Source organism: Tetrahymena thermophila, assembly GCF_000189635.1.
Source record: "Tetrahymena thermophila SB210 genomic scaffold scf_8254412, whole genome shotgun sequence".
Taxonomy (NCBI): Eukaryota; Ciliophora; class Oligohymenophorea; order Hymenostomatida; family Tetrahymenidae; genus Tetrahymena; species Tetrahymena thermophila.
The window spans coordinates 1-117,973 of NW_002476194.1; the positions used below are offsets into that span (position 1 = coordinate 1).

Sequence of the window (117,973 nt, forward strand, 5' to 3'; positions counted from 1 at the left end):
CCCAACCCCAACCCCAACCCCAACCCCAACCCCAACCCCAACCCCAACCCCAACCCCAACCCCAACCCCAACCCCAACCCCAACCCCAACCCCAACCCCAACCCCAACCCCAACCCCAACCCCAACCCCAACCCCAATTCTTTAAATTGTTTATATAGACTATATATAATTATTCATTTTAAGAAAAGCTAGTTTACACTTTCTCATTACAATCAATAATTATCAATTTATCAAAAATTCAAAAAAATAATTAATAGCTAATAAGCACTTCAAGTATATTTCTAATTCGTAACATTTGATTTAACTAAATCTAACGATAATAATATATTTTTTTACATAATGCAAACAATTTTACTAAATATTTTAAAGAATAAAAAATTTTGTTATGATCTTTGAGTTAAATAAATATTTAAAACAGATGAAATTAAAATTTATTATTTAAAATATTTAAAGCTAATAAAATTAAAAACAACTAGGGACCTAAAATTATTACAAGATTTTAATCTCAAAAGCAATATCCTCTAATTTTAAATTCATTCATAATATTATAAAATAATTTCATGACTCTTAATATTAAAAATGATCTATTAGTAAAAATACTTAAAGAAACACTTTCAATTTAATAAAAAAAATTTATAGAAAAATAAGCTTACAACATTATTAAAACTTTAAAATATTTAGGATACATCAAAATTAATTTTGGAATTAAATAAATCAAATAATTTTAGCTAATAGAATGCAGAATAAATGAAAACTTGGCTAAATTATATTTTTTATATAATAAAAGTCATAAAAGAACATTTTATCTTACTAACTAATTAACAAAATGAAAAAATATTAACAAATGACCGTATTAAATGTAATAGACATATGTAATTATGATTAATTTCTATTCAAAGTACTAAAAAAATTAAAAGGTCTTTGGAGTTTTCTTTACAAATTGATATTTTTTAATTTTATAAAATTTTGTTACTCTTAGTTTGTAATTAATAATTTGACCGATTTATTCTGAGATTCTTAATTAAAAAATTCATCTTATCTTGATTACTCAAATATAAATATAATTAGAAAAATTTAATTTTTTACAACCCTAAATAATAAAAACAAAACCATTTAAGACTTTTCGTCATATTGTTTTTCTAAAATATTTAAATAATTTCATGTTTTATTTGAAGATTTAGGTTCTATTTAATAGAATCATTATTACTAGAATTATTATATAGATTAATTTTCAGTAATTTATAAGTATTATATATTGAATGATCTGATTTATCTATTTTTAATGTATTAGTTAATTGTAAATTAAATGCTATAATTATAAAAGAACTTGATATTACCAAAATTTAGCTATTATCCATACTATTTTAATAATGAATTTGAATATTAGATCTAATTAATTAGATAGATGCAATAATAAACTTGAAATAGATACATATTATCACTGAATAAAATAGTTATTAACTATTAATGGGAAATTTTTATATAAATTTACTCGAAAAATTATTAAAAAAATCCATAAAACATTTATAAAAATAAATTAAAAAAATATTGAGTATTATAAAATGAAAAAAATAAACCCTTTATTGTCTTAAATTATTTAAAATAATCAAAGGATATCAGTTGCTCCTCTATTTAAGTTAGCAAAATTGCAAGAATAAGCTTTGTAAATAGTATGCAAGATATTTAGCTCATTAGAACCTATAACTATCGAGGTTAATGCAACATAAGATGATGTTTATAAAGCAACTAAAGATATTTTTAAATCCTCTTTGTAACACTCATCTATTGCTTATACTCCTCATGATGATAAAATTTTAGGTGTTGTTGTTTCATCTGATGTTTTTTAGATTTAAAAGCTATCAGATGAAGATGTTAATGAACTTCCAAATAGCATGTAAAGCGTATTTAGCTTACTCAATATTTGCTCTGAAAAATTCTATCACAAAAAGTAAATAGAAAAGCAAAAGTTGCTTGAAAATTAAATTCTTAGCTAGATGATGATAGCTGTGCTGCCTGAAGCAGCAGGGATGAATTTAGGTGTCAATATATTACAACACAATCTTTAAATGGCTTAAATCAATAAATTTTAAATGGTAAATAAATAAAAAATTAATTTTAAAATTTTAATTAAATAAATAATAAATTAATTAATAGGCTAAAGTAGAATGTACTTCTAAAAAAAGTGCTTAACTAGGCTTAAAATTAGACTATGAAATTATTGATGAAGTCTACTATTAAAATGTTTCAATTGGAGATGAAAATAATTTTTGTTGGAAAGATGTGCCTACCAAATACAATGAAGAGAAGCTTACAATTCTTTCTAAATAAATTAAAGATTTTAATTCTGACAAATATAATTTTAACAAATAAAATATTTTACAATTTTTGTTTTGATTGATTTATTTATTTAATTGTGCTTCATGTTTTATTTTTTTATTTCTTATGCTGAGATTAATTTGTTTCATTTCTTTTTTCTAAGACATCTTAAAATTTAAATTTTTACTTAGCCTAGCTAGATAAATTATTTATTTTATCTTTTTTATACAGAAATTTATATCAAAATAATTATGAGATTTTAGAATTTATTGAGTTAATTTTAATAAGGATTCAGGTTTATTATAAAAAATATATTAAGGACTAACAATTTGATATAAAAGAAAATATGAACTCTAAAACAGAAAAATAGAGAATTTGCCCTACTCACAAACTTCAATCTACTTAAATATGTTTGAATTTAAAATGTTAGTTAAATAGAATACTTTGCTAAAAATGTATTTAAAATCATTAATCACATGCTTCTGATTTGATAGAATTGAAATAATCATAAGAGTTTGAAAATTTAGATTTAGATTTAAATGGTTAAGTTAAGTAATAAGTTTTGTAAGCTATCTTTAATTAAGCTAGTAGTTTAGGTAAAATATTTTAGTAAGTAGAATAATTAGAAAATATAAGGAAAAAATTCAACAAATCGTTGGATAATCTTAAAAAGTAGTACTTTCTATCTTTGAAAATTGATGAGCAAATTTTTGAACCTACTTCTATTTTAAATATCATCAACTAGAACTCATATTCATAAGAAGGATTAACAAACTATTTTAGTGATATTTAGAAAACTAATTAAATATAATAATATAATATTTAGGCCTTTTAGGATCAAATTGATTCAGTTGGCAAGTCTATTAATAGTATTGATCAATCAATTCTAGGATTGGTTAATTCAATTTCAATCTTCTAAACTTAAAGTGCATTAAAAGATGAATAGACTAGATTTAATCAAGAAACTAAAAGCCATGCTCAAAATGTTTAATAATAGCAAAAAATTAGCTAAAACAATATTAAAAATTAACATGAAAACAATCAATAAATAAAAAATCATCAATCTATAGACTAAAAAGAAGATCTTTTTGAGAAATAAATACAGTAGAACTAAGTGTTTTCTTAATTATTAAATCCTTTACTTTCTTAAAAGATAGACTTTTAAAGTCTATCTAAAAAAGTTGTAAAATCCCTAGTTTATCGAATAGAATTCGATGGATGTTCTAAAGGCAATCCTGGGTTGGCAGGTGTTGGATTTTTGATTAAGCAACATGAAAATAATAGCTAAGTGTTAGAATCATTTGCTGTCAATGTTGGTACTAAAACGAACAATTAATCTGAGTACTTAGCATTAATTTATGGTTTATATGTATCCTTAAAAATAGGTATATAAAAGTTATTTATTTAAGGTGACTCTCAGCTTATAATATATTAAATGACTGGGAAGTATAACTGTAGTAATGATAATATTAAAAAATATTACGAACTTTGCAAGATGCTATAATCTAAATTTTAACAAACATCATTTAACCATGTTTATAGAGAGTAAAATAAAGAAGCAGATCACCTCTCGAATGTTGCAATAAGCAAATAAAATAAAAACTGATTAATAGAAATTACAGTTCTAATTTGTTTTGCTTAAATTAATTAAACTGTTTCTATCATTTATATGTAAATATTTTCGTAAAAAAAAATTTGGTTTTATATATAAAAAGACTATATATTGTAAAAAGTTCAAATAAAACCATAGAATAAACTAATTTCATTCGAATAACATCAACTTTTTATTTACAAGTATTTGTTTACATTATTATAAAAATGTAAAAAAAAATATTTTAAAAATTACAAATAAAAAAGCCAAAATATATTTTGGACTGAAATTCAAGCATTTTAAATAAATGTTTAAAAAATTAAAATTAAAACTACAAATTAATTTAGATTTATTGGCTTTTAAAATATGGAAATATTTTAAAATATATGCTCAATCATATGTTTTGATTTAAAAATTAATTTTATAAGGTTTTATATTTAGTATCTAATTATTATATAGGTGAATTTTTTGGAGAATTCACATTCGAATTGACATGTTCAAAATCTGCATCACCTACAAATCTATGACTATTTGTTTCACTCACATCATCTCTGTTATCTTTAAATGTTTTCTTACTATCTAACCTTTCTAACTTATTTACTTTATAAATAGATCTATTACCTATTTAATTGTAAATCGATTATGCAGAAGAGTGGTATTAAGATAAAGCTTTTTTAAATGGCCTTAGAGGTTGGGGACTATCTAAGTTAGAGTAGTGTTATTCCTAGTTAGACATATGCAGGTTTTATAAAATAACATCTTGATACTAACTTATGTTATCAAATTATTTATTCTAAGATTAATATTCAGATTGGTTATCATCTTATTACTTTTACTGTGAAAACTGCTATGTGATAGTTGCATCTCTGTCTTCTTCATTCTATTATTTATCTTCCGGAGTTTTAGGACTTCCTATGTTAACATAAATTACCTTTATGATTATTTTTTATGTACTAAAAATTTTTATTTGGTATCGTCCTTAGTCTTTAGTTTAAGCTTATATTGAAAAGAAAAGAGAACCGTTGATAATATCTACACTATTAATCCATGAAGGAAGAAGGGAGTTGAGTGAAAGTTCTTTTTCTTTCTCTACTTCAATTACTTTTTATTTGTTGAAGAATGATTTTTTCTCGAATGGCCTATATACTTTAATGCAGTGAATTTAATGAGTGTAGCAATCTAAACTTAGTTTTCTTGCTATTGGGAAGTAACTTTGTTTTTCGCTGGTGAAACCTAACGCAATAGCCTTTAAATTTTCCTTAATAAGAGGCATGATGAATTCAGAGACAGATATTTCTTATTAGAGCTGTTAAATCAGATTAATCTACTCATCTATCTTTTGTTAATTATAAATAGGTTGAGGAACAGGTTGGTATAACACAATGTCTCCATCAGTAATGAATTCTACATACATCTTAGTCCAGTCTTTTTCAGATAGTCCTTCTTTTAATGCTTGTTATTTTAGCATCTAAATAACGTTTTCAGCTGTTTTATCTATCTATGCGAAGTAGATAGATACTAATCCTATCATAAAGTGAGAAAACAAGCTAGCAGGATTCTACAAATCATTTAGTACTTTTGGCTTATTGTAGTGTTTAAGACACCACTTATGTATTGAATCCAAAATATTTTTATAGTTTAGTTATCCATTTTTTTACATATAGATAAAGCAATTGTAATTGTAATTTACTTTTTATTCTTTTAAGTGTTTCTGAATCTGCTTGACTTCCTGATTGCTCATGTTTTTGACAATTTTCTAGCTTAGGTTTAATAGTTATTTAGAATTGTTCTTGCTTTATACCTATTTAGCAGAGCTTTTATTGAGGGTGCTCTGAGCCATACGAGCGTTTTAAGATTTGGTCATATCATTATGAACTCTTGAATCATTGCAAGAATTGTCATTTTTATCTATTTCGGTTGTCTTTTTATCTAATTTTAAATAAGTTAACTCTCGTAACACTATTTATTTGATTATAGTATACTTATAAGATTTCCATATTTCTAATCCATCTTCTAAGCAGTTTTCTAAGATAGGAATTTATAAATAATATTATTTATTCAGATCAATTTGGAGTGGCATTTGCAACAGTTTAAATCTTCTTAAGAAGTTTATTAAGATAGATTTATGATTATAAATGGTTATAATCACAAAAAGAGGTAGAAATATTTCAAATAGGATAGTAAATACATAGTATGCTGGTATTATGTCTAAGTGTATTTCGAAAGTATCGGTTGAGTAAGTATAGCCATCAGTTGCATTGACCATTAAACGAATAACTTGATTATACTAGCTTAGATCGATTTGCCCATAGAATGTCCTGCTTGACTTTTCAAAGTTAATCCAATAATTTTGAGGTATCAATATATAATTATTATCTTTCTAGATGTAAGCTGAATAGGAAACAGATTAGCTATCTTTGTCAAGGAAAATATTGCTATCGAATGTGTATTAGAAATTAGTTAGGACACTCAATGATTTTCCATTTTAATTTTTACTTTCAAAATCCTATTATAAGCTCTTTTTAGGATTTTTAAAAATAGGGCTATTTAATTTGATAAATTTGCAATTTGAGTAGGTAAGAAGTTAGGTTATTTAATAGTTTAATCCATCATTTATAATTATGTTAAATGAAATATTATTTGTATTAGTAAAATTTGCAAAATAAAGCCTCTATTAAAGAATCATGTTAACGCTTTTCAGATCTCCAGATAATGTTATTCCGCTAAGATCTTGCTTAAAAATTACATTTAATTACTTGTATTATTTATTGATAAAAACTCCTTATGCAGGGCTTGTGATGATCTATATTGAAACTTAATCAGATGGAGTAGAGATTAAATTTAGATCAGCCTAGAATTGCAAAGATCCCTATATATTAAATATAACTGGAAAACTGATAACTTTCTGATTCAAAACATAAAGGATATGGTTAGTCTAAGCAGATGAGAAAGAACTGAAAGCTTAGCTTATTATATTTTGTTTATACTAAATTACATAGCTTTAGCTATCTACTATTTAATTCTACTAACATAAATTAAAAATATTTTATGATATTTGACTAGTTATTCCTATTGAAGAATAAATAAAATCAGTATTAAATAGCTTCTCTTTTATTTCAAATACAAACTCTATTGTTTCTGAGTCATTTTTAACTTATTGCTGAAGAAGCTCTTTTTCGATATTTATCATCAACATTTATTGCTGTAATTAAAACGAGCTCCAGGTAGGAAGCATTTGCAACTAGAAAAAATTATTATAATAATAAGCTGAAGTGATCATAACTTATCTCATAACATTAGGTAAAATTTCAGTAATCTATTCAATAAATGAAAAAATAATATTTAATTAAATTAAAAATAAAATTTCAATAATAAAATTTTCAAAAATTTGTATTTCTACTAAAATAAAAATTTAATTAGTTTTTGATATTAGATTAAAATATTTTATAGTTTCATTTTATTTTGTAAAATTATGTGAAAAAAAGAAAAAAGAAATAAGAATTAGTCAAATATGAAATTTAATTTATTGCTTAAAATAACAAATTCGGTTCTGGGAATTACATTATTTTTTTTTTATTAAAATTAAAAGAAAAAATTTATTTACTTAAACACCAATTTGCTGCCCCACAGAAAACCAATTATTTTGATTCAAGCTAACTATTTTATTTGGATCAGTACAGTCGAAAAAATTAATATTAAGATTTTTATTAGTAAATAAATTAAATTAGACTATTCCGCTTCCCATAGCTAAATATGCAGTATTATAATTACTAGAGAGGCACAAGTCATATGCAGATATTTGATTGTTGTAAGAATATTACTATATTATTTTTGGGTTTTTTAGGTTAGTTATATCAACCAGCTATAGCTATCCACTAAATACTGATAGAGTGAGGATATATTAGTCATTAGATATTAAATAGGCTCTTTGGGTCGAGCCTTATATATAAATATTGCTTATTAGTGATAAATTTTTGAGATCAGTAATATTAATAATAGCTATTCCATAGTCACTGTTAGATATAACCATGAAAAATTTAGTAATGGATATACTAAAATCTTGACCAGCGCTTATAGGAAAGAATGAATAAGTTTAGGGTTTATTCAAATAGCTTACATCATAAACATAAATACCTAGATTTTAGTAGTTAGCTATAACATATTTTTCATTTAGATATGTTTAAATGAACGAGCAACTGTATTAAGCTGGAGTATTAGTTGATATTGATGATATTAAATTTGGATTTGTGAAATTAGTAATATTTACTATCATTAATCCAGCATATCCTGCAGCTACAAAAATAGTATTTAAATTTTAAGAAACAATAGCATAATTTGCATTTATTTATTATAAGTTAAAGCTGTTGTTACTTATAATTTTTGGTTGTTACAAGTTTGTTATGTTTAAAAAATATAAATTGGAATCTCCAACAACTAGCTAACTTGTATTGTAAATTTAAACTGCAAACGAATGAGAATTACTATCAATATTTAAAACATTATTAGCTTAAAGAGTATAGTTAATTGGATCTATATTTAAAATTATTACACCATCAGTTCCTTTAGAATAATAAAGCAGATTCTGCTAAATAAAGCATCTATTTCCTGAGTTGCTAACGAATTTAAATGAATTATATAAAATGTTATTATTTATGCTAAGGATATTTGGTTATTAATTTTGATAGTTAGATGTAATATTTTTGTAAATATTAACACATTTATCTGTAAAAGAAATTAGGTATTGACTGTTAAATAATAATTTCAGGTCATATGTTTTTGTATATATAGGTAAAAGCTGATAAAAAAACTAATTAAATGAAGGAGTGTACTGGAATTAGATAATTTTTATTGCATTAAAAGCTTCCTCTGCTATCAAATAACTCTAATTTAAATTAGTTTGTATGTATTGCATCTAAAGATAGCTTTTATCTTAAATTTATTGCTAAAAAGTTATATTCTAAACGTTCCTTGTCGTTATGAAAGAGGTGAAGTTTCCAAAATAAATACCTTATGTTGATGTTTAAATAGCAAAGGCGTTATTAGGTAGCATGACCATTCTAGTAACATAGGTATTGTATTAAGTAAAAACTAATCCATTTGATTTTGCTATTACAGTATTTGTTTGAGTACTTAAATTAAGAAATTCAATAACATTTATTTAGTAACCTTATCCTAGTAGAAGGTATTTATCGCTAATAATCAAAGCGCTCATGATGGAAGGATCAGAGGTTTTAATATCATATGTAGAAGAAAGGACAACTAAATTATAAGTGTCTATGAATTGAATCTACCTTTCAGTAAATATTAATATTACTTATTCACTAGGAATTTCTTAAACATCAATTAAATTGCTTGATGGCCCACCATATATTAAAGTATTTGTAATTTTTTATTCTTTTTTATTGTAGATTTAAATCTAAGAATTTTTAATAATCCAAATACTTTAAGTGTAAGACTAAAATATTTTTAAAACTTTAGAGGCATCCTAAAGCAAGAAGGTATAAGAGACATCATCATTGTTATCTATATTGAAAATAACAACACCGCAAGTATTGCTCCATCCAATAAATGAGCTATTTGTACTATTCAAGGCAATGATATTTTTAAGAGGAGTATTCTAACTGCATATTTAAGAATACAATATATTTGAAAGTGGTGTTTTAGTAAAAACAAAATTATCTAAAACCTAGCAATAGCAAACCTAAACTAAGATAAAGAGTTTTACTAATAAAATTTTAGTTCTCATTTGATTTTTTTTGTTTTGCTTCTACTTTATTTATTATTGTTATTATTTATTTATTACTTTGTTTGATTAAATAAATAAATAACAAGTGTTATTTTTCATATTTTAATTTGACTTTACTTGACTTAATTTATTTCTGCAATATGTGATTATAAATGTTAAAAAATAACATAAATTCAAGTGTTTTGATTACGCAATTTTACTGAATTCCCCCTGCTTTTACATGCATAAATAAATTTAGAAGGATCACTTCTCATTTTTTAGTAAATGTAAACTAACAAAAAAATATGACAAAATAACATTATTAAATTTTTCTTGCGAATTGTAAAAAAAAATTTGAATAATTTATCATGCATTCATAGAAACTAAAAAATAAAAAATTTGGATTCAAGAGTCATCACACCACTTAAATAAATATAAATAATATTGTAAACATAAAGATCAGAAATCTAATTTATCAAAAGAAAATAATTGCTTTAAAGACTTCATTCCTTTATAAGACTAAGTTTTTAATTTATTTCGCTTATAAATTTCTTTAAATTGCATTCATTAATTTAAATACTATTACTTATCTTAATTTCAATTCTATATTAATCATTATTTAGTTTTAGATACAAATCGTTGGAACTATATTATGCATTTTGTAAATCTTTTAACCTTGCTATATTGGTTTCATTATCGTTGTTTGAGTTTGCTTTTGGTTCTTCGTTAGATAAATTTATTTAACTGAATTTATTTAAAAATTTAAAAAATTATATAATAATTATTTTTATATTAAAAATAGTTTTAAATTACGAAGCTTTATTTAATTTCGTTGCAGATTACAAAAATTCAGATGAAAAAACAAACTTTGGAATATCATCTTATAGTTTTTATATCTAATATTGATTTTAAGTTAGTTCTTTTTTCTATTTTTAGCTTTTTTTCATTTCTCTACTTTTATCAGAATCTTCTTGGTTTTAACAGTTAATTTTTCTATTTATAGATAAAATTTTTAGGTTTTTATCTAGAAATTAAATAATTTAATAGTAAATAATTTTTGTGATATGTAAGCTATAGAAATAAATAATTAAATATACTAAATTGGCAGATAACTACAAAACTCTGAAATACTTTCAAATATGTTTTGAAATTTCATCTCATTATTCTTTTGTTCAAACTATTTTCTTAGATTATTTAATTTTTTAATTGAAACTAATTTAATAAAATACTTTACGGTGAAAGTGAATGATTTAAATTAAGGTATTTAGAATAAAAAATATTTAAATTTTTTTTTAAGCTCTCTCCTTAGCTCTTTCTTTAACTTTAATATTTTATAGGAGTTATATCAAGACTATCAAATAAAAAAAGTTATTATTATTTTAAAATATTTAATAAAAATCTTTACTTGAATAGAGAGTCCTGTTTTTGTTTTGTAACTGAGTGTACAAAATTATCAAATGAGATTTCAATATTTTTATTTGAGTTTTTAAAGTCAATTAAATCCTATTTTAAGCTTATTTACTATTCTCTTTATTCGTTTTCTTAAATAAAATTTTAAATTTATAAAATATAATTTAAACTATTTTTCATGCTTATCTAAAACCTTTCAACAAATTGACAAACCTCCTTAGAATTTAAATTTTTATTTTTTTACTCTACGTAATTAAAATAAATTGATTATTTAAAAGAATTTCTTTTATTAATGTGCTCTTTTAGCTGTTTCCAATCATTTAAACAGTATTAATGAAATTTCTACTTTATATTTTATGAAATTAAATTTTAATCTATCTCTTCTTTAAATATTTTTAGTTAATCCTCATGAATTTCAAATAACACCTTAAGTTTTTATAAATATTCACAAGTCAGTGAGTTTAAATATTGAAATGAATTTATTTCTGCTACATCTTTTGTTTTTCTCATTTGAATTTATTATGATAATTTTTAATAATACAATTTTTTTCCTAACACAATTTATCTGCAAATTTAATTTAAAAATTGCAAACAAAAAAATATGACTAATTTTAAGTAGAAAATAAACTTACTAAAATTTAAATTAAGAATACAAAAAACTATCCCATTTATCTAAATTGAAACATTTTATCAATCAACCTAAACTGATCAAAATAATTAAAATCATTTCATATTATATTTTTTATGTGAATAAATGAAATAAAATTGTTATTCATAAATATAATTTTTTAATTGTTTTACTTGCTTTATGTATGTTATGCAAGTATATGACTAATTTTAAGTAAAAAGATGTTAGTAAGTTAAACTAAAATTTTATTTTTACTTTAAGTCAAAATAGCAATTAAATATTTAATTTTTATTTGCTCATATAATAGTTTTTTATTTATTATGTTAATAAAAATTATGTTTTTTATAATACTATAGAAAAAAAAAAAGCTTAGTTATTATTTTATAATGTTGCAACAGATTAATTAACACTATAATTCAGTGGATTCATATTATATATATAAATATTTATATATTTATTTTGATAGTTTGTAAAGAAAATAAATTAAATATGTTCATTTATCTTTGTTAAAATACTATGAAGGGATTCTTCTTTTACAACATTTTTATGTGAAGAAATCTACAGTTACTAATGCTGCAACTTTGACATTGTAAAGAATTTGCTTAAAATCAGGAATAAAGGTTTTTGAGATTTTAGTTAAGCCTGATTCTTATGACTATGTTTCTGAAGATTTTTCCTTTTCTTCTTATTCTTTCTTTCTTTTTGCTTCTTCTACTTTGTCAGAGTAATCAAGATTATCTAACATTCTCTTGCTGATTTACTTCTACTTTTCAGCTACTTGCTATTTTCTTATTTACAACTATTCGAATGCTAACTAAAGTTCTTTGCTATTGGGGTCAAGTGCATAAGCTGTTTTAAAATCGTTTCTAGCATCATCAAACTTTTATAGTTTAATGTTTATTTTTAAAGTAATTAATCAAAATAATATTTATTTTATTACTTCATTTAAGTAAAGATGAGCCATACCTCTTCTATATAAGCATTTTATATTATTTGGGTCATTTTCTATAACTTTTGAAGCAAAGTGAATACATTGCTTATATTCTTTTAGCTTTAAATTGCAGATTGATAAATTTGAATTGCATGGAATCTTTATTATTAACAACAATTTATATTAAAATTAGCTCATTATAGAATTATATAATTACTTCAATGTCTTCTATGAACTTCACCATTTATTCTTTTTATTTTATTTGGCCATCCTTGATTAAAAACTAAAGAGCCAGCAGAGCCTATTTTTAATATATTTATTTATTTAGATATGCTAAAAGTTTAAGTTGAGTTACTTTTGAGTAGTGTTTTACAGCTGCTTGGTAATTCTATTTTTAGAATGCTTCTTTGCCTTTATTTTTTTCATACTCTGGCACTTACAATCTATCCATCTTTTAAAAGTCAATAAGTAAAATAAAAATCGAACATCTAAATCAAATTGTATTTTACATTTTCGTAGCTATCAACTACCTCCTAACCCTCAATCAGCTTATTTTATTCTTCTTCTTTTTGTTTGAGTCTGCCATTGCTTAAATCAATTGTAGGGGGCATTTTGTAATCGTCTTATTGCTCTTCTTGATCTTATTCTAAGGAATGAGAGGATGATGACTGTGACATTTATTTAATATAGCCTACTTATAAATTTATTAATTAATTGACTAATTTACTTCTTTTATAAATATAATTTAAATGAAATTTAATTTGTTGATACAGCATATCAAAAAGTATTAACTAATTAAATATAATTTAATAAATTCTTCTATTGTTCGATTGGAAAGTTAGAATTAAAAGACTATCTATTCCTTTATGTAATCCTCTTAAATTTTAATTCAAACATATTATTCTTTTAAGGAATAGACTCATGAATGATTGTTAGTTATTTTTCTTAATTACAGTTAAAATTTACTAAATTTAGTTAATTTAAAAAAATTTGAGTAATAGGTACAATTAATTTTTTTTCTATCTTACGAAATATCGAAACTAAATTATAAAAATATTTGAAATTTTTAAAGTGGATATTTAAAGAAAATAAGCAAACAAGATGAGAGCAAAAATGGGTAAATATAAAAAGGGTTTATTGATGAACTCAAATAAATTTACAAAATAATAAATTATTTATTAATTAGCAAAATAAATCAAGTCAAAATATTTAAAACTTAATATAAAACTCTAAGCTAAATATTTTCTTATTTCTTGGTTTGATTTTTTTTTTTTTTGCAACTTTTAGGCAGTTAGTTTATGTTATTTAAATTTTGCAGCTCAAGCAGTTAATTATCTTAAATTTATAAATTCTTATATGGAAAATATTTTATTTATATACTTTATATTTCTTTATAAGCCAAAAATTTCTTAATTATTATGAACAAATCAGTTTCCCTCATTAGCAAAACCTGATTTGAGAAGCAATTTAAATTCTTCATATTCGATTTCTCCAGATCCATCCTTATCAATTTCACGAATCAATCCAACTATGTCAATAGTCATCTAAAATATTATCAAAACAGTTTTATTAATTAAAGATAGAAATTAATTTTGTAATTTTAAAGATATTTATTTATTTTTGTTCACTGGTCTACCCAATTCTATAGAAAAAAGAATTCGGATTTGGTCTAGGTGATAAGCAAAAAACATTTGAACAATTATCATAAAATTTTTGCAAATTGTTTTGTAAAGTTTTGAATGAAAGTTATCTTTATTATAGAGAAAGAAAAAAATTAATTTAATTTTTTACTTCGAACTCTTCTTTTACTATTTATATGAGACGGTTTGCATCTACGGAGCCTGTGGTATCGGCATTACCGCCCATAGCCACAAAAGCATCAACTAAATCCTAATCATCATCTCCAAGATTTGCATATTTTTATTTGTAATAAATATTCAAAAAATCAGAAAACTTGATGAGACCTGTATTCTTCTCATCAACCTCACTAATCATTTTAAATAAATCGTTTTCGCTAAGAGAACATCCTATATTCTCTAAAGCAAGCTTCAAATCAGAAACCTTAATAGCTCCTAATCCATCTTCATCATAATCAGAGAAAGCTTTCTGGCAGAACTAGATATCTTCTTCAGATAAGTTCATAACTTCACTCGCCATTTTTGAATTAACTTTAAATAAAAGAGAATAGGTAAAATAATAAGAATCTCATTTAAATTTCAACAAATATGTTTCTTAATTGACTCTCAATATAAATTGAAAATAGTTTTATTCAATTGTGATTTTCTATTTATTTATAAACAAAATGAGTGAATTACCTTTTTGTCAAATTTCCTTAATATGGTCTGTCTTCTATTACCTACAAATGTATTCTCTATTTATTTCCCTTTTAAATGAATAATTTTCAGATTTTTTTTATTTTTTGTTTTTCTTTTAAACCAAATATATATACAATATTGATTATTGCTGTTAGACTTTTAAATACATTTTGTGAGTGCTTATAATTAGTTATTTAAATTAATTTAATGCTTATTAGCTTTAGTAGTTTTTCTAAATCATTAATTTTCTTATGACACTAACTTTACTCATTTTAAGGTATTAATAATCTCAAAGTTGAACAAAAGAAGTGTCATTCATTTATTATTTTTTACTTGAACTTGCTCTCTTTATGAAATATACTTTCTTTTTAAACCAATTAAAGTCTCTTTATTTCATTTTAATCTGGTTGAAAATATCATCCGTCCACTAGCCTTAATTTTAAAATTTATTCTTTTAAAAAATTCTTCATTTTTTTATATAAAATATTTGATTATTTTTGAATTTCGTATTCATTGTTTATTTTAAATATTTTTGAATGCTATAATTTTAAAATACAACAGCTAACAAAAGATACACCTTACTTTTTTTAAATTAATTCATTCAAGTTAGTTGTTAAATAAAATTAATTTGAAAATCTGTCTAAAAAAGAGATGAAAAAATTTATTAAAAGGATAATTAATATGTATGTGTGTATAGATATATATATGTTTTACAATAATTCAAATAATTATTAATTTCTTATAATATAAATTTATTAAATGTCTCTATTATTGTTCAAAGAAAATTTATGACAATGAATGAGGATTGATTAAATTTATTATAGAATTTGAATAGTTTTTAGTTGTTAGAAAATAATATAAGTTAATTTTTATATATTTGTTTTTCGATAGTAGAAAGGTATTATTTGTAAAAAGATATCTTGTTAATATGCTTTAAATAATTAGTATTATCTATCTTTTAGAAATTTTAATTCAATCAATTTCCTGTTAAATTGAGCATCATATCTCTGAATTCGGCAAATGATATCTATAAAAATTTTTATTTAAATGTAAATTCAACAAATTAAATTAATCAATCAATTAATTACTTGTCCATCTTAATTTTTATCTACTTCCTTGATTATATCCTTAATAACTTCATCGTCTTAGATATGAGAATTGAAAAGCTTTCTAATTTCGTCAACTGTAAGTGAACCATTATTATCTTTATCGAACATTTTAAATGCCATCTATAATTTTTCTTTGCTGAGCATGTTTTGTCTGTTGCATGTAGCCATTACAAATTCAGAATAATCTATTTTACCACTTTTATTTTTATCTACTTAATCCATAATCTTCTTCACTTCTTCCTCAGCTTTAACGGCACTCATAATCTTTTTATAGCCATTAAGTAATTCCTATTAACTAAGCATACCATCACCGTCAGTATCAAGCTATTTAAATGTTTTGAGGAGTTAATCTTTTTCTTCCTTTGTTGAGACATAGTTTACTAAAAACATATAGGCTGCTTCTTATAATTTTTATGATGACTTTTAATTGATAAAAAACTTTTACCACAAAATATTATTTTAAATTAAAATTTACTCGGAATGTTTTCATATTAAATAAGCACTACTACAACTCACTCAATTTTACTTCAGGTTCATTAGAGTAACGAGTAAACCATTTATCTTACAAACACTATCTAGCACTGTATCTTTACTATGGATTGTATTAAAGCATGTTGTTAATTAAATTTTTTGCATCCTAAGAAACATGTCTCCACTCGGGTTTGTTGAAATTATATTCACCAAGTTTAACTTTTTCTAGAATCTCTGAATCAACTTTGGATGCAAATGGTGGGTAGCCACACAATAATATATAGAGAATGACTCCACATGACCAAATGTCACATTTCTCATTATATTCTTTTTTCAATACCTCTGGTGCGATATAGTAAGGCTTTATTTATTTATATATTTATTTAAATTGAGTAATTAATTATCTAATCAGTAATAGCAAATTTTAATTCAATTTACTGTCCCCAACCTTTGAGTTAATTTATTTTCTGGATCATAGTATCTTGATGTTCCAAAATCAATAACTTTAAGAGTTTGGCTAGGAGTATCGTTATCGTACAAAAGATTTTCAGGTTTTAGATCACGATGAACTATTTTATTGGAGTGACAGTAGTTGACAGCTTGCAACACTTATTTGATAATATTACAAGCCTTAAATTCATCGAATGATTTTTCTTCTATAATTTTATCAAACAACTCTCCTCCTGTACATAATTCTGAAACTATATAGTAGTAGTTTGAGTCCTTGTAGAACTCAAAAATTTTTATGATGTTTGGATGATCCTAATTAAATTTTATTCAAAAAACATTAAAAATTGAGAATTTAATTTGTATTTTCATTTCTGAGTTTGCTTCATTGAAGAATTTTAGCTTTTTGCACAACAAATATCATGTTGATAATTTTGTAAAGAGAATTAAAAATTTATTAAGTAATTACTAAATTCCTCAAAATATCAATCTCATTTTCTAAATTTTGCTTATCTTCTTATGAGACTTCATTTATCTTAATAATTTTTATTGCTCTTAACTGCCCACTAGCCTTATGTATTGCTTTTCTAACTTCACCATATGCACCTATTGAGTAATTTTCAAACCATATTAGAATTTATTTGCTATTAAATGAATGAATTAAAATACCTTTTCCTAAAGGAGGAGAAAGTATCATATAATCATGAGTTACGGTCCCTTAATTTTGCTATACGAAATGAGCCTATGAAACGATTACATCCTAGATATTTGTCTCTAAATAATTTTAAAAATTGAAATTAATACACTCTATCAACACTATTTAATACTTTTTATTTATTATTATTATTCTTGGCCATTTTCTTAAGATTCTTGCTAGTGACCTGATTCATCTGGAAACTAAAAGCCGCCTGGCATCTAAGGTTGACTAATATCTTCCCTAGTAGGGCTATCAGGTTATTTGGATGCGCATTACCCCATTTCTCGAATTTAAAATATGTGATTAGTATAGTAATAATTTTATATTTAGTTTGTTAGTTTGTTAGACTAATTGTTAGTAGTGCTTTATTTTTTAGTGGTATAACAATTTATTAAATTTTTATTTGTTTTATATATATTAAAATTTTAATAAATGATATAAAAAAGATGTGATGTAGATTTTGTTTACTTCTAAAAAAAGTGTTAATAAATGATAATAAAAGTAAAATACTATTCATTATAGGTTTTTCATTTGCGAATATAAATAATAATCCATTACATCATCTTTTTTATAATATCTCTTCTGATCATAGAGCACCAATTACGAGGCAAAAAAATTGATGCCTGAATTGTCTCTTCTTTCTTTACTATCCTAATATTTTATAATCCAGAAAATAAAATAAAAATATCTCAATAAATTTTAACTAGTATAGATTTTTTTCTTATATTAACTCATCTCTTTGTTCTACAAATAAATAAATATGAAATAAAATGAGCAGTTTAGACAAACTTCAAATATAAATAAATGTATATTAAGCTATATCAGTCATTGATATTAATTTAGTAAAAAATAATTAATTAAATACATGTTATATAAGTTTTCATTATTTTTTATTGGTTATTAGTATTTTCTTTTATCTCCACAAATGCCTTTTAACTTTATTAATTAAAATTTTATAAATATTTATATGTTTGGTAAATAAAGCATCAAATATTTATATATTTCTTTTACAAATAATTTTAAGTCAAATTAAACAAATATATAGAATGTTACTCATCTAGAATTTTGTAATCTTTGAAAACAAATGAGTCACACAACTATCAAACACAAATAAATATAAATTTTATTTAACTATTTATATTGTCATTTAATTTATCAAAAATTTGAAAAAATTTAATTCATACTTAAAAATTATCTTTTTTTATGGGCAACCTTTGTTAAAAACCTTATTAAGAAGAATTATCAAAAATAGTAAATCTATTTGAAAAAAGTATTAAAATTAGAAAATAAATATTTAATAGCGAGTGATCGATTGATAGAATCATGAAAATTGAGAATTTAAAATAATTAAATTATTTAAAATTAAGTTGAGCTTAAAGTAAGCTAATACTATACCTATTAAACCCCGAATAAGGTTAAGACATTAAAGCAAGTTAAGCATAAATAAAGTAATATTTCAGAAATTAAATCTTTTAGAAAATAAATCTTTTAACAAGTTAATTTATGTGAATTATAAATTATAAAAGAGTCTCAAATGTTAATGATTTTATACAAAAATATTAAAAATTATAAATAAATATTTTTCATTCATTCAATTAGTAGATAGAGAGGAGATGTTGAAACAACTTTTAGAGCGTTTTTATTAACTATTTCTAAAAATTTTTGAGCTAAATATGACCCTTTTTATGGCTATAAGGCTCCTATCTAAATTATTAAAATTAAAAATTTTCTTAGTAGAAAATAATGTATATAAAATTTAATCAATCATACCATATCTAAGATTGTGCTATTCTAAGGCAAGAAAAGAATATCATTTCTTTCATATAAAATAAATGTAAATGATTTTTTAAAACCGAAATATTCAAATATTGATGAGTTTTTGTCTATATTTGCATATAATTTATTGGCTTCGAAAGTTTCTTCTAAGTTTGATAATTCATTTATTATTTTCTTTGATTTATCCTGACAAGATTCACTTGAAAAACTTCTTTATATTTTAGATCTTTTATATTTATTTTTGTTTTCAACCTAATATGACTATGATATTGAATGTGAGCAGCACGATCTATCATAACTGCAACTTTCTTAAATTGATTTTTTATCTGTTTTGTCTTTATTTTTTTCATTTTCCTTTTTCTTAGATTTGCAACAGCAACAGCAAAGAAACCGAATAATAGGGACTAAATACCCATTTTTTGCCAAAAAAATTACCAGAGCTAGAGCACTCTAAAAAATTAATAAATATTTTTTCATTGATAAAGGATAAAAAGAAATACTTACTGCTACTCCTGCAATTGAAGCAATAGATTTAAATGCCTCTTTAATGCATCCTGCAGAAAAATAGCACCAAAAACTCCAAAAACTGGAACATTTATCACTGCAGGATTAGGATGACTTATATTCTTAGCTTGATTATTACTAGCCTGTGTTATTTCCTTAATTACCTTTTTCATAATTACATAATAATTATTCTCAAATTAATATAATTTAATATTTACTTGTATGATTGGTGCTTGTTGTGTTGAATAGTATGTTTTTAGAGTCAAGCTAATTTCCTATTGCATCATATAAATTTATAGTACAATTGTTATTTATAGCACTTATATCACTATTTACTGAAACTGAGCAATTAAAATTATATAGCTGATTTGCAGTTAGAAAAAGCTTTTATCCTTAAATAGGCTAGACATTCGAACTACAATTAAAGCCTAATACAAATTCAGCACTATAATTACCTTAATTTTAAACCAAAGCTACTAGTTTACCATTACCTGAATGACTTTCGAAGTTATTAATACTACATTGAGAAATGCAGCCTATTCCTAAATTAGTTACAAATTTTATTTAAGCTGCATCTATTTCTATGGTTATTAATGTGCTAGCAGATCCACTTAACCCTTATTATAAGATTGTCTAACCTTGAAATTACACTTAGTTAAAATTCCCTTGTGATTCCAATAAATATTTAGGTTATTTATCTTTTCGAATAAATTTTATTTTTAATATTTAAAAAATGTTTAATTTACTAAGTTAATTTAACTAAAATAAATTCGCTAAAATTTTAATTATAACATTTATTTTGTTGATATTAACATAATTTTAATTCTACTTTATGATAAAAGAATGAGATCACTTTAATATAAGTTCTCTAATTGATTTTAAAGGCAAGAACCTACTGGCTATGAGCAGCTAGAGGATTATTATCTAAAACCAGAGTAGCTGACTCCAATTTTGTTGCACTAAGTACCATCCAGCGTAAACATGGTTTTGTCAACAAACATCCAAGAACTTATCCCTTAAAGAACTCTTGGATCTGTAGCTGGAAAACTTGGTTTAACAAGGTAATAACTACTTAGATCAGCTGGAGGTTATGTTGGAGTGAATGTCTGTTTATTAAATAAATTAGCAAATATTAACAACTTAAAAAAATTTACTCCTATAATTTTGCTTATAGTTGAATTATCAGAGGATTTCATTGTAGGATTTGATGTACTAAGTTTGAGAGTTTGTTTTAAATTTTTTTAGTTTTGACTATCAACTGTGTAAATATTTATATTAACTTCAAAGTAGAGCTAATATTGCTATATTTTAAAAGCAGAATACCAAAGAGGACTGAATTTTAGGCAGTGAGCTGTTGCTGATCCTTTTAGATTATAAAAATGTCAAAAATAAGTGGCTAATTAATCAATAATTAATAAATTAAGTTAATAAATATATATAACCTGCACCAAGATTTAGAGCATAGCACACTTTACCTCTTGATAGATCATTACCCATGCCTAATATATCTGATAGAGAGCAATAGCAGCAATAACCTTAGCTGTCCAAAATCTTTTAGCCTTTAGAGTCATACTAAAATTTACAAGTTGGACTACTATCTAATTTTAAATTTAATTTATTGAAGAAATCGAATAAATATTACCATAAAAGCCATCCTTGCATGAAAATAGCGTGGTAGCGATCACTTACTCTAATGGTTAGCTATTGAAATCTTATAAGTAAATAAGAGGAAATAGAGCAGTCACTGGAGATTTAGTAACCTCAAAAATAAAACTATTTTGTAGTTATTTATTTACTCCACTATCAGATAACTGATTAAGAGTGGCCACTACTTGTTCTGTATTTGCTATCTATAAAAATAATTATTTAACCTAAAGTAGAACTATAATTAATACTTATCCATTCTCTAAAGATAGGACGATAACAGCTTTTTAGGAGCAGTTATTTGGTTCATTTGAAGAATTATAACATTTTTGGATGGTGCTAGAAGTAATATACTCACACCTGTTCAATATACAAAAATGAAAATAAATCAATCCAAAAGCCAAAAATTTCATTTTTTATATTATGAATGTGTTAATATAATTTTTATTCTTTTTTTATTATATTGAATAATTGAATGGTTTTTCTAAAAATTTAATAAGATTATTTCGTTTTAAAATAGATATTTATTTATTTGATATTAATTTTTGATATATCTTATAGGATACATCAAAGTATCTTGTTTATTTATAATCTTTTTATTTCTGCTAAATCTTCAAATAAATGATTTTTATAAATTAATTTAAAATTCTGTGGTATCATAAATTTCAAATTATTTGAATAATAAACAGAAAATATTAATTTTTTAAACTTATTAACTCTAAATAAACAAATGATTTGCTTTATTAACTTATCTCATTGAAAAATTAATTACTTTTTTTAGAAATCAAATAAATATTTCTGTAAACTCTCGCTTGATAAATGGATAGTAGAAATTCAATAACACTTCCTCCGTCTAGTCAATAGAGTTTAAATAAGCTAGCACTATAAGATTCCAAAGATTTAAATAAAAGATAAAATAAAAGATCTATATCTGGATCATAAAACGCAAGTCTTGGATCAATAAGTTTTTTTTAATCTGAATATGATGCAATAAATAAATAAAAAAGTCATAAATCAATCAAAAGAATTTCTCAAATAACGAAAATAACAGAAGTAAATGACAGCGGTGAATTTGCTGGTACATTTGGAAACTCTAGCGTGTTTGAAAACACAAAAAGCTCTAAGGGTAAGAATTTATTTTAAAAAAAATTGTTAAAATATGTTTTAATTTTTGAATTAAGGCAGACAGAAAAGCTTTGACTATAAAAATTTCAATAAAGTATTTTAAGATGATTTATCTTACTTAATTAGATATGCAGTTTCTTCAAATGCTTAAAAATATAGTTTATCTCCTCATAAAATGCAAGAAGTAAATTTATTTTTTCGATTTATCTTTATATTTAATAAATATACTGAACAAGATGAAAGATGAAGCATAAGGGAAAAAAATAGAAAAAAAACCATAGTAAAATGAAAAGAAAAAGAAATAAAGTAATTTTATAGATAGAAATTACAACAAGTACTTTTAAAGTTAACAAAAAATATATGATAAAAATCGTGAAATAAAAAAACAAATGAAAGAAGATGCTGAAAATAACTATGAAAAAGTAGATCCAGCTGTATGGAAAACTTCATTGGCTATTATGAAATACTAAGTGGCTAAGGACACATACTAAATAGAAAATTCTCAAAGGTAAAAAATGAATGAGTATTCTCTCATGGAATTTAAAACTGCTGAGCAAAAATATCACGAATAAAATAAACTTAATGAAGATTAAAAATTAAAAGATAGGAAAAGTAAATAAATAAATCTCATTTGAATTAGATAAAATTAGTTTGTTTATTTAAACTAAATTTGTGTATTTTTAATAGGAAAAGGACCTTAGTCTAGGACAGTGAGCGTCAAGGTTCAAATAAATGACTCTCAACCAGAAGAAGGATACAAAAAATAAGTATTCAAAAGTGATGATTAGGTAGAAAAAGATGTGAGGCGTCTGGCAGCTATTACTTAAAGAAACGATGAAAAAGAAAATAGAAAGATAAATAACTATTTTATGAGGATTTAGAGGAGACTTTAAATGCTTTATAGAATGCAACCAAGCTTAGAAAAAGAAAAATATAGAAATACATTAATGTCTGAAATTAGAGACAATGAGAAGCTATTTTAAAATATAAATGATTAAATTATTGGAAAATATGAAGATTTTTTAGTTGAAAAAATAATTGATGATATTTTAATAGAAAATGTTATGGTCTTGTAATATATTGAGTAAAAATAAAAAATGACTAAAAAGTAATTGAGATAAGCTACTTTAATAGAATTTAAATAGTGTTTTATCGAGTATTTTGATGATGCCTAAAATGCTGCTTTGAATTTAGTCTATGCAGGTAAGCCTGTCCCTAAAAAAGTAGTGCACTATGACCATGTTTTGATAGAAATTGGCTATGGGCTCTTACTGTCAGCTGTAGATAATAAAAATAAGTACAACACATACAGATCTCATTTAGATTATTCTGATAAAAATAACGTTGCTCTTCTAAACCTAATTGCTAGGGATATAGCTCTTGAATTGGTAGATGAAGTTGCAGAAACATTTGATTAATTCTCATAAGAGTTCACTAACTAAATTTTTGTTTAGGAGTTTTAATGATAAAACATTAAAATCAGATGAAATATAATTCAAATAGTATTAAACTATATATTTACTTCATAATATTTTATCAAATAATAAAATAAAGGTCTTAAAAATTATAATTTAATACATTTCAAAATGCTTATTTAGATAAATTAAATAGAAATAAATAGTGAAACTCCTTAGTGTGCTCATATCGTATTTATAAAAATAATTATATTTTAAAAAAGCATGGATGCTATTGTAAAAAATTATTTTGTTTTCATATTTGTTGATATTTTTGGTTTATAATCTTCATATTTGATTATATTCAATTTTATAAGAAAAAGTTTTTTTTAGTAATTCTGCTTCCTTTCTTGTGACTTACTCATTTCATTTTATTATTTTAATTTAGCGTTAATTCTTTTATTAAATAAAAAGCATTTACTCTTCAGTTAATAAAATCTGATGAGCATTTCAGAGTCATATATTTATTAATTTTGCTCGAATTTTACAAACCGCCAGATTAATTATTGATTTTTAGATACTTTAGGCCAAAAAAATAAAAAAAATAGGTTTTTTGTAATCCAGTATAAATCGTTTAGCATATTTTTTTGCTACCTTATGACGTAATTATCTTTACATTGGTTTAATTTATAAAATGGAAATTAAAAAAAATCTAAATATTATTCTCTTTATCAATTAAAAATGTAACTAACTGCAAAATTTAAAATACTTTAAAAACTTTACTAAAAATTTTAAATTGGGAAAATAAAAAATATGTTTTTGCCCTAAAGTGTATGTTTTATAACTTAAGTAAAGTAGTGAATTTTTAATTTAGAAGAGATTATTGTTTGGATACTAACCATTTGTGGATTTAAAATATAAGGTCTAATTTAATAATTTATTTTAGATTAAAATAATGGTTGGTATTTATTTTTACTATTGAGTTAGATCAATTATTTTATAGCCAATCAATCAATAAATTAATAAGAAAATACATAATTTATTTATTTACATAACAATAGAATTCAATCAAATATAATTTGATGAAGAGCTTAATCATTTTGAAAGATAAAATTAAAATAAATAAAAAATAATAGTTTAAAACCTCTTCAACTTAAGCTCAGTAAATAATTGTGTTTGATAATATTCTATGGCCCAAAATAAATTTTTAAAAATAAAATTATCTTTGAGTATTTTTATGAAATTTTTAATTTTCCCAGGTACAAATAAAAGATTTGTACTGTAAATCATTATATTTTGACTCCAACTTAAGCTTTAATTTTATATTTATTCTCAGATTAGTAACAAAAGAAAAGATTGGTTTTTATCTTTCTATTATTTTAAGTATTTTTTTAACCAACAAATTAATTAATTAAAAGAAAAAGCTAACTAATTTATTCTGTAAAGATACAATTTAATTTCTTTGAAATGAAGCTTTTAAGTATATTACGATGTTTGAATTTATCAATTATTAATCAAATAAATTAGTTTGCTTGATTCTTAAAAATCCAACATATTCAATTACAAAAAACCAATTAATAATTTCGAAGTTTTTAAAATTATTTACACAAGCTGTTTACTCTAAAAATTTATAAGTTTTATTAAATTAGAATTGTAAATAATTCTTTATTTCATTTAAAATAATATTTTAATCTTTTAAAAAAGAGGTTTTTTAAACTTTATCAAAAACTTAAAATCATGTTAGAAAAGTTTTGTAAAAACCTTCGTATAATCATTAAAATTCTTAGATAAAGTAAGCTAAGATAATTTGCATTTTTATAATTTAGAGCTGTGAATTAATTTAAATGTATTTTATTTCAACTATATTGCATACTTAAAATAATTTAGATAAGATATGAAAAAATCTAAGTGTCTTATTTTTTACGATTTGAATTATCACTCAAAACATTAAATAAATAAATTAAGTTAAGATAATTTGTGTTTTACAATTTATGGTAGCAAATCAATTAAGATCTATTTTATTAAAACACTTGTTTTTTATCATTGATTGTTAAATAAAATAGGAAATTTAGATTTTTTAGCATATCTTTTTTAAATTCTATAACAAATATGGCTTTGCATTTTTATTTTTTCGACTCTAAATTAATATTAATTTATTTAATGCAACCATTAGAAGTAAATAATTATCTTTTTTCAGATATTTTTTATAAATTAAAAATAATAAAACTGTTATAAATTTCAAATAAATTATGAGCTTGTGCATAAGTTTTACAGCAAAAAAATTTTTTTTTAAATTAATAAAAATAAATCTATAGCTGGAAAAAATTTCGGCTCACCTAATTTAAGATAGATTAATTTTAAATTAGTTTACACTCCAAACGAAATAGCCCTAATTTAATCTGGGGTTGCTCTATCTATCTATCAATTAATTAATTCAGTAATAATTAATTATTTTGCGCAACATTAAAAGTTTACATTAGAGATCTCCGAGCAAGAAATTTTATGGATATAAATTAGAAACGAAAAAGCTTTGACAAAAAAATATAATTAAATAAAAAAATTAAATAATCAAAAGTAAATAAAATGCCAAAAATAAATATTATGCTCTCAAATATACTTTGCCTGGTTCTTATTAGCCAAGCAATAGCTTAGAACTATGATTATAGTACTGCAAATGTTTGTGATACTTAGTCATTAGGTAAATCTCAGGATTAAGTTGCTTATATGTGTACTCACTAAGCTCTTGGTTCCTGCTAGCTACAATAAGCTGTATAAGCTGATGGCTACTCCAGCTTTGCAGAGTATGGATTCGGTGGTTATGGTAGCAACCCTCCTTCAAATTATTGCTGTAGATGCTTTTAAATTCAAGTCTAAGACAGTGATGCTCCTGCAAAGGATATTATTGTTTAAGGTATTAACACTGGTGGTGATGTAAATAGTAACTAGTTCGATTTATCTATGATTGCTGGTGGTTTTGGCGCTAACAACGGATGTGCTAACAAAGTTTTTGCTTGGAATGGTGGTGCTTGGGATGGACATGCTGGACCTGCCTAATATCCTTCAAGTGCTGCTGGTAATTGGTGCAGTGATCCTACTTAAGATAACTCCCAATGCTAAAATGCTTACTCTGGTGGTATCACTTAAAGAAGCGATTGTGCTAAGTTACCTAACAATAACTTAACCTAACTATGTTAATACTCTTTTGACACAAAATGGAGAACTAGCAACGGAAATAGGGATACTATTATGAAAGAAGTAAGATGCCCTGCTGGATTGATTAAATTATCAGGCTGTAACAAAGATGATTCATCTTTACCTTACCCTTCTGGAAAGCTCTCTGCTAGCGATCCTAATGTTGTAAAAGGAAAATTGACTCATATGTGGGATTGTAAATACTTTATTACTTTAATATTTTTATTATTATTGATTTTACTAAATTTAAATATGGAAATAAAATTTGATTAAAAAAATTCCTATTAAATTATTCTATTTGAACATAATTTGATTGCTTATCTAGCATAAAAGAAAAAAAGAAAATCAATAGATTATTTACTTAATTTTGTTGTTTCAAACTAAATAAATTTATAAATTAATTAACTCAATTATGTTTGAGTGATTTCAGGCTTGTTGATTTTACCACAAAAAAAAATTGAATTTTTTGTTAATGTTTCAAAAAAATTGTAAGCAGATTTTAATAAACATAAAAATTAACTAACCTGATTTCATTAAATATCTTTACAATAAAATAATACCCTATCTGAATTTTTCTGAGAAAACAATATATTTTTAAATTTAATTATCACAAATAAATATATTAAAGTTATATTTCGTATTTTATATAGGTTGCAAACCATCTTGCTCATGGACTGGAAACGTATCCAACGCTAAAGGCACTGCTGTCATGTCTTGCGATGCATCAGGAACCAATATACTTGGTGCTAATACTTCATTTTAATGTGTGAATCTTACTTGTGATCCTACATGTAAAACCTGCTCAGCATCCAATGATTCAAGCAAATGCACAGCTTGTAATACTGGCTACTACTTAAGCTCAAACCCTGGATAATGTAATGCTTGTCCTCCTGCTTTAAATTGCTAAGAATGCTCCAATAGCACTACATGCACAACTTGTAAAACTGGATTTACTTTATAGAAAGATGGATCTTGCAAGAAACCTTGCGATTAAAGTTGCAAAACTTGCAGCACTCCTTAAGATGCTACTTAATGTACTTCTTGCAATGATGGATACTATCTGAGTGGATCTTCCGTTGGTACTTGTTCTAAATGCCCATCAAATTGTACTAGTTGCACTTCTAATAGTAGCTGTTAAACTTGTACTGATAATTATGTTTTAATAAGTGGAAGTTGCTAACCTTGCAACAGTCCATGCTTATCTTGTAAAACAGATACCAATACTTGCACAAGCTGCGTTAAAGGTTATACTTTAAATGGAAATACATGCCAAGCCTCTTGTGATTCTACTTGCAAAACTTGCAGTAAAACCTAAGATGCAACTTAATGTACTTCTTGCAATACTGGATTTTATTTAAATGGAACTAATGTAGGATCGTGTGTTTAATGTTCTTCAAATTGCAGCAGTTGCACTTCCTAAAATAGCTGCTAAACTTGCACCAACAACACCATATTAGTGAGCGGTTAATGTTAATCTTGCACAAGTCCATGTTAAACTTGTTAGACTTCAGTCACAAATTGCTAATCTTGTGTTTAAGGGTATACTTTGAATGGAAATACTTGTACTGCTTCAAACACTGGAAATTGCCATCCTAGTTGCTAAACATGCAGCAAACCAAACGATTAAAATTCTTGCACTTCATGCCCTACAGGATATCTTGTTCTTGGAGGTAACTGTTAGCCTTGTTAAAAGCCATGCTAGAATTGCAGCGGAAATCCTAATAGTTGCACTTCATGTATTGCAAATTATTCATTGAGTGGAAACACATGTGTTGGTAGTAATTAAGATTAAACACAGTGTCACCCTAGCTGCAAAACTTGCAGTGTTTAGCATGACTAAAATGCTTGTACCTCCTGTTTTGATGGGTTTTTAATTTTGGGTAATGGAAATTGTTAGCCTTGCCAGCCTCCTTGTTTTAATTGCTCTGGTAATCCTAACAATTGTACTGCATGTGCAAGTGGTTATGCTGTCTAAAACGGTACATGTTCAAAAATACTAAGTGATAATTCATAATGTAATTCAACCTGCTAAACTTGCACATAGGCTAATAACGCAAATGCATGTGCAACATGCATGAATGGATTTGTTCTTACTTAAAATAATGCTTGTTAAGCCTGCTAAAGTCCCTGCTAAACATGCAGTGGTTCTCCAACTAGCTGTCTTTCTTGTATTGCTAATTATACCTTACAAGACAAGCAATGTGTTTCCTAATTTTCGGCAACAGTAAAAACCAATTCAAGCATTTTGAAATTAAGTTTTGTGGTTTTAATTTCTTTACTTATCTTCTCAATTTGATTTATGAAATAAATGAATTTGATTACATTATTTACAAAAAATTATTAAAAAACTCTATAATTATTTATATTAGTACAAGATTGAGTAATATTACATTAAATTTAAAATCAAATCTAAATTTCTAAAATTTATTTATTATAATTCCTCACTATCTTAGTCTTCTGCAGAGGATTAAAAATTTAGCTGAGGACTTCTTTTTAAAAAATTATTTGCAAAAGTACTCTACATATTTGTTTAAACAAATCGGCTGAGGAATTACAATAACTTTTTTATTAATTTCTAAGTAGAATTATATTTAAGAATTACTTACAAAATAAAATAAATTATTAAGTAAGTAAGTAAATTGAATTTGTTAAATTTGGATAATTAGTTTGCATAATTATATGAATCAATTTTAATAAAATAAACACCACAAAAAATTATAATTCAACTAAAATATCTTTTTAATATAAATTTCAGTGTAATCAAAATAGCTTTAATTTTCACTGGAAAAATGTATATTCAAGCTATTTTCTCACAGTAAATGAGAGAGTGCAGGTAAAATCTCATTTTTGATAATTTCGCTCTCATAAGGAGAGAGAACAGAATCATTTTAGAGAACATTTTCGATAATGCTTTTCTCAACTTCACTAATCCCATATGCAATTTTTTATTTTGAAAAAAGATCATTCAATAATTATTCAGCATAATAAAATATGCGATCATCAAATTTGAATTCCATTTTGCTTATAAAACCTTAGAAAAGAATTAGAGAGTTATTTTTTAAAAAATATTACCTTGTTCTTGTTCTATTAATATTTAAACTTCACCATGAGATAATGGAATTATTATATCATTTTCAAATTTAGGAGTTTTACCATACATCCATTCCCATGATTTGAACTCATTTATTTATTCCTTAATAAATGGTTCATTTATCATAGTTTTATATTCAAAATGCTTAGTAATACAGTTTTAAACACCAAAAAAATTAGAAAAAGAGTCAATAATACTTTTATAAATCATATCTTCTTATATATTTGGATAAATATCTTTAATATTACAAACTTATGATACAACACTTTCTTGTGCCTTGCTTTTAATTTATTTTTCTTTTGGCTTTAGATACCTCCAAAGCCTATTTAAATTGGCATCAACTAGAAGGGTTCCATGATGTAAACATTTTTTACCCTCTCCATACTTGTTAGGCATATTGGCCTAATAAGCAGAGCCAGATATCTTTAAAAAGATAAAAAAATAAGTTAATTCTACTAAGTTAAAACTATTCTTTAATTTAGCTCATACTTTCTTAGAATGGATAGTTAAGTCTTTTCTCGCAGTCAATCCTGTTTCTATTCCAATATTCCTCATTGCGTTTTGCAGAATTTATACATTATATTAGCGTGGATCCAGAGGATATATATCTTTACTATATATTGGTGTAATAAAGCTGAAGCAAATGTTACCTTTTAAATTAAATCATAGCTTAATAACAATTATTTTCAATAAATTTTATACCCATATCATGATAAACAGTTCCACCTCCTGTTTTCCTCCTTACAAAAGGCACCTAATCTTCATATAAGTTGAACATGTTGCACTCTTACCATTGATTTTAATATTTTCCTAAAAAGCCAAATTTATCATCTGATTAAGTTAAAATTATGAATAATTGTAATACCAATAATAACTGAATCTTTATTTTTCCAAAGCATCAGACGAGGCACTTTTAAGTCTTTCTCATAGAGGAGCTGCTCTAGAGACAGGTTGTAATGTATGTCATTTGAATCAGAAAAAAATACTTCAACATATTCATGTTTATCAATCTAAATTGATGTGTTGAATTAATATAGAATCTTCTTTGAAGTTAGATATCTACTAAATTTATTCAAAAAACTTTATTTTGCTATCATTTTTATTTAAATTTATTAATTTTAATAATATTTTATAAAAGCTGAGATCCATCAAATTATTTTTATTTGTAAATTTTCTTCTCGTTTGATGTAAGCAGCGTGCAATTTTTAAATCGTTTTTAACATACAATAATATTTTAACTTGATATTAAAAACACTAAATAGTAAGTAAAGTTTTACAAGTAAAATTAAACAAACAAAAGATATCCTTCAAAATGATTTATAACACTTATTAATAAAAATGAAATCTAATAATTTATATCAATCTATCTGATTTCAATTTTCTGAATAATTTTAGTTCATAAAAAACTTGAAAATACATTTTTAAATTCACTTAAAAAACTAAAACATTAAGTAAATATAGCAAATATTGCTCACCATTCTCTAAAACAAAATGAAAAAAAATACTAAAAAAGCATCTTGTTTAAGGTCTACTTCAAGACTAGATTTTTAAAATGTTATTACAAATAATTTTTTTAATTGTCAAAATATTTAAGAATGTTTTTTTCAGAAGTAATCTGATAAAAGTAAAAATGTTTTTATATCTTTTTTAATAATAAATAAATATGAATTTTTACAGAGTAAATTTAAATGCATAAGTCTTAATTTTTAAATGATAGATAAATCATATGGGTACAACTTTGTTTAAATCTCTACCTTTTAATTTTATAGGAGGTAGATTCTTTTCAATATTTCCATCTTAATGTTTATCACTTTATGACTTAAGATCTGGTTATTTTTAGATTAATTGCTCACTTTCTTTTAAGTTATTTTGCAAGATAGTTGATTATAAAATTTGTTGATTATCTTCCTTTATATCATTATTGCATTCATCGTATATGGGCTGCTATTAGTTGCTTTTTAATATTAAATTTTAGCTTTCTTGTTAAGGGGAAATCAAGCTGTCTTTTTATGTAAGTAATTAATTTTATTATTTAATTTATAATTGGCCTTCTTATCTTAATGTTTCTTCTTATTAAATATTGTAAAAGCTATCTTATTATTTTGGTTATTGACTGGTTTCTTGTTAGTTTTAATTCTAGGCAATTTCATTTATCTCATTTATCTCTTCTTAAGCAATTTATTGGTTTTAAAACACGCTTTATCTGCTTTGCTATTCTTTTATCCTTAAACTCTTGAGTTTTTAAATTTTAGTAGTAGACTTTTTGTAATTGTCTTCAAAGAATTTTTCTGTAAACTTACCAACAAAACTGAGTGGTTCTTTACTTTTTGATTATCTTTTTTAAACATCTGGGTAAAATAAATTCTTTAAAAATTCTTTTTTTTATGGGTCTTTTTCATTATCAATAGAAAAATCTACATACTTCTTAATTGCTTCCGTTTTTAGAATAGGATTTTTTCTATCATAGTCAGTTGAAAAATGACCTTGAACTTTAGCATCACTATAAGATAAAGATTCTACAAAATTTAAATCCTAATTGAATACTTTGTTGATATATTTGTTTATAGGGAATATAAAATAAACACTACTAATAGTAAGCTAGGCAATAGCAGCAGAACTAATTTCTGAATTCAATATATATTCAAATATGAAGCATCCTTTTCAAAATAAAAAAAATAATTAAATAGTTTGAATTATTAAGTCAATAAATAATCTTTTTACCTAAAGAGAAAAATAAAATAATTATTTCTAGATACAGATCATTCATTTCTAAAGGAAGTTCTGCTCCATATGGTACTGGCATACTTAGTCTTCTTACCAGCAAATACTTATTTGTGAACATTTACAAAATAAGTGATATAATAGAAAAAACTAAACCTAAAGGTATCAATTAAGCATAAAAACATGTTAAAAGCAATGTGTTAACAGCACTTGCAAAAGGTGGAGCAATGTCAAATTAAGCTCTTTCAAAAATATCATGTACTTGTATCTAAGTCAATCTAGCTTTTTCTTTTTCAGTTTTTTTAAAAAACAGCTTTTGCTGCATCCATTTAATAATTTATGAAATTTACAGACCTTAAATAATTGATGGTAAACCAATATTGTATATAAGTAATATAGTAATATCGTATACTAAACCACCATAAACCCATACATCTCGAATATTTTAAAATAAATTAACAAAAAACTAGACTATTGTAGTATTTATGAACTGAACTAGACCTGACTTTTTAGCAACACTTATAATAGTGCGAGTTTTTGAATTAAAAGATTCATAATTTGCCAACTATGCAATTGTTAATTAGAGCAACTAGTTAATAAGTAGCACCGATAACGATGTAAGCATAGCGTATGCCTCAATTAAACTATTGTTTTTCTCCTTTCTTTTAAAATTATCTTGGGACTCTTATATGTAAAAGATTATCACATAGCAGCAGCCAATCAATCCAGCAGAAACCTATTTAAATAAAAAAAATATTATTTTAATGAAGAAAATAAAGAGATGAAGATAAAAAAATATTATCTAAATTAATGTTAAATTAAATTAAACATATTTGAATTTAGTAAAATATTTGTTTTAATGAATGTCTCTCTCCATTTTATATTAATTATAAAAATAATAATTTATTATTACAATGATGCTAACACTTCTTCTTAATATCTTTGAAAGAGAACTAATTTCAATATTTTCCCAATTAATATCTCCAGGTTCAGGTGCCCTATTTACAGATAGAATATTATTATCAAATTTCTTTTTTTTATCATATAATTTAGTATGTCTAATAAAGGGATGTGATTTAAAATGCTCATAAACTTTAATAGCTTAATCTTCTGTTTCAAAGCTAACAAATGCAGCTCCTGCAAATGTCTATTCTATGTCTATTTCTTAAAAGCATTTATTTTCGTAATCTTAAATTTTTTATCTGATTTAATCTTATTATTCTAAGCTAATATCTCCTCCAAGTTCCTCATTCCATTTATTATATTACTTTAATTTAAAAGCTTAAACAATTTTCATAACTTTTACACCAGGGACTTAAGAATATATAAATTCCTGTATGTCCTTTCTTTTTTTATTTAAAGGAATTTTATCAAAAAATATTGTGTAATCACTCACTGAAACATCATAAGAATCTACTTATCTAGCAAAATTTACTTACTTTAATCTAAAAATTGTTATATAAAATATTAAAACTATGCATGTAGCAAGGTTGAGATAAGATTAAGTAGCGTCAGGATCATTTTATTATCTGTTTGATTAAGCAAGTTTAGTTGCAAAAGATACTCTGCATTATTCAGTTTCTTAGCATTACTAACCTTAATCATTTTATACCATATTATAAATTCCCGAAATAAGTAAAGTAATAAATAAAAATCCTATTGAATATATCATAAACTAAAAATATAGAGGATAAGCCGGGCCGAGATGAGCTAAATCTTCATAATTTCCAATCATACTAATGAGGTATTCTTTAATAATAGAATTTTAATTAAAAAATTAAATATGAAAAATGTTTTTTAATCCTAAGTACCATCAAAATATAATCAATCAATAAATTAATTAATTAATCATTCATTCAATCAATCTATAAGTCAGTCATAAATAAGTATAAATTTAAAAGTTTTTAAAGATGGGTTTTAATAAAAAATAATACAATTATTTATCAAAATTATATTAAGTATTTTATATTATTTACCATCTCCTAAGGCTATTTAGCTACAGCAAGGGCAAATATTTTCTGGATCAATATCTTCTGCTTTGTTTTCAAACTGTTTATTTAACACTTCTTTGTATACTCTACTAGCTTTTTCATGAAGATATGCCATTTCTATGCTAAAAAATGGTTTTTTTGGATTAAAAAACGTTTCCTTTCTTTTAAGACTCTAGTTTTTTTTATAATCTGGAGCTGATTTTGTAGCTTTTCTTTTTTCTAGGTCTTTTTCGTCAATTTATTGTAAATTATTTTCTTAGTCTTCATTATCATTTTAGTTTTTGGCTAGCCTAATATTTAAAGCAATTAAAATAAATTGATGTAAATTTTAAGTCTAAAAATAATCAACTCTACTGCGAACGTCGCATTTTTTTTAATTTCGAAGTGTCCTTCTACCGATTTTTCATTAGCATTAACAATAACCTCCCCATTGCTTTTATCAATTGAGCCTATTGTATGTTAAGGATTCATTTTAAAAACGATAGGTCAAATAATAATTAAACTTATTTTATAACTGAATAAATTATTGATGAAATCTAGAAAGTATACAAACAATTAGCCAATTTAAATTCCTAACTAAACAGCTGAGTATTTATATCTAAAAAGATTATTAAAATAGTTATTTATGTTTGTTAAAAATATTTTAAAAAATAATAAATTTATCATAAATTAATTGATTATCATTTTTTTATTTAGTTTGATGTATTAAAATATATTTATTTCTTTCAATTTAAAATAAAAATAAAATATTTAAATTAAAATTATTTTTAAAATAAATCATTTAATCTAAAAAATGTTATTTTAGTTATTATAAATGTTACTGATTAGTAAGTTAGTTCTTGTTGTGTGATTGATTTCGTTAGTTAAACGAAGTTGATGAAGATATTTAAATATTACTGGATTACTTCAGAAAGGAGATTTAATAAAATTATTAATAGTGAATGAACAATATTAATTCATCAAACAAAAAATGATAATATAAAAAGTAAGAAAAGTATTAATAAAATGGGTTAACTATTTATTATAAATTAAAATAAAAAAAAGTAGTCTTATCTATTTTTTTAGTGACCAAATAAGTTATGTTTTTTATTTTAATATCTATTGATAATAATTTTATAATATTTCAAAAATTTAATTTTTAGACCTTCATTTTTCATGATATATTATAATATATTAAGGATTATTGATAGTTAGTATTAACATATATAAAATTTAATATTTAATGTTTTAACAACGAATAATAAAAAAGTGCTAAAATTACTTTTATTATTTGAAGATATTAAAAATAAAATATTAAATTTATGCTTATTTTTGGTTGAAATAAAAAAATATTTGCCCATCAAATGATTTAAATTTAATATTTTTTTTAATGAAATTTTACAGTTTTGCTAGTTTATAAAAAAATGAGTGAATTATATCTTTTAAAATTTTTGATGAACATGAAATTATATAAATAATATCTTCTAGTTTATAGTAAAAACTTTAAAAAGTTATTTGATGGTAATTATATAACCAATAATCATCACTCTTTTATAATTAAGTAATTCTTTTTATTCATATAATTGATAAAATTCATATAAAATTTTTTTATATTCCATCCAGTATATATACTATTCAACTTAGAAATATCAATTTCACATAGATATTAATATAAAGGGTGATATATACAAATTTTAATACAAATTTACAAAGTTCAATTAACACTGGGTTGAAAATATACTAAAAATGTTATTACTCCCAAAATATCAAGGTTAGGTGTAAGCCTCTTCTTTAAAAAATATTGAAGCATTTCAATTAGATAGTCATTTAAGCAGTAAATAGCTTCCATCATCTAACACAAATCTAGATTTGATTAATCTAAATAATGGTTAAAATAATAATATTTAATAAATAAGTGATAAAAAATATACTTCAGATAAAAGCGTTAACTTTTAAAACCTTTTAATTTAAGATTCTGCCAAAAAGGCTAAGTAAAATGGAGGAAGCTTTTCTCAATTAAAATATTCATAAACCGCCTTGGACAGCAAAGAGAGTTTTTCTGAGTTGCCAAATGATTCACAGGGTTTAATATAAACTATGATGAGCTTTAACAAAAATAATCAGCAGTTACTCAAAAAAGGAAATATAGTTACCTTCAAATCTTAAGAAATTTTACAATATCAAGACTAATTAAGTGGATAAAAATCTAAATCATCATAGAATCTTCAACGTAATCGTAAATATCACAATGGCTTAAACCATGAATAATTGTAGAAATAATAGTCTATTCAATAAAAGTCAAGCACCCAGTTACCTTTTACTTCTGCGGTAAGTAACCACTTCCTTGTTCCTAAAAAGATAAGTTCTTAAGTAACTTTGAAGACAATAATTAACTTAAATCATGGAGGTAACGAAAAGAGAAACTCTATCAACAGCGACAAAAATCTTCCTCTTTTAAGTTAAGATTAGTAAAATAAACATATTTCTAGTGATAAAAACATAGTGTATATAAAAGATAGATTCATCGATACTAGAGAATAGACAAAAGTTAACAAAAGATATTAGGTAGAATAAGAAATGTCCTCTTTAGATTCTATAATGCAATAAAATAAAGCATAGCTTTCTACAGCTTAAAATTCAACTTAAAAATAATTTAGCAACAGAAAATAAAATTTATCTCATAATATTTTAGATGATGGAGTAGCTATTGGATAGTTAAAGTTTGGTTAGACTGGTTCATTATAAATATATAAACAACCTGCATCATTACAAGAACCGTGTATTAATACTTAATAACCAGAATCTCCAGAAGCTGTAACCAAAACAGTTACTATATTAAAGAAACCCTCTTCTCGTCATTAACCCAGCAGAATGAAGTTTATTACAGTTACAAAATATACTAATTAATAGAAAAAGAGTCTTCCTTCAACACCAATAAATAATGCAAATCAAAGATAAGATGTTTTAACCTAATAATATTCTAGCCGAAATGCTTATTAGGGAATGAATAGTCTTGAAATTCGCCCCTTCTCAATTGACTCTTCAATTTAAAAGAGAGATGTTTTAAAAAATGCATTATAGAATTAATTAAAAACATAAATTAGTTAGCTTCAAGAGAAAAATGAGTTAGGTCTAATTAGAAACTTCAATAATACATCAAGATCTCTAATAGGAGAATAGTTACCATCTTTTTAATAGCTGAAACAAAAAACAAATTCATAACAAAAACTAAAAACATAACAATCAACTCAACAAATTTAATATATTTAAGATCCTCTTGCTAATTCAGTAAAAGTTTTGAACTCCGATTAGCAGAATTTTCTTTAAAGGAGTATAAATTTAATTAATAATGTCTTCCCTAAAGGGTAGAGCTGTGTTTAAATTTAGCCATTTGAATCAAACACCCTAAATGACCTCAGCAGATCAAAAAAAGTAATTTAAGAGAAATTAGAACAAGTATAGACTTAAAAGTCATTAAAGAGAATTACATTTAATCTTGAAAAAAGTGATTCAGAAGATGATAAAAGTTACTCAAATGCTCCTAAGAAGTCTTACTCCTACCTAAAAGATCTTCCTGAATCTTAACTAGGAAGCCAAGAAAATTCATAAAATTATTAATATGAAATAAAACATATTGATGAATAATAGGATGAGCAAAGTCAAAACAAAGAAACTGAAATCTAAAATGAGCCTAGAAATACATTATCAAGAGAAAGTTTGAGAGCTTTTAGCTCTAAGAGAGATATAAATAGTCCAAAATAAGCACTAAGTGAGAAAGTGTAGAGTAGTATAAATCAGCTCAAAGATGATTTAAGCAATATAACTGAGGGAGAAAGCTAGGAGGAATAAAAAAAAGATGAATTCTAAATAACTTTAGATTAAACTAAAAACTATTAAAAGGGCATAGACATAGAAAAGGAAATTCAGAAGTAAAAACTTCAAAGACAGCGCACACAGTAAACTAAAGTTCAAGAATTGATTAGCACTATCCAAAATAATGCGATGGAAAATGAGATTAGCGAATCTAGAATGCAACGCAGTAAGATATTCAATTTCAAAAAGTAGAAGTCTAAGATTTTAGAAGAGCAAAAGATTTAGAAGAAGAAAGAGTTTGAAGAAAATCTATAGCAAATAAAAGAAAAGAATGAATACAAAGATAGAGAGATTGATTTGCTAGAACATGAGTATCTAACTGGAGGCAAATTTAATTAGAAAAATTATAACAATCTGAAAATAAACAGACAAGTCAAAAGGACTAAAGAGCAGATAGTAAATATTTTCAAGCAAACTGTTAAACTCTTACAAAGACTCAATATAAATCCATAGGATGTACCATATTATTTAAATATTTAAATCCTAATAATATTTGATTAATCATTTAAAAAGGTCATTAACAACAAGATTTTTAGTTCTAAGCCATTTGAAAAAGAGAGATCCTAAGAATTTTTCGCTTGTGTTAAAGCTAATAACGTGGAATAAGTATCATACCTGCTTAGAGTTGACAAATTTCTTGTATATGACTACGACTTTGTAAATATTTCTTTACTTATGATTTATTTATTTACTTTTTTAAAGTATTTTATGACACCACTTCATTGGGCTTGCAAAAGAGGACTCTTAAAAATGACTTAATTGCTAATTAAATTTAATTCTGATTTAGAGGCAGAAGACTTAGTAATTTATTTAATCATTTATTAACCTATTTTATTAAAAATTTGGAAAAAATATTTTCAAAATAAAACAAATAATTTTTTTATTTTAAAGGTAGGAAGAACACCACTCTTTTTTGCTATAGAAGGAAATTGGGAAGCAGTTATTGAAGTAAATTAATTAATATTTTTTATTTTTTTTGCAATGATGTAATTTCAATTAATTTATTTAATTTTAACCACGTTAACTTTAAAATTCTAAATAAAATTTATGAGGATCTAACTAATTTAATACAATAATCAATTTTTTTAAAACTAGTGTCTTCTAGTCAACAAAGCAAGTCCGTACAAGACTAAATACTTCGATTATTCTCAACTAGCTAAAACATACGTGGTGTCAAAGATGCTAAGTATATGCCGCAGAGTAATTTATATAATTCTTTCATATATTTGATAGTATAATTAATTAAATATATTTTGCTAAAATAAATAGCTGCACTGGGCGATTAAGCTAAACCCTAACCCTAATAAAGAAGAGTAATGGAAAAAAGAAGTTGCTGGATTATATACGATAAGGTAATAGTAATAATATTTAGAGGAAGAATAAATCAAGAAGAAAGAATTAGGGCTAATTTGATATGAATTTATCATAAATCTGTAAAGTGTAACTTAATATTTTACTTTTGTCTATTGTTAATTTTTGTAAAAACCTTAATTTGAAATTCGCTTTAATAAATTAATAAATAAATAAACAGTTTTGTAATTGGGAAATTAAAATTTGTAAATAAATATTTGAATCTTTTTGTATTAAACATTATTAATTTAGTTATTTTTATGACCATAAATCAATCACCTTATTTCTTTTATATAATTAATATTTAAATAATTTAATAAGCTATTAGTACGAATAGTAAAATAAATAATGTTTAACTATCACTTTTTTAGCAAAATGTAGTTATCTTTCAGCAAAGTTAAGTTAAAGATAGAGCATTTTGATAGAAAATTAACATATATATTTGTAGAATAAAATATAATTGTATATGCTTTTATTCAAAGTATTTATAATAAAAAATTATTAGACTCTTTATTTGCATGTCAGGTAGGTTACAATTTATATATCTGATATCATGTAAAATATGTTAACTATTATTTTTCATACAAATTCTCATGTATTTTTTCATAATTTATGAAGATAACTCATAATCAATCTATTTTATTATGTTACATATCAATATTCAAATTTATTTTTTATACTAATTAAGATTTAATCAAATATATATTTTTATCTAAGCTTTTTAAAAGTTTTGAAGATGGAATTAGTAATTGACACTAAATAAATTTATCCATAAGTTAACAAAAGAGTAAGATTTTCAAGAATAAATTGAAAAATTAAATATTTTTATTTGTATTCATAAGAAAAAATAAGAATTTCATTTTTATGGTTTAATTATGAACTAATCACCAAACTTACTGTAAAAATAGATAAATTAATTAGAATAAAGGTAACAAATAGCCTTATTCGATAAAAATTAGTGGAGTATTTTGTGTTAGAAGATGTATATAAATATCAAAAGAAGAATTGGATTAATTATTAAAAAGAATATAAAATCTAAATTTTTGAATATTTATAAATTAAAAAGAAAGTATTAAGGAGTAAAAATACATGATGAGCGCTTTAATTTAAACTAATGAGTGCTTATTGAACTCCTCAAAAAATCAAAATATTTCTTAAAAAATAGAAACCAGCGGTAACTCTCAAACTTAAGCTTCCCCAAGTTAGCATTTTAAGGAAGAAGCTAATGAGCTCACTGAGTAGCAATTGTGCCCTTCTCCTACATTAGTTAAAGCAGATAGATTTTACTTATATTTAAATCAAGTTGGAGGCCATAGCACATTTTTAAAGCCTGTTGATGATAGGATTAACTTTATTGCCAAGCCTGTTTAATCTAAGGAACTTGAATTTTATGAAAGTATAATGAAAACCAAGAACTTGAACAAGCTTAAAAAATTTTTGCCTAAATATTATGGAACAGTAGAAATAAATAATTCAACTTAAATAGTAATTAGCAATAAGAAAAGGATATCAGATATGACTTCATCTCAAAATCAATGTGGGATTTTACTTTTAATTTGTTATTATCCCTTTATACATCAAATAGCATATAATATTTTTAGATTCTTTTTCAATTTAATTGGTAAAAATCCATTATTCTAATATTCAGATTTGGTATAACTTAATCAATCAAGTATTTTATGGTTAGTAAGTATATCAAAAGTCTTAAAAAATATAAATTACATACACTAAATAAACAAATTTGATAAAATCTAAAAGTCTTTCTAATTAATGATTTTAAATTAATTATTTTTGTTTAATTCTTAGTCGATATTGAAATTTTGATTAAAAGTAAAGGTAGTGCAATTTTCCTTTGTTAAAAATATTCTTCTCTATTTAATCTTAAACTACAACAAGCATTTTAATTTAAAATAAATATTCCACAGCCCATAATATTTCTTTTACTATCAATTTTATTAAAGCTCTTTAAAGATGAAAATATTTTTATAAAATATGGCTTAAAATCAATTAATATTAGAAAAATCAGTTTCTATCAATTTTTATCTATAAATTAATATAATTCTGTATCAAAATTTTTTTGAATGAAATATATGTAATAGATTAATAAAATATATTGACTTACTCTATTTTTTATTAAAATAATTTAAGAAATTTTATTAAAAAAATAGATAATCTCAATTTTGATTCCAAATCGTAATGGCTGTAAAGCCTTTTTTCAAAAAGATTCAAATATGGAAGTAATTTAATTAAAAAATCCTTAAACTGCAATAAAACTCCTTGTTTTATTTTATAAAAGAATACATGAAACTCTAAGATTTGACAAAAAACAAGAAATTTCCTTGTATACTCGATATAAAAATGGGATTCAAAGCCACTAATTAAAAAGACGAAAATAAGTTTTAAAACTCCACTTCTTCTAGTGTTGGATTTAGGATATGTGGAATGAATGTAAATTAATCAAATCAAAAAAATTTTTTTACATTATTTTAATTTTACTTAAAGGTTTATTAGCCTCTCAAGAAATGCGCAATTTTTAAAGATAAATATTGGGGGAGATAAATTTAGCAGTAATCTCTAGAGAGCTCAGTTGCATCATTCTTTTTTGATGGTAATTTGTTCTATATTTTGCTAAAAATATAGCTTTTTTTTTTTTAATTCTAGGAGAATAAATAAGATTTGGCTTAATTCATATGTTCATTAAATAGCTCAAAAAATTGAAAAGAGCTTTGTAATACTATAAAGGATATAAATTTCATTCTTCGAGCTTACTGTTAATATATGATGGCATTTATAACGCTGAGTAGTTTAAAAGCTAAGAAAAACCATCTTCTAAAAAAATATAAATTTAGGATTTTCCACAAAACAAATCATTCAATCATTCTCTTAACAGCACTTTTATAGATCAAATGTCCAATTTTTTTACATAAAAAATTGTAAAAAAATAAAAGAAATTGAAAGAAATCAATTAATTTTAGTTAGAAAAAATTAGCTCTGACTCATAGGTCAAATATAAACCTCTTTTATTATAAAATTTAAAGAGAAGACAAAGCGCATACTAATACACCTTTAACTCTTAACAGATATAAAATTATTCTGATGTAGAAAAGAAAATAATTTCTTAACATTAATCATTTAATAATTAAGATAATAATATAAAAATAAAGTGTAAGTAAGACTCGGTTGAAAATGACCTAAACCAATTAGATTTAATTAAAATAACAAATCAAATTAATCTTTTTTCTAAAGCAAGATCACAAAGCTCTGAGAGTAATTAAAGTATTATTAGTGATAAAAATCAGTCAATTGATAACTATAGTTAGGAAGAAGAAGATAATGATGTGAGTTCAAACTAATAGTCTTTTTCATCATTTTCAAGCGCATCATCCTTAAACCATAGTTTTATGAGCCAAGGAAGTAATGCAAATAGTAAAAAAAACAGCAGTTTTGACAAAAAAAATAATAAAAGCTTACTCAACAAAAGTTATATTTCTTCTCATAGTTAAGAGTGTTTCTCTTTTAAATAATCTAAACCAAGACCCATTTTAAAATTAATAGACTTTGCTAATATTGAAATTAACGAAAATGTTGAAGAACACGACTTAGAACTTGTGAAGGGTATTGAAAATTTTATTGAATTGTTAATGAAGATAGCTTCGAAAGAGGTTTCTTAATCTTTTGTTATTTAAAATTAACAACTATTTACATCTGCAGAAGCAGAATAATAATTTAAAGTAATTAACACACTTAACAATGATTTTATTCTTGAAGGCATAGGTTTCAATCAAAATAATATTTAAAACTAAGAAAATTTAACCAATAAAAATTGAAAAATGAAAAAAAATCCTTATTAAATTAAAATTAATTAAAATATTTATTCAAATTACTAAAATGATATTTAAATTATAAAAATATATTACTTAAATTATCATCAATCTTAATCAAATATTTGTCCTTTTATGTATATTAATTAAATTATAATCTAAAATAAACTCTTCAATATTTATAAATAAATAAAGAATAATTAAAATTAATTGCAAATAGCCAATTTTATTTAAAATAACACCTCATATATTAATTAATACCACCCATGTCTTTTTAAGTCTCCTAAATTTTTTTTTTAAAATTTTATTTTAAAATTTTTTTTCTAGCTAAGTCCACATAAAATTAGACTGAGCTGATACTGTTAATTATACATATTTAAGATATAATTTAGCAAATTTTACAATTCTAATTTAAAAAATATTTTGATTGATTAGATATATTTATTAAATTTTATTAATATTTATTACTAATTAAATTTTTTAAGTCATATACTAACAATTTAAAAAAGTAAAATTAAAGTGGATACCAAAAAATTTGTCAATTAAGAACTTGTTGGTTTTCTTTATTTTCTAAATATTTAATATTTATTTTTTATTTTCAGAATACTTAAAATAAAAAAAATGTCATAAAAATAAATAAATATGAGTAATTCATCAAATCAAGAATAAGATACATAATTTCTTGATTGTACTGATGTGTTTTCATCATAAGAATAGTAGTCATATGATGAATACTAAGTTGATAATAATTCGTAAATTTAATTTATTAAAGACTCTATTGATTTGTAATAAAATTTAGTTCATCTTATTTTGAAAGAATAAAATCTAGTTATGCCTTAATTATGTGAAGCTTTATCTTTATGTAAAAATTTAAAAGAATTAACTATTAGCACTACTGAACTTAATAAGGAATAAATTGAATAGCTATTTTAAGTCCTATATACAAATCCAAAGTTAATATCTTTAAAAATAGATAACAATACTGAGATTAGGGAAAGTATTATAACTATTTCAGAATGTCTCAAATATTTAAATTTAAAAAATATTTAAATCTATAACTTGTCTAGTAATTAGATGGATATTTATGATATCTATGGAGAAGCTATTTTGTCAAATAAGAATATACTGACTATTGATCTTGATCTTACTTATGGCTTACCAGTTTATGGAATGTACATGTTAGTTACTAGTGAAGAAATATTTCAAAAAAAATGGTATAAACTTTTTAAAAGAAAATTAAAAAAACTCGTGGCATTTCGTATGTAATTTTATTGAGATTTTTATATATTTGCAATCAATAAAATAAAAAAAACCTAATATAAATTAATTACTTCACAAAAAAAACTTTAAAATTTAAATATAATTATATTATTTTAGAGATTTAATTAATTAATTACTTTTCTTAACTGCGCATTATTTTATAAAGGACTTAAATTTTAAATTTATAAAATTTAAATTTACATATATACTGTAATTCCTCAAAAAATTGGGGTTGAGTCAGGTCTCTGAATATCTAATATATCGTAAATTATTTATAAAATTTGTTAAAATAGTTATCTATTTATATAAAGATATTGTATTTAATTATAAATAAAGGTCTAATTTGATAAGTGAATATAATCAAAAAAAATAAATAAGATTGTAAAAGGTTACTTCTATTTTTGATTTAGTTGGGTGAAGAAGTATTTATTAATTTATATCTTTATAAATTATCTTTAAATTTTATGAAATTTTTAAAAAAATATTTGTTTATTTAAAACAAAAAAATAAAACATAAATTAAACAAACATATCTTCGTCAAATTCAATATACTCTATTTAATTAAGTTCATATTAAAGGTTTATTTGATTTTAAGAATTAAAATTATTTAATTTAGCAATTTTTATGAAAATTATAAATAATTTCTATTTATTTACTAGTGTTTTATAATAAAGAGTCAGTTTAATATTTTATCTATTATATATCTCCTATTTGTTATCTTTAAATCAAAATATTAATTTTTATAGCTAGCTTTTTCCACATTTGTTTAGCATTAATTTAATTTTTAAAGAGCTTAATTATTATATAATTGATTTTTTTATGATTTTATAGTCTATAATAAGATTTTTGTAAAATCTTTAGAAATAGTTGCTTAATTTAATATTTGATAATCATTAAAAATACTCTCAAATTAACAATAAAAAAAACAATAAAGCAAAAGTTGCTTATTTCATCTTACTAAAGAGAAGCAAATACTAAAAGTTAACATAAAATTATGCTATTGATCATCATTATATCTAACTAATTAGATCTTATTGCTTGATAAGGCTAAGCTAATTAATTAGAAAAAATTAGAAAAAATCATAATAAAAAAAAATATTTATTTACTTATATGAAGAATAAATTTATATGACAAAATTGAAGCTAGTGATAAACCAAACTAAATACCAGGATTATCTGTTAGACTAATAGCAGCAATTATAATCATTTTAAAAACAATTTTTACTATCTCCCAATAATAATATTGTTTTTTATACTCATGATATATAAATCCAAGCTTGCATTTCAATTAAAATTAATCTAAATATATTATTTTTGTTTTAAGTATTAGAATTAATATTGATGGAACTAACAAAACCCAAAATATCAAAATGGGAATTATATAAATCAATAAATTATATTAAAATTGCTCATCACATTATATTCTAGTATATCTAGAAAGATAAAAAATCCCATCCACTTCTGTGCAAAACATCTAATTTGTTAAATTAAAATTTTATTTTAATAAAATTATTGAAATAAATAAAAATATTACATATTCTAAAATTAAGCTAAAGATCCCAGAAATATTTAATACAATAATTATTACAAAACAGTTTATAAGGCTTCTTAAATATGTTTTCCACGGTTTATTAAAGCAAATGAAAACAGTAGAAATGATAATTGTTAAACAATATAAAATAACCAGCTAAACTTAGACAAAAATGATTCTAAAGAAAATGTAAAAATCTCTTACTTAGAAGTATTATAAGTAAAAATCAGAAATCCAACAATCAAAAAGATATACAAATCCATAAAGAGGATTTGATAAAAACCTGATAATTTAAAAGTAAGACCCAAAAAAAGAGGTATTGATTTAGTATATTAATCCAATTGTTTAAATGTAATTTATTACAAACTTTAATATGATATAGTTATCAGAAATTTTTACTTCCTTATACTCTGCAGAAGCTTTAAGTTTGAGAGATATTTTTTTCAAAATAAAATCTGTATATGCTTTTTTACAACTATACATTAGGATTAAGTTTAAAGTTATTGCAGCTATAATGTAAAATAACTTAAAATGTAAACTTTGCCTTGCCACCGAACAACTTTTATAATTAAAAAATCAAATTAAATAAATAATTCATATATTTTTGTTTGTTAAAATATTAATAAATTAAATTATTTAAAATAAAAATTATTATTTAAAAAAAAATAAAATCAGTATTTTAAAATTTACATATTTTCTTTTTATATTTTAAAATATTTCATTTAAATTCCTCTATTTAAGAGGGGAATATCATTTTTTAATATTGAGATATTTTTTGATCTCATAAATTAAAGTAGCAAATAAGATATTTGATATTATAAATACATATTAAAATCTATGAAAATTTGAAAAAAATAAATTTGTTTGCTTATTTAAATATTTTACGCTTAACATTTAAACTCATCAATTTTATAATATTTTTACTTCCAATATTATCCTAAAATATCGCAATCTTGGCAAAGAGCTCCTAAATGACCTAATTTGTAATAATATTAGCATAAATGTTAATAAAATAAATAAATTAATAAATAATAGAATACCTTCAGCACAAAAATAAACTTCTTGTGAACTTTTATCAATTTTAAGTTAGTTTAATTAATTTCTTTATATCGATTAGCTTTAGGTATCCCCAATACAATTAGATAGCTAATTATAGCATTATAAAGTATTTTATGATTAGTTATCTCTTCTCCAGTAACCGTTTGGTATAAGGTATGTTTCTTAATAGCAAACAAAACCATCAATTTTTGGACATAAGTTACACTATTAAGAATTTTAAATTAGTGAAAACGAATTATTCTTGCATGGAAGACAACTATCATAAATACTAAGAATTTTTGATTTGAAATAACCTCTTTAACAGTCTTTATCAAACTCAAAGTTTATAACTAAATTGTAATTATCAGCTTGCTAACTTTTTATTCTGTCAAATAGCAGTTATACTGACAGTATTTCATTTACTTATCCATAGATTTTTAAATAATTTGTCAAATTGAAACTTCCATCTTTAAAAGGAATATTTGTTTCTTCCATAAAAGTATTTAACGATTAAGATACTTTCTTTACCTTTAAATATAAATTATCACCTTCTAATTCTTTGTATTGCTACCCTTATTCGTCTAAAACAAACACTAAAAGCTCATTCTAAAGAAAAAAATGAGTAAAAAAAAATCTATAAAAATAATTTTACCTGCAACTAACCGCTTGTTTAAACTAATATTTTAGAGTTATTTTAGTATAGAGTTTGTTTGTAAGTAATTTGCATTTAGCTTGGAGAAGTTATTTGCAAAGAACCAAAATAATTTGCTTAATTTTATAAAACCTTATTTTATTCACTAATGAGACTCATATACTAATTAATGTTAGAATAAAAAATAGCTCCAATGTAGGCACTATTCTTGATAAATGTATTTTTGATAAAATTGATATTAATTTATTGATTTTATTGCAATTATTAGTAATAAATAACTCCTCCTTTATTAAAAGCTTTGTTTTATATGAATTGACATCCATAGACTATTGTGCTAAAGTCTTATTAAAACTAAATAGTTAAAGACCCTCCATTAAAAGCAGAATTTTATTAAAATATGCAATTTTCTATTTTATTTTGATAGTTTTTTTCATATTAAAGTTATCTTTTTGCTTCAATTAAGCTTATTTATTATATTAGTAAAAATCCTCCTATTAAGCTTCCTTGATTCTACTAAAATAAAGAATTCTGTAACTAAAATTGTTGTACAAGTATTTGTATTGGTGAAATTTGACAGAATTTACATTAAAGCTGACTAAACGAGGAATTTTGAATCACTACAAAATTAGAATTATAAAAAATAATATTGTTAACACTTGTAAAATTATTGTGCTAGATATTGTAGTATTAAGATTAAACGATCTACACATTTTTAGCATTAATATTCATAAAATTTGAGGTAACAATAAAATTCTAATAAGTATTGTTATATTCATTGTATTGTATGTTTTATAATATGTTAAATAAAGCTGGGTAGAGGAAAAGATAGATTTTTTCATTTTAATTTTACAAATTTATTTAATTTTGAGATGACTCAAAAATACTTCCAGCTATATACAACTAAGTAACTTGAGTGAAATCAAACAAAGAAAAAGATCTGAATTAATTACTTTAGCTTTTTGCTTGATCTATTATTTATAGTAAATCTTATAATTGAGAAGATGGATCATTATAGAATGAAGATGATATAATAAAAACTCTTCCAATTCCAATTCCATTAAAATTGAGATAAAAAAATGCTCCCTGCAGAGCAAAGTTATTTTACATAATGCTATCACTCATTTTAAAAAAGAGATTTCCTTAAAATGGGGTTATATAAAATGATCCACCTTATATTGTAGCTAAATTATTAGATACTTCTGAATTTTCTAATATTATATCTATATTACTTACACTTGTTGCATCTATATAAACTCCTCCCCCTAAGCTATTTGATTCCAGTAAAGCAGCTCTATTTTGTAAAATTTGTGTTTATGTTATAATTAATTATGAATATTATTATCCTTAAAAATAAATTGCTCCTCCTTTTTAAGCAAATCCTTGTTATAAAAAACAGCTATTCAATGAAAGTCGAGAAGACTTAGAGAATACTAAACCTCCAAGAGTAATTGAGGTATTTATATTTCTTTACATTTGATTTGAAAATTAGCATTCAGTTAAATTAGCATTATTAGAAATAATAGAGATAGCATTCCTCGAAGCTGTACTATAATTGTTTATAAATTTAGAAAAAATAATATTAACATAGCTTTAATAAGCATCTATGCATATACAAGAGCAAGCACTTTATTAATCATTTACTACCTATAATTAAAAAATTAAAATATTTAATAAAAATTATATTTTAAATAATTTATTATTAAAAATAACTCAAGCGTCAAAATATGTTAAAAAATCTAAAAATGAGAAAAATATAGATCAGAATAAGTGAGTATTTCTTAAAGAATAATTTTAAGTAAAATTAATATTATAAAAGATATTTTAATTAAATTTTGAAAAAAAACAATTAATGAATTATTACTTAATTTTAATTAAATAAGGCTGTATTATTCTAAAAGTTCAAGTTGCTAAGCGATATTTTTTAATTAGCACTAGTTTTTATTGCTAATATTGAGAATATATTGGTTGATTATTAGATAAAAATTTGATTATTATTAGCATATAAAAAATTGATGTCAATTATTGAGTTATATCCCTGATTACTAACGAATTCGTTTGTTATAAAAATTAAAGGACTAGTAGTTGTTATATTTTAAATATTTACTTATTATAATTTTATACCTTTATAGATTTATTTAATAGAGAATAATTCAGTTTTTAACTATTAGTCTATCCAGTTATTTACAATGTTAATAACTCTTGAAGTGTAATACTATGCTTGCGAAATTTAAAATATATTTATCTGGTTAGGATGTGAAATATTAACATTCATTATTGCTACTTTATAGCATGAATTGATTGAGAATAGATTCGAGTTTAAATTTTCATCTTCTTAATTTTTATCATTGACAACAATCCCTTAAAATTTCAGAGAATTTAATTCAGTAGAATTTCCAATATAATAAAATATGGATGACTAAATTAACTAAACTGTATTATTACTGATTAAAACTTAAATAAACTAGAATAAATACTATTGATCTTTCATATAAATTTATCTCTCTAATTTTCCGTCATCAAAATTTTAGAATAAATAACTTTTTGTTAAAACATTATTTATAACAGATAGCTGCAAGCAAATCATTTGATTTATTACTATTAAGCTATTAAATTCTTTATCGTTTTTGATAATATTGCTGTCAAAAGTTATAATTTCAAAAAGGCTGTAAAAAAGTTTTGTTATTGTGAGTAGTTGTGAGTTTTAATAAACTTAATTTCTTTAAAAATTTAAATTGGATATTTACAAACTTGCGTTTGGAAGCTTGTCAAAAGGTGTAATCTAAAACATTATAGATTTTTAAATCATTAAGTTATTGCTTATCTTTATATTATTTACTTGAAAAGTTATATTTTAATAAGAAAGACTGATGATTGAAGACTACTAAAAGTACACCTAAAAATAATAAATAATTATATTTTAAATTTAAGTAAGAAAAAATTTACTTATGAAACATTGAAATTTTCTATTTATAGAGAAATATTTTATGCTTAGATACTTGCTTAAGTGTTAATAAAATTAAATAAACTGCTTTGATACACTAATAAATTATTCACAGAAGAATTAGTAATCTAGATAGTTTATCTCAAATTAAAAATTTTAATGTTGAAAAAAAATTTTTGAATACTGAGAACTTCATCAGAAAAAAAACCCTAGTAAAGCTTAGTATTATTTGATTATATCTACTAAACATCATAAAACTAATTAAATAATCCGTTTATTGAGCAGTTAGTAAACTAAAATGAATAAGTATCAACATTACTAATGATAATACTCTAGCTATTCTATATATTTGTATTTTATGAAATGTTTAAATTTTTAAATTATACGTTTAGGAAACCATTTATAGAAATTGAATCTTTAATATTTATTTCACTTACTTAAGGATTATTTTGATCTTTTGTATAATTTCCGATGATATTTATTTGAAATACTTGCAAGTAAGGAATTAATTAAAGCAAAGAAGTTGTAATAGAGATAGGGTTTTATAAAACGCATTTTTAATCTAAAATGTGAATGTCTACTTACAATTCTCTAACTCCTAATTCATTCATATAAACTAGAGCTTTTGTAAATTCAGATTCATTTACTATCAATTTATCCCAATCGGCATCATTAGCTCTTTGGAAATTTAAAGGTATTTGCTCTGTTCCACTCCCTAATTCATCAAATATGCCAAGACATTTAGCAAAGATAGTAGTTTCTTTTCTATACGCGCATTTTAATTAATTATTCTTACATAAAACGCAGGAGTTAGTATCTTAGTCCAATCTCCACTCATAATTATTTATTAAATTTGAGTTATAACTTTGTGTTGCTAATTATTTTATTGATTTGCATGAATAACATTTAGATTTATATAAGCTAAATGGATTGTTAGTAATTGGATTATAATCACAAGACAAGCATCCTAAAGGGCACAAGGAGCAATCTTATTTAAGGGAATTAAAATGAGTCATATACTTAAAATTTAAGTCAGTTAATTAGTAAAATGATAAAATCTAAACTGAGATATTGGATATTTATTTTTACAAATTAACATAAGAGCAAGAAATACAAATAGGACTAAAATTTTTCATGTAGCACAAATCACATTATGGTCCACATAAATTTTTTATGCATCTTTTGTTCTACAAGAAGTAGCCTACTTAGCAAGAAGAACATATTATCTCATAATTATCAGATGACTAGATATTTAATCTATCTTATAAAGATGGTTGTATTTATTCAAAAATAATCTATTATGTTCTGTTTTTTAGTTCTATCTACTGAATTTTATCATTTACCATTTCACCTTTTAAAATAAATAAATAAATAAATATATTTTTTTATATATTTCAAAAATAAAAACAATTTTAACTTTCATAACAAGAAGAACACCCTTCTGGACATTATTGGCATCCAAAAAGAGTAGGAAACAAAAAAATATTGTCATTTTAACTAAGGCATTAAGTACATTAAAATATTTAATTGTTAGCATTATCAGTATAACTGTAACAGCCTATACACAAATTTATCTTTATAAATTAAAAATTTTTTAAAATAATTTTAATTTTTAATCATTTACTTATTTTGAGCAATCAATCTGACAAATATTAAGATTAATGTTAAATGATTAGTTTTATCCACATTATAGACAATATGGTTAATTTTCAGAGCTAAACCTAACCGTATTTTAGCAGTTTGAAATATAATTCGGATCTGCTTTATTATTGCATTGATAAGAACTGCGACTATAATTTATACTTACAAATTAATAACAAGCATAGCATTTTGATTCATAAGATAAACTACTATCCCACCAATTTTAGCTTGTTAAAGATTATCTAGAGCCATCTGACTTCCCAAAATATTCAATCAGACAGTCCTAAGAAATAGGTATGCAATCCACCACTAAAATTATAATTTATTTTAACAAAAATTAAAAAAAATTAATTTTACTGTTAGGACTAATTATGAAACCATCAAAACACTATAAACATTTCTTAATTATTGATGTAGAATATTTTTAGCTTAGTTATATATCAAATGTGCTTGTCAAGTTATATTTTATATTACCTACAAAAAAATTATTTATCAAATGAAAAAATATAAATTATCCTACCGTAATAGCACGAAAAGCATTTAATACCACATGGCTCACATCCAGAGTAATCTTTTGTCACAATAAACTAAGGAGAGCATAAAGAGCATAATATACTGTATTAAGTTGTGCTTAATTTACTAAAATCAATATTCCATTGTTATGTATTTGCTAAAATTTAACTCCAATTCACACTTTGTTCATTATAGTAACCACCGTAAAAGCAGCTCAAGCAGTTATCAGGACAAGGCTAGCATGAATTTAGATAACTTAGTGCGTATCCATATTCACAGGTTAGACAAATTTTTATATTGTTTAAAATTTGACAGCTTGCACAGTTTTTAATATTACCTAAACGTTAGATGATTAAAAAAATTATATTTTAATATTTTTAGCTAATTAACAATTTATAAAATTAGTTTTGTAAAGACTATTTGATTGTTTCAATTAAATTAGCAGACATTTATGTTAAAATAACTAAATGAATAACTAACTTAATTAAATTAGGATAATTCTAGCTTTCATATATTTATTTATTAAGGAACTTTAAAATTTATATTTATAGGTAAATCTTTTAAATTGGATAGACTATATATTATTTATAAAAACTAAATATATGAAAGCCATTCCCTTATTATCAATAAATATTTATTTGTGAATATGTAAAAAATAGTAATTACAAAAAGAGCTTAGCTATTCGAGGACAATCTAATTTAATTGATTTAGTTTAATTTAGTAATAAATAGTTAATTTTGGAATGTATGACTTCTAATAAATAAATTAATATTGAATGTTAAAAGTATCGCAAAAAACAATGTCTCCAACCTTTACAAATTACCTTTAAATTAAAAGAAATAATCATTTGAAAATTAATTTAAATTAATTTGAAAAATAATACCATTTATTTAAGCAATAAGCATATACTTATTCCAAATTATTATTTAACTCATTTATGTAGTAATCATATAAATTGTATATACCAGCTATTTAAGGGTTACTATTTTGTTATATGAACTCTTTGTCTTCAAATAAATAATCTGGATATAAAATTTATGTCGAAGGAAGAAGGATGCAATACTGTGTTTGAAGGACTATATCTGCATATAGGAAATATTCAAAAGAACATTATAAGCAATTATTTACTGATGAGCATAGTTAGCACCTTTTAAAAATAAATATACATTTAATTTTAATTCAAATTTTTTTATTTGAATAGTAGAAAAATTAAAATAAATAATTTATTCTAAAATTAAATAAATTATAATTTCAATAGTTTTATCTTTTAATAATAATTTTGATAATACTCATTAAATTTTTTTTTTTAGAATATATTACCCTTAGCTACATTACTATTTTATAGGGGTGATATCTAATTATTTATATATCAATTATATCGTAAAAATTTAGTTGCCTTAGCTCTAGCTTTAGTTTGATATTTACTCGATCATTAAACTGCTATAACATTTTTAATTTCCAACCCACAAGTATGATGATGGACATCTTAAACATTAAGGAATAGTAGAAAGTTCTTTACACTAATTATCATATGCAGCACAATATTAATTATCATTTAATTACTTGTATACGCATGGCATATAGTTATAAACTTAAATTATGCATTAATCTTACTTTACATTCATTTTAGTAAATGGGGTGCAAGAGACTAGAATATATTTATAATTTACTTTATATTTATATCAAAATAATAATCTTAATGATTACATTAAAGAGGATTATAGCACTCATTTTAATTACAAGCTTTACATACTGAGCCAGTAGATTGTATACATTTCCCTTTATTTTCATAAATAATTTAAAAAATAATAAGTTTAATTTTTTTTTTAATACTAAAAAATGAATTACCATTAAAACCCAAACAAAAACCATCTTATATAGGAATGCATGAATCTCCAGATAGACATTGTGTGATATGACAAAAAGTACATGAACCAGAATTAATAGAAATACATTTATAATTATTGTCTACACATGTATTTAATGGATCTATAGGTATGCATTTAGGAGTTTCCGAATTATCCAAGCAAAATAAGTTCATCTAACAAGATAACTGTAAATTTGTTTAAAATAATTAACAAGTTTTTTATGAACTAATTTTACTAAATCTGAATTATTTTGAGACTAAGATTTCGATAAGCAACGACCATTTTTATCCAAAGCTAAATAAAATAAATATTTTATTTATTTTTAACAAAAAAAAAAATTTAATTAGTTTTTATAAATACCAAAAGTATTTGAATCTTCCATTTCGACGCAATACTCTAATTTAAGCAAATCGTTTGTTATTTTACAAAACCTAGTTTATTTTTTTTTATGTTAAATAATTCAATCAATAATTTTTAAAAAATAAATAAATAAATTTTATTACCCTGAAACACACCATTTAGCACCAAATTACCCTGCTTATTCTGCTAATAAGCATTTTTAAGTTTTATTCTCTTAAGAGATATACAAATTTTAAGTCATTTCAAAGCATTCCTAATTTAGTAAACAATAATTCTTTGAACATAGAACAGTTTAAGGTACTTCTTTTTGTTAGCATGTAGATGTTCCTTATTTTCTACCTGGGAAGCCTTAAAGTTCAGAGTAATCAACATGTACACAATTATTTAAGCTATCTAGGCATAAAGGTCCAAAGGTACATTAATAAGCAGAATTTAAACTATTATAGCAACCACAATACATAGCCGTTACTAAATTAAGTTTAATAATAATTTTTATAAATTGCTTAAAATTAACTTTAATCACAAAAATATTTTATTTTCAAATTTAAATTTACTCTTTGATAAGCAATTTGTTGTATTTTAACAATTTTTTAACTACTGATCTGTAAATTTTTAACATTATCCCCTAGTATCTTTTATTACATAATCTAAGTCTGTATCTGAATTTACACACAAATATGAACTATTTATATATGCAGAGCAAAAGCTTAGGACCATATCAACAATCATTTAGCTTGAAGAACCTCCCTCACGAATACAAACATGGTTTCCATCATCTTTACAAGGGCTTTCGTCATTATCTAATTATTTGCAGTAAAAACTGTCATCAATATTACTTCTTTGTTTCCTACAATATCCAGGAGCACACCAAATAGCATTTTTACTGGTATCTGTGTCACCGACATTTCCAAAACACTGGTATGTACCTTTCTGAGTCATTATTCTATTTAAAGTTGCATCACTAGATAAGATCCTACATGATTAATTTATATCTATACAATATAACTTAGAACATCTATTTTATTAATAAAATTTTATTCAACAAATAGTACTAAAAATATTTTATAATTTAATTATCTTTAAATGGTAATTATTTTTGAATTATTTTATCTTTAGGATTTAAATTAGAGAGTGTTTTACTTAATTGCTTGAGGCTAGTTTTCGATAAGACAGATATTGTTATTGTCAGCTCCTACGATTTAGTTAAATTATAATTCATAATTCACACATGCCTGACTAACAGCAGAACTTGTATCTTGACAGATAAAGTTAACTGAAAAGTTGCAAACTTGTATTTGATTGTTGTAATATACTCCTACAAAGGCGCATGTCCCATCAATATATTTACCCTATTATATAAAAAAATATATTATTTATTTCTACATTTTTTAAGTTTCACATCATACAATTAGATTTGTATTTTATTATATAGTCTAAGGCCAAACATCCCATTCAGAGCACCCCTAATAAGAAGCATCAAAGTTATTTAAACAGATAAACTAAATTTATTAATTGCAATATTTTATTTGGTTCTAAGCAAAGATATTTAGGTAAGCACAGCTTCCGTCAACATATCTACCCTATTAAAATCAATATTTTAATAAAAGTAAAAACAAAATTTAAACTTGATTACAATAGGTTTAGTTTAGTCTAATTAGTTTAAAGTATTAATATCCCACCAGAAAACAGCTTCATCTTTTAATTTTCTATTATCTATGCAAACACTATTTACTTATTCATTCCAAAATAAAATTTATTTAGAAGCATAAGTATTTAAGAAAGCACATTTCATGTCAGAAAATATCCCCTTTTTATAATGAAAAAATTTCAATAAATAAATGATTTAAAAATTAAATTAAATTTTACAATCACTTGAGTTTGTGAGTTAATTACATTTGATGTAGGACGTTGCCAGATAAGGCATGCTTAATTGGTTTAAGTATCATCCAAGCAAACATTTTTTATTTATTAATTGCATTATTTAATAATTTTATTAGAACGTTCATCAAGAAAGGCACAACTATTGTCTGTTCGTATTCCCTATTTTTCATTCATATCTTAGAAATGAATTTATAATGAAAAAAATTTTTTACCACAGCCTATTTGGTTATTGAAGAATCTAGAGAATTCATATTCCAATTTAAACAAGCTTGATTATTTTAAGAAGTATTATCTATACAGACCCCAAAAACACTATAATTGCAATTTTATATTGGTTTATTATCATAAATATTTAAAATAGCGCATGTATTGTCTTAGAATATACCCTTAATAATTAATTAAATTTTTAAGAATTAAAAATATAAAAAATACTTACAACAGGATATATATATTATGGAGAAGGAGTAGTATTCCATTAAATGCATCCTTATTAGTTGTTATTGACAGATGAATTATATATGCAGACATTATTTTAAATATTGCAATCTTTAATTTAATTTTGAACGAAAATATTTAGATATGCACAAGAGCCATCTTTGAAGATCCCCTTTAATAAAAATTATAATATACTCTTTATATTTAATTCAGACTAAATCAGTAATAAATAGTGAATGTTAGTAAAAAAATATCAAAGGAATTTGAATAAAGTTGTAAATACAATAGGATTCGGATCAAATTAGTCTTTCCACCAAAAAGCAGCTTAATTACTCTAATCCCTATTATCTAAGCAAATATTAGTTACTTAACTATTCCAGAATAAGATAGATTTTTAAGCATAAGTATTTAAGAAAGAGCATGAATAGTCATTGAATATTCCCTTAATTAATTAAAATAAATTTTATAAACCAATCAATTATTAAAATTAAGAAAGTTAATTCTTTACAATAACTTATTCTGGAGAGTTAGTTACACTTGAGACTGCAAGTTACCAGTTTAAACATGCTTGATTACTTTAATTTCTATTATCTAAGCATATGGTTTTTATTTGTTAATTACAATTTTTAATTATCGAATTTTAATATTTATTCTAAAATGCACAACTATTGTCAGCAAATATTCCCTATTTAGTTTTATTAAAAATATGTGAATTTAAAATATAATTTATCCATTAATTTTTTTTATATTTCACCATTTATAATTGTATATATTAAAATTTTAATTTTACCACAGCCTAATTAGAATTTGAAGAATCTAGAAAACCCATATTCCAATTTAAACAAGCTTGATTGTTTTGTGAAGTATTATCTAAACAAACCCCATAAACGCTATAATTACAGTATTTTATGGGCTTATTAGAATAAATATTTAAAATAGCACATGTATTGTCTTAATAAATACCCTTAAAATAATAAATTAAAATTAAAATTTTTTAAATTATATAAAAATGGTTACAATAGGATATATATATTATGTTGAAGGTTTAACATTCCATTAAATACATCCTTGCTAGCTGTTATTGTCAGAAGAATTATATATGCAGACATTATTTACTGTACTACAGTCTTTTATTTAATTTTGAACAAAAATATTTAGATATGCACAAGAGCCATCTTAGAAGATCCCCTTTACAAAAATTATAAAAATATTATTTAATTCTAAATGAAATTTATATTTGACCTAGCTTAATCTAGTAAATAGTGAAAGTGGGAAAAAATATCATAATTAAAAGAAATATCAAAAGAATTTGAATAAAATTGTAAATACGATAGGATTTGGATCAGATTAGTCTTTCCACCAAAAAGCAGCTTAATTATGTTAATCCCTGTTATCTAAGCAAACATTAGTTGCCTAACTATTCCAGAACAATATAACTTTTTAAGCATAAGTATTTAAGTAAGAGCATGAATAGTCATTGAAAATTCCCTTATTTAATTAAAATAAGTATTACAAACTAATCAATCACCAAATTAATAAAGTTAATTTTTACAATAACTTAAGTTGCTGAGTTAGTTACACTTGAGGCTGCAATTTACCAGTTTAAGCATGCTTGATTACTTTAATTTCTATTATCTAAGCATATGGTGTTTATTTATTAATTACAATTTTTAATAATCTTATTTTAATAGTTATTCTGAAATGCACAACTATTGTCAGTATATATTCCCTATTTAGTTTATTAAAAATTTGTGAATTTAAAATATAAGTTATTTATTCATTTTTTTTATATTTCGCATTTTATTGTTGTAAATATTAAAATATTACCACAGCCTAATTAGAAATTGAAGAATCTAGTTAATTCAAATTCCAATTTAAACAAGCTTGATTATTTTGAGAAGTATTATCTAAACAGACCCCATAAATACTATAATTACATTAATTTATGGGCTTATTAGAATACATATTTAAAATAGCACAAGTATTGTCTTGATAAATACCCTTAAAATAATTAGTTAAAATTAAATCTTTTAAGAATTAAAAATAAAAAGATGCTTACAACAGGATATGATGAAGAAGTATAATAATTCCATTAAATACATCCTTACTAGTTATTATTGATAGATGAATTATATATGCAGACATTATTTTAAATATTGCAATCTTTTATTTAATTTTGAACGAAAATATTTAGATATGCACAAGAGCCATCCATAAAGATTCCCTTTTCATAAATTAAAATAATATTATTTATGAAATTTATATTTAGCCTAACTAAATCTGTAATATATTGTGTAATTTAGTAAAAAAATATCATAATTAAAAGAAATATAATTGGATTTTATATAAAGTTGCAATTACAATAGGATTTGGATCAGATGAGTCTTTCCACCAAAAAACAGCTTAATTATTTTAATTTTTATTCTCTAAGCAAACGTTACTTACTTAACTATTCCATTATAATATAGCTTTTTAAGCATAAGTATTTAAGAAAGAGCATGAATAGTCATTGAAGATTCCCTTAATTAATGAAAATATTATAAACAAATCAATTATTAAATTAAGAAAGTTAATTGTTTACAATAACTTGGTTTGGCGAGTTAGTTACACTTGAGAGTGCAAGCTACCAGTTTAAACATGCTTGATTACTTAAATTTCTATTATCTAAGCATATGGTATTTATTTATTAATTGCAATTTGAGATTTGTTTATTTGAATATTAATTCAAAAATGCACAACTATTGTCAGTAAATATTCCCTATTTAGTTTAATTAAATATATTTGAATTTAAAATTTAAGTATCTATAGATTTTTATTATATTCAACATTTTATTATTGTAGATATTAAAATTTAAATTTTACCACAGCCTAATTAGAAATTGAAGAATCTAGAGAACTCATATTCCAATTAAGACAGGCTTGATTGTTTTGAGAATTATTATCTAAACAGACCCCATAAACACTATAATTACATTATTATATAGGCTTATTAGAATAAATATTTAAAATAGCACATGTATTGTCTTAATAAATACCCTTAAAATAATTAATTAAAATTAAATTTTTATAAAATTAAAAATATAAAAATGGTTACAATAGGATATATATATTGTTCTGAAAATGTAAAATTCCATTAAATACATCCTTGCTTGTTGTTATTGACAGAAGAATTATATTTACAAACATTATTTATTGTACTACAGTCTTTTATTTAATTTTGAACAAAAGTATTTAGATATGCACAAGAACCATCGTTGAATATACCCTTTAAGAAAAATTAAAAAAAATATTATTTAGTTCTATATGAAATTTATATTTGACCTAACTCAATAGTAAATAATGAAAATAGGGAAAAATATCAGAATTAAAAGAAATATCAAAGTATCTGAAAAAGCAATTACAATTGGATTTGGATCAGATGAGTCTTTCCACCAAAAAACAGCTTAATTAGCCTTATCCCTATTATCTAAGCAAACATTAGTTACTTAACTATTCCAGAATAATATAGCTTTTTAAGCATAAGTATTTAAGTAAGAGCACGAATAGTCATTGAAGATTCCCTTATTTAATTAAAATAAATAATAATAATTAATGTATTATAAAATTATTAAAGATAATTTTTTACAATAATTTGAGTTGGTGAGTTAATTACACTTGAAGCTGCAACCTACCAATTTATACATGCTTGTAAATTTTGATTTTTATTATCTAAGCATATGTTGTTAATTTGTTAATTACAATTTAAAATTTCCTAATTTTAATATTAATTCAAAAATGCACAACTATTGTCAGCAAACCTTCCCTATTTAGTTTTATTAAAAATTTGTTAATTTAAGATCTATATTATGTAAAAATTTTTATTTTATTCAAATTTAGAAAGTTGAAAGTATCAAAATTTTACCACAGCCTAATTAGGAATTGAAGAATCTAGAGAACTCATATTCCAATTTAAGCAAGCTTAATTATCTTGAGTAGTATTATCTAAACAAATTGCATTGATATTAAAATTGCAGTTTATTATTTTTTATTTAGTATATATATTTTAAATGGCGCATGAAAAATCACTAAATATTCCCTAATTGATTTAATTAATATTTTTTTTAAAAATTAAAGTAAATTTTTAGAATAAAAAGTTAAAATTTAATAAATACTATTGGTTAAGTTGTTTATTATATAGATGAAAGATTCCATGAAATACATCCTTATAGATTATTATTGAGAGAAGAATTATAAATACACACACCAGTATTTTAAGTGTTGCAATTATTGATTTTTTTACTATCGTATACATCTTTATATGCACATGTTCCATCAGAAAATATTCCCTAATATTATTAATTATTTGTATAAAAATAAATTAAATACAACAATTTTTATTTTTAAAAATATTAACTTTTTCTTAAAATATATATAAATAATTAATTAATTAAAATATATTATACTATTATTATTTGATTATTGTTTTAAGAGATTTACTGAGTATTCCATTAAAAGCAACCTTATTAATTGTTAGCAGTACTGTCTAAGCAAACCGAATTAATATTTTAATTACAATATTTTATTTGATTGTTTGAATAGACTCCTAAGAATACGCATGTCCCATCAATATCAAATTTACCCTAACAATTATTTAATTAAATAATTTCTTTAAAAAATTAATAAATTACTATTGGCTATGAAGTATCTAAAATATTTAATTTAGAGAGATCCCAACAAGTGTTGTCAGTTGGATTAAAACATACTGAGTTAACATATAAATGAGAGCAATCATTTTAGGAATTCACTTTCTAACTTTATGTTATACAGTTTCTTTATATACCTGAAACACCTAAAATCCCATACTAAGTATAAAGGGTTTGCATTTATGAAGTATTATATATATTGCATTTATTATTATCATTTTAGTTGATGCAGTAATTATCTGCACAAGAAACTGCATTTAGATTATCATTTAATCCTAATATGCAAACTTTAGACACTCCTGATAAACCATTTAAACTAGTTTGAGGCAGATCTCTATAACCTATGCAAGTTATTGAAGCATCTTTACTTTATAATTAACATACAGGATTTGTTGAAAAATCAGAAAGATTACCAGAGTATAAAGTAATCACCCAATTCTATAAATTAAGCTATAGTAAATCTGTATTTTTTAAATATACAAAATTAGTTATGTAAAATATTTTATATTAACACTTTAAGCATAGAATTTAATTTACTAAACTAATTGCATAAAAAGAAAGAATTTTGATTTGTAAGGCACCGCCCTCCTTTGAAGCCTCCAATATTAACAAGTTAAGTATTTGTAACATCATAACATGATTATTAATCTACACAACAAAAACTTGCACTGTTGTTAAGATTATAGTTACTACATCCTTAAGTTATCCATGCACATTAATCATTATAGTTAGCGCCTGTTGCTAAAGCACAGTTGCATGTTAATATAAACTACCAATCGTATTAGCTATTTAAGCATCTTATAAAAAAAATAAGTTATAAACAAATATACTTTATTCTATACATTCTTTTTCTTTTTCTACTTTTTTATCATAATTATACTAAAAGAAAATTAATTATCATATATTTTACAAAAGAATCCAAATAATTACAATTTTTTGAAAAGAAATTGTGGTTATCCTAAATCTCTTCTGACTTTCTACTTTGAAAAAAAAAGTTATTTGATTTTCCTCTAAAAATTTAAATAAATTTCTCGTATTAAAATTTTACCAATAAATTAGAAGTAGGTACTTATGTAAAAATATAAAAATTTAGAAATGTAATAAATTAATTACCATACAAAGTATATCAATAATTAATTTGTTGTAAAAATTAATATTTACATAAAAATTGAATTTAAGGTATCAAAAAATTACTATTTTTTATCTCAACAAATCTTTTTACATTTTAGCTAAAAATATTTCTTTCGAATTTTTCATAAAATACATTAAAAATAAAATAAAGGCTATAAAATATTGTGTAAATCAAATAAGAAGGCTTAAAAAATAAAATGAAACTAGTCATAGTTTTCAACTAAGCCCAATAATAAATGCTAATTTAAAAAGAGACTCAAATAAGTATTAATAAACCCATTTTAAAAATATTATTAATTTATTAAAAATTATGTACATATTAATTAAAGTTTAAATGATTCTTTCTTTTAATTTTATTGAAAAAATATTTAATAGTAAAAAGATAAAATAATTAAATTTGAAAACTAAAAAAGAAAAAAAAATAAATATAAAATCAATTAGAAATTATTTATTTAATAATTAATTTAATTATTTTAAATTTTTCTTTTGATTTTTTTAACTAAATTGTAAAATAAATATCTTCAAAACTTATTTAAAATAATTTAATATTAAATATTCAAAGCATCAAGTTTTTTGGATCAGCAATATTATAAAATTAACTATTTTATTTTTTACCTAAAACATTTAAATTATACATTTAGGATTTAGGAAATCCGAATACCCGATATCCGAGATAACGAGAGTTTACAGTAATACAACCGTTAGCGAAAATATTAAAAGCTTGCAAGAATGTATTAAATATCTAGATTTAAAAATCATTTCTATTTTTAATAGGTATAGTAAATAGATTGATATTGATATTATTAGAGAATCTATTTTCTCAAATAATAATATTCTGACTATTAATCTTGATTTTACAAATGACTTAACAGTTGTTAGGATTTAAACGTTAGTTTTTTTTGAAAAATTAAATTAATGGAGATGGTATCAATTTTTTATGAGAAAATTGAAAAAATTAGTGACACACTATTTGTAATTTTATTGAGATTTTTAAATATTCACTATCAAAAAATAAAATAAAGCTAATTTAAATAAATGAGATTTACTTTTTTCTGTATATATTATGTGTTTTTTTTAGTTTCTTCACAAGACAGATTTTTTTTAAAAGTTTTAAAAAAATGTTATTTTAAAATTAAAATAAGAAAATATTTTTAAGAATTTGCTAAATTGTCAAATTAAAAAATAATTATATTTATTTTAGAGATTTAATTAGCTATTTTGTTTTTTAATTAATTACTTTATAAAGGATTAGGTTTTAACTATCTTCTTAATTTTTTTATTTTTTGCTTTACTTTGATTAAATTTTAAGTTTATAAAAGTTAAAAAAAATGGATAAATTAAAAATAGCTCTTTAAAAATAAGAATTTAAAGTCTTAGAAGAAGTATTTTGAATTTAAATTAGTTTTAAAATTATTCAATTTTATTTTTTTTTAATAAAAGTTTCTTTCTTCTTTGTTATTTCATCACACAGAATTAGAATTATATTTAGGGTAAGAAATATACTTTTTATCAAAAATATTTTATTTTTAATTCTATTTTTTATAAGAAAAAAAAATATTGGCAATTAAGAAGCTTCTCAAATAGCAAAAACCCTAAGAAAATGTTAAAATCTTACTAAGCTAAAGCTTGTGCTATTGTAAAAAATTTAATTTAAAATTAATTAATTCTATCAAATAAAAAAGTGAAAATAAAATATCAGAATATGGTGCTGTTGGTTTGGGAATCGCATTTCTGTAATTGGTAAATCTTAAAATTTTAGAAATAAATCTAAGGTAACTTCCAAACTAGCTTTTATTTTTGCTCAATAACTTTAAATGTTTAATTGGGAAAAAAAATTAATTTAATTTATTAATGTTTTGAATAAAAATGTTAGGGATAATAACATAGGTCCTAAAGGAACTGTGTAGATTGCTAATTCATTATCATATCTCCCACAACTGAAAAATTTAACTTTGAATTTAAAGTAATAAATATTTTTTTATTTTATTCCTTTTATAAATGAAGTACTATTAAAAATAATTATTGGAATGTAATAAAATATGAAAAGTGCTTTGATAAATAAATACTTATAAATATTTCAGTAAATTTATTCAAATTTCCTTAAATTAATTTATAATTAAAAATAAGTTTTTATAACTCTAGTTTAGTTAATTTAAATTTATTTTATTAATTTTTTTTTAAACAATTTCAAATCATAACAAATAACTTTTTTTCAATCAAGTAAAAATTTTATCGGTGATGAAGGAGCATCTAAAATTGGTGAAGCTATTGCTAAAAGCTTAAATATATCTTTTTTAGAACTAAACTTAGCGTAAAAATTAATTTACTTATGAAATTTTGATGAATAAGTTAAAAATTAATAATTTTTAATTTTAATCTTTTTACCTACATATTTTATTTAATTTTAACAAAAATAGAAATAACTAAATTCTGTCAGAGGGTATTTCTAATTTATCTGAAGGAATAAAAAACTCTAAGTGTTTGATAAAATTGATACTTGATTTATAGTAAAATATTTAATATATATCTTAAAACAAAATAAAAAATATTATCAAAAGTAATAATTCAATCAACGAAAGTGATTGCCAAAATTTAATTAATAGAATAGGGAGTAATAAAAATATTTTCTAATTAAATATTATTATTTCGTAAGTTATTTATACATTTGCTAAAATAATTTTTTTTAAATATTGCATTTAATTATAAAAAGGTCTAATTTGATAAATGAAGAAGCATAAAAGAAACTAAGAATATAAGCAAAAAAAATAAATAGGATTGTGAAAGGTTACTTCTATCTTTGATTTACTTGGGTTATGAAGCATTTATTAATAAATATCTTTATAAATTATCTTTAAATTTTATGAAATGCTTTTTAAAAATTTGTTTATTTAAAACAAAAAAAAACAAAACATAAATAAAACAAACAAATTAAACTATTTAAGTTTTATTTAATTTATTTTTAATTATTTTAAAATCAATTCTATTTTCATTAAGTTCATATTAAAGGTTTATTTGATTTTAAGATTTAAAATTATTTAGTTTAGCAGTTTTTTTGAAAATTATAAATAGCATTTAATTATTTACTAGTGTTTTATAATAAAGAGTCAGCTTAATATTTTATTTCTTATATATCTCCTATTTTTTATCTTTAAACTAAAATATTAATTTTGTTAGCTAGTTTTTTCCACATTTATTTAGCATTAATTTAATTTTTAAAGAGCTTAATTATTATATAATTGATTTTTTTATGATTTTATAGTCTAAAATAAGATTTTTGTAAAATCTTTAGATATATCTACTTCAGTTAATATTTGATAATCATTAAAAATACTCTCAAATTAACAATCAAAAAAACAATAAAACAATAGTTGCTTATTTCATCTTACTAAAGAGAAGCAAATGCTAAAATTTAACTTAAAATTATGCTATTGATCATCATTTTATCCAACTAATTAGATTTTTCTGTTTGATAAGGCTAAGCTAATTAATTTAAAAATAATTAGAAAGAATAATAATAAATAAAAACATATTTATTTACTTAAATGAAGAATAAATTTATATGACAAAATTGAAGCAAGAGATAAACCAAACTAAATACCAGAATTATCTGTTAGACTAATAGCAGCAATCATAATCATTTTACAAACAATTTTAACTATCTCCCAATAATAATATTATTCTTTATACTCATGATATATAAATCCAAGCTTGCATTTCAATTAAAATAAATTTAAATATATTATTTTTCTTTTAAGTATGAGAATCAATATTGATGGAACTAGCAAAACCCAAAATATCAAAATGGGAATTATATAAATCAATAAATTATATTAAAATTGCTTATCACATTAAATTCTAGTATATCTCAAAAGATAATAAATCCCATCTACTTCTGTGCAAAACATCTATTTTGTTATGTTAAAATTTTTATTTTAATAAAATTATTGAAATAAATAAAAATATTACAGATTCTAAAATTAAGCTAAAGATCCCAGAAATATTTAATACAATAATTATTACAAAACAGTTTATAAGGCTTCTTAAATATACTATCCATGGTCTATTAAACTAAATGAAAATAGTAGAAAGGAGAATTGTTAAACCATATAAAATGGCCAGCTAAACTTAGACAAAAATGATTCTATAGAAAATGTAAAAATCTTTTATTTGGAAGTAATATAAGTAAAAATCAGAAATCCAGCAATCAAAAACATATACAAACCCATAAACAGGATTTGACAAAAATCTGATGATTTAAAAGTTAGGCCCAAAAAAAGAGGTATTAATTTGGTATATTAATCCAATTGTTTAAATGTAATTTATTACAAACTTAAATATGATATAGTTATCAGAAATTTTTACTTCCTTATACTCTGCAGAAGCTTTAAGTTTGAGAGATATTTTTTTCAAAATAAAATCTGTATATGCTTTTTTGCAACTATACATTAGGATTAAGTTTAAAGATATTGCAGCTATAATGTAAAATAATTTAAAATGTAAGCTTTGCCTTGCCACCGAACAACTTTTATAATTAAAAAATTAAATTAAATAATTCATATATTTATTTTTGTTTGCTAATTTAGCAAATAAATTATTTAAAATAAAAATTATATTTTAAAATGGTATCTATCTCATTAACTAAAGGCTAATTTCTTTATTTAGAGATTCTTTTTATCTTTAATAATATTTTATTTAAAATTCTCTATTTATTTAAGAGGAAAATATTATTTTTTAATATTGAGAGTTTTTTTGATCTCATAAATTAAAGCAACTAATTAGATATTTGTGATTTTAGATTTTTATAAATACATATTAAAATCTAAGAAAATTTGAAAAAAAAATCAATTTGTTTTGCTTATTTAAATATTTTACGCTTAGCATTTATATTCATCAATTTTATAATATTTTTATTTCCAATATTATCCTAAAATATCGCAATCTTCGCAAAGAGCTCCTAAATGACCTAATTTGTAATAATATTAGCATAATTTTAATAAAATAAATTAATTAATAAATAATAGAATACCTTCAGCACAATAATAAACTTCTTGTGAACTTTTATCAATTTTAAGTTAGTTTAATTAATGTCTTTATATCGATTAGCTTTAGGTATCCCCAATACAATTAGATAGCTAATTATAGCATTTTAAAGTATTTTATGATTAGTTATCTCTTCTCCAGTAACCGTTTGGTAGAAGGTATGTTTATTAATAGCAAATAAAACCATCAATTTTAGGGCATAAGTTACATTCTTAGGAATTTTAAATTAGTGAAAACGAATTATTTTTGCATGGAAGACAACCATCATAAATATTAAGAATTTTAGCTCTGAAATAGCCGCTTTAACAGTCTTTATCAAACTCAAAGTTTATAACTAAATTGTAATTATCAGCTTGTTAAATTTTTATTCTGTCAAATAGTAACTATACTGACAGTATTTCATTCGCTTTTCCATAGATTTTTAAATAATTTGTCAAATTGAAACTTCCATCTTTAAAAGGAATATTTGTTTCTTCCATAAAAGTATTTAACGATTAAGATACTTTCTTTACCTTTAAATATAAATTATCACCTTCTAATTCTTTGTATTGCTACCCTTATTCGTCTAAAACAAACACTAAAAGCTCATTCTAAAGAAAAAAATGAGTAAAAAAAAATCTATAAAAATAATTTTACCTGCAACTAACCGCTTGTTTAAACTAATATTTTAGAGTTATTTTAGTATAGAGTTTGTTTGTAAGTAATTTGCATTTAGCTTGGAGAAGTTATTTGCAAAGAACCAAAATAATTTGCTTAATTTTATAAAACCTTATTTTATTCACTAATGAGACTCATATACTAATTAATGTTAGAATAAAAAATAGCTCCAATGTAGGCACTATTCTTGATAAATGTATTTTTGATAAAATTGATATTAATTTATTGATTTTATTGCAATTATTAGTAATAAATAACTCCTCCTTTATTAAAAGCTTTGTTTTATATGAATTGACATCCATAGACTATTGTGCTAAAGTCTTATTAAAACTAAATAGTTAAAGACCCTCCATTAAAAGCAGAATTTTATTAAAATATGCAATTTTCTATTTTATTTTGATAGTTTTTTTCATATTAAAGTTATCTTTTTGCTTCAATTAAGCTTATTTATTATATTAGTAAAAATCCTCCTATTAAGCTTCCTTGATTCTACTAAAATAAAGAATTCTGTAACTAAAATTGTTGTACAAGTATTTGTATTGGTGAAATTTGACAGAATTTACATTAAAGCTGACTAAACGAGGAATTTTGAATCACTACAAAATTAGAATTATAAAAAATAATATTGTTAACACTTGTAAAATTATTGTGCTAGATATTGTAGTATTAAGATTAAACGATCTACACATTTTTAGCATTAATATTCATAAAATTTGAGGTAACAATAAAATTCTAATAAGTATTGTTATATTCATTGTATTGTATGTTTTATAATATGTTAAATAAAGCTGGGTAGAGGAAAAGATAGATTTTTTCATTTTAATTTTACAAATTTATTTAATTTTGAGATGACTCAAAAATACTTCCAGCTATATACAACTAAGTAACTTGAGTGAAATCAAACAAAGAAAAAGATCTGAATTAATTACTTTAGCTTTTTGCTTGATCTATAATTTATAATAAATCTTGTAATTGAGAAGATGGATCATTATAGAATGAAGATGATATAATAAAAACTCTTCCAATTCCAATCCCATTAAAATTGAGATAAAAAAATGCTCCCTGCAGAGCAAAATTATTTTGCATAATGCTATCACTCATTTTAAAAAAGAGATTTCCTTAAAATGGGGTTATATAAAATGATCCACCTTATATTGTAGCTAAATTATTAGATACTTCTGAATTTTCTAATATTATATCTATATTACTTATACTTGTTGCATCTACATATACTCCTCCCCCTAAGCTATTTGATTCCAGTAAAGCAGCTCTATTTTGTAAAATTTGTGTTTATGTTATAATTATTTACGAATATTATTATCCTTAAAAATAAATTGCTCCTCCTTTTTGAGCAAATCCTTGTTATAATAAACAGCTATTCAGTGAAAGTCGAGAAGACTTAGAGAATACTAAACCTCCAAGAGTAATTGAGGTATTTATATTTCTTTACATCTGATTTTAAAAATAGCATTCAGTTAAATTAGCATGATTAGAAATAATAGAGATAGCATTCCTCGAAGCTGTACTATAATTGTTTATAAATTTAGAAAAAATAATATTAACATAGCTTTAATATGCATCTATGCATATACAAGAGCAAGCACTTTATTAATCATTTACTACCTATAATTAAAAAATTTTTTTTTAAATAATTTATTATTAAAAATAACTTACTCATATTTCAATAATAATTAACAATTTTAAGTTAAATTTTTTATTTTTTTTATTCTAAATAAAACAAATTTTTTTAAAAACAAGTATCTTTTATGTTAAAAATCAATAAAATAGAAAAATGAAGGTTAGAATATGTGAGAATTTCTTAAAAAATCATTTAAAAAAATTTTTTGTGTTAGAATAATTTAATTAAGTTAATATTAAAAAAATGTTTTAATTAAATTTAAAAAAGCAATTAAAATAAATTATTACTTAATTTTAATCAAAAAGGGCTGTATTATTCTAAAAGTTCAAGTTGCTAAGTGAAATTTTTTAAAGAGCACTAGTTTTTATTGCTAATATTGAAAAAATATTGGTTGATTATTAGATAAACATTTGATTATTATTAGCATTTATGTAATTGATGTTAATTACTGAGTTATATCCCTGATGACTAGCAAATTCGTTTGTTATAAAAATTAACGGGCTAGTAGTTGTTATATTTTAAATATTCATTTATTAGAATTTTATACTTTTATAGATTTATTTAATAGAGAATAATTCAGTTTTTAACTATTAGCCTTGCCAGTTATTTACAATATTAATAACTCTTGAAGTGTAATACTATGCTTACGAAATTTAAAATATATTTATCTGGTTAGGATGTGAAATATTAACATCTATTATTGCTACTTTATAGCATAAACTGATTGAGAATAGATTCGAGTTTAAATTTTCATCTTCTTAATTTTTATAATTGACAACAATCCCTTACAATTTCAGAGAATTTAATTCAGTAGAGTTTCCAACATAATAAAATATAGAGGACTGAGTTAACTAAATTGTATTATTACTGATTAAAACTTAATTAAACTAGAATAAATACTATTGATCTTTCATATAAATTTATCTCGCCAATTTTCCGTCATCAAAATTTTAGAATAAATAACTTTTTGTTAAAATATTATTTATAACAGAAAGCTGCAAGCAAACCATTTGATTTACTACTATTAAGCTATTAAATTCTTTATCGTTTTTAATAATGTTTCTATCAAAAGTTATCATTTCAAAAAGGCCATAAACAATTTTTGTTATTATGAGTAATTGTGAATTTTAATAAACTTAATTTCTTTAAAAATTAAAATTGGATATTTTCAAACTTGCATTTGGAAGCTTGTCAAAAGGTGTAATCTAAAACATTATAGATTTTTATATCATTAAGTTATCATTTAGCTTAAGATTATTTGCTTGAAAAGTTAAATTTTAATAAGAAAGATTGATGATTGAAGACTACTAAAAGTACACCTAAAAATAGTAAATAAATTATTTACATTTTAAATTTAAAAAAGAAAAAATTTACTTATGAAACATTGAAATTTTCTATTTATAGAGAAATATTTTATGCTTAGATGCTTGCTTAAGTGTTTATGAAACTAAATAGGCTGCTTTGATATATAAACAAATTATTAACAGAAGAATTTGTAATCTAGATAGTCTATCTCAAATTGAAAATTTTAATGTTGAAAAAAAAATTTTGAATGCCGAGAACTTCATTAGAAAAAAAACCCTAGTAAAGCTTAGTATTATTTGATTATATCTACTAAACATCATATGACTAATTAAATAATCCATTTATTGAGCAGTTAGTAAACTAAAATGAATAAGTATCCTAATTATTTATGATAATGCTCTAGCTATTCTATAGATTTGCAATTTATGAAAAGTTTAAATTTTTAAATTACACATTTAGGAACCCATTAATAGAAATTGATTCTTTAATATTTATTTCACTTACTTAAGGATTATTTTGATCTTTTGTATAATTTCCAATAATATTAATTTGAAATACTTGCAAGTTAGGAATTAACTAAAGCAAAGAAGTTGTAATTGAAATATGATTTTATAAAACACATTTTGTATCTAAAATGTGAACGTCTACTTACAATTCTCTAACTCCTAATTCATTCATATAAACTAGAGCTTTTGTAAATTCAGATTCATTTACTATCAATTTATCCCAATTGGCATCACTGGCTCTTTGGAAATTTAAAGGTATTTGCTCTGTTCCACTCCCTATTTCATCAAATATGCCAAGACATTTAGCAAATATAGTTGTTTACTTTCTATATGCACATTTTAATTAGTTATTCTTACATAAAACACAAGAGTTGGTATCTTAATCCCATCTCCACTCATAATCATTTACTAATTTTAAGTTTAAATTCAACATATCACTTTACATTGATAATTCTTGAATTGATTTGCATGAATAACATTTAGATTTATATAAGCTAAATGGATTGTTTGTAATAGGATTATAATCACAAGATAAGCATCCTAAAGGGCACAAAGAGCAATCTTATTTGAGGGAATTAAAATGAGTCATATACTTAAAATTTAAGTCAGTTAATTAGTAGAATGATAAAATCTAAACTGAGATATTGGATATTTATTTTTACAAATTAACATAAGAGCAAGAAATACAAATAGGACTAAAATTTTTCATGTAGCACAAATCACATGATGGTCCACATAAATTTTTTATGCATCTTTTATTCTACAAGAAGTAGCCTGCTAAGCAAGAAGAACATATTATCTCATAATTATCAGATGACTAGATATTTAATCTATCTTATAAAGATGGTTGTATTTATTCAAATATAATCTATTATGTTCTGTTTTTTAGTTCTATCTACTGAATTTTATCATTTACCATTTCACCTATAAAATAAATAAATAAATATTTTTTTACATATTTCTAAAAGAAAAACATTTTTAACTTTCATAACAAGTAGAACACCCTTCTGGACATTATTTGCATCCAAATAGAGTAGGAAACAAAACAATTTGATCATTTTAACTTAGGCATTAAGTACATTAAAATATTTCATTGTTAGCATTATCAGTATAACTGTAACAGCCTACACATGAATTGATCTTTATAAATTTATTAAAATATTAAAATAATTTTTACTATTTAATCATTTACTTATTTTGAGCAATCAATCTAACAAATTTTAAGATTAATGTTAAATGATAAGCTTTATCCACATTATAGACAATATGGTTGATTTTCAGAGCTGAACGTAACCGTATTTAAGCAGTTTGATATATAATTCGGATCTGCTTTATTATTGCATTGATAAGGACTGCCACTTTAATTTATACTTACAAATTAATAACAAGCATAGCATTTTGATTCATAAGATAAACTACTATCCCACCAATTTTAGCTTGTTAAAGATTATCTAGAGCCATCTGACTTCCCAACATATTCAATCAGACAGTCCTAAGAAATAGGTATGCAATCAACCACTAAAATTATAATTTATTTTAACAAAAATAAAAAAAAATTAATTTTACTGTTAGGGCTAATCATGAAACCATCAAAACACTAAAAACATTTCTTAATTATTGATGCAGAATATTTTTAGCTTAGTTATATATCAAAATTGCTTGTCAAGTTATATTTTATATTACCTACAAAAAAAACTATTTATCAAATGAAAAAATATAAATTATCCTACCTTAATAGCACGAAAAGCATTTATCGCCACATGGCTCACATCCAGAATAATCTTTTGTCACAACAAACTAAGAAGAGCATAAAGAGCACAATATACTGTATTAAGCTATGCTTAATTTACTAAAATCAATATCCACTTGTTATCCATTTTCTAAAATTTAACTCCAATTCACACTTTATTAATTATAGTAACCACCATAAAAGCAGCTCAAGCAGTTTTCAGGACAAGGCTCACATTAATTTAGATAACTTAATGCATATTTATATTCACAGGTTCGACACACTTTTATATTGTTTAAAATTTGACAGCTTGCACAGTTTTTAATATTACCTAAACATTTGATAATTAAAAAAATTATATTTTTAAATTTTTAGCTAATTAATAATTTATTTTATAAAGATTAATTCAAAGTTTAAATTAACTAAAAAGAAACTTATGTTAAAATAAATAAATGAATAATTTATTTAAATTAAGATAGTGTTAGCTTTCATATATTTATTTATTAAGGAACTTAAAATATATATTTATAGGTAAATCTTTTAAACTGGATAAACTTTATCTTGAAAAAATCTCTTTATTTATAAAAACTTATCCCTTATTATCCATAAAATATTTATTTGTGAATTTATGTAAAAATAGTAATTACAAAAAGAGCTTAGCTATTCGAGGACGATCTAATTTAATTGATTTAGTTTAACTTGGTAATAAATAGTTAATTGTGGAATTTATGATTTCTGATAAATATATTAATATTGAATGTTAAAAGTATCGCAAAAAAGAATGTCTCCAACCTTTACAAATTACCTTTACATAAAAAAAAATAATTATTTGAAAATTAATTTAAAAAATAAAAAAATAATACCATTAATTTAAGCAATAAGCATTTACTTATTCCAAATTACTATTTAACTCATTTATGTAGTAATCATATAAATTGTATATACCAGCTATTTAAGGGTTACTATTTTGTTATATGAACTCTTTGTCTTCAAATAAATAATCTGGATATAAAATTTATGTCGAAGGAAGAAGGATGCAATACTGCGTTTAGAGGACTGTATCTGCATATAAGAAATATTCAAAAGAACATTATAAGCAATTATTTGCTGATGAACAAAGTTAGCACCTTTTAAAAATAAATATTCATTACATTTTAATTCAAATAATTTTTATTTTATTCTTATAAAAACTAAAAAAAGTTATTTATTCTCAAATTATATAAATTCATAATTTCAATCATTTTATCTTTTAATAATAATTTTGATAATACTCATTAAATTTTTTTTTTTGAAATTAAGTATTTGATTTTAAAATCTTTGCTAATTTTTTAAAGCTGGTATCTATAAATCATAGATGTATTGTATAAAACCAATTATTAATAAAAATTGTTTAATTTTTTTTGCTTTTAATACAAATGATTTTATAAAAATAAGATAAAATTAATTAATATTTCTTTTTTCTAGAAAAATAATTTAAATAATATTAAAATCAATAAATTTTGTTTAAAAAAAATATTACCCTTAGCTACATTACTATTTTATAGGGGTGATATCTAATTATTTATAAATCAATTATATTGTAAAAATTTAGTTGTCTTAGCTCTAGCTTTAGTTTGATATTTGCTCAATCATTAGACTGCTATAACATTTTTAATTTCCAACCCACAAGTATGATGATGGACATCTTATACATTAAGGAATAGTAGAAAGTTCTTTACACTAATTATCATATGCAGCACAATATTAATTATCATTTAATTACTTGTATACGCATGGTATATAGTTATAAACTTAAATTATGCACTAATCTGACTTTACTTTCATTTAAGTAAATGGGGTGCAAGAGACTAGAATATATTTATAATTTAATTTAAATTTATATCAAAATAATAATCTTAATGATTACAATAAAAAGGATTATAGCACTCGTTTTAATTACAAGCTTTACATACTGAGCCAGGATTTTGTACACATCTCCCTTTATTTTCATAAATAATTTAAAAAATAATAAGTTTAAATTTACTATTGAACACTAAAAAATGAATTACCATTAAAACCCAAACAAAAACCATCTTATATAGGAATGCATGAATCTCCAGATAGGCATTGTGTTATATGACAAAAAGTACATTAACCAGAATTAATAGAAACACATTTATTATTATAGTCTACACATGTATTTAATGGATCTATTGGTATACATTTAGGAGTATCATCCAAGCAAAATAAGTTCATCTAACAAGATAACTGTAAATTTATTTAAAATAATTAACAAGTTTTTTATTAACTAATTTACTAAATCTGAATTATTTTGAGATTAAGATTTCGACAAGCAGCGACCATTTTTATCCAAAGCTAAATAAAATGAATATTTATTTTAATTAAAAAAAAATTTATTATTTTTTATAAATACCAAAAGTATTTGAATCTTGCATTCTGATACAATATTCTAATTTAAGTAAATTGTTTGTTATTTTACAAAACCTAGTTTATTTTTTATATTTAATAATTTAATCAATTATTTTTTTAAAATTAAATAAATAAATTTTATTACCCCTAAACACACCATTTAGCACCATATTATCCTGCTTATTCTGCTAATAAGCATTTATAAGTTTTATTCTCTTAAGAGATATACAAATTTTAAGTCATTTAAACACATTGTTAATTTAGTAAACAATAATTTTTTGAACATAAAACAGTTTAAGGTACTTCCTTTAGTTAGCATGTAGATGTTCCTTATTTTCTACCTGGGAAGCCATTAATTTCAGAGTAATCAACATGTACACAATTATTTTAGCTATTTAGGCATAAAGGTCCAAAGGTACATTAATAAACAGAGTTTAAACTATTATAACAACCACAATACATAGCCGTTACTGAATTATGTTTAATAATAATTTTAAAAAATTGCTTAAAATTAGCTTTTATAGCAAAAATATTTTATTTTAAAATTTAAATTTACTGTTTGAAAAGCACCTTGCTGTATTTTTACAAATTCTTAACTACTAATTTGTAAATTTTTAGCATTAACCCCTAGTATCTTTTATTACATATTCTAAGTCTGTATCTGAATTTACACATAAATATGAACTGTTTTTATATGCAGAGCAAAAGCTTAGAACCATATCAACAATCATTTAGCTTGAAGAACCTCCCTCACGGATACAAACATGGTTTCCGTCATCTTTACAAGGACTTTCGTCATCTCCTAATTACTTACAGTAAAAACTGACATCAGTATTACTTCTTTGTTTCCTACAATATCCAGGAGCACACCATATAGCATTTTTACTGGTATCTGTGTTACCGATATTTCCAAAACACTAGTATGTACCTTTCTGAGTCATTATTCTATTTAAAGTTGTATCACTAGATAATATCCTACATGATTAATTTATATCTATACAATATGACTTTGAGCATCTATTTTATTAATAAAATTATATTCAACAAATATAAAATTTAAATAAAATAACTAAAAATATTTTATAATTTAATTATCTTTCTAAATGGTAACTATTTTTGAATTATTTTATCTTTAGGGTTTAAATTAGTGAGTGTTTTACTTAACCGCTTTAAGCTAGTTTTCGATAAGACAGATATTGTTATTGTCAGCTCCTACGATCTAGTTAAATTATTATTCATAATTCACACATGCCTGACTAACAGCAGAACTTGTATCTTGACAGATAAAGTTTACTGAAAAGTTGCAAACTTTTATTTGATTATTTTAATATACTCCTACGAAGGCGCATGTTCCATCAATATATTTACCCTATTTTATAAAAAAATATATTATTTATTTCTACATTTTTAAGTTTCTCTTCATACAATTAGATTTGTATTTTATTATATAGTCTAAGGCCAAACATCCCATTCAGAGCACCCCTAATAAGAAGCATCAAAGTTATTTAAACAGATAAACTAAATTTATTAATTGCAATATTTTATTTGGTTCTAAGCAAAGATATTTAGGTAAGCACAGCTTCCGTCAACATATCTACCCTATTAAAATCAATATTTTAATAAAAGTAAAAACAAAATTTAAACTTGATTACAATAGGTTTAGTTTAGTCTAATTAGTTTAAAGTATTAATATCCCACCAGAAAACAGCTTCATCTTTTAATTTTCTATTATCTATGCAAACACTATTTACTTATTCATTCCAAAATAAAATTTATTTAGAAGCATAAGTATTTAAGAAAGCACATTTCATGTCAGAAAATATCCCCTTTTTATAATGAAAAAATTTCAATAAATAAATGATTTAAAAATTAAATTAAATTTTACAATCACTTGAGTTTGTGAGTTAATTACATTTGATGTAGGACGTTGCCAGATAAGGCATGCTTAATTGGTTTAAGTATCATCCAAGCAAACATTTTTTATTTATTAATTGCATTATTTAATAATTTTATTAGAACGTTCATCAAGAAAGGCACAACTATTGTCTGTTCGTATTCCCTATTTTTCATTCATATCTTAGAAATGAATTTATAATGAAAAAAATTTTTTACCACAGCCTATTTGGTTATTGAAGAATCTAGAGAATTCATATTCCAATTTAAACAAGCTTGATTATTTTAAGAAGTATTATCTATACAGACCCCAAAAACACTATAATTGCAATTTTATATTGGTTTATTATCATAAATATTTAAAATAGCGCATGTATTGTCTTAGAATATACCCTTAATAATTAATTAAATTTTTAAGAATTAAAAATATAAAAAATACTTACAATAGGATAAATATATTATAGAGAAGGAGTAGTATTCCATTAAATGCATCCTTATTAGTTGTTATTGACAGATGATTTATATATGCAGACATTATTTTAAATATTGCAATCTTTAATTTAATTTTGAACGAAAATATTTAGATATGCACAAGAGCCATCTTTGAAGATCCCCTTTAATAAAAATGATAATAAACTATTTATATTTAATTCAGACTAAATCTGTAATAAATAGTGTATGTTAGTAAAAAAATATCAAAGGAATTTGAATAAAGTTGTAAATACAATAGGATATGGATCAGATTAATCTTTCCACCAAAAAGCAGCTTAATTACTCTAATCCCTATTATCTAAGCAAACATTAGTTACTTAACTATTCCACAATAAGATAGTTTTTTAAGCATAAGTATTTAAGAAAGAGCATGAATAGTCTTTGAATATTCCCTTAATTAATTAAAATAAATTTTATAAATCAATCTATTAAATTAAGAAATTTAATTCTTTACAATAACTTGTTCTGGTGAGTTAATTACACTTGAGACTGCAAGTTACCAGTTTAAACATGCTTGATTACTTTAATTTCTATTATCTAAGCATATGGTCTTTATTTGTTAATTACAATTTTTAATAATTTTATTTTAATAGTTATTCTAAAATGCACAGGTGTTGTCAGTAAATATTCCCTATTTATTTTTGTTAAAAATTTGTGAATTTAAAAGAATAGTTTTCTATTCATTTATTTATATTTCACAACTTATAGTTAAAATTATTAAAATTTTAATTTTAATTTTACCACAGCCTAATTAGAAATTAAAGAATCTAGAGAACTCATATTCCAATTTAAACAAGCTTGATTGTTTTGAGAAGTTTTATCTAAACAGACCCCTTAAACATTATAATTACATTATTGTATGGGCTTATTATAATAATTATTTAAAATAGCACATACATTGTCTTAATAAATTCCCTTAAATTAATTAATTAAAATTAAATTTTTTAAGAATTAAAAATATAAAAATGGTTACAATAGGATATATGTATTATGCTGAAGATTTAAAATTCCATTAAATACATCCTTGGTAGTTGTTATTGCCAGAATAATTATATTTACAGATATTATTTTGGGTATTACAGTCTTTTATTTTATTTTGAACAAAAGTATTTAGATATGCACAAGAGCCATCTTGGAAAATCCCCTTTAACAAAAATTATAAAAATATTATTTAATTTTATTTGAAATTTATATTTGACCTAACTCAATCTAGTAAATAGTGAAAGTGGGAAAAAATATCATAATTAAAAGAAATATCAAGGGAATTTGAAAAAAATTGCAAATACAATAGGATATGGATCAGATTAATCTTTCCACCAAAAAACAGCTTAATTATTTTAATCCCTGTTATCTAAGCAAGCATTAGTTACTTAACTATTCCAGGATGATATAGCTTTTTAAGCATAAGTATTTAAGTAAGAACATGAAAAGTCTTTGAATGTTCCCTTATTCAATTAAAATAAGTATTAGAAACAAATCAATAATCAAATTAATAAAGTTAATTTTTTACAATAACTTAAGTTACTGAGTTAGTTACGCTTGAGGTTGCAAGCTACCAGTTTAAGCATGCTTGATTAGTTTAATTACTATTATCTAAGCATATGGTGTTTATTTAATTATTGCATTTTAAAATTATCTTATTTTAATAGTTATTCTAAAATGCACAACTATTGTCAGTAAATATTCCCTATTTAGTTTTATTAAAAATGTGTGAATTTAAAATATAAGTTAATTATTCATTTTTTTTATATTTCACTTTTTATTGTTGTAAAAATTAAAATTTTACCACAGCCTAATTAGATATTTAAGAGTCTAAAGAACTCATATTCCAATTTAAACAAGCTTGATTATTTTGAGTAGTATTATCTAAACAGACCCCATAAATACTATAATTACATTAATTTATGGGCTTATTAGCATACATATTTAAAATAGCACAAGTATTGTCTTGATAAATACCCTTAAATTAAATAGTTAAAATTAAATCTTTTAAGAATTAAAAATATAAAAATGCTTACAACTGGATATGGCGAAGAAGAATAATTATTCCATTAAAAACATCCTTACTAGTTATTGTTGATAGGTGAATTATATATGCAGACATTATTTTAAATATTGCAATCTTTTATTTAATTCTGAACGAAAACATTTAGATACGCACAAGAGCCATCCTTGAATATCCCCTTTTCAAAAATTAAAATAATATTATTTAATTCTATATGAAATTTATATTTAGCCAAACTAAATCTGTAAAATATTGTGTAAGTTAGTAAAAAATATCATAATAAAATGAAATATAAATGGATTTTATATAAAGTTGCAATTACAATAGGATAAGATTAATCTTTCCACCAAAAAACAGCTTAATTATTTTTATCCCTGTTATCTAAGCAAGCATTAGTTACTTAACTATTCCAGGATAATATAGTTTTTTAAGCATAACTATTTAAGTAAGAGCATGAATGGTCTTTGAATTTTCCCTTATTTAATTAAAATAAATATTTCAAACAAATCAATGATTAAATTAACAAATTTAATTATTTACAATAACTTAAGTTACTGAGTTAGTCACGCTTGAGGCTGCAAGCTACCAGTTTAAGCATGCTTGATTAGTTTAATTTCTATTATCTAAGCATATGGTGTTTATTTATTAATTGCAATTTAAAATTATCTTATTTTAATAGTTATTCTAAAATGCACAACTATTGTCAGTAAATATTCCCTATTTAATTTTATTAAAAATGTGTTTATATAAAATCTAAATAATTTATAAATTTTTATTATATTCATCTTTTGATAATTTGAAGTATCAAAATTTTACCACAGCTTAATTAGAATTTAAAGAGTCTAAAGAACTCATATTCCAATTTAAACAAGTTTGATTATTTGGAGAAGTATTATCTAAACAGACCCCAGTAATATTATAACTACATAATTTTATTGGCTTATTATTATAAATATTTAAAAAAGCACAAGTACTATCTTAGTAAATACCCTTAAAAATAGTTAATTAAAATTCATTATTTTAAGAATTAATAATATTGTGTATGTAAGTAAAAAATATTATAATTTAAAGAAATATCAAAGGAATTTGAATAAAGTTTCAAATACAATAGGATTTGGATCAGATGAGTCTTTCCACCAAAAAACAGCTTAATTTAATTAATTTTTATTCTCTAAGCAAACATTATTTACTTAACTATTCCATTATAATATAGATTTTTGGGCATAGGTATTTAAGAAAGAGCACGAATAATCATTGAATATTCCCTTAATTAATGAAAATAAATAATATAAACCAATCAATTATTAAATTAACAAAGGTAATTCTTTACAATAACTTGTTCTGGTGAGTTAGTTACACTAGAGACGGCAAGCTACCAGTTTAAACATGCTTGATTACTTTTTCTATTATCTAAGCATATGGTGTTTATTTATTAATTACATTTTGAAATTGTTTTATTTTAATATTAATTCAAAAATGCGCAACTATTGTCAGCAAATATTCCCTATTTAGTTTAATTAAAAATATTTGAATTTAAAATTTAATTTATCTATAGATTTTTATTATATTCAACATTTTATTGTTGAAAGTATTAAAATCTTACCACTGCCTAATTAGAAATTGAAGAATCTAGAGAACTCATATTCCAATTTAAACAAGCTTGATTGTTTTGAGAAGTATTATCTAAACAGACCCCATAAACATTATAATTACATTGTTGTATGGGCTTATTAGAATAAATATTTAAAATAGCACACGTATTGTCTTAATAAATACCCTTAAAATAATAAATTAAAATTAAATCTTTTAAGAATTTAAAATAAAAAATGGTTACAATAGGATATATATATAAATATTGCGCTGAAAATGTAGAATTCCATTAAATACATCCTTGCTGGTTTTTATTGACAGTAGAATTATATTTACAGACATTGTTTGAAGTATTACAATCTTTTATTTAATTTTGAACAAAAGTATTTAGATATGCACAAGAACCATCTTAGAAGATCCCCTTTAACAAAAATAATAAAAATATTATTTAATTCTATATTAAATTTATATTTGACCTAAATCAATCTAGTAAATTGTGAAAATTGGGAAAAATATCATAATTAATAGAAATATCAAAGGAATTTGAAAAAACTTGCAATTACGATAGGATTTGGATTAGATGAGTCTTTCCACCAAAAAACAGCTTAATTATCCTTATCTCTATTATCTAAGCAAACATTAGTTACTTAACTATTCCAGGATAATATAGCTTTTTTAGCATAAGTGTTTAAGTAAGAGCATGAATAGTCTTTGAAGATTCCCTTATTTAATTAAAATAAATAATAAAAATTAATAATAATTAAATTATTAAAATAATTTTTTACAATAATTTGGTTTGTCGAATTAGTTACATTTGAAGCTGAAACCTACCAATTTATACATGCTTGCTTATTTTATAAAATTCTATTATCTAAGCATATGTCGTTGATTTGTTAATTACAATTAAAAATTATTTTATTTTAATATTAATTCAAAAATGCACAACTATTGTCAGTAAATATTCCCTATTTAGTTTTATTAAAAATATGTAAATTTAAAATCTAAGTTTTCTATAAATTTTTATTTTATTCCACATTTGAAAGTTTAAAGTATCAAAATTTTACCACAGCCTAATTAGAAATTGAAGAATCTAGAGAACTCATATTCCAATTTAAGCAAGCTTAATTATCTTAAGAAATATTATCTAAACAAATTGTGTTGATATTAAAATTGCAGTTTATTATTTTTTATTTAGTATATTGATTTTAAATGGCGCATGAAAAATCACTAAATATGCCCTAATTGATTTAATTAATTAATTAATATTTTTTTAAAAAAGTAAAGCAAATTTTTAGAATAAAAAGTTAAAACTTAATAAATACTATTGGTTAAGTTGTTTATTATATAGATGAAAGATTCCATGAAATACATCCTTATAGATTATTATTGAGAGAAGAATTATAAATACACACACCAGTATTTTAAGTGTTGCAATTATTGATTTTTTTACTATCGTATACATCTTTATATGCACATGTTCCATCAGAAAATATTCCCTAATATTATTAATTATTAGTATTAAAATAAATTAAATAAAATAATTTTTATATTTAACAATTTTAACTTTTCTTAAAATAAATATAAATAATTAATTATTATACTATTATTATTTGATTATTGTTTTATGAGATTTACTGAGTATTCCATTAAAAGCAACCTTATTAATTATTAGCAGTACTATCTAAGCAAACTTAATTAATATTCTAATTACAATATTTTATTTTTTTGTTTGAATAGATTCCTAAGAAGACGCATGTCCCATCAATATCAAATTTACCCTAACAATAATTTAATCAAATAATTTCTTTAAAAAATTAATAAATTACAATTGGCTACGATGTATCTAAGATATTTAATTTAGAGAGATCCCAACAAGTGTTGTCAACTGGATTAAAACATACTGAGCTAACATATAAATGAGAGCAATCATTTTAGGAATTCACTTTCTAACTTTATGTTATGCAGTTTCTTTATGTACCTGAAACACCTAAAATCCCATATTACGTATAAAGGGTTTGCATTTAGGAAGTATTATATATTTAGCATTTGTTATTTTCCTTTTAGTTGATACAGTAATTATCTGCACAAGAAACTGCATTTAGATTATCATTTAATCCTAAAATGCAAACTTTAGAAAGTCCTGATAAACCATTTAAACTAGTTTGAGGCAGATCTCTATAACCTATGCAAGTTATTGAAGCATCTTTACTTTATAATTAGCATACAGGATTTGTTGAAAAATCAGAAAGGTTACCAGAGTATAAAGTAATCACCCAATTCTATAAATTAAGCTATAGTAAATCTGTTTTTTTTAAATATGTAAAATTAGTTATGTAATATATTTTATATTAACAATTAAAGCATAGAATTTAATTTACTAAACTAATTGCATAAAAAGAAAGAATTTTGATTTGTAAGGCACCGCCCTCCTTTGAAGCCTCCAATATTAACAATAACATGTTAAGTATTTGTAACATCATAGCATGATTATTAATCCACACAACAAAAACTTGCAGTGTTGTTATAATTATAGTTACTACATCCTTAAGTTATCCATGCGCATTAATCATTATAGTTAGCGCCTGTTGCTAAAGTACAGTCGCATGTTAATATAAACTACCAATCGTATTAGCTATTCAAGCATCTTATAAAAAAAATAAGTTATAAACAAATATACTTTATTCTATTCATTGCTTTTCTTTTTCTACTTTTTTATCATAATTATACAAACAGAAAGTTAATTATTATGAATTTTACAAAAGAATCCAAATAAAAACAAATTTTTTGAAAAGAAATTGTGGTTATTCTAAATCTCTTAATACTTTCTACTTTGAAAAAAAAGTAATAATTTACTTTTCCTCTAAAAATTTAATCAAATATCTCATATATTAGAATTTTACCAATAAATTAGAAAGGATTTTTAGAAGTGGGTGCTTAAGAAAAAATATAAAAATTTAAAAGTGTAATAAATTACCATACAAAGTATAGAAACAATTAATTTGTTAGTAGAAATTTATATTTACTTAAAAATTGAATTCAAAGTATCAAAAAATCACTATTTTTTATCTATACAAATCTTTTTACATTCTACTAAAAATATTTCTTTCGAATTTTTCAAAAAATACATTAAATATAAAATAAAGACTATAAAATATTGTAAAAATCAAACATAAGGCTTAGAAAATAAAATGAAATTTAATTATAGTATTCAACTAAACCCAATAATAAATGCTAATTTAAAAAGATACTTAAATAAGTCATAATAAACCCATTTTTTTAAATAAATAAATAATAGATTTTTTTTATTGAATTACTTTGCTAAATATTCTAAATTTATTAAAAATTATATGTATTTATTGATGAAAATTTAATTTTATTGAAGAAAAAATTTAATAGTAAAAGATAAAATAATTAAATATAAAAATTAAAAAGAAAGAAAAAAAAATAAATTTATAAACAAATTAGATATTATTTTATAATTATTTTAAATTTTTCCTAAAATTTTTTTAACTAAAGTGTAAAATAAATATCTTAAAAAATTATTTAAAATCATTTTATTATGAAATATTGAAAACTCCAAGTTTTTGGATCAGCTATATTATAAAATTAAATATTTTATTTTTAACCAAAAACATTCAACTAAAATTAAAAAAAATAGAAAAACATTAAAAAAAGTATTTAAATTATTTTATATTTTAAATTTAATTTTTTTATTAAATTTAGATAAATTTTAATGTAAAATATAATATCCTTGAAAATTCATTTCTATTAAGATAAATTTAATATAATATATAGTATCTTTTAAAATTAATTTCTATTAAGATTTTATCTTTCAAAATATCAAACTTGTCAGTTTATTTGTTTATTTTATAACTTAAAAAAATTTTAAAAAATATAAAATTTCATTTTTAAATAATTATTTTTTTTATTAAATTAAGATAAATTAAATAATATCACTTTTAGAATTAGTTTCTATTAAGATTTTTATTATTTTTAATGTGTTTTGATTTTTCTATCTTATATAATTTACTATTTAACTTTACGAAAACAATCATTCAATGAAAATTAAAAAGTTAGAAATAATTAATAATATTTAATAACTAAATCAAATTTTTAAAACGAACGAACAATTATTTCCATATTAAATCAAGATAAATTTAATTTTATAAATAAATAAATAAATACCATTTAAAGTTAGTTTCTATTAAGGTTATATAATATTCAATTTTTTATTTAATTAATAGATCTATTAGTATATTTAGTAATATTAACTATTTTATTAAATACTAATATAATCAATTAACTAAAAATAAAACAAAAAAATAAAATAAATGTTAATCTCAAAATAATATTTTAATAATTGGTTAAATGTAAAATAATTTGATTTCTTCAGAATTTAATATATTTTAAATCTATTTTTAACTTCAAAAGTTTGTTTCATCAAAATTAGATCACCTATAAGAAATTAACTTAAATATTAGGTATAAATTTTTTCAATTATTAAATTTCACCAAAAATTCATTTATTTATTATTTAAAAAAGGGGTAAAAAAATTGATGAATAAGGAATAGTGTAGATAACATTTTCTTTATAAAATTGTTAAAATCTCATAACCTTAGAACTCTTTTTTTCGTAAAAACTAAATTTTATTTTATGTTCATTATGCTCTTAGAATAAATTAATTTATTGATTTTCAAAATGCGCATGGGCAGAAAAGTTTTAGAATAATATTTAAAATAATGTTAACGATTTAAAAATTAAAATAGAAGAATGCTTTTTTCTTGTTTGCAAAAGCATTGCTTTGAATATTTTAATTAAGCTTCCTATTGAAATTTTCAATCTTAATATTTATTTCTAACTTTTTTACTTTTGTTAATGTTTTTATTTTTTTTACTTGATTATAAAAAATATTAACAAAATTAATATTTTTACAGAAAAAATACTATATCATATAATTGTATCCAAAGTTTAGGCTTTAGTTTATCTAAATGCTAAAACCTAATTACTTTAAATTTAGACCTTTGGTAAAATTATTTACTTTAGTGATTATAAGTAACCTCCTCTAATTTATTCACTTTTAAAATTCTAAAAGGGATTGTTAAATAAAAGATCAAGGATTATTAAGTTTAATCTCATAGATCTCAAGATGCACAAACCTTTCAACTTTAATGCTTTAACTTAGGTATTAATAAAAACATTAAAACTATTTTTTTTTTTCATCAAGAGTATTAAAATTATATTTTATCCATCTCTTAAAAACCTGATCTTCTGCTTATTAAGAATTATTAATTTGGAATAAAGAATTGTTTATACAAAACAAAAGATGATTTATAAAAAATAACAATGAACATCCTAATTTTTTTCCCTATTGATATATTTTAAAAATTAGTTAATTAATGCTTGAAATAAAAATTTACTGAAAAGTTTATTAATTCTTTTATAAAGTGAAAAAAAAAAAATCGAATTTGGAATAAAAATATTATTTTAATTAATTTTTCTTTTGTTTAGTATAATAAATGAACAAAGCTTTTAAAAAAAATATAAAATTTATTCTTTATTGAATATATTTTAATTTTAAAATAATTATTTAAAGGGATAATTAATTGTTCTTTAAGGATTCTTTAGGTTTTGAAAGATTGATGAACCTTAAAAATTTAAAAATGGATCTAAGGTAAAATTATTTCATTTCTTTTTTAGCTATTTTTCTCAATAATTCGTTACTGGGTTTCTTAAATATTTTAATCATCAGAACATATTATAAATATTTTTAAAATTTCTCAGAATTCCCTCTGCCTATCTTATCAAGAGCGAGCTTAGGATATATATTTAGAGAATAAAATTTTCTTTATTTTAATTTAAATAATTTTTGGAATCCATATATTTTATTCATCACAAGAATAATTTTATTATTTTTCTAATAGAATTATTAATAAAATAAATACTAAAAAAAGGGGGAATTTAATTTATTAAAAAGGTATTATTACTTTAGGCTCTTGTTTAGAAAAATGTAAGAATCTTAAAAATCTTTTTATTGATCTCTCTAGGTATTTATTTTCTTTATTTTATAAGCTAAATTAAAAATAGTAGCAAAATGCTTTTAAAAATATAATTATTAATACAAAATTGTATCTAATTTAATTTTATATTATTTATAAAGTGGCAATAATTTATCAACTGTTAGTATTAATGACTCAGTGCCCATAGTATCAAATCTTAAGCTTATTTAATCTTTAACTCTTAAACCATGGTAATGATATTTATTTATTTATTTTAATTATTAATAAAAAATATTGAAACAATTTGTTGAAAAGAAAAAGTAATTTGAAAAAGATATCAAAGTATAATTCTAATATTTTGACTAACTTTTATTTCTTTAAATATTCCAATTATTTAATAATAATTTAGTATTTTTTTTCATTTTGAATTATTAAATAAAAAATATTATTGAGTAAGACTATTCAAGTATTTAAAAATATTTTCAATTCCAAAAACAAAATAGATTTAAATAATTGTAAATAGATACATATATTAATTATAAAAATAGATGTTTATTAAAAAAAATATTTGAAGAATTGTTGAATTTTATTTTGATAACAAACATTTTTCTCATTAACTTCAATTAATTATATAATAAATAATTTTATTTTATTTACTCACCTATTAAATTTATATACGTTTAAATAATATTTTATTTAGCTTTTTTATTTACTAAAATCTATTTCTTAAAAGGTATAAAAAATATGAAAAAAGTGATATTAATTATTTAATTCATCAATTAAATGAATTGCGAAAACTAAATTATTTAAATCTAACAATTGAGTAATCTTAATTTTTAAAAAAAATCTTAATTGCATTTTAAAATAATAATAATAATAATAGTTTCTCTGCACCTGTAATAAAGGATATGAAATAGTAATTCTATAATAAATTGAAAAGATAAAATATTAAATTAGTTTAGATATTAAATGTGTGAAAACTTATTTTATATAATTAAACTATATAATGTGAATCATATTAACCTACCTTTAAAATAAAATGGTTTAAAATTATTAAAATAATAAATACTATTAAATTTTACATATTTTTATTTAATTTTTTATTATATTTTTAATTTTTGTAAAGTTAAAATATCGTACCTCAATGATAAAGATAAAATTATATTGAACTATAAATTTTTTTTCTAAAGATATTTAGTTTAATTTACATAGTTTTTTAAATAAATTTATAATAAAAGTGAATTTTAATCTATTCTTGAATTAATTATGAAAAAACAATAAATTTACACTTTAAATAATTTATAACTATAAATATTCAATGAAATAAACACTAGAAATATTATGATTGAAATGTAATTGATTCTTTAGTTAATGCATATTGAAGTTTTTATATTGCCATATGACATCATTAATCGCTTTGAAACAAAAATAAAATTAATATGATGAATGAAAAATTTAACTATTGGTTATTTTTTATTTAAGAAAAATCAAGTTATTGATAAAATATATTGGTTATTAGTTAACTTATTTTTGCTAATTATATTCAGTTTTATTAGCTTTATATTAATGAAAACGAAAAAAATTAACTCCTTAAGTTGTTAGATTGCTTATCTAGCTCGGTATATGTTTTTTCAAATTAGTTGAAAGTAGTAAAGTCAATTTTTATTTCCTGAATTGTAAAATTTTCATCAAGTACTTTAATTAAATTGGTATAAGCTTCAACTGAAAGCGGATTACCTCTTAAAGAAAGTAATTCAGTCCTATAATTGTCTTAGAAACTTAATATAAAGCTTGCTAATTAATTTGGTAAAGGATTTTTAAGGTTATCTAAATAAAGTTTTTTAAATATTTATCTTTGTGAAATGAAAGCACCAAAATTTGAGAGTTCGTTTATAAATTAGTTTCTTGATAAATCAAGATCAATCATTTCAAAATCCTCCAAATCTCTTTTATTTTACAAAATAAATTAGTAAAAAACAAACTGATTAAATATATATAAAAATTTTTACTAAATCAATGGTTGAGCTTAATTCTATATATCTTCTATAGTTTTCATAAACCTCTGTAAACCTTTGTCTGTTATTTAGTTTCCAGCAAAGCTTAATCTCTAAAAGAAATACACCTATTCCTTTCTTGGGCTATTTTAATTTGATTTATTGCTATACCTAAGACTAACTTATCTCCAAGTTGTCTCTTCTGGAATTTCATCTTTCACTGGATTGTAATAATTATGCATTTACCATTTGTATCTTTCCTTTATTGCATCTAAAATTAAAGAAAAGAGTCCATCTTTCAAATTACAATCATCTAAAACCAAATTTTAAAGCTACTAGCAGTTCTCACTTTATAAATATACATTCAGTTATCTCACACTCTAACCAATATTTTAAGAAAATAAATTTTGAAGAAAAAAAAACAACAAAAAAAAGAAAGAATAGAATCATTTTATTATTTACCTCAGGGTCCATTTCATTTTAGCTTAAATTTATAAAATTTATTCTAGTTTTTTTTAATGGTTTACTAAGGTATTTAAATAATTCTTTTATAGAAATAGGTGATAATCCAGAATTTTATAGATTAATAATTTGTAGCTTCTAATGAGACGTAATTGTGTCAAAAATTAATATGCATAGTTTTTGTTCTATTGCAAGATTTTTCTTAGATAACTCTTTATTTGAAATAGCATAGTGTGAAAGATTTAATTCAATCACATCAAGGTCATTAAAATATTTAAATAAGTTTCCATTGTTTCCTATCTTTATCAAATAATGCATGTAAGCTTTTAATGCTACCATGTTTCTTATTGTTTTACTCCACATTAAGCCAACTCTTGTGCTGTCATATTCAATAACTAAATTCCTATTTAGAAGTTTTACAATGAATGCATGCTTTTTTGCTATAAAAATTAAATGAATATAATAATTAAAGTTTTTAAAGAAAATAGAATTAATTATACCTACAATAAAATCTTCAACTTAATCAATTTAAATTTCTCCAAAACCATTTGGTTTCTTTTAAACTATACTTTCCTTTCCGTTGCTTTAGTTAAATTTTAATTCAGGAGCACTTTTATACCAAATTAATGTAAACTACTTTAATTCTAGCCATCTAAACTTGAATTTATCTTTGTTCTCTTGATATTTTTTAAAATTTTTACTTATTCAATTGTTAAAAGGCTTAAAAATTTAAATTATATGCTATGAATCGAAAAATAAAAAATAACTGTACATACTGCTTTTTTTAAATACCGAGGCCGCCTTAATAATATCTTCATCATATAGATTCCTTGAATCTTCTTAAACTTATTCTATAATTTAAGGTTTGTCTTTAGTTTTTTATTTGGAATTGGATATTGGAATATTAGCTATAAGAGTAGTATCTATCAATTACTGTATCAAATAGTCGTTTTAAATTGTATTTATCATTTATGTTTATGAAATTTTTTTTTATAATTAATTTTGCTGACTCAAACTTTTGTATTTAAAGTTAATAGGTAAAAATTATATATTGTTTTATTATTCTTTTTCTTTATTTTTTTCTTTCTATATTGGATGCTACTGCTACAACTGTTGCTCTGATTTAATAGACTATTGACTACCCTAAAAAAATAAATTTTTATTATAAATATTATCTAGGAAAAATCAATTTACTTACTGCTTTACTTCTACTTGATGACTGGGCAGAATAAATATCACAAAATTGTTTTTACAAGTTTTCAAACATTATTTCCTCTAATTCAATTTTATTTTAGCTATTTAAAAATTTTTACTCATTTTATTAAATTATTAATTAGTTATTTTTCAAATTTGATTGATATATTTTTGGAGTTGAATTTTGAAATTATAAATTGTTTATTTGATTTATTTAATTTAAATTCTTTTCGATTTTTAGTTAAGGAACAATAATTTTATTTTATTTATATTAATTCATTTTATTGTGCTTTTTAAATACTCTTAAAACTGCTATTATTATTTCGCTATTTTGAAAAAGCTTTGGTATTTATTCTTGCCCTTTATTTAGTTCTTTTAATGAAGACATTTTTTGTAAGTATAGAGGAATATTGATTAGTTATTTTTAAATTAAGAAATTATTTGAGAGCAATTTTTATTAAACATCTGTCTCATAGTTACAGTTATAGAGTGGGTAGATGTTTTCAGCAAAAGGAAACAAGTACTAAATATTATCAAGAGATGCTTATAAAATAATATGATAAAAAATATACAATATATTTTTCTTTTTTTTCAAAAATTCAGAAACTTTTTTTCTAGTTTAATTATTTTATTGTAATATTTTAAGTTTTTGTTTTTATTCTGATTCATAAAATTATATTTCACATTCTACTTGGCTATATTATTTTAGCAGCTTTTCAAATACATTAAAATTATATTCTTCCATTTCTTTATCTTTAATATTATAAGCATAAAGTATCTAGTTTTCATCTTTGATCCATCCTAGCTTCCCTTTGATTTTTATTTCTTATTTAGCCCTTTTCTTTTTTAAAATTGAAATTTTATCACTTATGTCTTGATTTAATTCTTAATCCTTTAAAATATTTTGATTATCATAAGTTAATATATTAGTTTGATTACTTAAAATTGAAGTATCATTTATTTTCATTAAATATTAATCAATTAACATATCGCATGTAACTTAAGACTATTCCAATCTTGAAGTGAGTATTTCAATTTTTTATTCAATATCATCTTATTTATTTCCTATTTAATTCTATGAATTTAGCTAATTAAGGTTTATAGATAACTTTATTGATTTGGTACTTGATTACGCTTCTTCTGGAGGATATACACAAATTTAATATGGCTCTTTTAAATGCTCAATTAGATAATCTTAATATTAATATAATTCATAATCTTCTACCATTTAGTAAGGTTGAATTTTAACGGATTTAACAGTAAATAAAATTTCTTATTCTTCAAATTTAAAAATTTGAGATCTTTTAGAACTATTCTACATTAAATTGAAGGGTATTTTAATATTATCATCATAGATAGACTTTTTACTTAAAAAGTAACTCAATTATTCTTATTCCTACAAAAATTATTCAACTTTTTAAACTCTCTATTCATTTGTTTTAGCATCTTTTTTATTCTTTAAATATCTACTCTATAAATAAGTTCTTTTATATCCATGTATATTATTTCTAATATCTTTTTATAATAAATAGATTATATGAAACACATTCTAATTTAAAAAATTAAATCATAATTTTGGAGTGTAAAATAATTTACCAATTTTTTTATCTCTCTCCAACTTTTCTCTAATGTAAATGTCTAAGTGAGAAGGAATATTCTTTCCAGATCTCTACATATTTTATTTTACTGATTATATTTTTTCTTAAACAGCGAGTTATGGCTACTCGATTAGAACATAGTTTAAATACTTAATGATATTTTCTGTTTATTCAATCTAATTGTAAAGTTGTTAATAGTATTAATTTGGATCTAAATATGATATTTTTTTTAAACTTTCAGATTCGTAATATTTTTAGATAGCTTCATCTTCTCTTTTAAACTTCTCAAAAACACTTTGGCTATTTACATTAGATAGTAAAGCATAAGTAGATGTATTTGCTGAATCCAAATTATCCATCCACTCTTCTTATCAAATATTTTTTTATATCGCAAATTAAAAAAATTTAATCACTTTATTAATTAATTGATTAAAAATTTAAACAATAAAGATATGATAAAAAATCATAATTAATAATTTGATAAAAAAATATAATATTATTCATTTATTGAAAAAAGAAATTTATTTATTTATTAATTTAATAAAGGTAATCAATTAAAATCTTATCAAATATTTAACTTTATGTGATAGAATTCAAATCATTTTTGGTATATGAAAATTTTGATAGATTTTATTTTGTAAGGAATACTGTCCTGGTTGATAAAAATTTGATTGATCTTGGATTATTTTTTATGTTTTACATTAATGAGATTTTTGATAACTTTCCAAAATTTTAGTTAAGATATTAAATTTTAAAAAATCTTTTTGTTCTCGAAAAATATATCTTATTGAAATTAATCAATAATTTAATATCTACCTAAGTATTTTATTTAATTATAATTTGTGGATTTATCAGTAAATAATAATGAACTTTAACAAGTGGATTTAAAAATATTCACAAAACTTACTCAGATGTGGAACTTTTGATTTAGATAAGTAGTTTTACCATGAGGTAGATTTATGTGGTTTTTAAAACAAAAACAAACAATCTGCATTGGATCCATTTTCAGATTATCCTTCTGATTTATTGCAATATTAAGAGGAGTAGAAAGCTGGTATAGCTGCTTAAAAAAAGCAGATATTATCTAAAATTTATAGAAAATCTGAAATGCAATTAAAAAACTTGGCTAGATATTCACATTTTTAAAATTCAACTTCTGAAAGCGATTTATCAGATGATAAAAATATATCATATTAGCATGAATAAAGTTTTATAACGAAATACTTAAAGAGTGTAGATGGCAGAGAATATTTGATTAGTAAGTTTCTTAGTTTTAAAAGCTTATTTTATCTTTAAAATAACTATAGATGGTAAGCATTATTTTATTTATTTATCTTGAATAAATAGTTGGAACATATCACTCTCTTTAAGAATGCTCAGTAGAAGTTATGAATCTTTTTAAGAAGTTTGATCCTGATAGTGTGGTTTTAGAATTATGTTAAAATAGATTTTATTCTCTAAATGATTCTAGTGGTAATACAAAGACTTAGCCACATAGAGTATATAATGATTTAGAAAAAGATCCAGAAAATTTATCTTTTCTTCTTAAATCTAGTGAATTTTAAGTTGCTTATGAAGCAGCTTAAAGATCAAAAAAAGGCTGTTAAATTATACCAGCAGATTTAGATTTATACTATATTTAAAATAGAACAAAATACTTAAGAGCCTAGTGCACATGCAATGTTAGGCAGTTTAGAGATAAGAACAGTCCTGTAAACAAATAAATAAGTTCAAGAATATTAAAAGATTTTTATTAGTTTTTAAATTTAAAAAAAGATGAAATAAGTTCTTTCGTATTTTTTCTTTGGCTTAATACCGTATATAGTCAAGAGAATGTTTGGTTACAAAATAGAAGTAAATGATTAAGTATAGAAGATGGAATAATTTTTAAGTTCAGAATCTAGACATTGCATTACAAACGTTGTTTATTATGAGAGAGAATACAACATTTTAAATTACACTTGCAACTAATCACAGGGCTAGAAAATATTTAGTAAAGATATATCAATCTATTTATCTACTATAAATCAATCAAATAAAATCTAATTTAAAAATTTTTTTAGCAATAGTAGGTTACAGTCACTTGAATTAAATATATGATATGCTTTTAAAAAGAGAGGAAATACTAAAAGAATACATTTAGAATACAAAAGATGAATTTTAATTATTTTAATTTAAAGAAAATAACTTTCAAGAGATAAATTATGATAAATTATTTGAAAGAAATAAATCTGTTGATGAATTATATTCTAAAATAGATTATAGCTTTAGACAATTTGAAAGATAACCTTATTGTGCAAAATTAGAGTGAAAATATAGAATCATATTTTAATCTTTTAAAAATGTTTAGGAAATGTTTTTTTAATATTCTTTTAAGTATTAATTTATATTTTGTATTGTTTTCCTAAATTAAAATTTATCTAATTCTGATTTTTTATAAATTTACCTTTTTATTTTTTTAAATCTATTATTAAGAAATTTTACTTTATCTTGCTAAAAAATATGTATGTTTTATAGTCAATATTTTAATTTGAATAATTTATAATTGATTTTTTTTTAATTATATTTTAAATTATCCTAATACTGATTTTATAAATTAAAAATATCAAAATATGTTTTTACTTTTCAAAAAGAAAGAGAAGTACTTATTTTAATAAATGGAATTTAAAAATTAAATTAATAAAAGAGTTAACAAAAAATACATCAATATTAAAAAATTAATTTCATGAGTAAAAATCTATCTAAATTTAAATTTTCATTAAAAGAATATTATTTCTACTTAAGACAAACCTTGAACTAATCAAAGGAATTTATTTTGAAGAGATAGTGAAATTTTTTTAATGATATTTATAAATTGAAATTTAAAAATGTTTTATTTAATATTTACCAAATTTTCTTTATTATAAATTATGTTTGATATTTTAATTTAATTTAACACTTTCTTAAGTTAGTTAATTAATTACAAAATAAAAAGAAAACACTTGCTTAAAGTAAACTGAATGAAAAAATAAAAGGTATTTTCACTTGCATGATATAGATTATAACTAATAAGATTAAGGTATATTATTATTTTTTTTTTATTGAGAATATTATATTATTTTAAGTATTTATTTAAATTTGTATTTAGAGATATCTAATTTATTTTTTAGTTTTTCATTAATATTTTATTGATTTTTGGATTAGATTAGATTAGTTTGAAATTTGTACAAAGTTAATCTTTAATTATTATATTCTGTCATTTAATTGTTATTAAAAACTTTTTATTTTTTAGTGAACTGGAATCAATCTACTCATTCAAGCTTAAAGGCAAGCTTGATATTCATAGCAGCAAGCTCGTTAGTCAAGTATCTTAATACAAAAGGAATTACTACTTTAGAACACTCAGCATTTTGGCACTTTCTGCATTTAGGTTTTGACTTTTAAACACCCTTATTGTAATTATAGAAACTATCAATAGCCTCACCACTCATTAAATTAGTATGTAGGTATGTTGAGACCAATGAACCACAACTATTACAAACATAACCTTCAGAATAATCTGAGCAGTTTAAGAATCTATCATGCATACAGAAGGAGATACCGTGAGAAAGAAGAGCATCTCTTTCCATTTCACCCATTCTAATACCACCACCTCTCTTTCTACCTATTTTTTTATTTTTTTGTATATAATTAAGTAAGCTAGAAGACATATTTTTTTAATAATTACCTTTAATAGGTTGTTAAGTAAGCATATCAACGGGACCAGTAGATCTTGCTTAAGCTTTATCTGAAACCTTTAATATATTATTAGAAATAACAATTAATTAACAATCTTTAACAAAAATTTTAAATACCATGTGACGTAATCTTTGATAGTATACAATACCCATATAGATATCAACTTTCATCATGCAACCATATGTACCGCTATACATAACTTCGTTACCGTAATAATTATAACCATGAGATTAAAGTTATTTACCGAAATAATTAACAATATCATCATCTTAATAATTTTAGAAAGGTTAAGTTTCTAATATATTTCCATTAAGAGCTCCAGATTTACCTGCCATACTTTCGATTAACATACCTTTTTTATTAAAATTTAATTAATTAGTTAATCTTCTTGAATAAAGAGTAAATTTACCAATTGTCATTCTGGAGGGGAAAGCGTGAGGGTTAATGATAACATCAGGAGTAATACCACTTTCAGTGAAGGGCATATCGATATGAGGCCAAAGGACAGAAAGAACACCTTTTTGACCGTGACGAGATGAGAATTTATCACCAATAATAGGATTTCTGGGAATTCTAATTCTATATTCAACTCTTGGTTCTTTAGTTTTTTCATCATGGACTAAAGCTATACCATCTAATCTACCTAATTCTGAGTCCTTGTGGTAGAAAGTTTTCATAGCATTTTTTTAAGTATCATATATTTAGAAGACAGCAGTGCCTTTTTTAATTACTGATCCAATAGCTGGAATACCATCACCTTCTAAACCTTCAGCGATTTAACTCTCTAAATAATTTTCAAATAGAAAATATAAATTTTAATTAAAAAAAAGATTAAGATAATTTACTGTCAATATTTTTAACTTCATTCAACATCTTAAATTTAGAATTTTTTTCTTTATTTAATTCAGCAACATCGTATGAGTAGTTTTTATAGACACAACCATGTCCGAATCCTCTTTCGTATGATGATTTATTCAGAATCATAGCGTCTTCCATATCATAACCAGTATAACTGATAACTGCAACGATAGCATTTGTTCCAGAAGGATAATCAGAAAGACCATAACTTTCAGGATCCATACCTTTAACCATAGGAATTTAACCATTTAATAATCTATATATTCTGTTATCAAAGCGATAAGGGAAATTGTGCATAGAAGTACCCATAGTTTGCTTAGCCATCTAGCACTGATACATATTTCTAGGGGATTAGTTATAATTGAGGAAAGGAATTTAAGAAGGTAAAATTGAAAGAATGTATGAAGGTGAGAGTTCTTAGTATTCAGTATCGTTTCTAATATCTTCTTCAATGCAAGCAATAGAAAGATGGACTTATTCGAAAGGAGTAATCCATTCTAAGGCATTTAATTTCAAGTGCTTAACAGGACGAACAAAACGAGCTTCATTAGTGTGTAAAAAGATACCTGGGAAAATATTTTGTTTTTCAAGATTAAGTTTAGGAACATAACCGATTTCCAAATCAGCAGGGATTAAACGAGTAGGATCTTGCATAATTTTTAAATATTTTAATGATTGGCAGAATGTTTATGCATTTTTAGATTCAATATAACCAATAACTCTACCATCAAGCATAATAGTAACAGAAGTAGGAGGGAATACGATAGACAAATCGTTTACAATAGGATTCATACCTATCTCAGTGCAGAGAGTTACTAAATTGAAGTGAATATTACCATCATACCCAGGTCTGGTAAGGGGTTTGCATGATTAAGAAATGTGATTTAACAAACCGCAAGGACCACCATCAGGAGTGTGCACAGGGCAAATGAAACCCCAATTTTCAGGTAATAATTTTCTAACTGTTGTTGTTTTCATTTCTGTAAAATAAGCACCTCTATGGACACTTCTAAAGTGACTCAAGAAACGCATATTATTTAACTTATCAGCTATAATTGTGAAACCTTTAGCCTTTATTATGATAGTTTTTAATCAATATAAATTTTTTTAGAAATGAATTTAAATATTACTTGCATGAGATCTAAACCAGTTTGGGATTTTAAATTACCAGTAGAGAGGAAATATTCAATTTTATTTCCAATAGAGCCTTAAAATTCAATGGCTTTTTTTAAGTAAGCGATATGAGGAATTCTAATAGCTTCTTCGGGTCTAGAACCATCCTTAAAAACTTTAGCACGGATACCTAAAAGCATTTCTTCTAACTTTTCTCTTAAAATCATCATATAGAGATGACCAGGTAAGAGGACTTCCTAATTTTGCAAAGAATCTAAGTTATCAGGACAAATTTCATCACTGACTAAGGCATATAATTTGCTAATCATAACACAAATAGTGTTGAGCTTATCGATGTTATTATTTAAGTGAACGCAAATGTTTTCATTCATGAAAATTTCACCAACTTGCTTATCAGTAATTTCTGGGTTAGTGATGTTGAGTACGACTCTGAAATTTTTACCTAAGTGAGCCAAACATTCTTCCTTAGTATTTAAACTCATTGCTTTACTACCCCTAATAAGTACTTCAACTCTATCACTAATAGCACTCTTGCTGCTTTAACCTTTAACTAACTATTTAATTAATATTGTTTAAAATTTAATAACTCCTATTATATTACATTCATTTTAATTATTTTTTTATGTAAAAATCATTCATTAAACTATAATACTTAATAAATTTATCATTAAATAAAAATTTACTTTATTGTAAATTTGAAGGTCAGAAATATCAGCTAAAGCTTTAAGGATAACGATAGCTGGAATCAAGAATTCTTGCTTTCTGTGAAGAATACGCAAGAAAACAGAACCATCAGAAACATAGTGGAGAGTAATTGTTTTTGAGTATAAATCTTCTCTCACACACTTCATTTAAACTGCAAAAGGTGTGTAATTAGGACCTCTATTAACATAACCTGCTCTGATAAAAGCAATAGGATAATTTCTTTTTTGAAGGATAAGCATTCTGACTATCTTTTCATTACCATTGACAATAAAATATCCACCAAATTCATTGCAATCTTCGTGAGCTTTCACTAATTCCTTAGGAGTCATTTTTGCTAAATGGCAATGATCACTTCTAACGATGATAGGAATGTCGCCTAATCTAATATTTATGCTTTCAGGCTTTCCTCCATCAATACTACGAGCTACCTTTGCGAAAAGAGGAGCTCCATAAGTCTTTCTTCCTATTCTACATTCTTCGGGCATTAATTTATTGTCTTCAGCTACACCTGAATCGGCTCTGATAGGAGTGCTAGAATATAATTATTAAAAAAGTTTAAAAACATTACAACTATAAGAAATTGTTTTTGAAATATCATTAAATTTATTTATCTATTATTAACCTTATCATCCACCATCATCATTATTATCAAATATAAAAGTATCAAATAAATCATTCTATCTTAATGGAATTATAAACCTTGGAAAATAAATTATTTTTGAAGATGGTTAAATTAGCTACTAAATATAAAGTATTGCTTAGACAATTTGTTATTTTATAATTCCTTTAAAAAAAAGTCAAAATCGAAAGTAAATTTTATCATATTTGAAATAAAAATGATTCTATTCTATTAGTTTTTGTGGTATGCTGTCCTGTTTGTAAAGTAAATTAAAAAATGTACTTTTCTTTAAAGTAGAAGATTTCTTTTAAAAAACATTGATGGGACTTATAAATAAATTAGTCTTGTTTAAGATTTGAAAACCAAATCTTCAAAAAATACCACTTTTTGGTTTGCAGATGAAAGGTAATTAAACGAATAAATCATAATTAATTACGCTATTTCGAGGTTTTCAATCCAAACCTTCATAGATTTAAAGGGCAAGTAACTCTACTTGTATTCTTCAGATCTTTATTCTTTAATAATTTCAACTGGCTACAAGTACTAAGTGATTTTTTTTAATCCTTCATCGTAAATGAAGTTGAAAGAGTCTATGTGAGCAAAGGCAGCTTACTTAAGCTTTTTTGAAAAATCTAAATTTGATTGCTTTGCACGAGCAATATGATCTTCTCTACTTAATGATTCCTTCATGTTTAATTTTCTTGATTCTTAATTTATTTATTTTAAGGATTTATTATATAAGTTAATTTTAAAAGATAGATATTTAATTATCTTAATTTATTCACTCTTCTTCTTTTCTTATTTTTGATTTTTTTTTGTTTGTTTACAATATCAAACAATGAGTTTTGCTTTAATTTTTGTATGTGTTTAATCAAGTCTTATAAAACCCTTATTAATTCTAGTTATTTTTTATTTTTATCAATAAAAGACACAAATCAATGCCATTATGTCTTTGTTATTTTGCATTCATTTTTATTTATTTTTATTTTTAGTTTTGTTTATTTTTGCTTCTAATATTCACTTTCATTAATTTGTACTATTAATTTTATTTTCTTGCACAATAAATCATTTATTTTTGATCCACATTTAGCAATGATTAACATTAACAAGCCATGTTAAACTTTAACGAATATATAAAATTTTTAGAAATTTTTTTACTTTATTATAAGAATTTTAGCAATTAAAATATTTTAGAACAAATTAGTTTCTTAATTAAAATTAAAAATCATACAGAAATTAATTAAATTATTTTCATTCTTGAAATATTTCATAATAACAAATTATAATAAAATTTATAATTAATTAAATGAAAAATTAATCAAATTGTTATTTAATTGGTTTATTATTTATCAATTGTTAAATTTACAAAATGCAAGAAAAAAAGTTAAGATGTTTTTATTCTCAAAATAATTTTTAATTTAAAAATCTAATCAAAAATTGTTTATTTATTTCCAAATAATAAATCTTATTAAAATTCAAAAACGCCAATGGTAAAATTTTCATTTTTTAATTTGACTGCTTTAATTGATGGATAATAATAATAATAATAAAAACCCTAAGTATACTTTGAATAAAGTATTTAAGCAATTATTTAAAATTATTTAGAAAAATGTTTGTAAATAATTTAAATTAAAATAAGACATACACTACCAAATAATATTTAAAGTATGAAATAGTAAAAATTAAAAAATGAACTAGTTCTAATCAAGTAAAAATACTGTTTAGAAAGTATAATTGACAAAATCAACCAAGACCATAAACTTAAAAATTGTTGAATGGTAATAATTTGATATTGATAAGTATGTATGAAAGTAATTATATGAATAAAATTATTAATTAATATTTTCGATTGAGTTAGAAAAATAAATAGATTGGTAGATGAAAATTTAAAATTGAGAAATTATGGATTTAGATGAAATAATATAAATGCCTATTTGAATAAAGACAAAGTATTAAAAAATATATTTATGATCATAATCGATATTCTCAAATAGGATTATTTTTAGAATTATATGGAAGTGAAGACTTGGATTTACTTTAGCGATAAATTATTATTAAGATATAAGCTTTTTTTATAGTTTTTAATTGAAGATTATTTTTTCTAATTTATTAGTTAAATACTAAGGAACCAATAAAGAAATAAAGAAATAACAAACTTAGTATATATAGATAGTCCATAATTTATACCAAACTAATAATAAGGACTGCAAACATTTTTGTTAGAAATTGAAAGCTATACTTCTATATTACTAGTATTGACCTCTTTGATAAATTAGTTTGAAGATAAATACCAATAAAACGAGTAACAATCAAAGGTAGAAGCATAAATTTTATGAGTAGTAAGGCAGATATTTAATAACAAAAATCATTTATTTCTCAAAACACAAAGAAATTGGATGATTTATCTTTTGGCATTCAACCTCGCACATACTAGGATGATGAATTTTTATAATAAACAAAATTTAACTTAGATGAGGTAAAAACAATCAGAAAAACATACATAAAACATGCATACAAAGAGGATTTAATGAATAGAAAAATTTTTAGAAGCTCATTGGGAATACTTGGCATGGATAATGCTTGTTTTTTGGCTGATAGAATATTTGATTTAATTGATAGTGACAAAAATGAGTGGATTAGTTTTATGGATTTCCTGAAATACTTAGATGTCATTATGAATAGGGATGACATTAAAAAAGCATAGATGAGTTTTTAGTTTATTGATCGTGAAAATAAGGGCAGAATTCTTTATGAGGATATTCAGTACCTAATACAAAAAGTAGCTCTTTTTTGGAAAGAATTAACAGGATAGATAGTTGTACCTTAGCGCTAACACATAGATGAAATATTTAGGGCTTTGGATCCAAAGAATACTGGAGAAGTGCGTCTAAGTGATTTTTAAAAGATGTATTACAACCAGGATTGTTACTTTTAGTGGTTTGAATTCTTTAATCAAGATGAGTTAACAGAAAATAAAATTGCAAAAATTGAAAACGAAGAGATAGTAAAATAGAAAGATTAGCTCTTGAAGCTTCAAATAGAGGCAAATCTTAAAAATATAGAATAAGAAATAGTTTAGTTGACTGTCCAGCTTAATAAAGTATCAAGTAAATTTAAGGAACTTTTATAGAAAGAGCATAAGAATACAGTTACTAAATTAAAATAGAAGTAAGTTCCTCTTATCAAACTATAACAAGTTTAGTAAAAGTAACAATCGAACTAATCAACTTCAAGATAAGTTTAGTAGTAACAACAATAATAAAATGCTAACTATATCTAACTTAATAAGTCCAGTAATTAGATAGATTTAGGTTCTGCAACAAGGAGATAGAAGATTGATCAAAGTTAAGATTAATACTAATCAAATAATTTACAAGAAAAAAAGAAAGATTTAAATAATCTTGAGAAGAATAAAAAAAATGTTTTTGAACACGTAGTAAATTAAGGATAAACTTTTAACTAAAGTAAGCGGTCAAGCAATATCTAAACTCAATCCTCTCCATAAGAAAAGAGAAATTCAATATAAAAAAACGGAGAAAATACAGTGGAATTCTAAAGCAATTCATCAACTTCTTCAATATTAATAAATAGTAAAAAATTTAATTAAAACTAGCAACAAATTAATGATGTGAATTTACTTAAAAAGTTTCATCCGTCTATTGACTTTTCAACATCGTCAACAATGACCTTGAACTTACTTGCCAATATGAAATTACAGTAGCCTCATTCTAATGGGAGAATTTCTATTTTTAACTAAAACAATGTCTCACTCGATTAGATTAAGGCAAAACAAAGCGTCGTTTAACCAGTACATAATAATCTAGAATAAAGCAATATCAAAAATAGCTCTAATTTACCAAGTTATAGGAATTAAAATATCATCACTAATTAATCTGTTACACAAAATTATTCCTAAAGAAATAGTGGTGCTATTTTTGATTAATCAGCTTATTATGAATTAAATAATTTTAAGGCTGCATAAAAACAAAAATAAGAGCAATCTAATTCTTGCTCTTTTTCAATTCTTTCTTGCGGTGGGTTAAAAGATGTGGCAGAAACGAAAAGTTTAGAAGCTGTTGTTGAGTAAAAGACTAACAGAGACGAATCTTCCACCACAAGAACTAGGAGAAAGCACAAGATTTTTGATTAAATCGCACCTCAAAGAAGCTAAGAACTAGCTCTTAACTTTCTAAGCTTTAATGATCAACAAGGCTAACAATAACTTAGGCAAGTTAACAATAAAGAAAAAATATTTAATACTTCTGCTGTAATCGTCAGCAATAACTCTAATATCACAAAAGAAGAGGCATAAAACAATAAAGTCTTCAATAATTAATTTCAAAATTAAACCTAAAATAATAAAATTGTGAATAATTAAAATTAAACTCAAAATTTTGATAAATCTATAAATAATTCGTTTTTAAATTAACAAACTCCCTCAAATAATAACAATAAATAATTAGAAAATCAGCAATAAAATATTAAAATTAATTTAAATTCTGCTGTTCCTCAACATAACTAAAACTTAAATAAATAAGATAACTATGCCAAAATTTACCAAAATTCCTAAAAAGAATTAAATGATATAACTGAAGACTTAAATAATTAAATCCCTATATTTAATGGACCACTCAAAATCGAGCTACCAACTGATTAGAATTTAGGAGATACAGATCCTTTAAGCGAAGATGAAACTGACTACAGAAACAATAGGCCATTCTAGGAAGCAAAATTTCAAGTACTTGAGCACTAAAATAGCATTATAAGCAACAATTCACCTAAAAGAGATGCGAATATATTTGACACAAAACAGTCTCCTATATCTGGTATAAGCAGCTAAAGCGATGTAATATAAAATTTAATTAAAAGAAATAACTAAACAAATAGCAGTCTCTAATCTCCTTATTTAAGAAACCCTAAATTATATCTCGAAAATAGCTATTCAGAATTTAACAGCTAGCCTGAAAACCTGAAGCAACCGTTAAATGACTATTCATAGTATTCGGAGGCTTACCTAGATCAAGAAAGCGAATTTAAATCGAACATAGAAAATAACTTATAAAATATGTCAGCTGTTGAGTATATTGCAGAAGAATACAAAAAAATAGAAAAGCAAATACAAGGATATATTGAATTAATAGCTGATTATCAAAAATAGTTAGCTGAATTAGAGGAAAAAATGAATACAAATAAAATTGTAAAGTATGTCAATAAGAATGGCAATAAAAAAATATAAGAATTAAGTTAATCTGCGATAAGAGAAGAGTCCTTTTAGAATTCATTAGAGTCATACTAATTTATTTAAAATTAAAAAGATAAACCTCAAACTAAATATAATTAACTTAATTCTATTACGAATTTTTTATAACCAGAATCTAAAGTGCAGAATAACAATCACAATTTAGTTCCTCATCCTGTAAGATTCAGTACTTGCATACCACAAATTTCTAACTTTACTTCCAATGCTGGATTGGTAAGACATAAAAGTATTGCTATTGAAAATTCTTTTGAGAGCATTAACTAAAATAATTTAAGAAAGAGTACCATTAAAAATATGCCAGCAGTTTTAAGCGATAAACAAAAAAAGTAAAATCTAGATAGAAAAAGAAATCTTTAGCTCTATATTGGACATTAAAACTGGAATTTAGTCTTAGAAATGATGCTTGTTATAAGAAGTGCTATTAAATCATTAAAATAAATTAATCATCCTGCCTTCTAGAACCACGGATAGCAAGGCACTAACAACTCCAGTATGTTCACAGAAGGTAATTAAAATGTTAGCTAATTAAATGGAAATACTGCTCTTTAAAATTAGAGCAGCTATTATTAAAATAATTAGATTAACTTGTTTCATTAGAATTCGCAGTATATTCCTCTAAATTAATAAAAAAGCAATAATATTAATAACAATAATCTTTAAGTTCTTCCTCTCCAGTCTACATTCTCCTACCTTGAAAATTAAAGCTCTGTGTTCCCAGACAAAAAAACATTTTCGAATTTCCCCAACTTATCAGCAATTTATGGGAATTCTATGGCTGCAGTAAATTTAAATTTAGAACTAAAGCCCAAAGATTTTATGACAAACAATTAGTAATTGCTTTTTAATACTATCTCAAATAATAATTATTAATTTGCTAATTTGGAATATATTGATTATTGTCCTCTTGTTTTTGAGAGTATTAGAAGGTCCTCGAATATCTCCCATGAAAAATTTCTTCGCTCTTTAGGACCTGAAAACCTAATTGGCAATTTGATTATGGGGAGAATGTCATAAATTTCAGAGCTCTGCAGGTCTTCGAATAAGCCTTATAAAAAATTTTAGTATTACAGTGAATGTGGTTCTTTTATAGTAAAAATTATTCAAGAATAAAGTGCTAAAAACTTTTTAAAAGTACTACCACAGTACCACCAGTATATCACATCTTAACCAAATTCTCTCTTGATGCGTATTTATGGATTATACAAGCTGTAAACAAGAAAAGATAATACAAGCAACAAAAGGAATTCTAGTAGCTTTGCTGATTAACAAAATGTAAAAAATTAGAAGTAAGAACAGTTGGAAGATGTATATTTTATAGTTTGTTAAAATATTTTTAATACCAATCTATCAATAAATCATAGATTTGAAATAAAAGGTAGTACAAAAGGTCGTAAAGCTGAAAAAAAAAATACTCCAAGACCTGATTAAACTCTACCAAGAAAAGATAAAGATTGGATTAATTCAAATATTAAAATCAGAGTAGATTTGAAGCTAAAATAATAAATCCTAGACCAATTGTAAAGCGATAGCTAATTCCTTTCAGATAATAAAATATTCAATTATTGTGCTTTAATTGGTGTTCATAGCTTTGAAAAATATGAAGATGCCAATCAATATGATTTGTATAACTCAAATTATTCATCATAAATGTAAACTAACTAAAACTAAAACGAGTAAAATAATTAAACAGCTTCGGAGTCAACCCTTAGTAAAATATAATCAATAGATAGAAAATAAGTTTTCTTTTTGGGGATAATAAACATTTTTACAGAATATACTGCTTCAAAAAAAATAATTGCAGCAATTAAAAATTCAATTTTAGGTGGATAATAATCTACAGTCGATCCACAAACATATTCAAACCGCTTTCTTAGCTTTTTCTAATAAAACGTTTTAGATTGATTGATACCTAAGTTTATTTAAATAGAAAAATCAAACATTTACAGTAAAATAAATAAATAAACATAACAAACAAACAAACAAATAAATCTTAATTTAAAAATTTTAAACTTTTTAATAATTAATAAGTTATTAATCTACTTATACTATTTATAAATATACTATATAATTTATATTAAAATCAGCATATTCTTGGTAGAATTAGTCACTATTATTTTAAATCCATCACTAAAAATTTAAAATTCTTTAATTAATTGCATAAAATAAGCAGAAATAATGATATACTCAAAACATATTAATTTAAAACTTTATTTAATAATTAATTAATTTTTACTATTTAATGTATAAAATGTAACTTAATTAAATAGCTTTGTTTTTAGAATTTAATTTAACTTATATTAAACAATTATTTTACCTTATATCTTATATTTATTTTATTGAATGTATTTATGTAAGTTGAATTTCTTTAAAACAAATAAATTATCAAAACTCTTTTTAATTATTTATTAGAAGATTTATTTTTTCATTTATTTAATTTATTTATTTTAGTATTTGAACTTAAATTGAATTTTAAATAATTATCGGAATTCATTATGAATAAATATTCTTCATTAATTAATTTTATTTATATTTAAATAAATTTTGGAAATTTATTATTAATAAGAGATATATTAATTATATAAAATAATTCAATATAAAAAAATAAAAATTCTTGAAAAATAAAACTAATTTATGCTTGAAGTTATAAATAAAATTATATTTTATTTCTTAAATGTAAAAATTTTGCTTTTCATCTAATTCTAGCCATTTTGAAATATTTTAGAATACTGCAAATAGACTTTCACAGATTTACTATTTTACTATAGAGAGAATTGTTTAAGATATAAATATTTCAGACAAAATAAATTAAAATGTTATATAAATTTAAATATTTATGCAGAGTTGGTAAAACCATTTTTATAATTAATACACTAATAATAAAATAATATAAATAATTGGTTTATATAAATAAATTAATAAAATAGGAATTTAATTTAAATTCACTCTAAAACTTAAAGAAGAACATCTTTGATTTTTTCATACATTTCCTTCATTCTGTTGTTTTCTAATGGGAGGATTATTTCAATTTTTTAGAGAAATTGTTAGGTGTAGGTGTAATCATAGGAAAGTATTTATAATTCACGTTTAAGACTTGTGCAAAATTCTTTTATAAATTCAGTATTTGTTTTTAAATCTTTTTATTACATGATAATAAGCTGAATGGGTATGATAATTTTTTTAATCTGAAATTCATTCGATATTTTAATTATGTATTTTAAAAAAGAAAAGTCTAATTTTTTATTATCTTCTTTTCTTGTTATTGTAAACATATAATGCACATTTCCACTACATGAATGGCGAGTAACTACTACATCTCCTTCTACTTAAATATTTTTTTCTGTTTTTTAATAAAAATTAATTTTCGTTTTGATTTTTATTTTTTCAACTAGTTAATTAATAAAAATATTTTATTACTTTAAATTGCATCCTAATATTATTAGTAGAAAGAAGGAAAGTGTATGTCTGTTCTAAACTTAAAGTACCTTTTAAGGTGATGATTGAATTTTGAAACGCTAGTCATTATATTTAGAATTGCATTTTTTTAATTCTAACCGTAAATAAAATTTTTATAAGTGTTATTATCAAAATTAACCTTTTTTAAATAGTTCAAATTTGAAAGAACACTTTAAATTGGTTTACTACTTATTTGAATTTGGAATATCCTCTTTTTTTACATGCCCAAGCAGAGTTAAATTTTATGTTTGTTTCCTTCATTTTTTTTATTGTTTCCTTAAATTAAATTTTGAATACCGGATGTTATTTATGAATAAGCAGATTAACTTGACCCATTATTTATACTTCCCCCTACATTTGTTGATGTATCTAAATTCTATATTTCTGTAAGAAACTCTTCATATATATTACTTTGTTATGCATTTTCTGATAGATCTTAAAGTTTTAAACTCAAGAATTCTTGTCTTTATTCATATAATTAATTAACAAGTTATTCATATTCGCTTAAAAACACTAATCCTTAATCATCAAATCTATTTTTAAATTCATTTTCCATTTATTCTTACTTTTATAAGTGAGAGTTAACTAATAATGCTATTTATTATTCTCCTGCACCATCTTAGCAAGCCTTATGAATTACTTATGAGTGCTTATCATTTTCCTACGCTTCTTTTTCCTATTATTCATTTTGTAATAATTTATCACTTCAAAAGATGTAATTTAATTACATAATATGTTTAAGCAAACATTTAATCTGATTGAGCAAGTTTAAGATGAAAGTTTTTAAGAGCTACAAATGCTTTTGGATATGTGCTTAATTCAATAAATTTAGCTTTCATATCATCTTGCTAGCTATTTATATTTTCATCCATTTTCTTCCACAAATCTAATATTGGCTTTATATTTTTTTCTTTGCTTCTAAAAAATTCAAGCAATGAAGGGTTGGTAGCTCCAAGCTTTTTATTCTATTTAGCAAATTATAGCTTCTATTAGGAATCGCTAATATTATTGCTCACAAATTCATTTTCTTTTTAAAATGAATCAGATTACTTCGTATTTTCTTTATTGCTTTGTTCATCTTTATATGCTTTATTATAATAATAAAGATTGTAATAAAAAATGGATATAATAATTAAATTTTGGATACTCTTCAGCGAGTTAGAGGAAATTTAATTTGACTTTTAATCAGGCTTTGTACATAAATCATCTAATAAATCTATTTATCCTTTTGAGTTATTCTAGCTATTATACATTTTTTTTTTCTATGCTTTATAATTAAATGATTAAAATCTTGCTAAATTATGATATTTATTTTTGATGAAGAGATATTTTTTAACAAAACAAAACTAAAAACAAATGGGCAGTTGAAACCTCAATACAGGATAATTAAAAAACGTCTAAATTAATTTTTTAAAAATTCAATATAAAATATTTCTTTTAATACATTATGTGAAAAAATTCGTATAATAGAAATATAAATAAAAATCAAATGTTTTATTTTGAAATCTAAATATTTATTTATAATTATTAATTTTGGATTTAATAAAATCTGACTTAAATAATATCATTTATATTATTAGAAATTATAATTTAATAACTTATTTGTTTTTGTTTACTTATTTAATTTTTTGAAAAACTTGTTTTGTAAAGAAATCAAATTATATAAATTTTGAATGCAACTTTTAAATTTTATCCAGAATTAATGAAAAACTATGTTGATTGTATTATTATAAATTATTAAAGAATATTTTTGATTTTTTCAAAGAGAACTGGGAATAAGCTGATTTTTTTTTTGATATATTTATATAAATCTTTATATTTTATGAGATCTTCAAAAAATTAAGTATTTTGTTTATAAATTTGCATTTATTTTTTTTATTTGTTAAACAGTCGATTTAAACTTTTAATAATCAAACGATAAAATTTTATTCAAATCTGATATAAATTGATTTAAATTGATTATTAAAAAATTAGAGAAACATAAAATCCGGTATTTAAATTAACTCATTATTTTTTTTTCAATTATATCTAGAAAAAATTAGATAATTGGCTAATGTCCTTTCTTACATCTTTTTATTTACTTTAACAATTTATATTGATTAAAATTTCTTTGTTTATATAGATAATGAGTTTATATCTCCAATTTTATGTGAATACAAGTTAAGTTTTTTAATAACAAATTAAAAAAATTAACTATTTTTAAAAATCTGAAAGTTAAAGAAACATCAAGTACACAATTTTACATAAAAAAAAGATATTTTCTCAAGTTAATTTTCAATAAACTAAAATTCGGTGATTATAAATTTTGATAAAATAAGATTTAAATTTATATAATAAAAACAAATTTATAAAAGTCTCTATATATATTAATCATAATCAAAATAATAAATATTCACTCATTTATTTATTAATTTGTTTATTTCTATATCTATTCATACATTCATTCTTCATTTTCATTACTGTCTTTGTTTTTTAGTGGGTCGTGCTAACTCAAAAATATAAGTAACTTCCTGTTACAAAAACAAAGTTTTAAAAAATGTATCATAATTTTTTGTTCGTTTTTATATTTAGTTTTTCCAGATTAAATCCACTCATCGCTATAATTTTGAAGAAAGTCTTAAAAATACAAAGAGTAGTATTTATGAGAAATAATTTTTTTCAAAGAAAAATGAGTATAGGAAGTGGATATTAAAAATTTTTTTAGTTTTTGACGGAGTTCATTTAATAAGGATTGGGAAGGATTTTAAATTTAAATGTACTTAGACCTATCAAAATTATCTTCTTTTTTTGCACTTTGTTAATCAAATTGATTGTTTTTTTACTTTTTATTGTTGTTTAAATTAGATTGTTTAAATTAAATTTCTTGATCAAAATTATGAGACTCATTTTCTTGAGTCAATTTCTAAACATTTTCTGCATTATATTATATTTTATGACAAAATTTTTCATTATGAGCAATTTATGTTTATTAATCACTTTTATTATTTGAATTTTCATCAAGAATATAAATATAATTAATTTAAGAATTCATCACTTTTAAAAACTGTTTGATAACATTTTTAGAGAAGTTGAATTTCTTAGACTTTTTCATTGATAGTATCACAGATTGATCATTTTCTTCTAGTTATTTAAAGAGCCTTTTCTTATAGTTAGAAACTAAGAAAAACGATTTTCCACCACTCCTTGAATTTTATTTCATTTGATGGAAGAAAGAATCCTCCCATTCTTCCTAATTTTCGTATTCATCAAAAAATTTATCCTCATTTTCTATTTATTTTAAAATATCACATCTATTTTTTTATTTTTAGTCAGACTTTTCCCCCTTTTTATTCTTTAATGAAGCCTTTTAGCTACGAAAATTCAATAATTGTTATTTTTTCAAATCTATAAGGAATTCATCACTAAAAGTAGAAGCAATCTAGCTATGCTCATTGGTAATTGATTCATTTTGATTATCTTAGTTGCAGTCTACTTATACATTTTCTTGCAATTTTTGTTACTATTTAATTACTGATGTTTTAGGTGAATTCAGGTTTTATTTTAATTCTTATTAAATTTTTATTGTATGCTTTTTTTTCAAGTTAGAATTCTAACTTAGGAGTGACTCATGATTACTCTCTACCTTTACTGTATAACTTAATTTATTAATTAAATCTTCATCAGACTTTTAATATAATTTTCTCTTTTTAAGCAAGCCTTTATCTAATTTAAAGAGTGTTTGATTTTGAAGAGTTTATTAAGAACTTTACATTTTCTACTCATCGCAATCATGATCTTTTTAGAAATTATTTTCAATTTTTAAATAATTATCTTTAAATTGAATAAACTAGTTAATTGTTGATTCTACTTCAATTTCAGTATCATTTTTAGATTTTTTTCTAAAACCACAAGTCTATTTTTTAAAGTATTATAATGAATAAAGCTTAGATTGATTTTTAAATTCTCCCTAATCTTCTTATATAGTTGGGTTGTTTGAGTTTTATTGTTACTATTTTAGTACTTTTTATTCTGACTATTAATTATTGCTATTATCATTTTATTAGCATTAATTATCGAGCTAGTTAAAAAGCTAAATTTGCTACTATTTAAGCTAAGTGTGCACTTTTAATTCTTCGTTTTTTTAATTTTGTTCATAGTTTATATTTATTTTTTTAGCTTTTTTTTCTGAATCATATTCATTTTTAATAATAGTATTTAAAATATGTACCCAATTATTATTCTCGTTTTTGTCATTCTGCTTTTGCAAACTGTTTTCTTATCTAACCCCATTTTGTTATCCTAAAGTATCTTTGGAGCTTGAGGAATCTTAACAGTCATTTTGTTTATTTTTATATACTTCTAAAGTTTTTCGCTTAGAATTATAAAAGCTCACTTTCTAATTGTCTTTAGTTTCTTGAATTTGATTATTAATCACTAGATTACTAGGTTCCTCATCTAAAGCAATATTATGTACCTATTTTTTAGGAATGATTTAATCAGGTTGTTAACTGTTATTTTATGAAATACTGTTTGAATAGCAATATTCATAAGTATTAATTGGAACTTATCCAGGAAAGCCTTAGTAGTAAGTTGACTATTAAGGCTAAACCATGTGCGAGTAATTGGGATATAAAGATTTTTGTAAAGGATTTATATGAATCATATGTTAATTGGGAAATAATTAAGATGGATTTATCAGTTGATAATGTTGTTTATCAGCGATTATTATTGAAGAAGATTGATCGTTATTGATTTATAAAACATTATTTATATATTAAAATTAAGGATCTTTTTCATTACAATTAACATGTAAGTAATAGTTTTGTGTTGTAGGTAGTCCATCAGGGGTGTTTAAGTAATTGTAAAAAGAAAAAGGTCTCTCGTTTGCTGTTACTTCTAATGAATGAAAGTTTTGGTTTAATTAATTTCTTTAGTTGATATTATGGTGATGAAGATGCGGAAGAGAATATCTAGATTTAAATTCTATTTTATTTTCTGGTAGATATATAGGATTTTAAGTACTTAAAATATTCTGAGCAGGGTGGAGACTTGTCATAACTTTGTTTGGCCTTGTTTTTTATTATGTAGATTGCATATTCATTTATTAAATTTTTTTAATATTATTGGAATATTTTGACTAGCAACTCTTTATTTGATGTGAAAATGAATTTTAATTATTTATTTGTTTAGATGCTTTAAGGCAAAATAAATAATCGCAATTTTTTTGAAAGTGAGAATTCTTATTTAAATTTGTTTATAATTAAAAATAAAATTCATTCGGGATATTTAAACAACAAAACAAACAAATAAAAAAAGTTGTTTTATAATTGTAAATTTAACTTAAAAAGTAGATCTAACATTATCTTAGTTAAGGTAAAAAAAGAATAAAATGAATTTATTACAAATTTAAAAGCTCCAATTAGAGTGTAAGCATATAAAAAATGAGTTTTAATGTAAAGTTCAAATCATGTTTAATAATCATTTAAAAAATGCCAAATAAAACCAATATTTTTGGGTTATTTAGTAATTTTGGCCAAATAAAACATTTAAATAACTTAATATTTACCTTAAAAGTATATTAACATTTATTTTAAATTTAGTAGAATGAATTTTATCATAGATTTTGTATTTAAATTCTTAAATTTTACTTTGAAAATATATTTAATGCTTGATCTTTTTTACAAGAACCTATATTTTTTTATATTAATTTTAATTTTGCTAAAATGAATTTTTATCTTTCAGAAATGGGTTAAGAAACTTATAATGTACTACGCAAATCTGCAGTTGCTTTTTGGAGATAAAGAAAAGAATATTTAAACATCAAATAAAGGATTATAAATACTCTTAACATTAAATAGGTAAATAAGAAATCACTAAAAATTATTTAAATGGACTTTAGATGCAATTTAAATTACTTAGATTATTTAAAAACAAACTTAAATTTACCTCAATTTTCATTTTATAAGTGCAACCAAAATTATCAAATTTTATTTCTATTTGATTAAAAAAAAATTATAAATTTAGCTTACATCATGAATTAGTATTATACTTAAATTTTACAATTTTAGCTTAAAAATAAAAAATAAATATTTTTAATTTTTGTACATTTTTTGCTAAATTAGTTGAAATACTAATTCTTAAAAAAAACTTACAGATACTTTTACAAAAATTAAAGAATAAGTACAATTTTTTTGTGAGCTTGATTAATTTATTATTAATTAAAAGTAAATCTGCATCAATCAAAATTGGGAGCTGTTGAAAAAAAAAATTAATTATTGTTTAATGTATTTTTTTAATTATTAATGGATTCTTCTTATTATCTATTTTTTAAAAAGTTTATTATAACAAAAAGTGTTTCTAAAAATAGTAAAAGCTATTTTTGTAAACTGAAGATAATTATTAAATGAAAAAATTTAATCTAATTAAATTCTCAGCTCTAATATTTCTAAAATTAATATATGATAAAATATTTTGATTTAAAAAAAATAATTTTTTCGTTAATTAATTGTGCAAAATCAATAAATTTAAATTATTTTTTAATTATTAAAACCATACTTTTTTCACCTTTTCACAGATTAGAAGCAAGCTTTAATTTTTGTTATCAAAAAAGTAAAATATTTAAAGAAATTTTATAATATTAAAAAAAATTTTATTCTTCTAATTTTTCTGTTTAAACACATTTTCTTTAAACAAAACTTAATTATTTATATTAATTAATAGTGAAAAATTATTTATTTTATTCTTCATTAATTAATAATATAATTCACTTATTTAAATTTAATAATAACATTTATTAATTAATAAAAAATGTATGTTTCATTTATTTTTTTTACTTTTTCTTAATTTTATTTTAAAATTTAATTCAGAATGTTATATTATTTTTAGAGTTATATATGATATTTTTGGAATTTATTTCATATTTTTAGAAGAAATAAACTATAAAATAAAATAAATTTAATAAAATATTAATTTGAAAAATAAAAATTGTGAATAAAATTCTAAGATATTTAATATTTTAATTAAAAAAATTTTTTTTTTCATAAATTTTATTTTGATTTTTTTTAATTTCATTTGATGTTATAAATAAATAATATTAATTCAATTCAATCTTGTTAATAAATAAATAAAAGAAACAACTATTCATAATTTTAATAAAATGTGTACATTAATTGAGATAATATTTAAAAATTGCTATTAAATTTAGAGATATTTGATAATTTAAAATATTAAATTTTTTGTTTATTCATAAATTTTATTTTGAAATTTACAACAAAGTGTAAAATATATTTAAATATTAATCTAATTTATTTAAAGTTTATTTATTTTAAAGTTATAACTAAATATTACTCATTCAATTTAATTTTAAGAAAAAATAAATAAACTTTAAATAAATTATATAAATATTTAATTTTAATAAAATATTTATTTTAATTCAAATAAAATTTAAAAATTGTGAATAAAATTCACTGATATTTGATAATTTAAAATATTTAAATTAATTATTAATTCATAAATTTTATTTTTAAATTTACAACAAAGTATAAAATACTATTTTAATATAATTTATTTCATTTAAAGTTATAATTTATTAAAATTCATTCAACATAATCTTATTAAGAGATGAATTAGATAAAATATTCATTTAATTGAAATAAAATTTAAATATTTTGAATATTGTAAAAGATATTTTTGATTATTTTAATA

The 117,973-nt window shown here is 22.5% G+C and overlaps 26 protein-coding genes across 26 annotated transcripts; 12 read left to right on the forward strand and 14 right to left on the reverse strand. All coding sequences in view use genetic code 6, as the record gives it.

Moving 5' to 3' along the window:
- Window positions 1-1,515: 1,515 nt before the first annotated feature.
- On the forward strand, window positions 1,516-2,464 carry TTHERM_001075589 (RNase H family protein; the record flags this gene model as incomplete). The annotated part of the gene is made up of 2 exons (XM_012799893.1): window positions 1,516-2,093; window positions 2,155-2,464. Coding segments are annotated over 2 exons (816 nt in total), but the record flags the coding sequence as incomplete, so codon positions are not given.
- Window positions 2,465-2,572: 108 nt separating this feature from the next.
- Window positions 2,573-3,922, forward strand: TTHERM_01075590 (RNase H family protein; the record flags this gene model as incomplete). The annotated part of the gene is made up of 1 exon (XM_001030538.2): window positions 2,573-3,922. Exon 1 carries the CDS (start codon window positions 2,663-2,665, stop codon window positions 3,920-3,922), a length of 1,260 nt encoding a protein of 419 aa, XP_001030538.2. The 5' UTR covers window positions 2,573-2,662.
- A 379-nt stretch (window positions 3,923-4,301) lies between these two features.
- On the reverse strand, window positions 4,302-9,653 carry TTHERM_01075600 (hypothetical protein; the record flags this gene model as incomplete). The annotated part of the gene is made up of 2 exons (XM_001030539.2): window positions 4,302-7,223; window positions 7,512-9,653. The coding sequence occupies 2 exons, from the start codon at window positions 9,651-9,653 to the stop codon at window positions 4,302-4,304; spliced, it is 5,064 nt and encodes a 1,687-aa protein (XP_001030539.2).
- A 244-nt stretch (window positions 9,654-9,897) lies between these two features.
- On the reverse strand, window positions 9,898-11,636 carry TTHERM_001075602 (hypothetical protein). The gene is made up of 5 exons (XM_012799894.1): window positions 11,038-11,636; window positions 10,867-10,983; window positions 10,730-10,816; window positions 10,446-10,625; window positions 9,898-10,376 (listed from the first exon to the last, which is right to left on the reverse strand). The coding sequence occupies exons 1-5, from the start codon at window positions 11,550-11,552 to the stop codon at window positions 10,136-10,138; spliced, it is 1,140 nt and encodes a 379-aa protein (XP_012655348.1). The 5' UTR covers window positions 11,553-11,636; the 3' UTR covers window positions 9,898-10,135.
- Window positions 11,637-12,398: 762 nt separating this feature from the next.
- On the reverse strand, window positions 12,399-13,524 carry TTHERM_01075610 (tetratricopeptide repeat protein; the record flags this gene model as incomplete). The annotated part of the gene is made up of 6 exons (XM_001030540.2): window positions 12,399-12,408; window positions 12,468-12,550; window positions 12,611-12,760; window positions 12,819-12,902; window positions 12,957-13,052; window positions 13,111-13,524. 6 exons carry the CDS (start codon window positions 13,522-13,524, stop codon window positions 12,399-12,401), a joined length of 837 nt encoding a protein of 278 aa, XP_001030540.2.
- Window positions 13,525-14,028: 504 nt separating this feature from the next.
- TTHERM_01075620 (dynein 18 kDa light chain, flagellar outer arm protein) lies at window positions 14,029-14,758 on the reverse strand (the record flags this gene model as incomplete). The annotated part of the gene is made up of 2 exons (XM_001030541.3): window positions 14,029-14,145; window positions 14,393-14,758. The coding sequence occupies 2 exons, from the start codon at window positions 14,756-14,758 to the stop codon at window positions 14,029-14,031; spliced, it is 483 nt and encodes a 160-aa protein (XP_001030541.1).
- A 1,134-nt stretch (window positions 14,759-15,892) lies between these two features.
- TTHERM_01075630 (calcium-dependent kinase) lies at window positions 15,893-17,921 on the reverse strand (the record flags this gene model as incomplete). The annotated part of the gene is made up of 7 exons (XM_001030542.3): window positions 15,893-15,943; window positions 16,005-16,445; window positions 16,501-16,857; window positions 16,935-17,258; window positions 17,413-17,549; window positions 17,613-17,717; window positions 17,771-17,921. 7 exons carry the CDS (start codon window positions 17,919-17,921, stop codon window positions 15,893-15,895), a joined length of 1,566 nt encoding a protein of 521 aa, XP_001030542.1.
- Window positions 17,922-18,936: 1,015 nt separating this feature from the next.
- Window positions 18,937-22,029, reverse strand: TTHERM_01075640 (male gamete fusion factor). Its single transcript, XM_001030543.2, has 9 exons — window positions 21,816-22,029; window positions 21,563-21,770; window positions 21,363-21,518; window positions 21,075-21,283; window positions 20,750-21,026; window positions 20,139-20,618; window positions 19,921-20,084; window positions 19,411-19,866; window positions 18,937-19,344 (listed from the first exon to the last, which is right to left on the reverse strand). The coding sequence occupies exons 1-9, from the start codon at window positions 21,975-21,977 to the stop codon at window positions 19,228-19,230; spliced, it is 2,229 nt and encodes a 742-aa protein (XP_001030543.2). The 5' UTR covers window positions 21,978-22,029; the 3' UTR covers window positions 18,937-19,227.
- Window positions 22,030-22,383: 354 nt separating this feature from the next.
- Window positions 22,384-24,155, forward strand: TTHERM_01075650 (hypothetical protein; the record flags this gene model as incomplete). The annotated part of the gene is made up of 4 exons (XM_001030544.2): window positions 22,384-22,690; window positions 22,746-22,873; window positions 22,926-23,301; window positions 23,377-24,155. The coding sequence occupies 4 exons, from the start codon at window positions 22,384-22,386 to the stop codon at window positions 24,153-24,155; spliced, it is 1,590 nt and encodes a 529-aa protein (XP_001030544.2).
- A 2,463-nt stretch (window positions 24,156-26,618) lies between these two features.
- On the forward strand, window positions 26,619-29,571 carry TTHERM_01075660 (hypothetical protein; the record flags this gene model as incomplete). Its single annotated transcript, XM_001030545.2, has 2 exons — window positions 26,619-27,471; window positions 27,926-29,571. The coding sequence occupies exons 1-2, from the start codon at window positions 26,667-26,669 to the stop codon at window positions 29,569-29,571; spliced, it is 2,451 nt and encodes an 816-aa protein (XP_001030545.2). The 5' UTR covers window positions 26,619-26,666.
- A 514-nt stretch (window positions 29,572-30,085) lies between these two features.
- TTHERM_01075670 (lipoate-protein ligase A) lies at window positions 30,086-31,463 on the reverse strand (the record flags this gene model as incomplete). Its single annotated transcript, XM_001030546.2, has 5 exons — window positions 30,086-30,306; window positions 30,348-30,789; window positions 30,856-31,016; window positions 31,069-31,176; window positions 31,232-31,463. 5 exons carry the CDS (start codon window positions 31,461-31,463, stop codon window positions 30,086-30,088), a joined length of 1,164 nt encoding a protein of 387 aa, XP_001030546.2.
- Window positions 31,464-32,088: 625 nt separating this feature from the next.
- TTHERM_01075680 (transmembrane protein, putative) lies at window positions 32,089-35,549 on the reverse strand (the record flags this gene model as incomplete). Its single annotated transcript, XM_001030547.2, has 5 exons — window positions 32,089-33,023; window positions 33,088-33,823; window positions 34,001-34,836; window positions 35,064-35,368; window positions 35,428-35,549. The coding sequence occupies 5 exons, from the start codon at window positions 35,547-35,549 to the stop codon at window positions 32,089-32,091; spliced, it is 2,934 nt and encodes a 977-aa protein (XP_001030547.2).
- Window positions 35,550-36,659: 1,110 nt separating this feature from the next.
- On the forward strand, window positions 36,660-40,343 carry TTHERM_01075690 (ankyrin repeat protein; the record flags this gene model as incomplete). The annotated part of the gene is made up of 6 exons (XM_001030548.2): window positions 36,660-39,386; window positions 39,444-39,587; window positions 39,633-39,731; window positions 39,822-39,878; window positions 40,026-40,130; window positions 40,200-40,343. The coding sequence occupies exons 1-6, from the start codon at window positions 36,804-36,806 to the stop codon at window positions 40,341-40,343; spliced, it is 3,132 nt and encodes a 1,043-aa protein (XP_001030548.2). The 5' UTR covers window positions 36,660-36,803.
- Window positions 40,344-41,369: 1,026 nt separating this feature from the next.
- On the forward strand, window positions 41,370-44,107 carry TTHERM_01075700 (inositol hexakisphosphate kinase; the record flags this gene model as incomplete). The annotated part of the gene is made up of 5 exons (XM_001030549.2): window positions 41,370-41,817; window positions 42,449-42,517; window positions 42,577-42,728; window positions 42,783-42,888; window positions 42,942-44,107. 5 exons carry the CDS (start codon window positions 41,370-41,372, stop codon window positions 44,105-44,107), a joined length of 1,941 nt encoding a protein of 646 aa, XP_001030549.2.
- A 636-nt stretch (window positions 44,108-44,743) lies between these two features.
- Window positions 44,744-45,376, forward strand: TTHERM_001075701 (hypothetical protein; the record flags this gene model as incomplete). The annotated part of the gene is made up of 1 exon (XM_012799895.1): window positions 44,744-45,376. One exon carries the CDS (start codon window positions 44,744-44,746, stop codon window positions 45,374-45,376), a length of 633 nt encoding a protein of 210 aa, XP_012655349.1.
- Window positions 45,377-45,928: 552 nt separating this feature from the next.
- Window positions 45,929-63,748, reverse strand: TTHERM_001075703 (transmembrane protein, putative; the record flags this gene model as incomplete). Its single annotated transcript, XM_012799896.1, has 47 exons — window positions 45,929-46,413; window positions 46,469-46,835; window positions 46,896-47,451; window positions 47,778-47,868; window positions 47,933-48,536; window positions 48,583-50,226; window positions 50,444-51,475; window positions 51,526-51,864; window positions 51,910-52,874; window positions 52,941-53,081; window positions 53,171-53,473; window positions 53,522-53,638; window positions 53,685-54,014; window positions 54,344-54,501; window positions 54,562-54,825; window positions 55,104-55,326; window positions 55,386-55,457; window positions 55,527-55,731; window positions 55,782-55,840; window positions 55,907-55,977; window positions 56,050-56,374; window positions 56,461-56,921; window positions 57,047-57,255; window positions 57,313-57,486; window positions 57,540-57,713; window positions 57,773-57,946; window positions 58,000-58,173; window positions 58,224-58,394; window positions 58,506-58,664; window positions 58,731-58,907; window positions 59,013-59,186; window positions 59,240-59,410; window positions 59,552-59,710; window positions 59,775-59,951; window positions 60,050-60,223; window positions 60,282-60,446; window positions 60,584-60,742; window positions 60,804-60,980; window positions 61,085-61,258; window positions 61,317-61,487; window positions 61,624-61,782; window positions 61,848-62,024; window positions 62,124-62,297; window positions 62,374-62,547; window positions 62,665-62,841; window positions 62,890-63,365; window positions 63,442-63,748. 47 exons carry the CDS (start codon window positions 63,746-63,748, stop codon window positions 45,929-45,931), a joined length of 13,569 nt encoding a protein of 4,522 aa, XP_012655350.1.
- A 1,405-nt stretch (window positions 63,749-65,153) lies between these two features.
- On the forward strand, window positions 65,154-66,836 carry TTHERM_01075730 (hypothetical protein; the record flags this gene model as incomplete). Its single annotated transcript, XM_001030552.2, has 9 exons — window positions 65,154-65,417; window positions 65,476-65,525; window positions 65,582-65,671; window positions 65,718-65,807; window positions 65,909-65,998; window positions 66,257-66,346; window positions 66,453-66,542; window positions 66,594-66,683; window positions 66,746-66,836. 9 exons carry the CDS (start codon window positions 65,154-65,156, stop codon window positions 66,834-66,836), a joined length of 945 nt encoding a protein of 314 aa, XP_001030552.2.
- A 194-nt stretch (window positions 66,837-67,030) lies between these two features.
- TTHERM_01075750 (transmembrane protein, putative) lies at window positions 67,031-86,043 on the reverse strand (the record flags this gene model as incomplete). The annotated part of the gene is made up of 41 exons (XM_001030554.2): window positions 85,679-86,043; window positions 85,127-85,602; window positions 84,902-85,078; window positions 84,623-84,796; window positions 84,365-84,538; window positions 84,086-84,265; window positions 83,864-84,022; window positions 83,545-83,721; window positions 83,314-83,487; window positions 83,041-83,214; window positions 82,817-82,975; window positions 82,527-82,700; window positions 82,251-82,427; window positions 82,033-82,185; window positions 79,657-79,827; window positions 79,433-79,606; window positions 79,206-79,379; window positions 78,973-79,146; window positions 78,746-78,919; window positions 78,481-78,689; window positions 77,877-78,337; window positions 77,466-77,790; window positions 77,325-77,395; window positions 77,208-77,266; window positions 76,960-77,158; window positions 76,818-76,889; window positions 76,431-76,758; window positions 75,775-76,038; window positions 75,559-75,716; window positions 74,913-75,242; window positions 74,749-74,865; window positions 74,375-74,700; window positions 74,166-74,322; window positions 72,746-74,106; window positions 71,659-72,690; window positions 69,712-71,355; window positions 69,062-69,665; window positions 68,908-68,998; window positions 68,002-68,557; window positions 67,574-67,940; window positions 67,031-67,515 (listed from the first exon to the last, which is right to left on the reverse strand). The coding sequence occupies exons 1-41, from the start codon at window positions 85,989-85,991 to the stop codon at window positions 67,031-67,033; spliced, it is 12,924 nt and encodes a 4,307-aa protein (XP_001030554.2). The 5' UTR covers window positions 85,992-86,043.
- A 990-nt stretch (window positions 86,044-87,033) lies between these two features.
- TTHERM_001075758 (transmembrane protein, putative) lies at window positions 87,034-87,857 on the forward strand (the record flags this gene model as incomplete). The annotated part of the gene is made up of 3 exons (XM_012799897.1): window positions 87,034-87,670; window positions 87,732-87,781; window positions 87,843-87,857. 3 exons carry the CDS (start codon window positions 87,034-87,036, stop codon window positions 87,855-87,857), a joined length of 702 nt encoding a protein of 233 aa, XP_012655351.1.
- A 431-nt stretch (window positions 87,858-88,288) lies between these two features.
- On the forward strand, window positions 88,289-90,273 carry TTHERM_001075759 (hypothetical protein; the record flags this gene model as incomplete). Its single annotated transcript, XM_012799898.1, has 6 exons — window positions 88,289-88,482; window positions 88,894-88,971; window positions 89,252-89,344; window positions 89,458-89,547; window positions 90,030-90,119; window positions 90,180-90,273. 6 exons carry the CDS (start codon window positions 88,289-88,291, stop codon window positions 90,271-90,273), a joined length of 639 nt encoding a protein of 212 aa, XP_012655352.1.
- Window positions 90,274-90,839: 566 nt separating this feature from the next.
- TTHERM_01075760 (hypothetical protein) lies at window positions 90,840-94,903 on the reverse strand (the record flags this gene model as incomplete). The annotated part of the gene is made up of 7 exons (XM_001030555.2): window positions 90,840-91,242; window positions 91,306-91,670; window positions 91,753-92,192; window positions 92,253-92,429; window positions 92,529-92,895; window positions 92,951-94,461; window positions 94,543-94,903. 7 exons carry the CDS (start codon window positions 94,901-94,903, stop codon window positions 90,840-90,842), a joined length of 3,624 nt encoding a protein of 1,207 aa, XP_001030555.2.
- Window positions 94,904-95,408: 505 nt separating this feature from the next.
- On the forward strand, window positions 95,409-96,855 carry TTHERM_01075770 (hypothetical protein; the record flags this gene model as incomplete). Its single annotated transcript, XM_001030556.2, has 4 exons — window positions 95,409-95,802; window positions 95,892-96,256; window positions 96,321-96,537; window positions 96,608-96,855. The coding sequence occupies 4 exons, from the start codon at window positions 95,409-95,411 to the stop codon at window positions 96,853-96,855; spliced, it is 1,224 nt and encodes a 407-aa protein (XP_001030556.2).
- Window positions 96,856-97,834: 979 nt separating this feature from the next.
- TTHERM_01075780 (DNA-directed RNA polymerase) lies at window positions 97,835-102,267 on the reverse strand (the record flags this gene model as incomplete). Its single annotated transcript, XM_001030557.2, has 8 exons — window positions 97,835-98,187; window positions 98,251-98,317; window positions 98,378-98,613; window positions 98,671-99,045; window positions 99,107-100,190; window positions 100,250-100,807; window positions 100,937-101,489; window positions 102,014-102,267. The coding sequence occupies 8 exons, from the start codon at window positions 102,265-102,267 to the stop codon at window positions 97,835-97,837; spliced, it is 3,480 nt and encodes a 1,159-aa protein (XP_001030557.2).
- Window positions 102,268-103,909: 1,642 nt separating this feature from the next.
- On the forward strand, window positions 103,910-108,739 carry TTHERM_01075790 (phosphatidylinositol 4-phosphate 5-kinase; the record flags this gene model as incomplete). The annotated part of the gene is made up of 1 exon (XM_001030558.1): window positions 103,910-108,739. The coding sequence occupies one exon, from the start codon at window positions 103,910-103,912 to the stop codon at window positions 108,737-108,739; it is 4,830 nt and encodes a 1,609-aa protein (XP_001030558.1).
- A 1,037-nt stretch (window positions 108,740-109,776) lies between these two features.
- TTHERM_01075800 (hypothetical protein) lies at window positions 109,777-111,543 on the reverse strand (the record flags this gene model as incomplete). Its single annotated transcript, XM_001030559.2, has 4 exons — window positions 109,777-110,174; window positions 110,252-110,966; window positions 111,019-111,377; window positions 111,438-111,543. The coding sequence occupies 4 exons, from the start codon at window positions 111,541-111,543 to the stop codon at window positions 109,777-109,779; spliced, it is 1,578 nt and encodes a 525-aa protein (XP_001030559.2).
- Window positions 111,544-112,730: 1,187 nt separating this feature from the next.
- TTHERM_01075810 (hypothetical protein) lies at window positions 112,731-115,502 on the reverse strand (the record flags this gene model as incomplete). The annotated part of the gene is made up of 1 exon (XM_001030560.2): window positions 112,731-115,502. A coding segment is annotated over one exon (2,772 nt), but the record flags the coding sequence as incomplete, so codon positions are not given.
- Between the last annotated feature and the right edge of the window lie 2,471 nt (window positions 115,503-117,973).